This window comes from Mchenga conophoros, linkage group LG8 (assembly GCF_057382185.1).
Source record: "Mchenga conophoros isolate Kocher_MC1m ecotype Shallow Benthic linkage group LG8, M_conophoros_male_GT1.1, whole genome shotgun sequence".
NCBI lineage: Eukaryota > Metazoa > Chordata > Actinopteri > Cichliformes > Cichlidae > Mchenga > Mchenga conophoros.
The window spans coordinates 3,034,502-3,178,680 of NC_140533.1; the positions used below are offsets into that span (position 1 = coordinate 3,034,502).

Here is a 144,179-nt window from a genome sequence, read left to right on the forward strand (position 1 = left end):
ACAGAGATTAAGAGTAGAAAATGGAAGAAAGGTGGCAAAAGCAATGGGAGGAAGAGAGGAAAAGGTGATGGTTTTACACAATCCAAAAGAAAACAGGAGAAATGAGAAGCATAGGAAGGAACAGGAGAGAGGCAGATTTGGGCACACTGGTTTGAATAGCACGTTATTTTTAAAAGGAAAACACCATACAAGAAAATGTGACTGCAGTAGAGAAGATAACACCATGGAGCATGTTTTAGTGCACTGCCAGAAATGTGACGAGGAAAGAAGAAAACTGATTTAAAAGCTCGATTATATGAAAGTGAAACTGGATTTGTTAGATTTACTTTGCAAGAACTCGAAGAGTGAAAGTTATCAGGTCATATTTAGTTTTTTTTAAGACAGACTAATTTGTTTGGAAGGATTTTTTGTAGGTTTTTTTTAATATTTCAGGGCACACTCTACACCAGTTAGTGGCGGTAATTTACCATTTTGCTGTTTGACAACCGCCAATAAATGATAAAGAAGAAGAAGAAAAAGCAGAAGGACGCGTCACATGATTGCTCGAGCACTTCGCCTGTCTGTTGACACTGCCAGCTCATCATTTTTGTTGAACCCTTTAAAGAAATCTGCTACATGGCTAGTTGCTTTCCGAGTGTGTCCGAGCTTGTTTCGGAGGCCCGGCGACTGTACGGACAGATGTTCGGTGAGGAGCCTGCTCGAGTGGCGGTGTGCGCGCCTGGAAGAGTGAACCTAATAGGAGAGCACACCGACTACAACCAGGGACTCGTGCTTCCAATGGTATCAGTTCCACACTGCCACTCAATAGAAAGCTTCATCTGTTGAACTGAGTCTTGCATTATCACTTTCATGTCGAAAACAGACAAAGATGTGATTTTAACAAACGGATTTTATGCTAGTAATAGTAAGAATAGTGCAGCAGTGATTTTTCTCTTCTTTTTTAAATAACTTCTGGAAAGAAATTTCTTCTTGACACAAAGACTAAAGACAAAACTAAGCACTTCCTTGTGCATTTGCTGTCAGGCCCTTCCTTTAGTGACTGTGGTGGTGGGTAGTGAAATATCCGGCCAGGATGTTACCGTGGTAACCGCAGCCTTCGACGCTGACGAGCCTCACCGATTGGACTTCTGCCTGTCTCGTGATGGATCTGCACTGTCTCCAGGGTTACCCCGCTGGGCCAACTATGTAAAGGGTGTTATACACCATTACAGGGGTAAACAAGACTGTAAACACATTATACTGTCACAGTGAAGTAGAACAGATGTCAAGCAGAATCTCACAATCAAAATTTAAAAAACAAATCCAAAAAGTCTACTTTTTATGTGTCTTGTGTTTTAGCTTCTCCAGTCCCAGGTTTCAGGGCAGTGATAGCCACCAGTGTCCCCCTGGGTGGAGGACTGTCCAGCTCTGCCTCTCTAGAGGTGGCCTTTTACACCTTCCTGCAGCAACTCAAGCCAGGTTAGAGTCATATTAGAGGACATGGCAGTGACTGAATACTTAATTCAAGTATTTCTGCGTTATACTGCTTTCTTATTCTATTCCACTACATTTAGTCCTTGCAGTTATTATACTCTACCATTTATTTTACTTATTGTTTTGATTTCGTTCAGATTTTAGAATAATCTGCCGATATATGATGCTGTATTATTCTTGATAAAGCTACCCAGTAGTATTTAAGTCATTATGCCAAAAGAAGACTTCTCAAGTAGTAAATGCCTTCAGATTCACTTAAGGAATAAGTGATATACAGTCCTGACCTCTCATCACCTCTCTGCTACCTGCTTGTTTCAACACGTGTGTTTGTTTTCAGTCTCACGTGGCACATTTTGATGGGGCCATTGCTGTTCACTCTTTGTTAGAGTGATGGTGGCCTGGCAATAACAGCTTTCATGCTAAAACAAAATGTATTCCAAGATATGGTTAGAGTGTTTGAGCGCTCTTAACGTCTAACCATACTCGTACTGACAGCCAATGCTTATTGATTTCACTAACAGGCCGATGGTGTTGGAGCCGTTTGATCTACTCTTTACTTTTCTTTTTCTCATAGATGATGGAAACCAGGTGTCCAAAGCATTAGCCTGTCAGCAGGCTGAACACACTCATGCTGATGTACCCTGTGGCATTATGGATCAGTTTGTATCTGTTCTTGGCAAGGAGGGCCATGCATTGCTCATTGACTGCAGGTAGTACAAGCATCTAGTGAGTGATGGTCTTTGGTTACACAAGATAGACATTGTTACTATATTTTCATTAAAATTAAAAAGAAAAAAAAAATGTGTTTGACAGATCGCTGGAGGCCACCCCTGTTCCTCTGACAGATCCAGGCCTGGTCATTCTCATCACCAACTCCAATGTAAGGCACTCTCTGAGTTGCAGTGAGTATCCCATAAGACGCAGGCAATGTGAGACGGCTGCCTCCATTCTGGGGAAGGACAGTCTGAGGGATGCTACGATGAAGGACCTAGAGGGTGTGGATGTTTTTTTTCCCGTCCTGTTGTAATCCATTTTCTCTTACTGTTTTACAGTTCATTGGCAGGTCTTTGAAAGCCTTAAAAACCACAACTTACAGTCCCCACAAACAAGGTCTTAAAGTATTTATCTGAGTCCAGGTTATTTTTATTAATTATATACAGTGTGTAGGAATTCAAATTATTGCAAAAGCCAAATAAATTATTTGCCAATAATGTACTATGAGAGCCGGTAACTGAGAGTTTTAATAATATGAAGTAAAAAAAATTACATGGTTTATTCAACATGCCTAAGGTATCGCCTTCTGCCTGACTCAAATTTTTCACCACTACAGTAATTCATAAATGTTTCACTTATTTTATTACTGCTTTGAACTTTTTAAGCATTTCTATTTTGCTGACCTTTGACTTGTCTTTACTTTTTTTACACACATAACTTTAAGTTTCAACCACTTGTTTGCCATTTGAAAGCACTTATTAGCATTTCAGTACTTTTAGATGACTGTATATATTTTTTTGGTTTTTTAAACTCATCAGTTAAAGCTAACCCTCTTTATTGTTTATCGGTTCAGAGGCCAGGGGAAGGATGGATGATGTTACCTACAGAAGAGCTCGCCATGTAATTGAGGAGATCCAAAGAACTGTCCAAGCTGCTAAGTCTCTAGAAAGAGGAGAATACAAGGAGTTTGGCAAACATATGGTTGAGAGCCACAACAGTCTGAGGTACAGATAGCAAATGAGTTACTGTATAGGTCACTGTCAGGCATGTTGTAACTCGATGTCCCTGTGGCAGAGATCTGTACGAGGTGAGCTGCAGGGAGCTAGATGAGCTGGTGTCTGCAGCCATGGAAGTGGAGGGCGTCTTCGGCAGCCGGATGACAGGAGGAGGATTCGGTGGATGCACTGTGACTTTGCTACTCGCTGAGGCCATTGACAGGACCATACACCACATACAGGTTAACACACACACATGTATAAAGATGTAGCATGTAGTCGTGGTTATCAGGATGACCACGACCAGTAGAATCAAATAACTACATATTCAGTAAAGCTCGTAACCTTAAAACAAACACTTAGGAGACACTGTTATTGGTCAGTGATAAGCTTTTCAGTACAAACTTATCTAATGGCATATATAGATTTAAAAATCCAAGGCTTTTTTTATGCCCCGTGATATACTACACAATATGTGTGTATATTTGAGTTCTGTGTGGATTTAATCAGTCAGGATCAGGAGTGCTTTAATGATCACTTTGAAGAAATATTTGTTGCAAATTAAAAATAAAAACAAACTTACATGTTAGAAATTAAGATGAAATGCAATTAAATAAAATCTGTAGAAAGTACAATTCCAAATATAACAGTTCAGTAAAAGCTAACCTTGTGATGGAGCTAGGTTAGCTGTTTTAAAAGTGTGCTAAGCTAAACGTGACTTGGAGCAACCTGATGGTCATACCTGGTCTGAAGTTTTATTATAGGGGCAAAAGTTTTAAGCCATCATTAAATTTTGTTTGAAAACTTAGAATTAACTGTAGCATTTTTTTAAATATACAAATCCACAGAGAAATCTAGTTAGGGCCACATTAAGAAAAACTAAATTCATAATTTTGAGAATAAAGTTGAAATTTCAAGATTAAAGTCGAACATCTGTTTTGAGAAAAAAGTCAAAATGTGGACGTTACAGCTGTTGTTTCAAGACAAACTGCCACAGTTGCTGCACCATCTGAGTTAGTGAAATCATACTTCAGAATCTATTTTAGTAACAAGGAAAGAAATTTCTCTTTTAGCACATAAACACAGTGTGGTGATAAGTACAAGATGGTGCAGAAAGCTGCATCTGGTCAGACAGAAAAACCACACAAACTTAGAAGAGTGGATTTGTACAAAATGAAATAGCTGGTAATGGACAGATGCAAAGTTATTGATGGTTACAGCCTTGTGCAATATAGAGGATGTATGTTGTGTCACAAGACGGTTGAATTAATTGTTTCACTAAGTCATCTACACAAGACAGTTTGTAGAGGATACAGCAGTGGTAGCAATGTGTGTTGAAACAACAACTGTTATCTGAGCTGGCACTGGGGAGCTAGCCTAACTTGTGGGGACCAAAATCCTGGTCCCCACAAGTTACATTAAAATTTTTTTTACACATTCTCACTTTTTATTATGCAGGCTCTTGCATTTTGCAACATGTTTGCCTTCACAGATATATAAAGAGATAATAAATATTTAAATAGATATCTAAATTTAAACAAATGAGTGGTGGCTCAAGACTTTTGCACAACATATTAAATTATGCCATTCTATGAGGGTTTATGGCTCATCGACATATAGTGTACAGTGGTGTATGAACAGTCCATTACTGGCTACGTTAATGACCACTACAGTATAGGTGTGTGTGTGTGTGTGTGTGTGTGTAGTTGTTGGCCCCACAAACACTGCTAATGTATAGGGTGCAGGGTCTGACACAGTCAGCATTTTTGCCATCTCTTCTTCACATACGCTAAATTTTATTAATACACGTAGTAGCTGTTTTCCAGTCTTATGTGCCAGAACACATAAAGTAATCATGCATTCATGCAGTGCTTTTCCTCTCATATGCTGTCTGTAGCATCTGTATTATGTATTTAACCTCTTCATATTTCATAGTGTAGTTTTATCGTTGTAAAATTATCCGCTCTGCTGCTATTACACTTATCTATAGTTGTGACTGAGCAGATACTACCAACACCGCCTCTTTCGTGTGAAAACATCCAAGTGAAACCCTGGGTTAACAAAGTGAGAGCTATGTTTGTGTGACCACGTGTCTTCACTGCAGATATCAGGCTAAGTAAACTTAGATTACAGAAAGATGTTGCTCACAGTACAGGACCCTGTACAATTGTTATAAAGGGGGAAACTGTCCATGGAAACCAAAATAGTTTGTTTGTGCCAGGCTTTAAACATGCTAATCTTTTCTGGGCATTTTGACGTGAGAGTCTACGGAGACTGACTTGCTTTTGGGATCATCCTCAAGGGGCCATTTTTTTGTTTTGTTTGACACCTGATCGTGCGCTCCAAAGAAGGGAATAATTTATTAGCATTTCCTTTCAGCAATTGTATTTTTCATAGGAACAAAATCAGTTTTTTACTTTGTTTGTTTTTCGGTAGGTAACTCTATTTTTCTGTTTTTATTCTCTTTTCTGGTAAATCTTAGCATTCCTGACAGTGTATGAGAAGAAAAATGTGTGGGGCATTGTTCATTTGTTAACAGTGGATAAAAACACCTTTCAGTGAGCTATCACTTTAAGAGGACATTACAGACAAATCCCCAGTCCCCTGTGTCTTGCTCAGACATCTCCAGTGTGTGAGAGTCAGAGACAGTGGGTGAGAGCTGAGAATAAAAGCAAGTTTCATTGAGACGGAGCCAAGAGTCCAGTCATTGGCATGCTACTCTGGTTACCCGGTAGGCCTGCTGCTGGTTGACACAATTCAGGATCTTATAAGAGATGCATCAATAAAAGTTTTCGGCCGCAGATTATCATTGGAAATGCCGGCATCTATAAAGATGTCACTTTGACTTTGAAGCAGCAGTGAGAAGAAAAACAACAGCAGCCTTTTTCCATATTTTGAAACGGCAGTTTTATCTTCAGTTTCTGAATCAGATTTGGCAGATTTTCTTGTATCTCTCCGAACTTGGCTGTATCCAGGACACTACTGTGGCTTGCTGACTGTCAAAGGAATAAAGGCTTTGTGGGGAAACAAAAGAAATACTTGAATCTTCCACAGTCCTCGACATTCCTGAACAGGGCATAATTCTTGTCCTCACAAAAGCAACACTGACTTCACAGGTATAAAAAGCACAGCTTCACCTACAGGATGCTGGATCTCAACTCTTCAGATGACAGCATGAAGAACTCTCTTAAGGACCCTGTGTGCTTGAACGTCGGTGGAGAAGTCTATACAACAACCTTAGACACTTTAACTCGCTGCCGTGACTCGATGCTAGGCACCATGTTCACCGGACAAGTTCCTATGCTTAGGGACAGCTGCGGCAACATTTTCATAGACCGTGACGGTAAAGTGTTTCGCTACATTCTGAATTACCTGCGCTCTGGCTCTTTGGATCTGCCAGATGGCTTCACTGAACTCGCACTGCTCAGGAGAGAGGCAGATTTCTTCCAGATACCCGGTCTGCTGGAGGAGATTCGTCACTATGAGGTATCGGTGCCTCTGGGCCTTAGAGGTGGGCCGCTAGGAGCCATCATGATAGTAAAAGTCGACTCCAAGGTACGTGTGATGAGGTTAGCTAGACTGTTCATCTGCTCATAATAGGTTTGTTTTATTAGGTTAGTCGATCATGTTTACTCTTGACCACTAACTACAAGCCAAACAGTTTGTTTTTAAGTGCAGAAAAATAGAAACAGGACAAAATGGTTTGCAAATTATTTAAAGTCCATAACCTTTGTTTTTCAAAAGTAGTACAAAGATAATAAATATAAAAAATGAGACATTATATTATTTTCTCAATTTGACCTCAGCAAACATGTGTGGACAGTGTCTGCACATTTAATAATGGCTCAAACATCAGTAAAATGCCTTCTTGAAGTTTGCACACCGAAAGAAAAAGTCCTACAAGTGCATATGCAGTAAGGCTAGCCAAAAAAAACCTTGTTACTGCACCTCTTTAGTGAATCCTGACTCAGTCAGAAGTATTCCTGCTTTTTAGGAAATGGTAAAGCAGGCACTGTCCCAAATTATTTGTTAAAATGACCATTTATTTCCTATAGCCTCCAAATTTGTAATTTTTTCCATAAATGCTAAATGACACAAAAGGCAGTTTCTGGTTGATTGCACTCTATATACAGTACTGTGCAAGTCTTGGGCAACAATTTCTTTATATTTTGCTCGGAAAATATATTACAGCACCACTGGCTGAAATGCAGCCTCAAACTGTGTTAGAACCTCCTGTTTTATTCACTGTTCACTCTTGCCTTCCCTCAAACGTTGTAACAGTTTGAACCAAGAATGTCAGATTTGGCTTGACTTGTTGCCATTGATTTTTTTGAATACAGTTCTTGTGTAATCTGCGCCTTCCTCTCTTGTCCTTTAAGAACCACACCTTGCCAAGCTATGCCAAGTTTCTAGTGAAGAGCTGTGTGGAATTGCCTTATGGGTAAAAAAACAAAAACAAAAAAAACAATTTTATGCCTTTTGAACTCTGTTATTATCACCATTTATCTGATATTCAACAAAAGAAACTGGTCAGATAGTTTCATGTTGTGTGCGTTTGTTTTGTTTTGTTTTCAACAGGCTGCTCCATTTTTCTAAGTGGCTTAAACATAAAATATATTCCTATTAAAAAAAAAAAAAAACTTTGAAAGACCTTCAGAAAGATCTGTTTCTGAAGACTTCTTTAAGAAATGAGTCATTGGAAGCAAAATATAAAGAAATGAGGATTGACCGAAGACTTTTGCACAGTAAAGAAAGAAAGAAGGTGCATTTCCCAAACCCCCGAATACCCTCACATATTTACTGCATATAATGATGGACAGTCATAGTATTGGTGAAGTGCATTAAATTAGTTGCAATAACTATTGTGGTAGCAATAGTTATTGCAACTGTACATTTTTTTTTTACGCTACGACTGTACTTTTTTTTTTTTTTTACAATTTATGAGAAAATGATGTTGCCTAACATCTTAATTGCATTTTGATTGTTAATTTAGCTCATACAGATATGATGGAGGTGACCCATTTCTTGTAAAGCTCTGGTATCAAATAGTGTTTTAGTGAAGAAGTTAACCTAATAAACAAAACTAGCCAACACCGAAGTTTCAATCATCCAGTTATAGGATAGTGGGTATGATTAGTACTTTCCAAATGTTTATGCCATTAATCAGTGATGATATTGACAGAAGTTTCAATGTGACAGTTGTAGTCAAAGTGAAATCTGTAAACGTTTAAAATTAAAAACAATCTCCTCAGAACTGTGCAGCAGGTCATCACCTACATATGTATGAGCGAGAAAAAAGGAAATACCCTATAAATAATATGAATTAATAAATAGTGTAAGTATGATGACAGGTGTTATTTATGCTTTTGGACAACTGTTATGTTTTAATCGATTTCATAAGTTAGTCAAGAACAGGTGCATAATATCATACCACATTCAAATTGCATAGCAATTTGGTAAATTATGGCTTAACAAAAAATTAACTAATTATTTAATATGAATGAAATATGAGCAGAGAGTACAGTCATGTTGAGGGATAGGCTGTGTTTGGTTCTGTTCTGCTTCTAGTTAGACTCTATCTGTTCCTCATTCAGGTGTGCAAAGGTTTTTTTAATCAAATAACTTTTCCCAATAAACCATCACAGCTAGTGTTTTGTGTATATACAAGACATACACAGAGGTTGTGTTTGTGCACCTGTTTGCACGTGTAGCCATGGAACAACCAGTTCTTTGTTTGTGTATACTCTGGGGGATATGTAGTCAGTATGTTCTTCCCTCTTATTTCAGGTCCGTGTTCTCCATTTTAACTTGCGCCATGGGCCTGAAAACTATGAACTCCGCACATGCTCTGTACGAGCGTTCACAGTCGACCTCTTTTGTACCTGGAGGGCATTTCTAGGTTTGCTTTGTGAGCGCTTCTCCTACAGGACACCCCAGGGTCTCAACAGCCCTCACCTATGTCGTCCGAGGCAGAACAGACTGAAACTGGAATGGGTGCCAAAGCCTGATGAACTCCCACAGGAACAGTATGACAAGCAGCAATACAGGGGCCTAACTTTGTCTAGCCCTGAGGTCACGTGGTCGGATGACATGATGAACATGCACTACAGTCACTGTGAAATCACAGACATGCAAGGCTTTTTGGAGGAGCTGTTGAAGATATCACTTGCTGAGGGGTTCAAGGTTGATCTAGTCTCTCCTGACCCTGCAGATATTCTTAACTGCACTTCACTTCGTCTTGTGAAGTCGTGAGCACTGGATGAAAGTGACTAGGAAAACCAGAACATACCAAGATAATAAACTATAGGATAAGATGAGATAGCCTTTACTAGTCCTGGAGTTAAATTTGAAGCAATGAATTCTCTATGACATGGAGTTAGATTTACTGACACATTATGACTAGGAGGTCGTTATCTGTGGTTCTTTTGTTATCATAGAGTTTACTAAAAATAATGCAAAATGTGCTTTATTAATAAAATGGTAAATAAAATGTACTTTTTTGTGGAAATTCTGATATTGAGGATACAACTTCAAATTTTAGTTTGGGCTCTGTTTAAAAATGGCAACTGTTTTTAAAAGTAGTGCAGTGTGAGTAGTACTAGAGCACACACCAAGGAATGATAATATTCACTGTTAGTCACTCGGCTAAATGTGTGACATATATTGTGACTCACTTTACAACAGTGTTGGGAAGGTTACTTTTAAAATGTATTCCACTACAGATTACAGAATACATGCCCCCAAATCTAGTTTGTAATGTATTCCGTTAAGTTACTCAATGAGAGTAACGTATTCTGAATGCTTTTAATATATTGTCATGCTTTTTACAACTACATGAATGTACTATTGCTGTGTGATTTAATATTATTACTGAAGGCTACTCGCCACCGAGTTAACATTGTTAGCTGGCATTATCTCAGGTTAGTTCATCGACTGCTTTCAGAACTGCACGATTATTTGCAGCTAGCAGGTTGTTAATGCTATTCATCAATTGTAACAGTCACACAGCGATAGTACATCAAAGATACTGAAGTGGCACATAACCCAGATAGCTACCACAATTAACACAAGGTAGTTGCAGTAGGCTAACGTTCATTTTTTAAAAAGAACTTCCTTCCAGATGTTTTTTTAGGTTGGGGGTGGAGTCTTTTGAGTGCAACTTGGTTGCTGCCAAACAGTTTGCATTGAATTGTCAGATTTCACCCATCCGTTTCCTCTTTAAATATGAAGTGGTGTCAGAATTTCCAAGTAAGAAATGCATTCCTGTTCATGCACTGCTGGCTCTGTTGTGCTGGCTTCGGATCCATTGTGTAACTGATGCCACCAGCATTAATAGGACTCTAATTTCGTGTTTTGTTTGGGTTTCCGGCAATGTGTGGAACTACCAAAATTAGAGAGGGGACAGCATAACATATGAAACAGGAAAAGACCACCTTGTAATCCATTAATTTCAACAAAGTAATTGTATTATAATAATCACCTTGTTACGCCTCCTCGAGGGCAGGAGGGGGTAACACAACAACTCCAGAAACTCGGTACAAGTGTAATAACAAAAGCAAGTTTAATGGCAGCTTTCTCACATAAACAATAACCCAAATTCATACAACAAATGTGGGGGAGAAAGGGACAGTTAGGTTGTTCCCAAAAAGACAAAACCAAAACTTAGCTGAGCTCTTACCCTAGAAAAACAAAAAAGGTCTGTAAAGACTTTTATGGGTTCCACACTTAATCCAAGATAAACCTCAAAATGTTGCAGAGCCAACAGAACGGCAAGAGTTTCTTGTTCGATTGTAGAAGACCTTCTCTGAGGATGAGTGAACTTCTTTGAGAAGTAGCACACAGGGTGATCAAGTCCTACCTACCTACCTACCCCAACCACGCTAGCATCAACCTCCAACTTGAATGGTTGGCTAAAACCTTTTTGGTTAAAGGAATCTGCCAATAACCTTTCAACATATCCAGTTTAGTCATAAATGTGGCAGGTCCAATGTCATCAATGCAATTATCGACGAGAGACGAGGAATACATGTCAGGAACTGTCACAGCATTCACTTGGCGGAAGTCCGTACAGAACCGTGGACTCCCATCAGCTTTAATGTCCAACAAACATGGGGAACTCCAGGGGCTACAACTGGGTATTGCAAGTCCATTTCTAACAAGATACTCTACTTCACAACTTCTCTTTTGATGGGATTGACTCTGTATGCACGCTGTTTAATGGGTGCAGGACTGGTAAGAAAAATGTCATGGGATATCAAACTCGTCTGGGTAGGAACATCCCCAAACATACACCGGAAGGACACAATCAGGTTCTGAATGTCTTCAACCTGATTAAGTGACAGGTGAGACAAATAGTGGGACAAGTCAGACAGAATCTCACTATTACTTAGTCTCGTCCCCTGTGACACATCTTTGCGCAGGACCGCATCTTCCTCACTGCTTTCATTGGCTATATCTGAAGCTACGCATGCTATAGGGGAGCTAGACTTAACCTTGTGCGGAGTGAGGGGATCATCTTCATTCTCTCTATTCTCTCTAGAAAGATAATGTTTCATCATGTTAATGTGGCATACTCTAGTCTTGCGACGACGATCAGGAGTTTGAACAACATAATTGGTCTCACTGAGTTTCCTTTCCACAACGTACGATCCAGAAAACCTTGTTTTCAGAGAAGAGCCCAGAATGGGGAGCAGAACTAGAACCTGATCACCAGGTTTAAACTGACAAGCAACTGCTCTCCGATCATAGTGTTTTTTCATCCTTAGCTGCCTAGCAGTTAAGGTGTCCCTGGCAATAGCGCAAGCTGATTTAAGGCGCTTTCTAATTTTAGACACGTACTCAGGGATGCTCTTTAGTGTTTTAGTTGGAACAACTAGCTGTTCTTTAAGGATGTGCAATGGTCCTCTAACTTCATGTCCAAATTCAAGCTCTGCAGGACTAAAGCCTAGGGACTCTTGCACTGCTTCACGAGAAGCGAACAATAAGAATGGTATACCCTCATCCCAGTTCTTTCCTGTCTCCAGACAGTATTTGCAGAGCATGGACTTTAATATCTGGTGAAGTGCTCCCTGACTTTCAGGATGGTAGGAGCTTGATGTAATGTGCTCTACTCCTAATGCTTTTAATGCCTGAGCAAAGGTTCTAGACTTAAAGTTGGTTCCCTGATCAGTCTGGACTACCTTTGGAAGACCAAACACTGAGAAGAACCCTACCAGAGCTTTACTGATGACAGGAGCAGTGATCCTTCAAAAGGGGCACTGATTCGGGAAACCTAGTAGAAGCACACATCATTGATAGGATGTATTGGTTCCCTGACTTTGATTTTTGTAAAGGTCCTACAACACCTACAACACCACAACACTTGACTGACAGGATGACTCAACAGACAAAGGCAAAATACCCTCTCGAACGATAGACTGCGAACCACCCGTGTCTCTCAGTATTGTTACAGGCTGGTCGTCAACAGTATCACCTGTTAAAGAAACACAACCCTGTGTGATAAAAGGTTTGAAACAAGGATCTATTTCACGTTGAGATGTTTGGGTTCTGGGAGGCGACACATTTTGAATCAAACCCACGCCCTTGGGTTGCGGCGGTGTAGTCTTATTTTTTTTTAGTGCAAGGCAATCAGCAATGACATGACCTTTTTTATGGCAATCGAAGCATTCAGGTACCTCACGGGAAAGTAATGGTTGCTTAGCTCTGGCTTCAGGCTGACCAAGATCAGGCTTTGGTGAGCGTGTGATCAAAACCTTATCTGAACGAGGGGATGATGCAAACACATTTTTATGGGTTAAAATGAACTCATCAGCAGATTCTTAAAATCTTCCAATAGGATTAACTGACGAAGAGCTTCAAAGTCTTTCTTCACTTCACTTGCTGTGCACCACTTGTCAAAAAGAACTGCCTTCTCACGTGCAAACTCTACATATGTTTGACCATTAGACTTCTTGTGATTCCTGAACTTTTGTTGGTAGGCCTCAGGTACAAGTTCATAAGCACGAAAGATGGACTCTTCAGTACATTGTATTTCATGCTATTTTTGATAGAGAGAGATGACACAAGCTCCAGTGCTTTGCCCACTAGCTTGCATTGCAGTAGCACAGCCCACATTTCTTTTGGCCATTCCAGTGCTGTTGCAATCCTTTCAAAGCATTAAAGTTGAGCCTCATAGCTTCCACCTCTAGCTGTTTTAACTTTACCTCCTTCTCAGCTTCAATTTCAAGCTGACGTATCTGAAGTTTGAGGTCGAACTCAGCCTTACGTGCTTGCTCCCTTTATGACATACAGTGGGGCAAAAAAGTATTTAGTCAGCCACCGATTGTGCAAGTTCCCCCATCTAAAATGATGACCGAGGTCAGTAATTTGCACCAGAGGTACACTTCAACTGTGAGAGACAGAATGTCAATAACAAAAATACAACTCAATACTTTGTAACATAACCTTTGTTGGCAATAACAGAGGTCAAACGTTTACTATAGGTCTTTACCAGGTTTGCACACACAGTAGCTGGTATTTTGGCCCATTCCTCCATGCAGATCTTCTCGAGAGCAATGATGTTTTGGGGCTGTCGCCGAGCAACACGGACTTTCAACTCCCGCCACAGATTTTCTATGGGGTTGAGGTCTGGAGACTGGCTAGGCCACTCCAGGACTTTCAAATGCTTCTTACGGAGCCACTCCTTTGTTGCCCGGGCGGTGTGTTTTGGATCATTGTCATGTTGGAAGACCCAGCCTCGTTTCATCTTCAAAGTTCTCACTGATGGAAGGAGGTTTTGGCTCAAAATCTCACGATACATGGCCCCATTCATTCTGTCCTTAACACGGATCAGTCGTCCCATCCCCTTGGCAGAAAAACAGCCCCATAGCATGATGTTTCCACCCCCATGCTTCACAGTAGGTATGGTGTTCTTGGGATGCAACTCAGTATTCTTCTTCCTCCAAACACGACGAGTTGAGTTTATACCAAAAAGTTCTACTTTGGTTTCATCTGACCATATGACATTCTCCCAATCCTCTGCTGTATCATCCATGTGCTCTCTGGCAAACTTCAGACGGGCCTGGACATGCACTGGCTTCAGCAGCGGAACACGTCTGGCACTGCAGGATTTGATTCCCTGCCGTTGTAGTGTGTTACTGATGGTGACCTTTGTTACTTTGGTCCCAGCTCTCTGCAGGTCATTCACCAGGTCCCCCCGTGTGGTTCTGGGATCTTTGCTCACCGTTCTCATGATCATTTTGACCCCACGGGATGAGATCTTGCGTGGGGCCCCAGATCGAGGGAGATTATCAGTGGTCTTGTATGTCTTCCATTTTCTGATGATTGCTCCCACAGTTGATTTTTTCACACCAAGCTGCTTGCCTATTGTAGATTCACTCTTCCCAGTCTGGTGCAGGTCTACAATACTTTTCCTGGTGTCCTTTGAAAGCTCTTTGGTCTTGGCCATGGCGGAGTTTGGAGTCTGACTGTTTGAGGCTGTGGACAGGTGTCTTTTATACAGATGATGAGTTCAAACAGGTGCCATTCATACAGGTAACGAGTGGGGGACAGAAAAGCTTCTTACAGAAGACGTTACAGGTCTGTGAGAGCCAGAGATTTTCCTTGTTTGAGGTGACCAAATACTTATTTTCCACCCTAATTTACAAATAAATTCTTTACAAATCCTACCATGTGAATTCATGGATTTTTTTTTTCACATTCTGTCTCTCACAGTTGAAGTGTACCTCTGGTGCAAATTACTGACCTCTGTCATCATTTTAAGTGGGGGAACTTGCACAATCGGTGGCTGACTAAATACTTTTTTGCCCCACTGTAAGTCAAACTTCTAAGAACTCGGCGCACAAATGAAATCTTGTAAGTCAAAATCCATAATTAAATACAAGGCAGTAACATTGTACCAAACGCCAGAGTTGTCTACAGCTCCGGAAAATAGATCCCAGACGAGCCCCCACTTGTGTTATGCCTCCTCGAGGGCAGGAGGGGGTAACACAACAACTCCAGAAATAACAAAAACAAACTTTAAACAGTAACTGTAATGGAATACAGTTACTTATATTATGTATTTTAAATACGGAACGCCGGTACAGATTATCAGTTACTCCCCAACACTGCTTTACAAGTATTCATGGTTTATCTCCACAGCCTAAATGCAGCCATGGAACACATGTTTAAATAATAATTGAACATTTCATAAGAGTACTCTTTAATTTTTTGCCAAAAAAGGTTTTTGAGATTGATGTGTCTGTCCTATGGATGTTTCATTAGAAATGTTATTTCTTTGGGGATCAGGACTGTCCAGCATTCGGTTAGCCATCTCTCATCGACTAGCAGCTGGTTCATTTGTGTTGACAGACATTCATGGACTGTGCAGTGAGCTTCTTTAGCCAATAGGCGTGAACCATGTCGAGGCCTGGTGCTGTCCAGCTCTTTATACTGGAGACACTTTTTTGGGTGTCTGCCACTGTGATGGTTACTGGACCCTGTTCAGGGAGTTGCTGTGGTGTGCTCTTAGATCCACTAGCCACTGAGCATTGCTGTTATGGGTTGGGTTCTCCCATCTATTCTTCCAGTATTGCTCTGTCTCCAGCCTTTGTGGTGCTGTTCTTATATTGTTCCCCTGCCACTGAGAGTACACCTTGGACGGTTCTGTATAGTTTATTCTCCTGCCTTCGAACTCTCTGGTGTACCTCTTCAAGTGGCTGGCCAAGGCTGTGAGTCTACCTTCTATTGTACTTCTTGCACCTTTCTGCAGCTCCGATAGTTGGCTAACCTCCCTTCGTGCTACCTTGATCTTGGCCTTCTCCATGGAGGGTACTGCTCTTTGCTGTTGTTCATCTTGTAGCCAAGCATCTCACTAATCACTGCTGCTTTAGTGTAGATCAGCTGGTAATGGTCACGGTAGGTATTGTCTGTAGTGCTACATTCACATCAGCTGGTAGATCCTCTCTCGTAGTATCTTGGTAACCGGCTGTGGTCAGTACCTCTCGCAGTCAATGATCCTTCTTCCATTGGTACCCAATCTTGGGTGGGCGATATAATTTTTCCCCTTACCTGTCGTTCTGGCTCCCCCTTGCCATAACATTTGTGTTGTACCTCGTGATTGACGAGGTACAACACCGTGAGAGCAGTTCCTTTTTCCAAACAGTTGGAACACTGAGCTTCTAGTTGTTTTGCTGTCAATCTGGATGGTTTGGTTTAATATGTGGGGGTCTAGCCTAGGAACCCTTACTGGATAAAGACCCCCCAGGTGGGAATCAAACTTGCGACTCCTGTTCCAAAGGCGTGTAGGCCTACAAAGGCATGTAGTCCTACCACTATGTTATCTAGCTGCATATATTATATATGTTTTAGATTTTATCTCTTCCAAACATTTACAGGCCAATATCAAAATTAACATTTGTATCAAAGATCTTAATTCAATTCATCCATCCATCTTCATCCGCTTTATCCGGGGCCGGGTCGCGGGGGCAGCAGCCTAAGCAAAGAGGCCCAGACCTCCCTCTCCCCAGCCACCTCCTCCAGCTTATCCGGGGGAATACCAAGGCGTTCCCAGGCCAGCCGAGAGATATAATCTCTCCAGCGTGTCCTGGATCTGCCCCGGGGCCTCCTCCCGGTGGGACATGCCTGGAACACCTCACCCAGGAGGCGCCCAGGGGGCATCCTTGTCAGATGCCCGAACCACCTCAGCTGGCTCCTTTCGATGTGGAGCAGCAGCTGCTCTACTCTGAGCCCCTCCCGGATGGCCGAACTTCTCACCCTATCTCTAAGGGAGAGGCCAGCCACCCTTCGGAGGAAGCTCATTTCTGCCGCTTGCATCCGCGATCTCGTTCTTTCGGTCACTACCCACAGCTCGTGGCCATAGGTGAGGGTAGGGACGTAGATCGACCGGTAAATTGAGAGCTTCGCTTTTACACTCAGCTCCCTCTTCACCACGACGGACCGGTGCAGCGTCCGCATTACTGCAGCTGCAGCCCCAATCCGTCTGTCGATCTCCGGCTCCCTTCTCCCATCACTCGCGAACAAGACCCCGAGATACTTGAACTCCTCCACTTGGGGCAGGAACTCATCCCCGACCCGGAGTGGGCACTCCACCCTTTTCCAGCTGAGAACCATGGCCTCAGATTTGGAGGTGCTGATCCTCATTCCCGCTGCTTCACACTCGGCTGCGAACCGTTCCAGTGCGAGCTGGAGGCCCTCACCCGATGAAGCCAACAGAACCACATCATCTGCAAAAATCAGAGATGAGATTCTGAGGCCACCAAAGCGAAAGCCCTCCGCCACTTGGCTGCGCCTAGAAATTCTGTCCATAAAAATTATGAACAGAACCGGAGACAAAGGGCAGCCCTGGCGGAGCCCATCACCCACCGGGAACGAGTCCGACTTATTGCCGGCAATGCGAACCAAGCTCTTGCAATGGTTGTATTGGGATCGAATGGCCCGTAGCAATGGGCCAGACACCCCATATTCCCGCAACACCTCCCACAGGACACCCCGAGGGACACGGTCGAATGCCTTCTCCAAGTCCACAAAACACATGTAGACTGGTTGGGCAAAGTCCCATGCACCCTCAAGTATCCTGGAGAGGATAAAGAGCTGGTCCAGTGTTCCGCGACCAGGATGAAAACCGCATTGTTCCTCCTGTATCCGAGGTTCGACTAACGGACGAACTCTCCTTTCCAGCACCCTGGCATAGACTTTCCCAGGGAGGCTGAGGAGTGTGATCCCCCTGTAGTTGGAACACACCCTCCGGTCCCCCTTCTTAAAGATGGGGACCACCACCCCGGTCTGCCAGTCCACAGGTACTGCCCCTGATCTCCACGCAACATTGCAGAGGTGTGTCAACCAGGACAGCCCTACAACGTCCAGAGCCTTCAGGAACTCGGGGCGGACCTCATCAACACCAGGGGCTCTGCCACCAAGGAGTTGTTTAACTGCCTCAGTGACCTCGCCGGCGGGTCATTCCCCTCATCCCCAGACTCTGCTTCCTCCTCGGAAGACGTGTCAGTGGGATTAAGGAGGTCCTCGAAGTATTCCTTCCACCGCCTGACAATTTTCTCAGTCGACGTCAGCAGCGCTCCGCCAGCACTATACACAGTGCAGGTAGAGCACCGCTTTCCCCTCCTGAGACGTCTGACAGTTTGCCAGAATCTCTTCGAGGCAGTCCGAAAGTCTTTTTCCATGGCCTCTCCGAACTCCTCCCACATCCGAGTTTTTGCTTCAGCCACTGCCCGAGCCGCATTCCGCTTGGCCTGTCGATACCTGTCGGCTGCCTCCGGAGTCCCACAGGCTAACCAAGCCCGATAGGACTCCTTCTTCAGCCTGGTGGCTCCCTTCACCTCTGGTGTCCACCATTTGGTTCGGGGATTACCACCACGGCAGGCACCAACCACCTTGCGGGCGCAGCTCAATGCAGCAGCTTCGGCAATGGAGACGCTGAACATGGTCCATTCGGACTCAATGTCCCCAGTCTCCCTCGGAATGCTGTTGAAGCTCTGCTGGAGGTGTGCGTTGAAGATCTCGCGGACTGGGGCCTCTGCTAGACGTTCCCAGCACACCCTCACTACGCGTTTAGGTGCACCAGGTCTGTCCAGCGTCCTCCCCCGCCACCTGATCCAACTCACCACCAGGTGGTGATCAGTTGACAGCTCAGCCCCTCTCTTTACCCGAGTGTCCAGAACATATGGTCGCAGGTCTGCGGATACGATTACAAAATCGATCATCGACCTACGGCCTAGAGCGTCCTGGTGCCACGTGCACTTATGGACACTCTTATGTTCGAACAGGGTGTTCGTTATGGCCAAACTGTGATTAGCACAGAAGTCCAATAACAAAGCACCGCTCGGGTTCAGATCAGGGAGGCCGTTCCTCCCAATCACGCCCCTCCAGGTCTCGCTGTCGTTACCCACGTGACCCACGTTACCCCCCCCCCCCGGGACTCTAAGAAGGCTGGGTACTCTGAACTGCCACTCGGCGCATAAGCGCAGATGACAGTCAGGACCCGTTCCCCGACCCTAAGGCGCAGGGAACAAACCCTCTCGTCCACCGGGAAAAACCCCAACGTACCGGCAGCAAGCCGAGGGGATATTAGAATACCCACCCCAGCCCGCCGCCTCTCACCAGGGGCAACTCCAGACTGAGACAGAGTCCAGCCCCTCTCCAGGAGACTGGTTCCAGAGCCCAAGCCATGCGTAGAGGTGAGCCCGACTATATCTAGCCGGTACCTCTCAACCTCACGCACTAACTCAGGCTCCTTCCCCACCAGAGAGGTGACATTCCATGTCCCTATTGCCAGTCTTGGCAGCCGGGGGTCAGTCCGCCAGGGCCTCCACTCCTGGCCGCCACCCGGCACACAATGCACCCGACCCCTATGGCGCCTCCTGCGGGTGGTGGGCCTGCGGGAGGATGGGCCCATGTCTCCTCTTCGGGCTGTGCCCGGCCGGGCCCCATGGACTAAGGCCCGGCCACCAGACGCTCGCCCTCGGGCACCCTCCCCGGGCCTGGCTCCAGGGCGGGGCCCCGGTAACCCTATCCCGGGCAGGGTAAACTGTTCCCTCGCTGTCCTTTTCATAAGGGTCTTCAATTCAATTCAATTTTATTTATATAGCGCCAAATCACAACAAAAGTCGCCTCAAGGCGCTTCATAGATACAGAGAAAAACCCAACAATCATATGACCCCCTATGAGCAAGCACTTTGGCGACAGTGGGAAGGAAAAACTCCCTTTTAACAGGAAGAAATCTCTGGCAGAACCAGGCTCAGGGAGGGGCGGCCATCTGCTGCGACCGGTTGGGGTGAGAGAAGGAAGACAGGATAAAGACATGCTGTGGAAGAGAGACAGAGGTTAATAACAGATATGATTCAATGCAGAGAGGTCTGTTAACACATAGTGAGTGAGAAAGGTGACTGGAAAGGAAAAACTCAATGCATCATGGGAATCCCCCGGCAGCCTACATCTATTGCAGCATAACTAAGGGAGGATTCAGGGTCACCTGGTCCAGCCCTAACTATATGCTTTAGCAAAAAGGAAAGTTTGAAGCCTAATCTTGAAAGTAGAGATAGTGTCTGTCTCCTGAATCCAAACTGGAAGCTGGTTCCACAGAAGAGGGGCCTGAAAACTGAAGGCTCTGCCTCCCATTCTACTTTTAAATACTCTAGGAACAACAAGTAGGCCAGGGGTCAGCAACCTTTAAGACCCAAAGAGCCATTTGGACCCGGTTTCCACGCGAAAGAAAACACTGGGAGCCGCAAATACTTTGTGACATCTAAAATGAAGATAACACTGTATATACTGGGGTTTTTTTTTACCTTTATGCTTTACCTCTATGCCTAATATAACAAAAGGAAAGACACCCAGCTGAACTAGAATGATCCATGTAGCAAACAAAATCTGTTGTGAGCCGCTACCCTTATATCGCCTTTGGGCTTTTGGAGCCTTGACCTGACTTTTAAAAAATAATTGGGGAAATAAGCACTATGCTGCTAAAAAATGAAAAATAGATATTTGCAAAATTCTGCCTAAATATGTATTTTACCTGGTTAGTGTGTGTGGCGGGGCGTGGCCTGCAGTGCTGCTGCAGGGGAGGCGGACACACCTGAGCGGCACCCGCAATCACGCCTCGCTGCCTTAACGTCTGTGCCATCTATGCTGTTGTGTTGTTGGTGGTGTGTGTCGGGCTGCGAGCTGAAAAGCTACAGCCGGCTGTATGCGTACAGCAACCGTGTGTGAAAAGTGGTCAATAAAGAGATGCTGAAAAGCATGTTCATGGAAACATTGTCGGGTCTGCCGTGATATGTTTACAATGGGACTTCTGCTCCCGAACCTTTGTGCACAGCGTCTGCAAATCGGGGCTGTACAAAGTCACTTTCAGCTTTACGCAGGCAGCTTAACAGCTGTCATCTGTGAGGCGTGAGCGGTGTTTGTTTTCGGCGGGTATACCGGCTTCCACGAGTGTGACACTTATTTTGAGCGATGAAAAAATAATAGTAGAATTTAATTTAATTTTTATATTTCAATATCACAATCTTCCAATTTAAAACTAAAAGTTAAAAAAGAACTAACATAAATGAAATACACTTCAGCTAAATACTTCTAATTTATTTTCCCAAACCACGTGGAGCCGCAGTATGAGGACTAGAGCCGCAGGTTGCCGACCCGTCTTAGACAAAACAATAGCCGAATAACTTAACTACTTTTTGTAGAAAAATAATGTTCTGGACATTTTCCAGTCTGATTTCAACAAATCGCACTCCACTGAAACCACTTTACTTAAAGTGTATAGTGATGTTTTGATGGCAGCAGACTCTGGAGAGTACACAGTTCTGTTTATATTGGATCTCACCTCTGCTTTTGATACTGTTGATCACAGTATCATGATAAATAGGCTTAAGGACTTGGGATTACTGGTGTTGTTTTAAAATGGTTCATGTCGTATCTATCTGAGAGATCTTTTAGTGTCTGTATGAATCAAGTTTTGTCTGAAATATCAGCTCTGCCTTATGGGGACCTCAGCAATCTGTTTTGGGTCTGATTCTCTATTTGCTTAATATACTCCCTCAAGGCCAAATTGTCAAACGTTATTTCTGTTCATCTCTACGCTGGTGACATTCAGTTATACTGTTCTTTCAAAGCTTCTGAGTTTTATAAATTGTCTTGTTTAAATAATTGTCTGTCAGAAATCAAACAATGGCTAAACAACTACCTTCTGTTACAGTGGCTTGCAAAAGTATTCGGCCCCCTTGAACTTTCCCACATTTTGTCACATTACAGCCACAAACATGAATCAGTTTTATTGGAATTCCACGTGAAAGACCAACACAAACATTTTTTACAAATAAATAACTGCAAAGTGGGGTGTGTGTAATTATTCAGCCCCCTTTGGTCTGAGTGCAGTCAGTCGCCCATAGACATTGCCTGATGAGTGCTAATGACTAAATAGAGTGCACCTGTGTGTAATCTAATGTCAGTACAAATACAGCTGCTGTGTGACGACCTCAGAGGTTGTCTAAGGCTACGTCCACACGTACACGGGTATTTTTGAAAACGGAAATTTTCCGTTTTAAAAAATAATCCCGTCCACATGTAAACGCAGAAATGAAGGAAAATGCTGCTAGGAACATGCCAAAGCAACAGGTGGCGATATATTCCTTACCGTGTAGAAATGTTGGCCAATCAGAAGTCTAGAAGCCTCGGTGGGAAATAGTAAACAAGGATGGGGCATAGAAGCAGAACCGAGTCGTATGTGTGGAGGGACAGTAACTGTGTGTATGTGTAAGCATTTAAACACTGCAGAGAGAACAATTAACAGTAACAGTATTGTAGAAATTCATTTCACCGAAACAATAACGTGGCGCACAGTGTGACATCAAAAAAGGCGCACACCTTTGACGCTGCGTTTTCTGCGTTTTCTCCGTTCTTCTCGTCCACATGTAAATGCAAAAACTGAGTTTTCAAAAATATCCACCCTGGCCCGAGTTTTTAAAAATCTCCGTTTTCAGTCACCGAAAACGCCGTTTAGGTGTGGACGAAAGGTGCAAACGCATTGACAAATCTGCGTTTTCAAAAATACCCGGGTACGTACTAAGAGAATACTGGGAGCAACAACACCATGAAGTCCAAAGAACACACCAGACAGGTCAGGGATAAAGTTATTGAGAAATTTAAAGCAGGCTTAGGCTACAAAAAGGTTTCCCAAGCCTTGAACATCCACGGAGCACTGTTTAAGCCATCATTCAGAAATGGAAGGAGTATGGCACAACTGTAAACCTACCAAGACAAGGCCGTCCACCTAAACTCACAGGCCGAACAAGGAGGGCGCTGATCAGAAATGCAGCCAAGAGGCCCATGGTGACTCTGGACGAGCTGCAGAGATCTACAGCTCAGGTGGGGGAATCTGTCCACAGGACAACTATTAGTCGTGCACTGCACAAAGTTGGCCTTTATGGAAGAGTGGCAAGAAGAAAGCCATTGTTAACAGAAAACCATAAGAAGTCCCGTTTGCAGTTTGCCACAAGCCATGTGGGGGACACAGCAAACATGTGGAAGAAGCTGCTCTGGTCAGATGAGACCAAAATGCAAAACGCTATGTGTGGCGGAAAACTAACACTGCACATCACTCTGAACACACCATCCCCACTGTCAGATATGGTGGTGGCAGCATCACGCTCTGGGGGGGCTTCTCTTCAGCAGGACAGGGAAGCTGGTCAGAGTTGATGGGAAGATGGATGGAGCCGAATACAGGGCAGTCTTGGAAGAAAGATTGCAAAAGTCTGCAAAAGACTTGAGACTGGGGCGGAGGTTCACCTTCCAGCAGGACAACGACCCTGAACATAAAGCCAGGGCAACAATGGAATGGTTTAAAACAAAACATATCCATGTGTTAGAATGGCCCAGTCAAAGTCCAGATCTAAATCCAATCCAGAATCTGTGGCAAGATCTGAAAACTGCTGTTCACAAACGCTGTCCATCTAATCTGACTGAGCTGGAGCTGTTTTGCAAAGAAGAATGGGCAAAGATTTCAGTCTGTAGATGTGCAAAGCTGGTAGAGACAGACCCTAAAAGACTGGCAGCTGGAACTGCAGCAAAAGGTGGTTCTACAAAGTATTGACTCAGGGGGCTGAATAATTACCCACACCCCACTTTGCAGTTATTTATTTGTAAAAAAATGTTTGGAATCATGAATGATTTTTGTTCCACTTCTCACGTGTGCACCACTTTGTGTTGGTCTTTCACATGGAATTCCAATAAAATTGATTCATGTTTGTGGCTGTAATGTGACAAAATGTGGAAAAGTTCAAGGGGGCCGAATACTTTTGCAAGCCACTGTAAATACAGATAAAACAGGAACTTTGATTATTGCTCCTGACAATATGATTTCAGAAATTAAGCAGCATATCAGTTTTTGTTCAATCATGTCTCAGAAATTTTGGCATTATATTTGACAGTTAAATGTCACTTGAGAATCACTACAAACAACTGGTTCAGAACTGTTTTATGATCTAAGAAACATTTCCAAACTCAGACTACTGGTGTCAAAGGCGGAACTTGACATGATTATTCATGCTTTTATCTCTTCTCGTTTGGATTACTATAACGGACTTTTGACTTGTTTCAATAAATCAGTTTTGGATCGCCTTCAACTGTTCAGAATGCTCAGGCAGGACTTTTAACTGGCACTAGCAAGATATCGCACATTATTGCAGTTTTGACTTCTCTTCATTGGTTGCTGTTAAATTTTAGGTTTCATTTTAAAATTTTTGTTTTAGATTTTAGGGCTCTACATGATGAAGCCCCCCAGTATATCTCTGACCTGTTGAAACCTCATGCTTCTTCCCAAGTACGTAGGTCTTGGGGTCGGAGGTTGCTGTTGGTCCCACGTACTGGTTCAAAACACATGGGGCTTTTCGGGCAGTGGCACCGAGGCCGTGGAATTCTCTTCCACTGTCTGTACACTGTGCAGCTTCTATTGACTCTTTTAAAAAGCAGCTGAAGATATTTCTATAGAGAAGAGCTTTAAATTAATTTGTTGATTTATCTTTTTCAATTCATTGTTTTATTGGTTTTATTGTTAGCAATTTGTGATTTTTATCTATGAAAAGTGCTATATAGATACATTTTACTTACTTAAAATATTAACTAATTAAAACGTTTTATGTAAGTAGTAAAATGGTAGGAGGTACAATAGTTTAATCCAGAGTAATGATGACAGGTGTGTAGCTGAAACACAAAATCTGGCTGTTTCCACTTGACCACCCCGCGAACTTTCATGGGGTGAACTTTAGTTTTTACTTACTACTGTCAGCGAAAGTGATTTTTAAAAGTGCTTCTCACACACTTCTTATTAATGTTCTCAGATAAGGTTGCAAAAAATATGTATAATTGTTGTTTTATGTAGTTTTACCCACTGTGCATACTGTGTCTCTGTGTGTGTTTCTCCTTTTTCCTCTACAGGAGAAATACAGTGGGACTGCGACTTTCTATGTCACAACTCCTGCACAGGGCACGCAAGTTCTCACTTTGACCTGACCTTTGTCAACACCTCTGCATTCCTTTAATTTGATTTTCTTTCTTTAATTTCATTAAGTGGTGTACTGCAATACACACTAATGTTGATTGAAAAGAGTTGGGCAAGTGCCTTTATTGTTGAAACATGTTTATAAAAAAAACTTTGCTTAAGATGACTTGTAGCAACTGCTTAATATTTTTGATATGGAAATCCAGCTGGGTTTATTTACGATTTATGATTTTATATTGATCCCACATCTCTATTAATAAACCATGTTTCTAAAATGTGAATGTTTTCAGAACTTTTTTTGTTTTAACTTGTTTTTTCATTTTAATTCTATATTGAAATGTGTCAGCTAATATTAGCACACAGATAAATTTCACTTAAATGTGAAGGTCGTTTCAGTAAACTTTGATTTTATGGGGTCAATATATGACCACTGACTGCTGAAGTTAATTTAGACAAACAGGAAAATTATTGTTCAATTATTTTATTAATTACTATTTATTTTAAGAAAAAAAGCTTCATGACATCTAACCAAGTCAAGATATCATCAAATCTTACATCAAGAGATGCCTTTATGAATAGAAATTACATCAAGGTGCAAACCACTAGTTAGAACAATTAACAACAAGAAGGTGAGAGTAGTCTGCACACAAAAAGAAGAAAAGGAATTAGCCCCACTAGAAGTCATTAGTATTACTGATTAAATATTTTTATTTACTTTTTTTCTTTTTTTTTTTTACATGAAAATACATTTTTTGTCCTATACACTAACATTAAGGATTCATGAAAACAACACCTGGGGACATCAAGGAAATATCTTTTCATTGAGGATACTTTATTTAGCTTCATGTTCTGTGCCTCGATGTGTAAATAAAAAAAAAAAATGTTTTGTTATCACATTAGTTATAATAAAATCATATTTGATTCCCTGCTGAATTTTTGAGTTTAATCACTCATGGAAAAAACAAACAAACAACAATCTCTAGATTTTATGGTTTTTTTTCATTATAATGGAGAACACCAATAACCAAAACAAAAACACAAATATTGCATCAAATATCAAATGAATTGATTTGCTTGGCTTTGAGTGAAATAAGTATTTAATCGATTACAGTCAGAATTCTAGCTCCCACAGATTGGTTGTGTGCCCATGTGGCACACAGATTAATTTTAAATTCAATTTCATTCTTATTTATATAGCACCAAATCACAACAACAGTCGCCTCAAGGGACTTTATATTGTAAGGTAGACCCTATAATAATACATACAGAGACAAAACCCAACAATCATATGACCCCCTATGAGCAAGCACTTTGGCGACAGTGGGAAGGAAAAACTCCCTTTTAACAGGAAGAAACTTAAGGCTCAACCAGGCTCAGGGAGGGGCAGCCTCAACCAGTTGGGGTGAAAGAAGGAAGAAAGGACAAGGGACATGCTGTGGAAGAGAGACAGAGATTAATAACAAGTGTTATTTAATGCAGAGAGGTCTATTAACACATACTGACTGAAGAAGAAATAATCAATGCATCATCCCTCAGCAGCCTACGTCTATTGCAGCATAACTAGGGGAAGATTCAGGGTCACCTGGTCCAGCCCTAACTATATGCTTTAGCAAAAAGGAAAGTTTTAAGCCTGATCTTAAAAGTAGAGATAGTGTCTGTTTCCTGAATCCAAACTGGAAGCTGGTTCCACAGAAGATGGGCCTGAAAACTGAAGGCTCTGCCTCCCATTCTACTTTTAAATACTCTAGGAACAACAAGTAGGCCTGCAGCCCAAGAGTGAAGTGCTCTAATGGGGTGATATGGTACTACAAGGTCATTACAATAAGATTTTGAATTCAATTCTGGATTTAACAGGAAGCCAATGAAGGGAAGCCAATATAGGAGAAATCTGCTCTCTCTTTCCAGTCCCTGTCAGCACTCTTGCTGCAGCAGTTTTTCAGCGTCACTCTGAGACAGGATATTTCTAATTTTAGAGGTATTGCGCTAATGGAAGAAAGCAGTCCCACATATTTGTTTAGTATGTGCATTGAAGGACATATCCTGGTCACAAATGACTCCAAGGTTCCTCACAGTGTTACTGGAGGCCAAGGTAATGCCATCCAGAGTAAGAATCTGGTTAGATACCATATTTCTAAGCTTTTCAGGGCCGAGTACAATAACCTCAGTTTGATCTGAATTGGACTGGAATGGACCATCAGCAAGAAGTTTGGACAGAAGGTGACAACTTTCAAGGCAATTATTCAGAAATGAAAGAAATATAAAATGACCATGAATCACCCTCTGTCTAAAGCCCAAAACAATATATTGTTTCATGTGGTGCAGATGAGCATGAGAAAGGTGGTGGATCAGCCCCAAACTACACAGGAAGTGCTGAGGGCAAGTGGGATCAGTCACCCAGAACACTATTAGTAACACACTACACCATAATGAATTGAAATTTTGCAGTGTCTGCAAGGTCTCCTTGCTCAGGATAAGGGATATGTAAGGGCCCATCTAAGTTTGCCAGTGAACACTGACATAGTTCAGAGAGGGCTTGAGAGAAAGCACTCCCAAGTGGTCAGATGAAACCAAAATCAAGCTGTTTGGCCTCAACCTGACCTGCCATGTTTTTAGGACGACAAATGGCCTGTATTTGTATAGCGCTTTACTAGTCCCTAAGGACCCCAAAGCGCTTTACACATCCAGTCATCCACCCATTCACACACAGGTGATGGCAAGCTACATTGTAGCCACCCTGGGGCGCACTGACAGAGGCGAGGCTGCCACCAGGCCCTCTGACCACCACCAGTAGGCAACGGGTGAAGTGTCTTGCCCAAGGACACAATGACAGAGACTGTCCGAGCCGGGGCTCGAACTGGCAACTTTCCTATTACAAGGCGAACTCCCAACTCTTGAGCCACGATCGCCACCAAATGCTGAGTATGACCCAAAGAACACCTTCCCTAAAAACACCATCCAAATCTGACCAGTTTCCAGTGTATTAGTTACAAAGAGGTCTCTCTCCTCATTGAGAATTAAGATCTAGAACCTCTTAATTCTGTTCTGAGTCTTCTTCATTGGTATGGTAAATGCAAAAACTGACAGGCTGATATGGCTGATATATCTGAACAGTGTTTATGGTAAAACATTCAGTGCTGTGTAAAAGTCTTTGTGTAATTTTTAACAGTGGTATTTGTCTGATAGTATTGCTATCCACAGTTTGTTTCCACTCAGTGGTGTTTTCTAGTTAGGAAACAATCAGACAAACAGGAGTTTTAAAGGATTACAGTTAAATTTGTAATCCTATGCCACATGTCACTACAAGAGTGTGATTAAAGTGGCTCATTTACATTTTGAGAGAAGCCAGTTGAGTCCAATAATAGTGTTGATGATATAATTTTCACCATGTACATATGCACAGATCCGATAGAAACTCAAAGTAAAGGTCAGGTGGTAGATGGATAAAAAAAATAACAAACTCTGCTTCGTCGATAGTCACGTTTTGAAGGGTTTAGCCAGTTTCTAGAAATGAATGTTAGTCCTTCCAAAGTGGGATAGATGCTGTCTCTTCTAACATCACCAGATTTTCCCCAGGAACTTTATCAATTACCAGCCTACATGCGGCTAGATATGCCGCTCTTGGTTCGTCGTTTTCAACCAAATTTCAAAGCAAACCACTGACCGGACGTCTGCACACGTTTACGAGGTGTGCTTGAATGTGTCATGAGGGCGGAGTTAGCACAGCAGTGAGGTTTAGCCTAGCAGGAAATACTGAGGCTAACCACCGCAGCGGTGGAAAACAAAAACCAGCCAACCCAGTTTTAGTTCCTTATAGATCTTTAGATGTGATAGTTGCTCAACAAGAAGCCTGTCGCCTGGATTCCGGGAATACTTATTCACGGCGTGTCTACGTCTTCCTCGACTCTGGAAGGGGAGAGATACCTCTTTGTAACTAATACACCGGGAACTGGTCGGATTTGGAATTTCTTTCAACGGCTGTAAACGGTGCACCTCTGCTGAGCAACGGCCGTTTGGAATCAGGTGGGTTAGGAAGTCGGACCGCACGCTCTCAGACCTTGTGCCCGTAGTTGTTGTGAACCGTCCGGCTAACAGTTTATTCCATGCTGTTTACTCTTCAGTATGTACACACTTCAGCTGAAGCTAGCTCAAGTTGTGTGTAGAGCCAGAATGTCATTTGCCAGTTTTTCTATGGTTAGCTTTCTAACCATCTGAAGTAAACCAAGCAAAACAGGCATATGAGCGTTGCCTCAAAAATCAGTTTTGTGTATATTTTTCTCAAAATTTTCATACCGATTACAATCGCAAGAATGGAGTCTTGCGATGACAGACGCTTTAACTTTCGGCAAGTCGTCGAGTTTTAAAAATGTAATACAAGGTGGACTGATTGAAATGACCGTCTCACATCAGTAACTTGCCTTCTTTATTACATTTTAAAGAATGACTATAACCACACCAGTCAGCTTTTGTATGTAATTGGTAGTTTTCGCCATCGGTTAGCTTGTTTTCACTCTTAAAGCTACAGTAAACCTAATTGCAGCAGCCTGAAGCCATTCAGTTATTAAGACAAGTCCACACGGAAGAAAATTGGGTAGAAATGGATTAGCAGTTTCCCGCAAGATGTCAGCAGTATTAGAGAAACTGGGGAATTTCTTGCTAACCTGCATGTGCAGCCAGGTGAGTACTAGTTGCAGCTAATGTTGCATAATGACGGCGACATCTAACCTGACTAAGGTGTGTCTCAGCAGTCAGTATGTTAGTAAGCCCTTTGAGTCAACGGTCTGGTTTCAAGAGTGAGTAAGTACTGTGTTTGGGGAGGGGGAGTACGAGGAAGGCGGTTTCACCTGTTTGGCTGGTTTCACGATAATTCGTATTTATAAAACTGCTGACATTGTATCCACCGAGTCAGAGCTGAGCTGAAGTCCTGAACTACAATGCTTATGTACTGTGATTGCTTCGTCTAATCAGCTCAAATTCATATGAAGTATTCCTCACTATGAGGAACAAACTAGTAATGATGTGTAAGACAACATCAGACTTTGTAAAACAAAATGAATGAAGCAGGGTTTTCCCCATCAGTTTACACACTAAAGATTTATTTAAAATTTCTGACTACTTAATAAGGAACATCAGCCATATTACTATATTGCTCTGGTCTGCCTAAATGTGTGAGAGTGTGTGTGAGTGAGGTGAGGTGTTGCCAAAAGGTATTTTAGTGAAATGATAAATGCCATCTTGACCGACAGACATGAAAAATCAATTTCCATTATTTCCTTTGCTCTTGCCTCATTTCGGCTCAGTGTTTACTGCACTCTGCTGTCATATGGTCTCTTTTTGTCTTTCTCTTGTAGGTGCACTTAATCATACATATATGCATCACATGTGAAGTGTCACAATGTGAAGATATTAAAAATGGTAACGATATATTTTGTCACTTGTATTCAAAATAAAAGTGTTACAGAAACATAACAGGAAAGAAGTTCAACTCACGTGCTCACAGTTTATCATGAAGTCACAAATGTTTGCAATGAAAAGCTGTTGGCATAGATGGTGTGAAATGGGTCCAAACCGCTGGCTTTCTCTGTGCAATGTCAGCTTTCCAGTTAGCAACAGGTGCATGCTTGGGGCCTTAATCACTGAACAACATTGAATTTCATTGAGTAACTTGGCTTGTTATCACCAAAATGGAACCACCCATATGCAAAAAAGTTGTTCTATTAAATGGTGCAAAAAAAGAAAAGAAAAAAGAATCGGAATCTGTTTTATTAGAACAGCCATTGTTCAGCATTCACACTGTACAGTCTGGACAGGTTACTGCCAAATGAAGCACAGGCTGTGTACTTCCACCTGCATGAGCCCAGGACTAGTCAAACAAAAGCCTTTGTTCTCAGGCTTGGTGTTATTCCACCTGCATTGCAAAGTCCACCTGAAACTATTATAGAGGCAAAATAAATGGCCCCTCCCAAAAGTGAGGCAAGCTGGAGGGTGTTCACCTCTTCTAAAGGAACAGTCCTGAACATTACCAGGAATTTTGGTTTTAGTTGTTCACACAATGCAAATATAAGGAAACAATGGACAAAGCTTTGCCATCAAAGGCTTCGAATTTTTAAACTTTTGAATGGGGAGGTTAATTTTTACTAACCTTTTACAGGTAACCCTAACCCAAAGACGAAGACGTTGCTTGGCTCAGACAGTCAGCTTGCTAAATTGATTAGGGCAATGCACTGAACGAAGCTGTTCTTTGGTTTGCTAATGGAAAAGCATAGGATATCCAAATGTAAAACCTCATGTTTCGTGTTTGCCAGCTCGATAGACACTATTAGAACATAACTGAAAACTTGACACTGTAAACATTGTTCCAGAGGATAGCCTAACCCTGAGAATGAAAGGCTCTGCACACTTAGCCTCAAGGAAGTTTGTCAGTAGATCCTCATCACGATCATTGTTTGGGTAAACATGAAGTCAGAGCTTATGACATCACTGGTACTTCATGGAAATGATTGTTTATAGTGTTCTAGATTGAAACAAAGCAACTCTAGATGTGAAGATTTTGATATTAGTTTTCATAAAGCAGTGCGTATGTGTGCTCATCCAATACCTTTCTCTCTTGGATAAAAGAAAAGACCTACAACCAATTTAAATTCTAACAATTTACTTTTTTGAAACCACAAACAATTGTGGTAATGTAACGACACTGTTTGCGGGTCGAAGTGTGTGTTGGATGAGGTTCCCATCTGTAGTGCTTTGTTTCTTTTTCTGCCAAGAACTATTGAGCTGTCATTGTCTTCCTGTTAAAAGTGAGTTTTTCCTTCCCACTGTCGCCAAAGTGCTGCTCATAGGGGGTCATATGATTGTTGGGTTTTTCTCTGTATCTATGAAGCGCCTTGAGGCGACTTTTGTTGTGATTTGGCGCTATATAAATAAAATTGAATTGAATCATTAAATATTTGTAACACTATATGTTTTTAAAAAGTTGAGGTGTATATACTACAGCTGATGAGCTCCTGGTTTCTCAGGTACCAAATGTTTTAACACTTCAGATGGGTCTGGGCGATATGGCCTAAAATCCATATCACGGTATAATTTGAAGCACGTGCGGTAACGATATATATCTCGATATATTCTTTTCTTCTGTATAACGTATTTTACACACTATAAGGCACACTTAAAATCGTTTAATTTTCTCGAAAATCGACAGTGTGCCTTATGTATGAATTCTGGTTGTGCTTACTCACCTCGAACCGATTTTATGTGGTACACGGCACGCAGAAATCCAAAAATGTTTTAGTACGGCTTTGGTAAGCTATGAACCGCTTGATGGATTGTCGGAGCATTACGGCTGCCGTAGTCAGGAGCCTTGTGGAGTAATCTGGGTCCAAAACTCCGTCTGCTGCAGGTCCCAAAGTCAAACAAACACTGCGGCATCACTGACAGTTAAAAGCTGTCTAAATTCTTTCATTTTTAATAACATGATCAGCGTTGCTGCTTTACCAGGTGCAACAATTAAGTTTAACATCCAGGCATCCATGAAAACAGGATTCATTAAATTCAACGGAGTTAGAAGTTAGCAGGAAGTAACTCGCTAGTTTCCACCTAAACATGATATAGCATGTTCTGGCAGAGAGATATCTGAAAAAATTCAAACGTACAGCTCTGCTATCACTTCCAACATAAATGAAGAGAGAAAACTAAACAGCAGTGACGTTTGTAGGGTTACTGAAGTAGAACTAGTTGGTATATAACAGGGGTGCCCAATCCCGGTCCTCGAGAGCTACCGTCCTGCAGCTTTTCGATGCATCCTTGTTCCCACACACCCGAATCAAATGAATGGCTTGTTATCAGGCCTTTGCCAAACACGATGGCATGCTGAAGAGGTAATCTGATTCAGCTGTGTTGGAGTAGGGATGCATCTAAAAGCTGCAGGATAGTAGCTCTCGAGGACTGGGATTGGGCAGCCCTGGTATATAATGATGTGCTACGTGATTGCTAGCAAAACAGCTACGTTAGCATAACATTAGGACAGTGAAGCTGAAGGACGAACGCTAACAGTTTTCCACTCAATAAAAGTTAACGAATAGAGCAGCTGCGAGAGAATTCAGCATTAATGAATCAATGGCACGGAAGTGGAGGAAGCGCAGTTTTTGGCTTTCCCCATATTCCAAAAGTGCTTTGTGTCTTTGCTATTACTGTCGCCCGGCATAATTTGCAAATGATATTTTTTCAGCCGCTGCAATTCTTTCGACCAAAACAGCTACCGCTTGATGACACCATCAACATGCACTAGAGCGGTATAGTCAAAATCTCAACCATTGGCCCAATTTATATCGTTTATGCCGTTTATACCGCCCACCCCTAACTTCAGAACAGAATCACTGTGTTTAGATTTCAAGCTTAAGATCAGCTGATGGTGAATAATACGCACATGTACACGAGGTTGCCTGATTTGCAAGTGATGCAGCAGATTCAGGCTCTTGCAGGTAACTGTTCTTGAAGCTCAATTCTGCATGCTCAAACCAACTGAGTGTGGAGGACAAAGCTCAAAGGAACAGGAGTCCTAATGTGATTGGTCAGGTTCAAAGCAGTGACGTTGCAGCATCTACGATGGAAAGGTTCAGGTTACTGCGTTAAACAGAGTTACACTTTGGCAGAAACATAAGCGTTGTATTAAAACATTTGTTTACAATTTTGAAAATGACGTTTCCGAATTAGCTAACAACGGCTGTTTGATGTGTAGCAGTGAAAATACTGACACGTTTATTACATTATTACGAAGCTGAAGAAATCTAAAGGAAAACAGAAATGAAAATTGTACGCGTTTTATGCCGCGAATCATCATGATTGAACAGGTCACACAACTTGAGAGCTCACATGGTTCACCTGAGGTGGGTGATCACAGTCTCTGATCAAATGAAAATGATCAGTTTTTTACAGGTGAGGAACTATCCTATCCTAAATTCTACATTTAATTAAAAGTAGTTGATCAAATTAGTTTCATTTATACAGCACCAAATCAAAACAACAGTCACCTCAAGGGACTTTATAATTGTAAGGTAGACCCTACAATAATGCATACAGAGAAAAATCCAACAATCATATGACCCCCTATGAGCAAGCACTTTGGCAACAGTGGGAAGGAAAAACTCCTATTAACAGGAAGAAACCTCCAGCAGAACCGGGGTCAGGGAGGGGCGGCCATCTACGTCGACCAGTTGGGGTGAGAGAAGGAAGACAGGACAAAAGACATGCTGTGGATGAGAGCCAGAGATTAATAACAAGTATGATTCCATGCAGAGAGGTCTATTAACACACAAGCCATAAGGTAAGCACAAAAAGAGAGTTTAGTCAAAGCTGTGTCCCAGATGTCACACAGGCACTTTTATTAATATACAGCATAGATGTACATGAAGAAATTACTCAAAAATAAATTATCAGCATTTATTAAATAATAATGCTCCATAAATAAAAGAAAACAATGTTGTTTTTGTGCATAACAAAAAGCTCACAATTGAGCAGTCAAAATGTAAACTAAAAGACGATGAGCATAATAACAAAGACAGATTTCACAGCTGCTCTATTCCCAAGTTCTACTGCGTGACTGACAGCCTTGAGTTTGAAATCCTCTTTGTAACCATGTCTCTTAAGAGGTGCCATTTATGGTCCTTATACACACACAATACGGTAATATTACGTTGAAGCACAGTACATATCACTCCGCGAGGCTCCAGACTACGGTAGCCGTAATGCTCCGACATTCCATCAAGCGGTGCAGCTCCGTAGCTTACCAAAGCTTACCCAATTTCGCTGTGCAAGAAACTGCACAATGACAATAAAAAGCTCTAAGTCTCTAAGTCTAAAGTTTTACTAAAACATTTTTTGAAAGATTGCTGAGCGGCGTGTACCACATAAAATCAGTTGGCGGTCAGTAAGCACAACCAGAATTCATACATAAGGCGCGCTGTCGATTTTTGAGAAAATGAAAGGATTTTAGGCCGTGCAGCCCCTGTCGTTAGCGCGGTTAGCTCGCTAACACGTTGACGCTGTTCACCCCCACGCACGGGGTGGTCCGCAGTAACTCATTAACAGAGATTTTCCGTGTTCATCTTGTCGCTGCCTGCAGGTGAAGCTATGAGGGAGGGGGAGTTGTGTTCAGTGAAGGAGAGGCGAGGCTGAGTAACGTTGCATAGAGACAAAAGTGGACGAAAGAGAGGCAAACTTGCGGCTCCACAAGTATAATTATAACGTAACATAGACTATATCGATATAAACGATATTGTCACATCTTATATCTCGTATGAAAATATATCCATGTTTTTTAAAAAACTCGATATATCGCCCAGCCCTAACACATTCTATAAAAGTAATCTTTTACTGAAGTAAAACTGTTTTGCATTGAAATGTACTTGAAACAAAACACAATTGTTGAGTCATTAAAGCGTACACAACAGCTGGAGACAATTCACTGTAGCTAAATTGCAACATCATGTCATTTATTTTTATTTTATTTTTTTTTATATGATATCTGCCTTATTCTTCTAGATAGAAATAGAGCTTTGAACAGAGTACAGAATCAAACACTCACCTTTGTAGCATGCAGTGTTGTGTTGAATAATTATTTTCATGATAGTTTTCATCAACAACCTTTTTCTCTGATGAGATAACGAAATAAAAACTAATGCACGAGGACAAAAACTGAGGAAATGTATAGACACCTTCTTTAGCAAATACAGACGCTGAAACATTTTCTCTTCACAAGCCATCAGCATATTGAATACGTACAACATACACACAGTAATACACATGCACTCATAAACCTATACATCACTACCACATGAGACAAATGCAATTCTTGAGAGCAACCTTGCATATCTGTATAAGTTGTATCTGCCAGAATCACTTTGAGGCAGTCCAAAAGTCTTTTTCCATGGTTTCGCCGAACTCCTTGTACCTTGCACTCCCACAGCCTAACCAAGCTTGATAATAGAGCAGGGAGATATGACCAAAAATATTTATCACGATATAAATTTGAAAATTTGCGATAACGATATAACTGACGATATAATTGACAATAGACAAAACACTTTGGGCAACTCCACAACTTTATTTGTGCAAAAAAAACCAACCCATCAATGTATTTTCACTTAAACAAGCAGCTGTTTTTTATGTGCATTAGTTATATAAATACAAGTTATATAAAAATGTAACAGTGCAAATGCAAATTCCTTGCTGACAGTTTAACCAAAAGGCATTTCCAGTGGAAACTGGCCGACATATCCTCAGCATAACCATGTATAATATCCACAAAACTTAAAGAGGTTATACACACACAATACGGTAATATTATGTTGAAGCACAGTACGTATCACTCCGCGAGGCTCCTTGCTACGATAGCCGTAATGCGCCGACAATCCATCAAGCGGTGCGGGTTCGTAGCTTAGCAAAGTAAACACAACCAGAGTTCATACATAAGGCACACGGGATTATAAGGGGCACTGACGATTTTCAGAAAAATCAAAGGATTGATTTTAAGTGTGCCGTATTTTCCAAAAAAACACGGTAATAACGACAGCCCGCTAGCATGCGCTACCAAAAATTGTGCTTTGTTGTGTATCTGACGGACGAAAGCTAAACCAGTTCCACACCACTGAAGTTGCACTTTTACAAACCAGTTCTGGTTCGTTTCATTCAACGATCCGCTTTCACCCTTCTCATTCTCTGTTGCCGCCATGCTTTTGCCGCCATGTGCGTATGAAAACAAAGGCACTGTGCATGCACGTTTTACCCATGTTCTATCACGATATTTCATTTTCTTATCATTGCCCAACATTATACCAGTATTACTGTGAACGGTATGATATGGCCCAGCCCTACTTGAGAACATTCTACTTTCAGCCTGATAGGACTCCTTCAGCTTTGGTGTCCACCAGCTGGTTCCACCACAACAGGCACCAACCACCTTGCTGCAACCTCAGCAATAGAGGTGCTGAACATTGTCCCCAGTCTCCCTCGGAAGGCTGTCGAACCTCTGTCAGAGGTGAGAGTTGAAAAGCTCGTGGACCAGGGCCTCTGCTAGGCATTCCCAGCTCATCCTCGCTATATATTTGGATGTGGCATGTCTGTCCAGCTTCGTCCCTCACTACCTGACCCAACTCAGGTGATGATCAGTTGATTGCTTCTCTCCTCTCTTAATCTGAGTGTCCAGAACATATGGCTGCTTATCCAAATCAATTTATTTAAACAGCACTGCTGTGTTGGCACAAGGCATAAAAGAAGATAGCAGTGGATGAATGTTAAAGGATACACATAAACTTAGTTACAGCACTTTCAGAAAGACACCTACTGTGATGATACTATTCTCTACTGCTGTGTAATTCATTATTGTAAATTTAAGTGTCATTAGGAAATGATCAGACAGCAGGGTGCTCATGGAATACTGTTAAATGCTCCGTTTCTATGCCATATGTTAAAACAAGAACTAGAGTGTAATTAAAGTGGTTGTTTTACATTTTAAAATTTGCCAATTGAGTCTAATAACAGATTAAATGCTGTGTTGAGGATGTCATTTTTAGCTACTACATGGATGTTATAATCACCCCCAATCATTATTTTATCTGAGCTGAGCACAAAATCAGAAATAGGACTGGTTGTTAAGTTTTGCAGCTGGGGTGGACAAGGCTGAGAATCAGGCTTTCGACTGGATTAAAGCTCTGTCTGGGTCTTTGGTTGATTAATAAGCTAGCATGGAAGATTGCTGCCACCGCACCCCCTCTTCCTGTGCTTCAAGGTTTCTGATAGTTAGAGTGACTCGGGGGTGTTGACTCATTTAAGCATAATCATCCTGCTGTAACCAGGTTTCTGTAAGGCAGAGTAAATTGATTTCTTGATCAATTATTAATTCATTTACTAACAGAGACTAGGAAGAGAGAGACCTAATGTTTAATAATCCACATTTCACTGTTTTGCTCTTGGTGCAGATATGGATGCTGTATTGTTCTCTCTTTGATGTTTTTTATGTTTAAGTCATTTTTGCTGGTTTTTAGTTTGTTTTTTTTCGGGGGGGTTGTCGGTTTGGGAGCTGACACAGTCTCAACGGGGATGGGGTTTTGGTGGTATACTGGGGGCTTTTGTTTAAGACCATCACCCAGCCATCCTGTTTTCGCAGCTCCTCAGGACAATCAGCCAGGGGAGCGCTATTGGGGCCTACGCTACCTTCACCTGCTCTGGCTACAGGGCAGAGCAGTCAGTGAATTGAAGCAGAGTCTCTAATTCAGGCCTCCAGAGCTACAAATAGGCTGCAGTTATTACAAGTATCATTACTGCTAAAGGAGGCCAAAGAGTAACTAAACATCTGACACAAAGAGCAGGAAAGTGCAGGAGGGACAGGTGAAGAGGCCATGCTGCTAGCGAATCCCTTAAGACACAATAAGTGAATACTGTGAATATAATTAGTGAGTGAATACACACAGTGTGCTTCAGATGAAGCATGTGAAGATTACACTATGAAATAAGAAGTTATCTGTAAGTTTTTAATTAAATTGGCTACGCAGATAAGCTACATAAAACACCACTGTGTGTTGGAACAGGGAGAAAAAAGTAACGTAACATATAACCCACATATGTAACCCATACGATTTAAATAGATTATTTTCTTGTGACACTGCTTAGTTTAGTTCTGTACTCTCTCCTGGTCTTGTGTGTATTTATTTCAGTTGTATGTTTCATACACACTTTTGTTTTGTTGTTGCTGTTTTTTGTTTTTGCTTAATTCATTGGTTATTTTATAACCAGTTCTTCTGCTTGTAAATGGTAAATGGCCTGTATTTGTATAGCACTTTTCTAGTCCCTAAGGACCCCAGAGCGCAGTACTGTGTGTACTGTTTGTTTATATGGACTGAATTAAGACTGCGAGGAAGAGACGAGAAGAGATATGGCCACATTTCACATGTGATGTCAGGGGAAATGGGAGCCTTTGTGAACCTTATGGAGCAACTCACCAGTAAAAGCACGACAAACTTTTACACTTTATACTTTAGTCAAATGAATTAACTTAAGATGATTGTCGATTAAATCTAATCAGAGTTAAGCGATTTGAATTCAGATGTGTAAATTACTAATAAAGTCACAAATGTTTGCAATGATGTAAATGTAAATGATGACTTTTTGAAAGTGAATTTTGCTTCATTGTAGCTGTTTAACTATTTGTATTGTGCACCGGTGGATGTACTAATTTATCACTGGCATCACTTTCATACTCAAATCTTAACCGAAAAATTCCCAAGGCGTATTTTGAAGCACTCTCATCCAGTCCATCCAGCCATGGTATGTGGATTCATGTGTTTTCTGCAGACTGAACAACTTTTTGCTTATAGGTCTCTGTTTTGGCCTAAGTTAATTTCTAGATTATGAGTCTGGACTAATTGGGCAGGAGTGCAGTGGCTTCAGAACCTGCCTTAGAATCCTCCACTAGAAACACGTTTTGTTTTGTTTTTTCACTCAATCTGAGCTCACCTTGACACTGGCTCCGCCTCTTTGTTCTTTGTCAAGTGTGTGTAGGCAGACTCTAGCTCCACGTGAAACTATGATGGCATCATCTTCACTGCTGCTGTTGTGTCATCCGTGTTTTTCTTTAAAACTGGGGGCTGCTTGGGCTTAATGTTATCATACTTTTTATTCACACGCTGCTCCCAAATACACTTCTGTGGGATGATGTTTTTAGTCGCAAATGTGGGTGAAGCACTCGCATGACAATGGCATGCTACAGAGCCATGCATTAACTGAAGCATCGAAGCAAAGAATTTGTGTTAAGGATTATTTATACTCTAATTGTTCAAATTACTTAATAAATCGCAGCATCCCTAATTTCCTTACTGTAGAGGAAGAACATTATGGAAAAGTTAGAAATGAACTTTGCCCAAAGTGCTAGTTATGCTTAAAAAAAGAAAAAAAAGAAATGAGAGATCTTGCTGTGAAAGATTGAACCATTCACTGCCTGCATTTTAAAACTGACTAAAACTAAATAAGAAACACATTTTAATAAATTATTGTAAAGGTGGAATAGTTTATTTTCTTGTCCACATCTGCCTGCAGCTCTTAACATCCTCAGATCTGAGTCCTGTCTGATTCGGCTGCTCTTTGATTAATAATCCACACTTGGTAATGCAACAACTTGAGAAGGAAATCGCCTAGGATTTTGAAGTTGATACCATAGGTATAGTGGTTGTGTGGAAAATTGTTTGCCCACTTCCGGGCATTGTATTTGTCACACTTAAATGTTTCAGATCAAACAAATATCAAATAAATATTTGACAAAGATCACACAAGTAAACACAAAATACAGTTTCTAAATGAAGGTGTTTATTAAGAGGGGAAAGAGATCCAAACCTACATGGCCCTAACCCTAATAACCCTTTTTATGGCAAAGTCATGAGCACTGACCTTAATCGAGGCCTGCAGTTCTTTGGATGTTGTTCTGGGGTCTTTTGTGACCCCTTGGATGAGTTGTCTGCGTGCTCTTGGTGGCCAGCCACTTCTGGGAAGGTTTACCATTGTTCCATGTTTTTGCTATTTGTGCATAATGGCTTTCAATGTGGTTTGCTGAGTCCCACAGTTTCAAAATGGATTCATAACCTTTTCCAGACTGAAAATTACTTTGTTTCTGATTTGGTCCTGAATTTCCTGATCATGGCAGCAGAATGTCTGGCTTTTGAGTCTGTTGAAAAGCCATATCACTAGGTATATTCTTGTTTCACCGTCCACCTTTTCTGTAGCTTTCATGTTGCATTTAAATGACGTCGCAGGATGCACGGATGCATTGCTATGACGACAACCACGCATGTTAGGTAGAACCAGATTGTAGTGGAAAACCAGTCGATCTGAGTCGGATCATGGCAGTCTGTGGCAAGTTGATCCGAGTAGGTACTAATGGAAAAGGGACTTATGTGGCTATTGGGTAACTCCTAATAGTTAAAAGGCTAATGTTAATGTGAGCGCTGACCAGTTATTTAGTACTTCACCGTTGTTGAAATGGGAAATTTACTGGCCTCTGAAGCGTTAGTCAGGGGGAGGAGCTGTGTGTCTCTCCACAGTGGTACAGTGTGCAGGTGAGTATAGGCTGGAGGAGGCATAGATGGCACCGTTATTATTCACAGTTATTCAGTTACTATAGAATTTTTTATTTTAATTTTTTTTTTTTTTATTAACTCAACAGACACCTGCTTTTTCAGGTAGATGAGAGATGAGGGTCACCTAGAAGGATGTATGGGTGTTATTGACAGTAAAACAAAAGGCCTAGGTGGCAGCTAGAGACCTAAGTGGGAGCAAAATATTAACTATCTGACACCTTTGGTGTGTGCTGCCAGAAATGGGGGTAGTTACAGGTTCACCTGTTGAAGCTTTTCATAACTATGCAGATCGTGTGAACTGTAGGCTATTTTTTTTCCATCATTTTGATGCAAAATGTGTGAATGTGTGTGTGAATGGGTGGATGACTGAATGTAGTGTAAAGCGCTTTGGGGTCCTTAGGGACTAAGTAAAGCGCTATACAAATACAGGCCATTTACCATTTTACCATTCAAAATGGACTAAACTCTGAAGTAAAAATGCAACACCCAAAGGGTAAGATGTGTCCTTGATGATTTATAACAAGACAAAACATGAGCATCATGGCAACAAAAGAAAACTGTTTTATTTCAAGTTGCTCGTTTTCCTTTAATTAGGATTTTGTCTTTTTTTTTTTTTTAAAGTTAAAATCTATAAAATCTAATTATTCACCCACCTGTAGAGTTTTCTTTTTCTTTGTAAACTGAACCTTTTTTGTGATCAACTGACTATTTAAGATGTTTCTTTTTAATCATTCTTGATTGGCATGCTATATTTTTTTCACAGTAGCATGCAAGTGTATCTCTACAGGCTTTGTTTTCTGCAGACAGGAGTAAAAGTGGTGATGTATCGTACCACAATGTCCCTAAATCAAATAAAATACTAGGCAAATTATCAGATAATTCTGATCTGTAGTATCATTTGTCTTTAGCAGTTGCCCTCATTTATCTTTGAGAACTATACCACATTTTAATCCCCTTGGAATTGGTTTTATATATATAACCACTTGGACCTTAAACACCTTTGTATGAAGTCCCTGTCATTTAATGGCTCAGGTCTGAAACTACTATCACTTAGAATCAGAGTTTAGTTAATGTAAACTTTGTGCACTCGACCACCCTCCTCTTAATCTTTGGTTTTTCATTATAGGAAGGAATGAGTGAGGTGGTGGGAGACTTGATATCCTGGCAGCCAGAGCTAACAATCTGTCTGTCTAGCAATCTAATGTTTGCTAAACTAAAGAGGGTAAAGAGAGGTACCTCTGCTATGTTTGCTGTAGTGCTGTACTCCTCTTGCCTCCGTCTCTTTCTGCTGTTTAAATACAAAAAAAATTATGTTTTGCTTCATGCATATTCACCAGAAAAAGTTCTTTTTTTTCTCCAGGTTTCAGTAAAACATCTGTGGTTTCTATTTCATGCACCCTTTATACCTCCCTTTCCCCTTCAGAGCAAAGACATAACACCCCACAGCCCCCTAACTAGCAGTGGACCTTTTAGTAATCACTCATCCCGGTCATCGTAACTGAGAATAGTTCAGTGATTGCCAGCTGAAGATCACTGCGAGGTGAGGTCCTGTGTGTTCAGTTGATTTGGTGTCTTATGACGTGTTTCTTTGTGTGAGATAGGTGTGTTCACATGTGAAAGCAGTTCCTAGCAGCAGCTCTCATACAGCTCCTGCTTCCCCTGTGTTGACAGGATGAGTATTACTGTTTGTACCTGTAGTTTGTGACTTGATCAGATATCATTCAAGAAGACTTGTTCCTGTCTTGAGCGAGTGCTGGCATAGCTGCCATTGCAAAAGATCTCGAGTGGAATATTTTGGATGACATGGATTTGCAGCTACTCATCTTGAACTAAGCAGTATGTTAGCTTTGTGTTTAAGAGCCACGAGCTATGGAGCAGCTCTGCTTGGTTAAGCAGTGTGAGTTTCCTGTTGTGGGATATAGGCGTGTTTTTGCATGGCTGCACTCCCTAACTTAGATGGCTTGATGGATATACTGGGAATTTGATGATATCGCTGAGCTGTGTTATGAAAAGCAAACAGTGTCTTGCTGCTTGAGAGCAAAGGCATCCAGGATGGTATATTGAATAACATAAGAAGACAAGCCTGTTAAATTTGCAGTCAGAGGTAAATAAAGTCTAAATCATTATCTTCATGGGAGATAGGCTCATGGTGACCATAGTGATACAAGATGGAGTGTTCGCGGTCATTTGCTTCTCCAGGGGTGGCACGAACCAGCATTTGTGACATCACAATCCATTCTGCAGTCACCTGTTTCAGCCAATACACACACACACACACACACACACACACACACACACACACACACACACACACACACACACAAATCAAACATTTCTCCCATAAAAGAAATGTTTGATTCATGACCTGGACAGAGCTATGATGTTTTTAAGCAATTCTTATAGTGAATTTTGATGTTGAAATCTTGCTGTTTTTAATCAAAGTCAAAAATATGAGAAGATTGTGATCAGAGAATACAATGGTTGAAACAGAGCTGGTGCCAAGGTACACTTCAGAGTCCGGCTAATGCTTCTTTTTAGGTCAGACCTTCCCAAAGTGTGGGGCCGCAGAGCCATTGCAGGGGGGGCGGGACGCGGCGCTTGGACACTGCTAGCACAGGGCGGCCACAGAAACGCAAAGCAGGAGATGAAGCATCGCTGGCTATGTTTCCAAACCAACTTCATTCTAAGCCACTTGAAAATATGGTGAAGCATATCTGCCCTTTGGTTTCACCTGCACAAGTGCCGAGGTAGGTCTCCCTGCAGGATTGGTTTTCCCTGTGTCGGGAGCAGCGCTGGGCTGTTTAAATCACAGACAAACAGTATTCCACAGTTGTTTATGTTTTTAAACCCATTTTGCATAGAGAGGCGTTTTTTGAAAAAAGCATTGATAGCAATGTTGATTATTACACATGGAAAAAAAACAACTACAGTAAAAGAATCACACTATGACGCCTCTGTCTTTCTAAATGGAGGGACAGTAACTGTGTGTGTATGTAAGCGTGTAAAACCTGAAGATAGAGACAAAATACTGTTAATCTTACTATCTGCCATTCTGCAATTCATCTCGTGTAAACGTGGCGCACAGCGTGACGTGAAAAAAGGCACATACCTTTGACGTTGCGTGACGAACTCTGTATTCCTCGTCCACACGTAACGGGAAAAAAATGAGTTTTAGAAAATCTCAGTTTTCGATGATTCAAAACGCCGTTTACGTGTGGACGAAACAGCTGCGTTTTCAAAAATACCCGCGTAGGTGTGGACGTAGCCTAAAAAAGTTAGTAGTAGAGCAGGGCGATATGGCCAAAAATATTTATCACGATATATATTTGAAAATTTGCGATAACGATATAACTGACGATATAATTGATGCGAGACAAAATACAACTCCACAACATTACTAGCGCAAAAAGACAACCTATCATTTATTTTCACTTAAACAAGAAGCTGGTTTTTATGTACATTAAAGCTTTATAAAAATGTAACAGTGCAAATGCAAATTCCTTGCTGAAAGTTTAACCAAAAGGCATTTCCAGTAGAAATGGGCTGACATATCCTGAGCATAACCATGTATAATATCCACTGAAGTTAAAAAGAGGTGCTTTGCAACATTAAACTGCAGTGTGCAGTACGTATTTTTCGGACCATAAGGTGCACGGGATTATAAGGCACATTAAGCGAAACAAAGCAGTCAGATAAGTCAAACTTTATTAAACTCATTCTTCTTGCTTCCTCCACTTCTGTACCATTGATTCATTAATGTTGAATTCTCTGGCAGCTGCTCTATTCCCATGTTGTTGCAGTATATTACTGACTAACCTCGTATTGTGGATGGATTATCTCAGTTGTTCTCCTGACTGAAGATTGTTCCTTTTACAGCATCCTGCCATGCGATTGCATTTGTCTCTAACCATCAGGAACCTTAACGTTAACTTTTATAAGTGGAAAAGTGTTAGTGTTCGTCCTCCAGCTTCACTGTTTATGTTATGCTAACATAGCTGTGTCGCTAACGATCACGTAGCACATCATTATATACCAGCTAGCCCAACTTCAGTAACCCTACAAACGTCACTGCTGTTTAGTTTCCTGTCTTCATTTATGTTGGAAGTGATAGCAGAGCTGTACGTTTGAATTTTTTCAGAAATCTCTCAGTCAGAACATGCAATATCATGCTTAGGTAACTAGCGAAACTAGCGAGCTAACTTCCGCTAGCTTCCTGCTAGCTTCTAACTCCGTTAAATGTAATACATTTTGTTTTCATGGATGCCTGGAAGTTAAACTTCATAGTTTCACCTGGTAAAGCAGCAATGCTGATCGTTTTATTAAAGATGAATTTAGACAGTTTTTAACTCTTAGTGATGCTGCAGTGTTCGTTTGACCTGAAGATACGGAGTTTAGGACCCAGATTACTCCCAGATTTAAGGGCATCTTAGTCCGACGGCCGCTTGCATGTTCTGCAAAAAAATGTGCTTTGTCGTGTATCTGATGGACAAACACCAAACCAGTTCCACATCACTGAAGTTGCACCATTTTTACAAACCAATTCTGGTTCATCTGTTTCACTCAACAATCGGCCATGTGCGTATGAAAACAAAGGCACTGCGCATGCGCGTTTTACTCATATTCTATCGCGATATTTCATTTTCCTATCGTTGCCTAACATTATACCGGTATTACCGTGAACGGTATAATATGGCCCAGCCCTAGTTAGTAGTTTGTTTTCTTACTACCTGCAGATTACTTGTATTTGCTTAATTGTTTACTAAATGTTTGAGGTGTGAAAGAAACCGCAATGGAGCAAAATATGAGCGTGTGTGGTTGGAGGATGTGTTCGTGCATGTGCGCGAGAAGGGGGGGGGGGGCGCAAACATTTTTCTTGTAAAACAAAGGGGGGCCTAGCAAAAAAAGTTTGGGAACCACTGTTTTAGATCATGTTATAGTGCCTTAGATTTATTTATTCATTTATTTTTGACAAAAAGATGGTCAATGCGTTTGACGAGCTGGGAGATATGTTGTTGCATTGTTGCAGGATCTGGAAAGGTTTTGATGTGGTCGGTCCAGGTGGATCAGTAGGACACTATAACATTTAAGTAAACTTCACAATTACTGGCCCTGCACAAAAGGGTGTTCAGCCACTGGAGAATGGCTGGTGTGTTTCTTAATCCAGATGGCATTAAGGTTTATTGTAAAACATTGTCAGGTGTCTTACAGACAGGAGTTTGGTTCATGGGACCTACCAGTATCCTTAAAGGAGATCTGTCTTTGTTATTAACTTAAAATGATATACTCAGTAAAGTCATTCATTCATGGAAGTGGGAATGAATCTGGCTTGTAACGGCACTAACCTTGCAGAAGTGATTACAAAATCAAAATTGATCAGGTTTTAGGACAAGCAGTGATGGTGAGCTCCAAGGACTATTAGTGGGCACAGCAAAGGTCAAGGACTTACTTACTTTACATTACTTACATTTTGCATTAACACACGTAATAACAAAGTAATCAAATGTATTTTTAACATTGCTCAATAGGACCCTCAGAAATAAAATTAAATTAAAATTTTAGGTAATAGAAATTGAAGTGCTAGTGGTATTTTGAACAAAACATAATGTACAAATAGGAAACTATTTGTGTCAAAATGGATTCTGTTTAAAAGAAAAAAAAAAGTTCAAATACAGCTTCAAATTAAATCGAAAAGGTATTTACTTTCAGTCCAAAAACCCACATTTCTAAAGCTTACAGATGATTCAGTTCATGAATTCCGATTACAGTGGACATGCTCTGGAGTGAGGCTTGCTCTTATCTTTGAGATAACGTCCCCAGCTGCAGCTGATTTTCATGCTGTCATGACTTTAGTCTTTGACAGGTGCATGAGCCTCTTTTTCAGGACAAACTCATCTACACTAGTTAAACAGAACAAAACAGAAAAGACCGTTACTAATCACAATTAATTATATTAAACATAGACATTAACTACCTAACGTTAGGTTTGTTATTCAGAATAAACACTAATATTAATGTAAGAAAAAAATCAAACAAACTAGGAGACCGTGTAGCTGCTCCTACTCATTAGTTATCAAAACTGAACTGGTGTTCGCTTCATTTGAGAAGTTTTCGACAGGTAAGCTAATATCAACATTACTGTACAAACATCAATATTACTGTACAAATATTAACATAAACAGTGCGTAGTGTTTGAACGACTAACTTTACTCCCTAAAATGGACCAATTCAGAATTGAAATCGCACTCTCCAGGGTGCTGGTGTTTTAAATGCTTGTGCACTGCAATTTTACTGTGTTGGAAGGAAAACTCTGCTTTTCACAGTCTGTGTTTAACTTTGTTTTCTGTGAAATGCTTTCACTTAAAAAAAAAAAAAAAAATACAAAACTCTGTTTCCATTCTCTTCTGTGCTCCTGTTTTGCCGTTCGCGTTATGTTCTTATGCTTAGTATTGGGTGCAGTATTGGCAGATGATACAAGTGACACTACCCCCATAGCTTCCTGTAGTGTATTGCAGTTACAAAAACATATTTTGCAACATAAATTTTGCCTCAGACAGTCAGAAATATTATAATTCAGATCATGCATCAGTACATTTCCATATTTTTATATCTATAAAAAGAAAGCTGACACTTGCGAGACTTTATCAAAGGTGTGAGCATCACAGCAGAGGCCTTTGTGTCAAAGTAGCTGGGGATGAAACAGAAAAACATGAAGATGGTTTTCCTGGCCTGGGATTTTATAAAAATATTCTGCAGTAGATCAAAAATGAAAGAAAACCATTCATCAACATATGAACATGACCTGATGCTGCTGAAGTGAAGCAGAGCAAAGTTACAGCAGTTTTATTACAGACACAGCTGAGCGTTTTGCAATTTTGCATAATTTTAAAAGGTTAAAATTTGATCAGTATTGAACAGCAGAAATGAGGTTTTCTTTTCTGAAGTAAGTAAAAGGAAAAAAACAGCGGCCGACAGCCTGTAAACAATGGTAGACTTGTGCGTAACAAGCAAGTGAATAATGCAGAAAAAAGATTTTTAGACGGGAAACTGTTCTTGAAGTGCAGAGAGAGAGAGCTGTGCATGAAGTGTGATTTTTATCGTGGTGGAAGCAAAACAGCAAAAGTAAGAGGGAATTCATGACGATGTTTATCAAATGTGAAGCGTAGTTTGCTGCTTCTTTTACTGCTGGTTCAGTGAACTTTGGTTGGAGAGAGATAAAACCTGCAGCTCAGAATCTAGCGCAAAAAATACGTAAACACAAAGCTCGGACCCACCGAAACGCTTTGTGTTTACGTCTTTGTGCAGAATCCGTGTACCTGCTCTCATTTACTGTTTTAGCTGTTTGGTGGTTGTTGAAATTTTGTGAGGTTTAACCTGAGATTCTGGCTTTTCGGGCAAAATAAATTTATATTAAAAAAATTGATTCAGGATTTTAATGAATCGATATCACATTAAAATCGATTCTAGCTTGGATAATCAATAAATTGATAATCAAAACCCACCTCTAGGGATGAGACAAAAAAGCATACACCCTACATTCCGGTGGGAGGAGCTATGAACAACAGTTACATGTCAATTCAACAACTCTGCACCAGTTGAAAATACTTTTTATTTGATCTCTGGAAATATTCTAATAATTCGAGAGACTGGAATTACGATTTTTCCTGAGCTGTAAGCTATGATGATTGACATTAAATATAATAATTTATGTGTAATCATGGAATATACAAAAGTTTACTTTAACCTATTTTTGTTTTTTTCCACACAAGACTGCTGTGTTAGTGCTTGTCTTGGCATGCTTGACCTTTCTAAACATTGAATATACTGGTCTGACAGAAATCTGGTCTGGTCTGAAACACTTAAAGGGATGATGCAACATTGAGTAGGTCTATGTAGTCCTCAGAACAAGTGACTGGTGAGTCCACCCAGTCTGTTTGGGACAGTCTGAGGAAGTATGAGGAAGCTTGAGTTGGAAATGTGAGTCATGGGAACACTGAGGGCAATAACAGAACTATGTCTGGCTTTGGACTGAGGCAAATGACCTGGCTCAGACATGTGAGTCGTGGCACAGACTTTTGTTATGAAAATGGACGGTCATGGACTGCAGATCACACATTTGACCACTGGTATGAGCTTTGCTTTGCCATTGTCTGAATCTGGAACTCCAAGTAGCTTTTCTGTTCCATAGCTGCAAAACAGAGCGTGGTGCTCTGTGGTTGACATATATATCCAGGACATACTGATGAGAAGTGGGCTACTGGAACAAGAGGGCACAAGCTGGCAAGAGATGATAATAAGGCGCTGTTGGAATGCTACTACGCGAGTCAACCCCAGTGGAAGGAGAATCTTTGATACCCAGCATCCAGATCGACAGCAAAACAACTAGTAGCTCAGTGTAAATGGTAAATGGCCTGCATTTGTATAGCGCTTTTCTAGTCCCTAAGAACCCCAAAGCGCTTCACACTACATTCAGTCATTCACCCGTTCACACACACATTCACACACTGGCGATGGCAAGCTACATTGTAGCCACAGCTGCCCTGGGGCGCACTGACAGAGGCGAGGCTGCCAGACACTGGCGCCACCGGGCCCTCTGACCACCACCAGTAGGTGATTAGTGGCTGACCTTCTCTGCCACCTGAGCTACAGCCACCCCAACATTTGCAAGAAGAAACTGCTCTCACATAGAGCTGGGCGATAGAATGATAACGATATGTATTGCGAAATAACTTTTTCTCGATAGAAAAATTAAACTATTGCGATAGGCCTCACCGCTCTTGTCCTCTTAAAAAAAAAAAAAAAAAAAAATGAACAGCCAATCCAAATTAAGTAGCGCAGAGCCGAACCAATCACAGCCGCAGCGTCACGTCACGTGACTTGTTACATACAGCACAAGTGCCAAGCCGCACATGTGTATTTGTTTGGGAAGCAGCCAGCCGCCGTGCCGCCCGGATAATGAAGGAAATGAGTGTGCCGACTAGAGAAAAATCAACCGAGAGCATGACCGAAGGTTACCGAAGAGAAAACAGATGATGGTTCCAATGCCGGAGAGATTGTCGAACGGAAGAGCCATAGAAGTTCCGTAGTGTGAAGGTATTTCGGCTATTTCAAGTCTGACAAAAAACAGAGTAGCGTGCACTGTAAATTGTGCCGAAAGCAAGTCTGGAAATACAATAAACCGGTGCATGCTCAATCTCTGACTGGAAGCACTAATTCGATATTATCACCCTCACCCAATCCAGGGCATCAAACCCCAAGTGCGATGGAAGAAGGATCGTTGAGTGCGAGAGGAACTAACCTGAAAGATTGGATCATAGCTGGTTATCAAGATTATGTACCCTCTGAGGATCTACTAGATGATGGCAATGCAGTACTATGGACAATAGTACTTTGTGGCATTTAAAAAAAAAAAAAAAAAAAAAAAAAAAAGAAGCCACAGAGTCGATGTTGCGTAGAGGGTGAGGGAAGCTGTTCCACAGTACTTGTTTGGAAAGCGCAATCCCATGGAAAAGTCAGAAGACCACAATCAGTGTATCTAAGAATCCAGTTTTGAGAGCAAGGGTGAAGAAGCTTGATAATATAAGTGGGGGCCTCTCCTCGTAAAGATATAAAAGTAAGAGTGAGGATTTTAAACTGATATCTGTACCCACTGGAAACCAGTGGAAGGACTTCAACAAGGGAGTGATGTAAGTGAATTTATGAGTGTGGGTTAACAGCCTTGCTGTGGTATTTTGGATCACTTAAAGGTGATGTAAAGAAATCTTTGACAGATAGGAAAAGAGTGCATTACAGTAATCTAATCAGGAGACGATGAAGGCATGAACAAGTATTTCCTGTTCATCTTTGGAGACAATAGTCCTACGTTTGGCAATATTTCTTAAATGAACAAAGCAGGTGCAGGTCACAGACTTGATATGAGCATCAAAAGACAGAGATTGATCAAAAATTAAATGGCCTGTATTTGTATAGCGCTTTACTAGTCCCTAAGGACCCCAAAGCGCTTTACACATCCAGTCATCCACCCATTCACACACTGGTGATGGCAAGCTACATTGTAGCCACAGCCACCCTGGGGCGCACTGACAGAGGCGCCACCACCACCAGTAGGCAACGGGTGAAGTGTCTTGCCCAAGGACACAACGACCGAGACTGTCCAAGCCGGGGCTCGAACCGGCAACCTTCCGATTACAAGGCAAACTCCCAACTCTTGAGCCATTATTTCCTTAAGACAGTCCATTAGAGTAGATAATTTGTCTAGTTCACAAGGTTTAAAGGAGGTGTTTAATTGGGTATTGTCTGCTTACTGATGGTAGGAAATAATTTTGAAACTACTAATGATAAGTCCTAAAGGCAGAATATTTAATGACAACTAGAAAAAGTTGCATTTCCTGCGAAAATGCAGTGTGAATGCCGTGTAGTGGAATCTGAAAAAGCAGAAAAAGGAGAACTATCTGCTGAAAACACTGTGTAGAAGCTGAACTCTGCTGAAAAGTGCTTTATTTGAAAGATTACACTGAAGAGCGTCAAGAAAGCAGGGAGAGTGCGAGGAGGGAAGATGTGCGGCAAGAGCCACAGGTCAGATTTGAACCTGCGCCACCTGGTCTCAAGGTGGCTGCTCATCTCACTTTTGAACTTTCTGCTGAAAAGAGCTGAAGAAACAGAAAATTTTGCAGAAATGAAGTAAAGAAACTGAAAATTCTGCTGAAAACAGACCAAGAAGCAAAGAATTCTGCTGAAAAGATGTAAAGAAGCTGAAGTTTGTGCTGAAAAGAGGTGAAAATTTTGAACTGTCTGCTGAACAGAAAATTTGCCCTGAGCAGGGTACGAACCCGGGACTTCTGGTCTCAAGGCGGCTACTCGTGTCAGTGAGCTAAACTGGTTTTCTGGAAATTGAATCGAGAAGGAGAAACTGACAATTCTGCTAAAATGAGCAGAAGAGCGTGAGATTTGTGCTGATAAGAAGTGAGAAAGCTGAAAATTCTGTTGAAAAGAGGTGAACTTTTTGAACTTTCTGCTGAAAAGAGATGAGGAAACAGAAAATTGTGTTGAAAGAGGTGAAGACACTGAAAATTCCGCTGAAAACAGACCAAAAAGCGAAAATTCTGCTGAAAAGAGGTTTCTGCTCAAAACAGCTAAAAAGGTGCTGAAAAGGGGTGGAAAAAAAACTGAAAATTCTGCTGAAAAGGGGTGAAGGGGTAAAATTTATGTTGAAAAAAGTTTAACTGTGAACTTAAAGAAATGTTGCCATAAGCGGGATTTGAACCCGGGCCTCCCGGTCTGAGAACGGCTGCTCATCTTACTGAGCTAAAACACGGTTCAGCCCGGCAAGCAAAACTGGTGATCACACTGATAATGTGGTCCCATTCAGCAAAATGGGCCAAAAATAGCATAAAAAGCTTAATATCAGAGGGGCCGATGGCGCAATATGGCAGCTTCTGTCAGTCTATCCCAGGGCAGCTGTGGCTACAACCGTAGCTGCCTCCACCAGTGTGTGAATGTGAGAGTGAATGAATAGTGGAATTGTAAAGCGCTTTGAGGGCCCCGAAAAGCGCTATATAAATGCAATCCATTATTATTATTATTATTATTATTATTATTATTATTATTATTATTATTATTAATATATCTCAAAAAGTATAAAAGTTATGAGCACCAAAAGATATAGCTGGCATTAGCAGAAGGTTTTGTGCAACGTTTGTGTGAAGAACCACTTGTAACACACAGCATCTACATTAAATAGCAGTTGTATTATGATTTCACACAAAATCTCAGATGGAGAAGAATGTTTGGTCGCTGAAATGGGACAAATGATGAATACATTTACATTTGAATCCTAATTTCCCAGTGACTTCACAGACAACCAAACATGTAGCCAGGGGCCTTATGACACCCAGGTCTCATGTATTTTGATTAATAGGTTTCTATAGACATTAGTGAAGCAAAAGTTTTGGTACTCCTAGTAACCCCTTTTTCCTTGAAACTGCTGGTTGTGTATTGATGCAAGAAAAAACATGAGCCACTCTGTACTTTTTTGGAAGGCAGCTGGACTGATTAATGTGGCTGTGTATCTGATGGTGTTATTCATCTCTGAATTGTGGCTGGAGAACACGCTTATGGAAGAAGACATGTTTTGATTGTTTTAAATAAATAGAATATCAATATTTGCTTTTCACTAAGGAATAACAAAGGTGTGAACTAGAGGATTTGTCTAATAACATGCCCTTTTCTCTCCTCTCTGAAACTTTTACTTTCAAGCTGGATCATCTACCTCTATCTCCTGTGTCTCCTCCAGCCAGCAAGTGTCAGCGGGCCTTCTGGCTGCACACCGGTATTGACAGGATGAAAAGGTTCAGGCGGCACGGTCAAGAGTCCCAGAGGGATCGGCTAAAACAGGAACTCTTCGCGTTTAATAAGGCAAGTAAATTAGACCATACCACACAGTTTGCCATCTGTAGTGATGTGGTTCAATGTGAGTGATGAGAAGAAGAAGACAAAAATCATTCAGGAGACTCTGAACTATCTGCAGTCATGATATACATTCAAGTGACCAGGTTACTAAGCAGAAACAGAAAATAAAAGTAACCAGAACAAGATCAAGTAAGCTGTTCACTTTAAATTTATATATTAGTTTCTTTTTCTCGTGATTTTTGTCTGTACACCACCATGGTCCATTTAAATCAAACAACAGAGGCGTGATTGAAGTGCAAGCACTCAGCTTTAATTCAAGGGCTTTAACAAAAATATTGACTTAACTGTTATGGAATACAACCACTTTTATACATGGTTTCCATTTTTAGTACTCTGGTGTTCAGAATGTAATTCCAAAAATTATCATTTTTCAAATACTTAAGAACCTGACTTATCTCAGCTAAGAATATATACATTTCAGACAGAATGTCAAATAATTAATATAAGTGCGGTGCCTTTTAGAATCCATACAAATGTCAAACTTTGAACTCTAACCAGCGTAGGTATCCAGCTTAAGTAACCATAGCGATGTAATTAGGTTGATCCTAACATTAACAATATTATAGCCCTCTGGTTTTTCTAATCCACTAACAATAACCAAGTGACAATGAAGAAGCTTAGTGGAGAAAGCAGTGCCACCTGATTATTTCAGTGCATCTAAACCAGGGGTGTCAAACTTACTGTCTACGATACAATTACATACAACCCGCAGGATCATTTTATATGTCAGTTATTAATGTGGAAGCCAAATCTTCAGCCCTGTTGAGAATCCATGCAGGCAGTGGTGGAACTTTATTTTTGATGGGTACTCCATGTGGCCAATCACATGCAAAGACAGACTGGGATCATACCATTATGTGAAAGAAGGAAGAGGGCGGACGTTCCAAAGACGGCACGTGTAGTGGTGTAGCCAGTTACATGGAGAGACAGGAGAGTCGGATTTAAATGCTAGCAGGTCATTGTGGAGGACAAAAGGTTTCAAACTTGTCCAGGCTTTAAATCGTGTGTGTTCTCTTTAGTGGTAGTAAATGCATAAAAATAGGGCTTTTATTAAAACAGTGAAAAAAATCAAAAAACTCCTCCCTTGAAAAAGACTAAATTTACAGTTCAGTATTGAATATTACATTAAAAAACTGTATACAAAATGTCTTTGAATGGCAGAGATGCAGAAATGTCTGTAGTCATAGGTTTTACAGCTTTTACAGTTATATTTCTACTATCGAAATGTGTTTTGTTTTGGTTTTTTTATGACTACAGTTTTAAAAAATGGTCATATAAAAAAACTGTTAAATATGTAACTTCTTTACACTGTGGGAAAGGAGAGTTTCACTGGTCTGGGCCACTTAAGATCAAAGTGGGCTGTATGTGGCGCATAAACACTGCACTCATTTTACAGATAATTGTAATCATAATGATGACGCACTTTCTGCATAAAAGAAAGTGCGTCTGCAAAAAGACAATAACTATATGTAAAACCTAATGCGAAAGAAAAAATGTTTTGACAATATTATTGACAATTTTATTGACGAATAAAAACAAGATGAAGAGAGACGAGGTCCAATCAGAATGAATTGTGTTGTGTACAAAGAAGGGATGATGATCCAGTTAGAAGTTATCTTATGCAAAGTTAGACGTGCACAATTTGATCTGCCGCTGACAGACAAGGTTGGGCGAGCTCCCCGTCTCATGAAAAAACAACAAAATGTCAGAAGAGTAATCATATGGACACATTTCATGTCAAGGAAAGTCAGACACTTTGCAAACCGTGGCGCATAGAGCAACTTTCACCGGTTAAAAACACAACAAACTTTTATACTTTCTATTTTTGTCAAATGAATTGGTCTACAACAATCTTATGATATTTAATCAAATAAAACTAAATTATGACTAAAACAAAATCAAAATTTGCGTCAAAATTAACACTGGAACATTTATGTATACCTTTACATGTCCAATCTGAGATGTTGCTCTCAAACACTCATTCCTCCTGGTCCTCCTGGCGTGTTTTCAAAACTAAGAATTCTAATACGACTCGCCAGCTTGGCATAAAGACATCTAGCTGCTGTGATAGTGGCTGTTTGTTGGGTGTCATTGTGACAGATTCCCATTATAGCTTGTTCTGTGGCTAAAGATTGCTTCCAGTAAACAACGACACTTAAGGCACTTTGATTTGTGTGCTCCTTCCATTGTTGTAATCTTATTTTAACTTTATCATTTCCTTCCAACATTACTGTGCTGTGTGGATGACCCTAGTAGTTATGAGTAAATGCTTTCTTTTTTTTTTTTTCTTTTTTTTTTTTTTTAACCCCTCAGCCGTAGAAAGCTGGTTAGGGGTTGTCATTACCCTGCCCGGCAAGTTGGCAGGCGGTGTGGATTGTTGTGAATGTGATAATGCAAGCAGAATTGCAACCATAGGTGTATCTACTAAAGTTAGACCAGTTTGAATCTCAGTGACTCAATGTCATGTTTTGTAAATGTGATAACTCAAAGTACTAAATGTAGCATATGTGACTCAAGTCACGTAGGATATATTTTTACCACTCCCTGCCACCAGTATTTTTACATTTTGTTTTGAGTCAAGTTCTTATTTTTTGCTCTTGCATATACAGACTGATAGCGGCCGCAGCCTGGCAGAGTACGCCAAATGTACAAACATAGTAGTTGGTCATGTCCGTGGGTTCTAGACTTAATTTTCCAGACCAGTAAAACATCCAGTAAAAGCGTGATATATTGGACTGGGGAGCCAGTGAAATAAATATAAATATTAGACACTGCTGCTGACTGTTAAACTCTGATTAAAATCATTAGCTGTGAATTCTGACATTTATTGAGATGTATGAGGGCATTTCTTAAAGCTGGTATTGTTCTGTACACTCTTGTCTCTGTCCTTGGCTCTTTTGTCAAAGTTCTTTCTCACCCTCATCTTTTCACTCTCCTCCTCAGACAGTGGAGCATGGATTCCCCCACCAGCCCAGTGCTCTGGGCTACAGTCCCTCCTTGAAGCTGCTGGCCATTGGCACTCGCTCCGGGGCTATCAAACTGTATCCATCACTCTGTTAAATGTTCAGTTTCTATGCCATATGTTAAAACAAGATCTAGAGTGTAATTAAAGTGGTGGGTGGGTTCGTTTTGAGAGAGGTCAACTTGAGTCTAATAACAGATTAAATGTCATGTTGAGGCTGTCATTTTTAGCATCTACATGGATGTTAAAATCACCCACAATAATTATTTTATCTGAGCTGAGCACTAAATCAGATAAAAAGTCTTGAGAAATCAGACAGAAACTCAGTGTAAGGCCCAGGTGGATGATAGATGATAACTAATAATAACAATAATAATAATAATGTATACTTTATTGATCCCCGTGGGGAAAATCCTCTCTGCATCTAACCTACTCACTCAGTGAAGCAGTGGGCAGCCACTGGGTGCCCAGGGAGTAGTGTGTGGGGACGGTACCTTGCTCAGGGGTACCTCAGGGTACAGAGGATTCGAACCCCCGACCTTCTGATTATGGGGACCACCACTCTACCTAGAGTTATCCCTGCCCTAATAAGACTGTTATTTGAGTTTTTCAGCTGGGGTGGACAAGGCTGAGCATCAGGCTTTCAAATGAATTAAAACTCTGTCTTGGTCTTTGGTTGATTAATAAGCTGGTGTTGAAAATTGCTGCCACACCTCCTCCTCGGCCTGCTTCAAGGTTTCAGATAGAATGACTCATTCATTTAAGCTAACATAATCATCCTGCTGTAACCAGGTTTCTGTAAGGAAGAGTAAGTCAATTTGTTGATCAATTATTAAGTCATGTACTAACAGAGACTTGGAGGAGAGAGACCTAATGTTTAATAATCCACATTTCACTGTTTTACTCGTGGTGCAGATGTGGATGCTGTATGTGGAGTCTCTAATTCAGTGATCTTGGCCTCCAGAGCTGCAAATAGGCTACATATAGTACAAGTAGGATTACTGCTAAAGGAGGCTGAGGAGTAACTAAACATGTGACACAACAAGCAGGAAAGTGTAGGAGGGACAGGTGAAGAGGCCATGCTGCTAGCGAGTCCTTAAAGACACAGTGAGTGAATACTGTGACTATAAATTAGCAAGTGAATACACAGAGTGTGTGCTTTGGATGAAGCATGTGAAGATTACACTATGAAATAAATAAGTTATCTATTAGTTTTTAATTAAATTGCTGCACAAAAACACCACTGTGTGTTGGACCAGGAAGTGATCCTCTACTGCAGAGAGAGGGAACACCAAGTGACAGCGCCACCCAAAGGAGAGAGGAGGTCTAAGTTGTGACTTCTAAAGCAAGAAGATTTCTGGCTCTAATTCTCTGTACATAGTATCTTGGCGTCCCCTCAAACACTGAGATGCCTCCCTGAAATTAGGACTTAAAGTTTTGGATTTCTCTGTGTAAAATAGACCATCTTACTAAATGTGCATTAGCTTAGCTCTTCCCAGTGTGCTAGTATGATAAATGGAGTCTGTGCTTAACCATTGTTCAGATATGGAGCTCCAGGTGTGGAGTTCATGGGGCTACATGATGAGAATGCTGCTGTCACACAGGTGCACTTCATGCCCCACCAGGTAATGTTTGATATAAATCACACAACATAGAATGCTAGCAGAATTTTGTTTTATTGAGCTTGCTTGTACTATAGTGCTGTTCTCAATAGTGTGTATCAGGGAATACATTTTATTATATCTCTGATTATTTGTGACTCTTATTCAGGTTGAGCTGGTTACTTTGCTGGATGACAACAGTTTGCACATGTGGACTCTAAGAGGACACAATGGACTTTCGGAACTTCTTGAAATAGGACGCTTCACGCTGACTGGACCACCTGGGTAAACCACATATTTCCACCTATCATTTTCCTTTCTCCACAGTAACCTTTTTGAGAAATGGCCTATTGGCCAGAGGGGCCAATGGTGCGATATGGCAGCCTCGCTTCTGTCAGTCTGCCCCAGGGCAGCTGTGGCTACAACTGTAGCTGCCTCCACCAGTGTGTGACTGAATAGTGGAATTGTAAAGCGCTTTGGGTGCCTAGAAAAGCGCTATATAAATGCAATCCATTATTATTATTATTGTTATTATTATTATTATTTGACTTGTTAAGTTAAGTAAAGCCAGATAAAGAAGAGATATGAATATGTAGAATTTGCTTAGTTGTACAGGTCACAGGACATCTACCCATGCCTTTGATCAAAAAGTTGCCAAGTGATGCCACTTTTCTCCTTCCTCCTCCTCCTCTCAGTGCCCCTCCAAGCGTGACCAGAGTGACAGCAGTACTGGCCCACTCCTCAGGTGAGCTGCTGCTGTTGGGGACAGAAGGTGGACATGTATTTGTAGTTGAAGTTCCAGGATTCAGAGAGCTGGAAGAGAGGAACATCAGCCTTGACCAAATTGCCAGCAGGTAGGCAAATTAAAACACATGTTACAGACAGTTGCATACTATATGCTGCTAAGGACTATGACAGTTGTTAGTTTCTGCAGCATAGACATAAAAAAAAAAAAAAAAAAAAGTGAAACTGCTAAAGTTACTAGAGGGAGTTTTTTCTGTTTGAAAGCACCTATTGTTGCGTTAGTTTTGTTGTTTTAAAATTTTGTTTTCTGCTAGGAACAAGAAATATCCTTCTCGTCACATAAAATATTGTATTTAGCTGCTGTTTGCACTTGTGGCTGAATGCTGGATAGAGCAGATTGTAGCTCAACTAGGGATGGGTATTGATAAGATTTTCACGATTCCGATTCCATTTTCGATTCTGTTTAACGATTCGATTCTTTATCGATTCTCTTTAAAAAAGGAGAACACTAAGGTCGATTAGCTTAGAACTTTGTTTTATATCTTCTCTTTGAACAAGATAGAAATTTAGGAGTAACATGGCCTTACAAACCCAACAGTGAGATCTTAAGAGATCCAGCCTACGGCTCTTCAATGGAGTGTCACAGGGTCCCCGGGGGAAAAATGTAAAATAATAAAATAAATATTCTTCTGTAGCAATAACAAAGTATAACATAAATTATTCTGTAGCAATTACACAAGAATATCCAGTAATGTCCCTGCCTACAATTAAACACACTTACCGAAAATCGGGGCATCTGCTGTGGCAAACGGGTGCAAACCTTTTACCACAAACTTAGTCACTGCTCGGTGACATTCGTCTATCCTGGCCTGAAAGGAGATTTTACCGGTAGACTGCAGCGAGAACTGCCAGCATCTGAGCCAGACTCTGTCTGTCTCTCTCATCATGGTCACTAAATGCACAGTAATGGCAGGTTTTGTAATAAGGCAGATCGCGCTAACATAATATGCACTGTTAGCTGATTATTTACCTGCCGCATTAACGGGAGAGGACGTGCAAACGTTACCGCTGCTGCTGGGTTGAGATTCACGAGTCCGGAGCGGAATTAAAAACACGACATTCAGTTAAGGTCATCACGTGTTTTGTCAGCAAATGCTTTTGCATATTCGTAGTGTTTCCTCCCTTAAATGAAATATCTACTTTTCAAGTTTTGCAAGTTGCCCTGTTGTCATCCGTTCTCGTAAAGTATAACCAAACTTTTGAGCATTTGAGCCGCCATGTTTCCTGCCCGGTAAATGAGGCTCCACAACGTGGTGACGTCATTCGGGGCGACTGGAATCGATAAGGGTATCGTTTGCAAAAATGGCAAACAATTCCAAGGAATTGAAACAGTGGGAGCTGGTTCTCAACAAGAACCGGTTTTCGACACCCATCCCTAAGCTCAACACTACAGTTTGTCTGGAAATTTACATTATTCTTTAGTAGGGCTGTGCGATATGACCAAAATCTCATATCCCGATATAAAACCTCTGTCGCCCCGTTTTACCGTCGTTGTTGCTAACGACAACCCATAAAAACAGGCGCTTGTCCGTCCGTAGTGTGGTTATATTAAATATAAGAGAAAGAGAAATGAATATAGCCACTACAGTGACCATCAAAACGATGAACAAATATTGCCGTAAACTGTTTATTTTGCGACACCACGAAACAAACGATAGCGTAAAATGAAACGACAGACGTTTTTATATCGTCATCCGATATATATCGTTATATCGAACAGCCCTATTCTTTAGTCACTTTCAGAGCATGTATTACAGTGGAAATGAGTACTCTGTACATTATAAATATCAGTCTGCTCACTTCAAGTGTTTAAAAAAGTGTTCCTGCTAAACTGCTGTCACACAGTATCAGTGTTGGGGAGTAACATTTTAAAAGTAACCTTCCCAACACTGCACAGTATAATAGAATATATTGCCTGTCATCCCCTGTGCATCAATAATAAGACTGATATTCTCTTGAATTATTTCCTCTGCTTGTTGTGTACAGCGTACCTGATGACTACATCGGTCGCAGAAATCTAGAACACGTTGAGGCCTTACAAGAGAACCCGGTCGATCCAGATCAGGTCATCATTGGCTATGGACGTGGCCTCATGGTCATCTGGGATTTGGAGAAAAAACTTGCCATCCAGCACATTCCTGCCACACAGGTACCTGTCATGTAACGTACGCCTGAACAGAACACCAGCTGCCAGTATATAAACTGACTGAATACTGTGTAATCTATCCATAGCAACTGGAGAGTGTGTGTTGGACTGAGGACGGAAAGTACATTCTGAGTTCACACAGCGATGGAAGCTATTGTCGATGGATGGTGGGGGGGCAGGACACGAACGAGGAAGAGAAATCAGACATTCCTTATGGTAAAGAGGAAGCTCTCCACTGTTTTATTAATCATAAAGTAAAAAGGTTTAGGCCTCATGGTTACTTGTGTTTTATAATTGCAGGACATTTTCCCTGCAAGGCCATTTCTAAAATAGTTCAGCTCCCTACAGAAGAAGGGTAAGATGACGTCATCCACCGGTGAAATAAATCTTTTTGTCAGCTTCCTTCAGTGAAAGTGATGTCGTCACCTTTCTAATATTTAACTTCTCAGATATGTTATGTGAGCCGCTGTTACACATTAATCACTGAACAAATGGAACTGAACTTGAACCTTGTGTGTACGTATGTTTGCGTGTTTGTGTAGGCCTCCATTCCTGCTGTTCAGTGGTGGTATGCCCAGGGCCAGTTATGGGGACAGACACTGTATTACAGTGATCCATGGTAAAAAACACGTGGCCTTGGACTTTACCTCCAGGATCATCGACTTCTTCGTCATTAGAGATGGACCGGAGCACACAGGCAGGCCACACACACCAACAAACTGGCAACAAAATTACAGCACATTTAAATATGGGACTCTTAAAGTATTTGACAGCATTGAAGATCTATGTTCCCCAGTCTCTGATGTTGTTAGGTCCTATAAAGAGTGCACAAACATACTAAATACACAGGGGAACACTGCTTCAGTGTTTAACTTACTTAGACTTTGTTACTTTGTTGCTGTGTAGAAGGACGCAGTTATAATAAGTGAACAAACATTAATGAATACAGTTTAAATGCCAAAACATATTAATCATGATATTGATGTTATTTGGGGGGAATACTCATAAACCAAATGTAGAAAAGACAAATGATGTCAAATCCCCCATTAGAAAAAAAATAACACTCAATAACAGTCAAGAGTTTTTGGGCCTATCAGAAAGTGAATGACATCAGTTAATTGCTTTGAACCATGTAGTGCTATTTGTTATGTCACAATTGGCTAAAAAGTGATAACAAGTAACGGTAGGTGATGTAGTTAGTCAGGTAAAAGAATAAACGGCTTTATTTGAAATTAACTGAGCTGAACATGAGATGTGTCAGTCAGTAGGGTTGGAATTTTGCATATGAGCTAGCTTGGCGAGTTAAATATTTGGATAAAAACAACAAAACAGTTTTACAGCACATGATCCTCAGGAGCAGAGGAATCACTCTTTCTGAGGGAACAAGTAGAGCGTACTCTTATACCAACCAATACTGTACCCAGGTGTTCCCAATCTCTGATCACCTGACCACACCACACACAGACAAAGGCTACGTTCACACTGCGGGCGAAAGCGCATCAAATCTGACTTTTTTGACCCTATGCGACCCATATCCATGTCATATGAATGCTTCCTGGCCATCCAGTGTAGATGTTAGTGAAACTGTTGGGAAGACAACGTTGGAGGAACGTGAACATTTTATTTGTACTGTATAATCTGCAGATTCTGACAGAAATTTCCAACTATCTTTTGAACCACCGCTCCTCTCTAAAACAGCAATAAGGATCATTATTAGGCCATTTGTAAATAACAAAATAACTTTATAACTTAAAGCAAAATTGGGAAACGTAAAGTCCGAAACAAGTCTTTATATTAAGGCCATCGGTCAAACAATACTGTTGCTCTGGGTCTAAACAGCGCGCGTTGTGTGTGACGTCTTCTTTTGCGTATGCGGGCGCTTGAGGGTTCACACTAGAGCGCGTTTGCTGTCACATTTTATTTGTAGTGTGAACGAGCAGACAAAAACATCGGATTTGATCAAAAAATTGGAATTGAGCATCAAGACCTGCAGTGTGAACGTAGCCAAAGACAACTTGCCAGATAAGGCAAGGTTACCACAGTTTGAATTGACACGGGTTTGTGTAAATTTGAACATAACTCTCTTGTGTAATTGTAATTTATTCATCACAGCAGCCCAGAAAAATGAGAGTAGTTTTGACAAGAGACACAAGCGTATCCCAGATCTCAGTTTATTAGCTGCTGTGTATCTTCCTGCAGGAGAGCCCAGTGCCCTGGTTGTCCTGGTGGAGGAGGAGCTGGTAGTTATTGACTTGCAGACTGAGGGCTGGCCCATCATACAGACTCCTTACTTGGTCCCCCTTCATAGTTCAGCCATAACATGCTCACATCATGTCTCCACCATTCCCCTCAAACTGTGGGAGAGGATCTTCGCTGCTGGAAAGCATCAGAATGCACACTACTCAAAAAAGGTAAAAATCTTTGTAAATTGAAAATAATGTCCCGTCATATTTATATTTCTCTGACTGCATGACAGGTTTTCACTTTTTCTGTGAATCTGTAAAAACACAGGTTATACAGTCACCCCATTAAGTGCCAATATTATTACTGATGGGATATGTTACCACTGTATGAGACTCTAAAGAATCCCCTAAAAGGCTGTTCATCATAACTTGAATGGTGCATCTTGAATATAAGATGATGGTTGAGGACATCAAGTTTTCATACTGTTTTCTTACTAATTTTCTTTCTTCGTGTCAGCCGTGGCCAGTAACAGGAGGTCAGAACCTGGCCCCAGATCCTCCACAGAGAGATCTGCTCCTCACGGGGTTAGTACGGTTGCCTTCATTCACATTTATTGAAAGGTCTTTTTGAAGTTGTAAAAATTATTCTAACGCTGCTGTGTATATAGGCATGAGGATGGCACAGTTCGTTTCTGGGATGCATCAGGAGTCTGTCTCTATCCCATGTACAAGCTGAGCACAGCTGGAGTATTCCACACAGATGCTGACCCCAATGACAACATGAACCAAGGGACTGAAGGAGAATGGCCTCCATTTAGAAAGGTATGTTTTTCTAATCTATAGAAAAGAACATTTTCATTTATATTTTAAGGTGAATATAAAGAAATGTCACGACACTGGGACTTATTTTAAGTATTATTCAGGTATTCTATCACAAATTCCATCAATTAGTTGAGTAATCGAATAATGAGCAATGATAAATATTCAAATAGAAAAAACACAGGTCTTTCCAAATGAGCTGCTCGTTGGTTAACATTTTATAAATGGCAAGGTTTCCAAGTTTGACCGCATATAACATTTCTCAACAAAACTAGAACTAGAATATTAGAATTCGTGTGTGTGTGTGTGTGTGTGTGTGTGTGTGTGTGTGTGTGTGTGTGTGTGTGTAATTTTTTTTTTTTTTTTTTTTTAAAGAAAAAGTGTTCTTAAATGCAAAAAAATTATCAATGGGCAATTTTGAATCACTAAAATCAGAATACTTTAATAATTCCTGAGTAAACTATGTATACATAACCCCACTAAGTGCATGTCTTTGGGCTGTGGGAGGAGCGCACTCCACACAGTAAGCTTCTGGCCAGATGGTTATTTAGAACCCAGGACGTGCTTGCTCTGAGGCAACCATGCTAATGAATTTATAATTAATCTTAATTAGCATTAAAATTAACATAATCTTTTACAAGTACTAACCAAGCCCAGCTTGTGGGGATAGGTTAATTGGATAATCCAAATTGCCACTAGGTGTGCATGTGCGAGTGAATGTGAGTGTGAATGGTTGTCTGTCCCTATGTGTTGGCCCTGCGACAGACTGGCGACCTGTCCAGGGTGTACCCTGCCTCTCGCCCTATGACAGCTGGGATAGGCTCCAGCGCCCCCCGCGACCCTGAAAAGGATAAGCGGAAGCGAATGGATGGATGGATGAACAATCTTTTTACATTATTTTACTTTAAATTAACAGCAGTTATTTATTTTAAGATTTATGTAAAAGAGGAATGTTAATCAAGGTCTTGCATAGCAGCATATTAGGCAAAGCTGGAAGTAGAGGTGTTACTCTAAATTTCACCCTTGTCATGTTTCTGTTTAGGTTGGCTGTTTTGACCCCTACAGTGATGACCCAAGGCTCGGCATCCAGAAGATCCATCTCTGCAAATATAGTGGTTATCTGACTGTAGCTGGCACTGCGGGACAGGTGACTATTGAGAATTTTACAACAGACCTATGTCATGTTGGGCTAAGTCATATCTCTGATGTAGAGTAAGTTAAGCACTTAACTTACATCAGTAAGGTAAACTCTTACTTGTCAAGTTAGAGTTAAGTTTTAAGAATTATACTTTGCTAGTAAGTCAGTATATATGACATTATGCACTCCACACTGTATATAAATGCCACTTGTTTTGCACATATTCAACTCTGTATATTTTATATATTTTATTATTATTATTATTATTATTTTATTTTATTTTTTTACTATTTAATTTGTAAAAATGTGTATACACACACACACACACACACACGTAGGAAAATATTTAGTATACACATCCAGAAATGCATACACTATTATATATTGTACATATATTTATTAGTTTCAGGTTGGCCATTCTTGTATTTTGCTCGTTTGTGTTGTTGTGTTTGCACATCTCTGTTGCTTGTGGGGCTCGCACACAAGAATTTCACTCGCATGTGCTGTGCCAGTGTGCCTGCACATGTGATGTGACAATAAAAAGTGATTTGATTTGATTTGATGATAAAGCCTGCTCTTGACCTTTGACCTTCTGTAGAAGTTTGAGAGAAATTTAGATTTTTCTGTTGATTCTTACGCCCTCTTGCATATGTAGGCGTAGTAGAGCTTAAGAAGTCAGTTTTTTCACGCTCAGTGTTGAATTTATTTATATTCATAAACACTCTTTTCCCTCAACCAAAGCATCATGCTGCCACCACCATGCTTCAGTGCAGGGATTGTAATGGCTAGTTTCCTCCAGGCATAGTTCTTTGGCTTACAGGCTAAAAAGTTCAATCTTTCTCTTATAAGACCAGAGAATTTTGAGTCCTTTAGGTGCTTTTTGGCAAACTCCAGGTTGGCTGTCATGCTGTGTCATTTGTATCCAGTAAGACTCCCCCATGCTACACAAGCCTACCTTGGAATATATGCAAGAGAAGTGTAACTAAAGCTATACCGGCAGTGTTGAGGAACCAGAAGACAAGAAGGCATAAGTGCACAAGGTATGAGAATATGGGGTTGTTGGAATGCTACTACCAAGGAATCCCAGTGGAAGGGGTTACAGGAAGTGGATGTGGGACCTATGGAATCACACCCAACATCTAGACTAACAGCAAAACAACTAGTAGCTCAGTGTTCAAATAGCTGGAAGAAACTACTCACAACTAGAGATCAACGAGGTACAACACAAATGCTATGCCAAGGGTTGGCCAAAACGTCATTTCAAGGGGGGTGATGTCACCAGGTCCAAGTACAACTTATCATACAATTGTGTGTGTGATAGGATCATGGCTGAACTGGAAAACTGGACCCTCTTTGGCTGATTAACTAAGAGTGCATAAAGTACCTCTTGAAGTTCTACAAGAAGATGTGAATGCAATATTACAGACAATCCTTATTGTCTAAGTTTGAAGGATAAAGACTGTCCGCAGACCGAGTGGGGTGTGTGTGTGTGTGTGTGTAGGCCTACGTTGATATCACATTATTGTGATTATTCCCACTGTTATTTTGACTTTGCAGATCCTAATGTTGGAGTTGAATGACGAGGCAGCAGAGCAAACCGTGGAGGCTAAAGTTGTGGATTTGCTGCAAGGTCAAGAAGGATTTCGATGGAAGGTAAAGAACAGAACTGATTACTCGCTATGTTTGTTTATGTTTTTACAGTGACATGCAGCAGCTGTAGACATTATGAAGGACGGATCTGGCCACTGTAACGTGACCCGTATGTTTTAGGTCTCCAACAGAGTTTTCATTCTCTACAGATGCCTCCCCCAAAAAGTGTTTTTGCAGTCTGGCACAAAAATGATTGAATGAAAAATTTAATTAATGCAACTTTGCAACCAAGCTAAGTAGCATTAATAACTAAGAAATCCACCCTCTTGTCTAAATAAGGTCAGTTGTACTTCCAGAAATAAGCAGCAGCCAAAACTCAAAAGTTGAGACTTTGCAGAATCCAGAAACATATACAGCATACAAAAATAGGTGATCTAAAAAGGCTTTAAATGCTGCATTTAGAATAACTAGCTTACTATGTGTGCTCTGAAGGCTATCATAAAACCTTTCTATTGTTACACCGTCAACTACATATTCCAGCATTTGATAGTCGTCTTCCTTCACAGGGCCACACTCAGCTGGATATCCAGGAAGACCCAGTGATGTTTCCTGCAGGCTTCCAGCCCTTTGCTGTTGTCCAGTGCCAGCCCCCAGCTGTGGTCACTGCTCTCACACTGCACTCAGAGTGGAAGCTGATAGCCTTTGGCACCAGTCATGGGTTTGGGTTATATGACTACCAACAGAAGAACAGTGTCCTGATCAAGTAAGGAGAAGCATTAAGAAAGATGTGAAACATGTGTCTGTACTGTGTTTACAGCTTCCAGGAAATCTGTTTCATGTTAGTGGATGTGTTTTAGCCATCATTTTCTTTCGTAGTACAAAGAAGCAAGTTGGATGTAACCAAGCTTTCAAACTTGCAAAATTTAAAACTGATACAACCATTCGTTTACTACTGGGTAGAAAATTCAATTCAGTTCAGTTCAATTTTATTTATATAGCGTCAAATCACAACAGTCGCCTCAAGGCTGTATATTGTAAGGTAGACCCTACAATAACACATACAGAGAAAAAAAAATCATTTATTGTCTTCTGGAAACGCCACACACCCAGATGGTGGATTCAAACCTTCCTGCTGCGAGGCAACAGTGCCAACCACTACCTGACAAAACCTGATCCAAAACAAATCTAAACCATAATGGCTATCATAATAACAGTTACGCAAACAAACTCAAGACAGTCCATGACAGCGACACACACCTGCCCTCTGTGGCTCTCAGCAGGTCACTCTGACCTGCAGACTCATGCAGCTGGCCTTAGTACTATCTACCACCCACTCCTGAGACTGCATCAGCCCAGATACCACCCAGTGATCCATCAGTTATCACTCATGCATCAGGCCCAGGTCCCAGCTGTCATCCATCATGTTCAAAGGAAATCTTCAGTTTTAACACAGTACAAGTGATATAGGGATATAATATTTACCTAGGTGGATATTCCAACCTAATATATCAGTCACTCATGCTCAAGTCACCGTACATGTTATGAGAAAAACTGTAGCCTTGTTGTGTCTTTGTTTGTTACATTTTAGGAGTAAGCAAAGTATTTGTGCAGCTGTCTGCATATCATATGTGCTCATATTGTGTTTTCAAACTTTTAGGTGCACACTAAACCCCAGCGATCAGCTGGCCATGGAGGGTCCTCTGTCCAGAGTGAAGAGCATAAAGAAATCCCTGCGACAATCCTTTAGACGAATCAGACGTAGCAGAGTCTCTCTAAGAAAACAACATGTTAACACTGCTACTAAGGTAGAATCATAAAAAGGACTCTGCTATCTGTTCCGTGTTTCTCCGTTGTCGCATGTGTTATATATATTGATATCTGCCTAAGCAGCTCCAAGAGGCAAATGCTCGTCTGGAGGCTGAATTGGCAGAGATGGAGCTGGCTCCCGTCCAGAGGAAAATTGAAGCTCGCTCTTCAGACGACTCTTTCACTGGCCTAGTACGGACGCTCTACTTTGCTGACACCTTCCTCTCTGACAGTGAGTTGGCGTGTTAAACGTGTACTATAGTACGTAAACAGCACTTGCTACAGAAATGAATAGTGGGCAGAACTTTGGGTTGTTTCCATTTCCTTACGTTTCTCCTCATTTTCTTGTAGGTTCACATAACACACCCTCCCTATGGGCAGGGACCAATGGTGGCTGTGTGTTTGCCTACATGCTTCGCCTTCCTTCTGTCGAGCATAGAGCAGATGAGCCTGTCACAGCTCAACTATGTAGGTTTAACATTGTGGTGGCCTGATCTCTCAGCTCTGCCTTCCTCTTGTAAAGTTGTCTCTGATTTGCGTCCTTTATTTTCAGCCAAGGAGATTCAGCTGATGCACCGCGCTCCTGTTGTTGGTATTGTGGTGTTAGATGGACATGGGGCTCCTCTCCCTGAGCCCCTGGAGGTGGCTCACGACCTGGCTCGCGCACCTGATATGCAGGGCTCACACCACCTCCTGGTCGTGTCTGAGGAACAGTTTAAGGTTAGACTTGGAGCACTAGGGTTGCAGTGGGTCATTAAGATGTCTTAAAAAGTTAATATCAAAGAAAAGGTGGTCTTAAAATGTCTTGTTTCTTGTAAATTTTTCTAAAAGTATTATGTTTTCAGGTAGTATTTTTAAAGACCTGTAGATTACAGCCCTCAAAAATAACAATTAAATCAGTTACTATTGGTTCATGTCACTTGTTGAGCATTGTTGTGTCTTAGCTTGTTCTATGCTCTAAAGAGAATGCCATTTATGTGGTCTAGGCTCACAATTTTTAATATCGGTACAATTACTGTTATTTATTGAGGTGTAGGATAGAAATATTCAATCCTCTTAAAATTTTCTAAACTCTATTCCAATGCATTTGTTTTGTGTGTTCAGGTTTTCACGCTGCCAAAAGTTAGTGCTAAGATGAAATTAAAGCTGACTGCTGTTGATGGCTCTCGAGTGCGACGGGTAGGCATGGCCTGGTTTGGCAGCAGTCGGACAGAGGACTATGGTGAAAGCGGCTTGTTGGTCCTGACTAATCAGGGCGATGTTCACGTGGTGTCACTGCCACACGTCAAGATGCAGGTACATTACCCCTGCATCCGCCGAGAGGACGTCAGTGGAATCGCTTCTTGTGTTTTCACCAAGCACGGCCAAGGTATAGAGACACCTGCGCACACGTTTCTTCCTCTGTTTTACTGGGGCTCTAAATACATTCTCTTTAGAATACAACATCAACAATACAGATGTGTCTCTAGCTCGACCTTCTAGAAGCAGTTTTCAGAAGTCATGTATGTCTTTGTTCTAGCCTAAAGTCTTTAGCCTTAATAGCCATTTGAAGAGATGGGGATCAGTAACAAGTTGCTGACTTTCCACAAAGAGCTAAAGAAACATGTGACAGTCAGAGAATTCAGAGTTAAAATATGTTTTAGTGTTTTGCAACAGCAATTTCTAAAGCAGCTTTTAAAAAAAATTTAGACACACGCTTCAAAATAACTGCCCAAATAAGGAATGTGAGGTGTTTCAAGATGCCTGTACAACAAGACCTGATTTTAGAACGACTTTGATTTCGCTCGCAGAAAAAGTACTGGCTTCATGGTGCTAAACTGGGGTTACAATTTGTATATTTTGTGATTTGTGTTAGTACATGCCGACAGACTTGTATTGTGGGATAAATTAATCAGATTAAAAGATCCATTTACTGTCAGATTATTATGAAAACTGGATTGTTTCGTTTGTATGTTTGTTGGTTTTAAATGGAAAGAACCCTCATGCCGCTTACATCCATGCTGTTCAGTAACTGCTGCCACGAGTTTTTAGAAGTGAGATTTTCTTCCTAAAATGTGATTTTTGTCATGTTTTTTTGTTGCTGTTGTTGTTCAATGGACAGTCATTTTGCCAGTGCACTTATCTACATTCATAGGTCCCCCCACCCCCACCCCGCTTGCCACTTTCACTAAGCTCCTGTGTGCTGTTGTTCTCCCTCAGGCTTCTACCTGATCTCCCCGTCTGAGTTTGAAAGATTCTCTTTGTCGACCCGCTGTGTTGTGGAGCCTCGTTGTCTGGTGGAGGCTCCACTTCATTCTGGCTGCTCCAACCAACACCAGTCACAGCCAGATGGAGCTTCATCTACTCATAGGTACTCATAGGTTTCCTTGTTTTCATCATGTTGGTGTTTGCTGAATACAAAAGTTTGCTGTAGGGCAATTTAAGCCAGGTTGTTAGATGATGCTGGTAGTTACAACTTCCATGTTAAATGGGAGTAAAATCATTGTAACAATGCCAAATAGTATATAAAAGAGAGTGAAAGATTGTAAAGACTGACCCTGGTGAAGAAATAATAAACATTAGATAGAAATCTCACTGATGTGTGCAGAGTGTGTAGATAGAAAGAAAAGTAAAAATGAAGTTAGCTAAAAAAGGTAGAAGCAAGACTGATATTGTGTAACACAGAAGTGCAAATTGCATTTATAAAAAAGAGGAAAAGACACAGCGGTCTGGTCTGGTGGATTTGATGGCCGTCAAAGTGGCTGTCTGACGTTCTGATCCCTGGTTGGTGAAACTCACTCTTGGGACATAGAATGTCCAAAATAATGCGTGAGGCTGAGAGATGCCGACAGTCCTGACTCAGGCGTGCCTCAGCACCTGGAAAAGTAAAACCGCTCAACTAAAGCGCATAGTTGAGTGGTTGCCTCCACCAGTGTGTGAATGTGAGAGTGAATGAATAGTGGGATTGTAAAGTGCTTTGGGTGCCTTGAAAAGTGCTATATAAATCCAATCCATTATTATTATTAATATTCTAACATATTTTGCCTCCTCCTCCCAATGTATAAATCACTAGCTCCAATATAGTCAGTTATGCTGTTTTTGTCTTTTATTTTCTCTTAATGTTTATAAGTGACATCAACCTTCCAGTGACTGTAGATCGAAATCAGCCAGTATGGCTATATCAGCAAAATGTACTCATTTTGCTTCCAGTTCATTGTCCCCTTTTAACGAATATTTTAACAGGATATTAATATTACATGTTTTACATATTACAATAATTGATATGTTTTGACATCCCTAAGAATGAGCTGTCATTACTTTCTGTCTTCTCTGTCCTTTCAGAGCCAAACATGATGGTGAGGATGCAGGTAAAACAATTAAAAACAAATAATATCATTGTAAGTAAATGTGCATGTGCCACATGAGTGTGTGTTCTGTGTTCTGTGGTGTTTTATAATTCTGTGCTATGCTAAATGTGCTGTCTGTTTTTACACGTACCTTGTCTATGGCTGACTGTGTTGACATGCCATCTATTGCAGAAAATGCAGCTAAACATGTTATGGAGCATGCTTTGCTGAATGATGAGAGTGAGTACAAAGGCAGGAGAATATCCTGAAATATAGACCTGGAAGGTCAAATAGCATGTCCCTCAGACATTGTAGTTGTTCAAAGGAAATCTGGCTTCAGTTGTAATTGAATTATACACTACCTTTTTGAGCTGGTCCTGCAGCCTCTTACTCACATTGTCATTTGAAACATCCAAATTACATGTCTCAGAACCATATATAAGCACATGACTGATACAACTTCATTTTTTCCCCAGTGAGCTGGCTTGTTGTGACTGAGCTAACGCTCAAAGTCATGACAAAGTGTGGTGTTGTTAAAAGCAATAGTTGGTTACAGTTGTTTTTTTGTGTTTTGTTTTTTTCTTTTCAGAAGTACTTCAGGAGATCCAGAAGTCACTAGAAGGAGATCAAATGCAAGTATCACAAACACATTCTTTGTAGTTGTACAAAAATTACACAAGGAAAAAAAAGATGTTGTGCCATTCTCAGGCTGGAAAAATGACTGCAGTGTGCAGCTAGATCTGCTTGTAAGAAGTGTTTGCAGCGTGCACCTCCGGGGGGGGAAATGTACTGAGCAACTTCAGTCTGTGTTGTTACTGTGATGCTGGTGTTAATCCCAGAACTCTGAATCCATTAATATTTTTCCCAATTAACCTTTAAAAGTAAACTGACGTAATTCTTTGGCTTAAAAAGCTACCAACATTTTTTTCTTGCAGATTTTCACTTGATATGTTACGAGAAAATTGAACTCATTCAACCCAGAAATTCTTCTAACATTTCTCCAATATTAACGACAAACATCACACTGTGCATTTTGACCATACATCTTTACTTCAATCTCAATCATCCAAATCATTTTTGAAAGTCTTGTGGTTTATTTAAATATAACCTTGCAAATCTAAGGCACGGTTCTATGTTCCTTATAGCGAGAAGAGGCTTTTGCCTAGTAAGCCTTGCAAACAAGCTGTACTTGCTCAGTCTTTTTCTAATTGTATCATAAACTTTTAAAATGCTGAGATTATAGCTCTTGGGTTTTTAAAGGTGAACATGAAGTTGGACAATTGTAACCAATCGTGTTAATGGATTCTGTTTTCTGTTTGTCAAAGGTCATTCCTGGAGAATAATGTGAAAAGTGCTGTAGCGTGAGGAGCCTATCTCAACAGCTGAGGTGAGACTTTGTAGCACTTTCTTTCCTACAAATGCAAAACATGCAATCAATTTTTGAATCCACATCTGTTGGTTCATGGTGTTTTTGTGCTATATCTTTACAGAGAACCGACATGTTGATATGTCTAAAATGGACCGAAGCAACAGATCTTGCCTCCATTTTAGCTGACACTACTGACACCTGACCCCTCTCCTCAAAGACTTACCCATCCCGCCATTTACTGATGCTGCGCTCACACTGGCCCCTTCATAGAGACACCAATAGGCTCTTGTCAGAAGTGCTTTCTGAACATCTAGGGCTTTGGCTCAGTAATGGTGCAAAGAATGTGAAGGAAGTGACACCACATGTGCCTAAGGACCATACACTGCTGCCATAGCATGGCCACACCCATTTAAACCCAAAGCTGGATGAGGCACATTACTGGCGTGTGACCGGATCCCTTTAAATCAGCCTTCTACATCTGACATGGAAGCTACTGAGCTGTTTTGTTTGGTATAAAACTGTTTGTTTAAATTCACTTGATGTTCTAATGGCCTTTATCACTACCAGCATCACCATCTAGTCACTGTACTCTGCTGTATATCTTACTGGCCTTCATCTCCTCATAGAGACATGAAGAAGAAATTTGGGGGATGATTTTAAATAACATTGATAAATATTTTGTGTAGTTTAGATTTGTGATTTGTTGTAGGAAAGCCCATTTCTACCTGCAAAAACATGTTGTGTCCAAAATTATAAAGTGTTAAATTAACAAGTTGCTGTAACAAAAACTTGACAAATTCTTGAGACACTGAAACGCAGAGGAAACGCGCGTTTCAGTCTGAATTAGGTGACACTATTTTAATTCGTTTGGGGTTCTTTGTTGGTTTTGTTTGTTTATACAACATTGATGTAACACAAATCATGCGTTTTCACTTCATGCATAGTCTTTATATTTTTTCATGTCTTAACTTTTTAAATTTATATCGACAAAGTTGGCATGATTTTAACTTTTAGTGTTTTTTTTTTTTATGTTAATGAGCTTCCATGCTATTCAGAAAATCAGTGGAACATGTTCAGTAATGCCTGAGATGATTGATGTGTGTGCGTGTGTTATTTTGACTTATCATTTAATTAGCATTACACATTCTTTACACCACGCATAGGTACTGATGCACTACTGCAATTTTTGTGCATGTTCTGATTTTAATATTTTGCTTTTGCAGGTAATAAATACTGTAATTTAGGAATGTAATTATAAACTATTGTGCTGAAATATTTTTAATATATAAATGACTCTTTACCTGTGGATCTGTTGTAACTGGGGTTGGCTGCTATTTAGATCACACAAGGAAATATTTTGGTACTATCTCTCACAATGCTGGGTGTTTTAGCATCAGTCTAGAATCTATTTTTGTAGTGAAAGAACGCTAATTTTTTTTAAATAACTTTACACTACAGTTTTCTAGGATAAAATTGTTTTTTTCAAAGAATGACTGTCTGGCTCTTTTTTTTTCTGCACAGTATCTCCATTTTTTTATTTTTTTTAACATAGCACAAAATGACTATGCTGCAATGCAATACTTGATTGTGAGTGTCCCCAAGTCTTCAAGTCTATGTGTGCTTGGTTCAGAGACCACATGTCAACTCAGAACCCATTATTTGACCCTCATGAACTGCCAAAGCTCAGTACTCCTTTTTGGTATCGTTTCCTCTAAAAAGCCTAGCTACAGTGTTATGTACTTGCAGAGCATAACTATCTCTGGTAAAATCTATACAATAAAGGAGGAATCAGCTGTCCTGCGTGATCCAAGTGTTGATAATAATAAAAACTTTATCTATAAAGCACTTTCAAACAAAGTGCTGAACAAGTATTTGAAGATAAAAATATATATATACAAATAATAAAAACAATACAGTTTAAAAACTGATAAAGCAAAAGGGAAAAGCAATAAGAACCAGGAAAAACTTGAGGCATAGAATTAATACATGTAGGACAGGGGGAACAAGTTTAACACTTGGATTTGAAAACCACAAAGCATGCCTGCCTAATATCTTGAGCGAAGTTGTTCCACAAAAAAAAAAAAAAGCAGGCTCCCTAGTAGTTTTTCTTCTGGTTTTAGGAACCTTTAGAAGGCCAGTATCCTGAGATCGGAGAGCACAGGATGGAACATAGAGGTACAAAAGGTCAGAGAGATATGAAGGCGCCAAACCATTTAATACCTTGTAGGTGAGCAACAGGACCTTAGAATCTGCTTAAATCTGGCAAGGCAACCAGTGAAGCGATTTCAGTACTGGATAATGTGCTCAAAATTCCCAGTTTTGGTTAAAATGTGAGCATCTGCATTTTGTACCATCTGTAAACCTCTAAAACTTTTCTTCCGTAACCCAGTAGGGAGAGCATTACAGTAATCAAGCACAAAGGCACAAATTCATGGACAACAATCTCTGCACTGCCAAGTGATAAAACTTGTCTGATTTATTCCTTAGGTGATAAAAGACAGTCTTTGTTGTCTCTTTTACATGAGACTTGAAGGAGAGCTCTACCAAGCCACATGCCCAAGTTTTTTACCTTTAAATTTTAAACTGCTGGCTAAGGGTAAACATAAATTCAGTAAAATTATCATTCACATCGGCAGTAATGACACCTGGTTATGTCAATCGAAGGTCACTGAAATTATTACTGAATTGGTGCTTAACTTTGCCAAAACAATGTCGTACTCTGTAGTTTGTTTAGCCGCATGTCCTCCTTAAATTGCTGGCTGTCTAAGTGGTGTCCCCAAAACGATGTGGGCTTTATAGATACTTGAGAAACTTTCTGGAGGAAACCTGGTTTTGTTAGGAGACACGGCATGCATCCCACTTTGGATGGAGCAGCTCTCATTTCTAGAAATCTGGCCAAATTTATTAAAGCCCCCAAAACGTGACTATCCAGAGTTGGGACCAGGAAGCAGAGTTTCAGTCTTACACGCCTCTCTGCAGCTTCACACCTCCTGTTATCCCCTCAAAACCCCATCCACTTAGAAACTGTCAGCTCCCAAACAGACTTACTTAACTTAAATGTGAAACCAGCAAAATACGACTTAAACATTAAAAAAAATCACAAACCTGGTTACAGCAGGATCATTATGTTAGCTTAAATGAATCAACGTCCCCGAGTCATACTAACTATCAGAATCGTTGAAGCACAGGCTGAGGGGTGGTTTGGCAGTGGTTTGAACTCACCTCTCTGACATCGCTCACAGAGTAGTCTCTCACATTCAATTGTACATTTCTGAAGCCCCTGGAACCCCCCACTTGTTGTAGGTCAAGCAAGCTGGTTATGGGTCCACATTTACTGGACCCATAATAGCATCTTAGGTTGGAACAATTTCTGTCACCAGCACTGTTTAAAATCGTGTTTGTCTCCTTCAGCCATCTGACACCTCGAATCTGTCTTCAGGTATTGCTGTTTATAATTACTTAGTATTCAGAAAAGGCTCTCTCTCCCACCTCATTGTCCCTACGATTGTGCAGTAGATTTGCTTTCAGGTGCTTCGCTTACTCAGTGATCACTGATCAGGATTCTCCAGTGTGACAACCAAGACCAAGGTATCGGTCCACCTAACCATCTTTTTGTACCTTCCAAGTAATACACGGTGCCCAGACCACCAGGTATACCTGCCACCCTGGTAAGAACTGCACCATCTCTTTTCTCCAGTGCCTGTTCTGGTCCCATCTTTAAGGATGTCAAAGACTACCTGTCTCCATGTCCTGCCTGCATGTCCTGAACACCACTTGAAGTGTGTGTAAGACAGGTAGAGGGAGGAAGTACTGGTCAGCCCGAGTTTCCCTCTGATCCCTCCCTTTCCTCTGATATGTCGGGTTTAGAAAAGTAAGTAAGTAATCACAGCAGTTGTAGGCTTGGGTTCAGTCTCTGGCTGGGGTCTGGAGCAACCCTGGAAGAAACCCTGCTTCCTCATGGAAGTCTAAGAAGATTGGACAAGGACTGCAAGTCACCTCATCCTTAGTCTATAGCCAAGGAGGATGCTGACTGACACCACCAGGTTGCTGGTCCAGGTCCAGGGCCTGGTCCAGCAAGAAGGAGAACAACTAGTCTGAGGTGATGGAGACTCCTGGTGTTTGGCTCCTGCATATATACATTATTCATTTCTTGGGTGCTGCTACAGATTCCCAGTAGCTTGTCAGTATTGTTTGGCTGATCAACTGAAATGCAGACTGCAGCATTGCCAGCCCCCCTCTGTTTTAAGTAAGAGTCATTGTGTCCCATCAGCTTTTCAATTTAATATTAAATATAAATTGTGTGATTATATACATTACAATACAAACCTTACACTATTAATAAAAGGCCAACATTTTGCATTTAAGTAATCATTTTACCTTAAAATGACATGAAAACACAATTTCTAACTGATTATTACATATAACAAACAGGTTAATAATGTATAACAACAGTGAATAATCATGAATAATGACTTTGTAAAATCTTTGAGATAAAATATCTGTTTTCTCTATAACTTACTGGGACATGCAACAGCTGAAATTCTGTAATTTCATAATGGAATGTCGGATTAATTCCATCCTGGGTAGGTTCCTCTACACGTATAGCACGTAGAGGAACCTGTTTCTCACCGTGCTCTTTCTCATCCTGTCCATCAGCTCATATTGTTAATGTAACCCAGATGGAAAAAACACGATTAGATGACACAAAAGATAAAAGAAGAGACAGTATTTATTTTCTTTATTTTACTTGTTTACCTCAAGTGTTACAGTTCCTATCGCAATCGAATGCACTGCTCAGTTCACCCCACATGGTGTTGCCTAGCTCTCAACAGCCAATCAAAGCCTACATTCAGCCTGTCAACTGGGAGGTGAGGTGAAGGCACGTGATTCTCCTGGGTTTCTTTCTGATCTCAGCCATGGTAGTGAAGGCAACTACTGAAAAGAAGACCTAGAAACACAGAGAACAAAAAGGGGAAAACCCAGAGTTAAACTGTGGGACAAGAAAAAAACAGAAAGCCAGCCTACTTACCTACTGGAAGCCTGGAGCTGAGTGAGTGAATGAAGGAGAGAACTAATGTCAAAAAACTTGAAGATTCTTACCGTCCTTGTCCATGCTAATGCTAGCACAGGCTTACCACTTACTATCCAGCTGGAGAGCTGCTGCTGTTCTGATACTGGTGTGTTCGGCTTTGAAACACAAAGCAACTGTGAGAAACATTTTCCTGTAGCTGCTCTGAAGCTATTTTTCCTGTCGGTTCACTGTGTGCTAAAGAGAGTAGTGGTAATATTAAAGTTATGAGAGTGAACTAAAGTGGATAATTGTTACGGTCCTGGGCCGTTTGACTACTCCCAGCTGTGTTTCCCTACTGTTTCTTCCCTCGTTATCCCTCTATGTATTTAAGCCTTTTGTCCTTCTCTGTGTGTTGCTGGTTTGTCTGCTTATCATCCATGTCATTTCTCCAAGTAAAAGATGAATAAAAGGATCCGTAACTCAAAATTTCAAGTTTTTCCTAAATTTTGAAGTAATAACTCGAAATTTCAAGAAAATAACGCAAAACTTTAACTTATGGATCCAGCTTTTAGTCTGAGACCTGTTTTTTTCCCCCTGAGACCTGATGAATGTTTGCCTGACACCTGAGACCTGACATTTTTTTGTCTGAGACCTGACGACTTTCTTCCTGAGACCTGAGGGTGTTGTAAAAATGGTCGACCGTGGCTCAAGAGTTGGGAGTTCGCCTTGTAATCGGAAGGTTGCCGGTTCGAGCCCCGGCTCGGACAGTCTCGGTCGTTGTGTCCTTGGGCAAGACACTTCACCTATTGGTGTTGGCCAGAAGGGCCGATGGCGCGATCTGGCAGCCTCGCTTCTGTCAGTCTGCCCCAGGGCAGCTGTGGCTGCAACTGTAGCTGCCTCCACCAGTGTGTGAATGGGTGGATGACTGGGTGTGTAAACCGCTTTGGGGTCCCTAGGGGGGACTAGTAAAAGCGCTATACAAATATAGACCATTTATGTTCCATGTCTCCACTCAGGTTTTTGGCTCCTTTGTATTACTTTTGCATGGTGATGGTCAAACAAAGCTTTCTGAAGCATTAAAGCTTGTGTTGAAGCATTAAAGCTTGTGTTGAAGCTTCATTACTTGAAGCTTTTCAACACAGTCATCTCTGGGGACATCTGGTGGCCAAAAATATAAAGAACAGCTTGAAGCTACAAATTAAAGTGTACTGCTTCATTATGACTGCCCACTCCACAGAGTGGAGTTCACAATCCGGTCTGATGTTGGGCCATCTTTGTGTTGCTTTGAAAATGTAATTTTTGGGGGTGAAAAATTATGTTTAATTGCTTAACAAAAAAATTTGATCAATAAACATTCCTTGTTTAAACATGGGCCATGATTTGGTCTTTCTTTGCTTTGACTCCTTGATGTTGGTAAATACAATAGATGAAAAATACATATAATATACATATAATAATGTACAACACATTATGGAGTGTGCTTCTGTTGTGAGGTCCTGCCTCAAAGGTAGTTATGCAATTAACCGCTGGAAAGTGTTTTTATAAATAATATTATATTAGGCCAATTTTCTTATACACATTTTTAAACCTGGGCGTAGAACTGATTGTGAACTGGAAAGGGGAAATGCTTATGAACTTGTAAAGTAAAAACATTTACTTTACTTGCATGCATTTAAGGATATGCATGCAAGTAATTTGTTCTGCTATGCGATGGCTGAGTCTGTTTGTTTTCTTGGAGATAATTTCTCCTGCCTAAGAGAAAATCCTCTCACATGGAACAGAAGAGGCTGGAGTGCACAGAAACTGAGACGCAAGTTGGTAGAGATGCAGGTATACGGTCGTCCTGGGTCCTACATACTATCACCTAAAAAGAACAAATAAATTAAATTGCTGCACATTTTGTAGGATAACATTTTAAGATTATTTTAAAAATAAAATTATTTAATGACATGTATATTATGAAAAGCAAATGTTTTGTTAAGACATTTTAAGTTTTTTAATTTTTCAGATAAAATAAACACACGCAAAATGAAGGCAAAAGTTAAGTCTCAGTTAAGTTGGTTATCTGTGTCTGCACTTTGGTCCTATTTCTCTCCACAATAATTGTGCAGTGTTTCCGAACAGTGTCTTTTATTTTATGCTGATTTAAATATAAAAGAGTGAGTCTTTTTATTTTCCTGTTGCCAGTTTAATGATGCTAATTTAAAAAAATCAGATGAAGAGAGTAAAATAATGTTCTATTTTGTAATATGCAAATTATTGAAAGAATTTATTTCATTTCTACTGTGAGTCTAACGTAACTGGGGGTAATTTTTGGTGCAGACCTATAGTGTTAGAGAAATTAAGCTCGATACTTTGATACCTCTAAACCGAACTCAGCATGTGTACTTTGTTGTTTTATTTGCACATGGTTTTGATGTGGCTGTGATGTATGAAATTTTGAATGTTAATGGTTACTCACCATCAGTATTACTGAAAAGAGAAATATGTGAGTACTTGAATGTTTAGTTCTCATATTTGATGCATGTTGTACAGCTAAGATATCTTACATCTTGATGCAATATTTTGATATTTAATTTAAACTTTAAATAGTTCTTAATATGATAATAGACCTGGGTTATAGGTTAGGTGTTTAGAGAGAACAGGAAAGTCCGAGGACCAGGACGAGCTTCTGGTCATAACAGATGTTGAGTCAACCACTTTGAGGAAAATCACCATGAAGAAGATGCACACGTACACACTCACACATATGTTCACACTGCACTTACAAAGATCAGGAAGTGAAGTCAGGTGTTACCGAAACAATTCTTTAAAGGCCCTAACGGACACTTTTATTTCATTTAAGTGTGCACACTATTCATGTTATTTCTGATAATTAGAGTCAATTTGATTATTTTGTACTCTTTCTGTACAGATTAGACAATCTTTTTTATGCATTGTAACAATATAAGAGTTGCTACTCAACAGTTATTCTTGTGTCTGAGTCATTATTGCTGCTCAACACTTTGGCTCCTTACGAACTTATTACTAGCCCAAGTAGTTACTGTGCTGTAGTTCACTTTTATATCTCTAAAACTGCATTGAGCACTTGAAACAGCACTTCTCACCTTTCCTCCCAACCATTTAGCAGATGTCCATATGAATGGCAGCACAGTGCTCTGATCAGCCAGGTAGAACTAAATAATTCAGAAGGCCTTCTGTGTTTGTGTGGCTGCACTTTACTGCAAGCAGTTCAACTTTGTCATTGTTGTGTCACAGGCATACAATGTTGTTGGGTGTATATTACATATGTGGCTCTCTGCCCTTGGTTTAATTTTAGTGGGTGGGATATTTGTGTGTCAGCTCTCCTCCTGAGCACAGCACATATTTCGATCAGTAACACTAGTTCTTGAGGAAAAGCGAGAGGACTTTGCGGCCCCCCCAGCTATGCCTTGGTTTCATCTGAGAAGCCTGGTAAGCTATATTACACTGAAATGAGCTCTGTGCTTTTACCCCCAGGGACACTGGGTATAGAGCCACATCTAGGCTGAAGGCGCAGACAAAATCTGCTGTTTACTGTTACTGTCATCAAACTTGGAAAAGATTTATAGCCTCTTTGAATGGACTTTCCTTCCTTGTGTGTTATCCTTATCCTGAAGATTAATTCTAGCCCACAAAGTTAGCTCAGGAATGTCAAGTAAGTCGAAAGGATCAGGGACTTAAATCCTGAAATATGGTCTCAATAGTGAAAGATGAAGTCAAGGACCTGGTTTCACTCAATTTGACAGCTATGTTACTCGATAATCTAGTCATCTATATTTATTTAATTTTTTAGATTTTGATTTAATGTGTAAGGCTTTACCTCTTACCTTTCTTTTTGCAGTCTCAATTTTCCAAATGAAAACTTTAATGACAAAAAAACCATTTTTTTTAAATACTTTGTAGGTTAGTTCAACTCTGAAGAACTGATTGCATACTACAACTTGAATCCCAAGCTAGAACGGATTCCATGAAACAGAAGACAAAGACAAAAACAAACAAAATTCTATGAATAAATGTGAGACAGAATAGTTCTAAAACAAGTCAGTCTCCTCAAGAAAGAAAATGGATTTTATTAACACTAAAGGATGGAAAGTCCAATGAAACTAAAAGAAATGTAAGAATGAAAGCAGTTCAAAGCAGAAGAGGCTCCAATGAAATGGAGCATCATACAGAGGAAGAAAATAAAAAAACAGGACATGGAAAATTGCATGCACAACACAAGAACGATAATGACTTTACAGGTGGGAAAAAAAAGATGACCAAACATTCACCAAAAGTATTCCCAGCCATTCAAAATAGGATTAATAATGGGTTCCACACTAAGCCTGAGAAAGAGAGGGTATGCAGGGAGCTCAATGGAGGCATCGGTACACGAAATTAGTAATAATGAGGAGGCGGAGGAACAGAGTAGCGATGACGAGCCAGTTAAGATGCAGGCTAGTGAGGAAAGTAGTGAGCGATCTGAGGTGTTGAATACTCAAAGAGATACAGAACAGTCAGCAAAAAAACAATTAGACAAGGACGAAGGTGAATCCACCAGAAGTGAGTCTAAGGACCAAGAAGAAAAAGAGGGGAGAAAAGAAGAGGAACAAAAACAAGAAGAAGACGAGCAGGGAGGTTATCTATGTGAAACTATCAACCATGACAGATTTGCAGACAAGAAGATAACCTGGGGGGAAAGGTCTAAAAAACCAACTGCTGATAAAGTCGTCAGACAACACAGAAACACTCCCGCAAAGCCTGCTCAAGGATTGAAATACAAGATGTTTAAAAAGACAAAGGATCAGCAGGCTGCAAAGACAGAAAAACAACGGGCCAAAGCAGAGAAGCTAAGGTTGGAAAAGGAAGCCAAGGAAGAAAAGGAGAAGAAAAAGAAGCCACAAAAAGAGTACAAATCTCGTTCCACAACAGAAGGGGTTCAGCCTCCAAAGGGTATTTCTCTTATCAGGACTGACCCAGCAAAAAGTGAGACCCAGTTAACAAATAAAGTAAAAAATATCAGAGGGAGAGATTCTTCCGTAGAAGTTGATCTAATCATGCTTCCCAAAGCCAGAATTGAAGAACTCAAAACCATTCTGGATCCAGAAGAGCAGCAGGGCCAGAGTGTCATTAACAGGAAGTCACGGATGTTGCTCTTGGGGAAAGTCAAGACATTATCTCTCCAACGCAAAGCAACCACGATTTTGGCAAAGCCTGATAAAGAAGAAACAGTTACACGCACAACTGATGGGGGGTTCAATAATTTTAATGACCATTTGATCGCACGGGAAAAGGGTATGAAGAGTTTGTGCAGGCTGTCTGGCTGGAATCAAAAGAAAATGCCACAGGGGTTAAACTGGAGAAAAAATCTTTCTGCTTGGACTAAAGCAATTGGGATTTCTCGCTGGCTCTCAATTCAAGCCATAAACCAAAAACATGGCCTAAGAAAATCTAAGGGGAATATTTTCAAACAAAAGATGGCTGTAGGAGTTGCCAGTAAAGCCAACCTGGCTAACAGGAAAAGCAAGAGCTCCACTGAGAACAAAATTGTTGAAGAGAGAGCAACCTTCCAGGGTACGGACAAGGAAGGAACAGAAGAAACAGTCCTAGGTGGGGAGAAAGTTGTAGAAGCCAGATATGCTGTTGTACTCCCGACAATGAATAAACTAAGCAAGGAAAATATAACAGAAGCACCTAAGGCAGATCTTCAAACTTCTACTCCAGCAATTCTACCAGCAGAAGCCACAACCCCAGAGCTCAGACCTCCAAAGCCAGGTGTCAAGTCTGTGCTCCCTGTCAAACCAGATCTAAATGTCGTAAAGTGCATCAAGAAACCCTTGTCTGGAGGATTAACATCAGTTCAACATGAGCCTAAAAGCAGTTCTGGACTCAATGAGTCCACCGCTGAAGACAGAAACAGCAAAGGCAATCAAGATAGAGTCAATATGTTCGAAGCTGCAAGAGGGAAGGTGAACACCTCTCAAATCAACATAACCAAGATGTCCTTGTCACTGGGTGGTCCAACACAGGCCTCAGGACAAGAAGAACAAAGAGGTAGTTTAGCTTCAATGCCCACTTCTGCCACTCGACCATTTCCAAATGGAGAGTCCAGTGCAGAGAGATCAGGTGTTCGGTCTTTGTGTGAAGAAGAAGCAGACAAGGAAGTAGCTCATCTGATGGGTGAGGGGAGAATATGTTCTATCTCCAAACCAAAGGTACATTGGACTGGGAACCCACGGATGAGTGGAAAGCCTCAGGTAGGGGTTACATTTTTGTTAGTGGACTTTTAAACAAGCATTGTTTAATATGTGGCTAGAAAATGTGAAATACATTTATTTAGGTATTAAAGGCTTTTTGTAAGGCCAAGATTTACATTTGGATAAAACAAATAAGGGAAAAATTTTCATACATAAATAGATGTGTAGCTAACTGTAACTGTAGCCTGTAATCACGTTGATGCTAAGATGGTTAACATGTGTAAAATCTTGGTAAACTAACAATTAAGGGAGTGCTATCATTGCACGCAGCAACAATAGCACTCAATATGTGTACTTCTCTCAAGCTATGCTCAAGACAATACATCTTTCAAGCTTAGTTGTCAATCTTTTTCTGTGTGGGCTCAGGACTGGTTGTGTGCTGAGAACATGTTGCCCCATCAGACAGTGGAGAAGCTAACCAAATGGACAGTCTATGAGGATGAAGGCCAAGCCCGGCCCATCCCATCCCACAATGGCAGGGAATGCTGGGAATCAGAAGATCCCAACCAGGAGATGCTAGAGAGTCGACTAGTGAACATACAGGTATTGATACTCTGTTTTAGTATAAAACTATAAATCACTTCATGACAGCAATATTTAAATGCTACTATTAGTTTGAAAGGGGGAGAAGGCATTGGGATTAATAAGAATTTAGCATTTCCAATTCGATTATCGATATTCCTTAATATACTACACAGAGCAGTTTTCTTTAAAGTAATGCAGTAAGTTATGAGGTGCCTTAAGGGACATTATTACTGAAACGCTCTCACACTCACTACTGAAATTTTAGCTCTCACACACACTACTGAAACGCTCTCACACACACTACTGAAACGCTCTCACACACACTACTGAAATTTTAGCTCTCACACACACTACTGAAACGCTCTCACACACACAACTGAAACGCTCTCACACACACAACTGAAACCAGAGGCATTTCTGCTGAACAGGAAGTTGTTTCCTGACAAGGAAACTGATGGAAAAAGTGGTATATTTCAAAACACTACAAGGATTTCTACTCAGCAACCTGCTAGTACAGCAGTCCCCAACCTTTTTTGCTAAAATTTCAGTAGTGTGTGTGAGAGCGTTTCAGTAGTGTGTGTGAGAGCGTTTCAGTAGTGTGTGTGAGAGCGTTTCAGTAGTGTGTGTGAGAGCTAAAATTTCAGTAGTGTGTGTGAGAGCGTTTCAGTAGTGTGTGTGAGAGCGTTTCAGTAGTGTGTGTGAGAGCGTTTCAGTAGTGTGTGTGAGAGCTAAAATTTCAGTAGTGTCTGTGAGAGCGTTTCAGTAGTGTGTGTGAGAGCGTTTCAGTAGTGTGTGTGAGAGCTAAAATTTCAGTAGTGTCTGTGAGAGCGTTTCAGTAGTGTGTGTGAGAGCGTTTCAGTAGTGTGTGTGAGAGCGTTTCAGTTGTGTGTGTGAGAGCTAAAATTTCAGTAGTGTGTGTGAGAGCGTTTCAGTAGTGTGTGTGAGAGCTAAAATTTCAGTAGTGTGTGTGAGAGCGTTTCAGTAGTGTGTGTGAGAGCGTTTCAGTAGTGTGTGTGAGAGCGTTTCAGTAATAATGTCCCTTACGGCACCTCATAGTAAGTTACTCAATTTCTTGCTGGAGAAATTCATTTGTTATACTACTCATTAAATAACTTTCATGTTACTGTGTAAAATGACCTGAAATGCATGCATGTCTTATAATTACCATTTAACAATATAAACCTAAGGCTACAGTCCCACGCATCACCACAAATCTCTATGCTAAACTTTCTCTTAGTATTTATATATGAACAAAAAAACCAGACAACACAAAGCAAAAATGAAAACCAGAGCAAATAGACTTTAAAATGATCAGTGATTCTACTTTAGAAACATGATCAGGTATAAACAGAGGCTGCATCTTGACTGGTCATCTGTTTAAGTTCAGGGTCTGGCTGCAGAGCTGAGGTCAGCATTCACTCAACTTTAACTGAACTCTGGGTTCTTGGCTAGCTTAGCATTAACATGCTCTCTGTGCTGATGCTTGCAAGGAAGTGAAGTTGTGTTAGCAACATAATGCAGTTGTTTCTGTCCTGAATATGGTTTTTACTTTACCATTGAACCCTTGTCTTTAGGGCAATAAAAATAAAAGTCATTTCCACATCCACACTGCAGACTGCACCACTGTTTTCCTCCTCCAACCCAACTAAAATCATCTGTTTGTAATGCGAGTGCAAGTAGAACTGATAAGCAGGATCGATAGGCATGCTAACTAACAATTCCAAGGAACTGGACTGCTGGGAATCAGTTCTCTACGAGAACCGAAACATCAGTTTCATGATCATTGATATACAAATTGACAGGACAATTAAACAATGATCAAGAATATCCTTCACAGAGAACTAGAGAATGGATGTAGTTAGGGCACTAGCTCTAATCATTAGGCAGCTATGCTATTTATAAGCCTGGGGAAATCTGCAGTAAGCTGAGACTGAAGAAATCACTTGTATGAGTGATGAAATACTTCTACCACTAAAACCGCTGTCCAAATGAACAGTCTTTCCGTCCACACCGACACAGCATTTTTACTCAAGGAAAATTGAGCTTATCAAAACGCTCTCCAATGGGAATAAATTTGAAAACGCCGTTTTCATGTCGCAGTGTGGACTGTGAAAACTGAGGTTTTCGAAAATGATGATGCATTTTAGTCGTATGATGCAGTCATATGACCAATTCAACTAAGATGGCGGACGGCATTGTTTAGCAGTTGTTTTGTTTGCCATCAGTTTGTATCAATTTATGCTCCAGATAGCTTTTCTTCAAAGAAGATGGAGTGTTTACTCAGAGCTGTTGTTCAGTGGTGGAACGAGACGACAATTGTGTTTCATTTTGTTGCGACGTTTCAAAGAGCCGGAAAGTAAATAAACGACCGACGGTCGAATCGTCTTATGTTTCACGCATAGGAATGTAAGCGTTTTCAGTGTGAATGAACAACTCTTTGGAAACAACTGAAAATGATGGAGCCACTTTTCATATCCTCCCTGGTGAATTTGATGTGTTGGTCCACCGAGTTAATGTGATGTGGTGAATTGATTTTCACCCAGGTGCCATCCACACACCTGAACTAATGACTTTGGTAGGATAGCAAAGCCCTCTTTTCATCTTCTTCCATGTATAAATTGGCCACAATGGGTGAAACTAGGGAACCCATGGCACACCCAAGTTTCTGCCTGTAGTATGATTGTAGTAAGATTAGGGGAAACCTGCAGTCAGCTGAGACTGAAGAAGTCACTTGGATGAGTGATGAAACATTTCTCCCACTGAAAACGCTACGGCCAGATGGACAGAATCAACTTTTGGGGATTTACTTACCTGGGTGATTGAGCATGCATCAAGATGCATAGAAACCTATTATACAAATGCATATCCTAACATTTGAATGAGTACTGATCATTTAGGCACAATTTATATTGGGCAATTTTCTCATTTAAAAAGCTTCCTGTGAATACAAATAATTTATTTTTTAATAAAGTGGGAGTTTTCGTCTTCTAAATAAACAGAATAACTCATCACCCCTCTACTAGAAAACATAGATTTACCCATTACAGACAAGACACAATAGCACCACCATGATGGTTTAAATAAGCTGAGAAATAAAAGACTTGCTGCTGGTGGATTTATTGCCTGCTCTTTGTATATACAATAGACCTTATAACACACAGCATCACACTGTCATGAGGTTGCAGCCTCATAACACTCTTCCATTCGAGCAAACTGAATTTTTTGCCTGCTGTGGAAAGCTTTTGAAAATACTTGACCAAAACAAATCACACTTTAAACCAGACCTTCCCAAAGTGTGGGGCCCGCCCCCTAGGGGGGGCGCAGAGCCATTGCAGGGGGGGCGTGGGATGAAAAGGGGGGAAAACAAAAAAACAACGCTTGGACACTGCTAGCACGGGGCGCCCACACAAATGCAAAGCAGGAGATGAAGCATCGCTGAATATGTTTCCAAACCAACTTCATTTTAAGCCAAAGACTAGAAAATATGGTGAAGCATATCTGCCCTTTGGCTTCACCTGCACAAATGCCAAGGTAGGTCTCCCCTGCAGAATTGGTTTTCCCTGCATAGGGAGCAGCGCTGGGCTGTTCAAATCACAGACAAACAGTATCCTATATTCTTGATTTTTAGTTCACAAACACTTGTTGTAATGACTAACTACTCCTGACATTTTGGAGATGTTAGCTCTGTATACAGCGGGATATAAATAATATCAGGTTGATCTTGCCACGATTTTTCCCCAGTTCAAATCACGGACAAACAGTCTCCCACAGTTGTTTATGTTTTTAAACCTATTTTGCACAGAGAGGCATTTTTTGAAAAATGTATTGATAGCAATGTTGAATATTACACAGGAAAAAAACAACTACACGTAAAATAATCACACCGTGACACCTCTGCCTTTGTAAATGGAGGGACAGTAACTGCGTGTGAAAATGTAAGCGTGTAAAACCTGCACACAGTCAGATTAACAGTATTTGGTCTCTATCTGCTATTCTGCAATTAATCTCATGTAAACAATAACGTGGCGCACAGCGTGACGTGAAAAAAGGCACATACCTTTGACGTTGCATGATGAACTCTGTATTCCTCGTCCACACGTAAACGCAAAAAAGGAGTTTTAAAAAAATCTCAGTTTTCGGTGATTCAAAACGCTGTTTACGTGTAGACGAAACAACTGCGTTTTCAAAAATACCCGTGTAGGTGTGGACGTAGCGTAAAAGAGTAAGTAGTTTATTTTATTACTACCTGTAATTTATTGCAGTTTACTATTTGCTTAATTGTTTACTACATGTTTGAGGTGTGAAATAAACCGCAATGGAGCAAAATATGGGTGTGTGGTTGGAGGATGTGTTTGTGCACGCGCAGGGGTGGGGGTTTGTAAAACAAAGGGGGGCCCAGCAAAAAAAGTTTGGGAACTACTGCTTTAAACCATCAAGGCCTCTAGAGCAGATCCTTGCCCTTTCTGACAAGCTTCATTCAATGTTAGCCAGACTGCAAGATGCCTGTGGAGATGAGGTGGGGGGTTGAGCTGTCTGCTTTTACAGGTGATGATCCCCGGCAGCCAGAGTGCTATAGAGGTGGATGAGGTGGACGATCTGTCCCAACTGGAGTGAGTACAGACACAGACACACACACTCACGCACGCACTCTTTATATTTTAAATTGTGCATAGTTTCAACCTTTCTGTCTAACGGTTATAGAGAGGTGTGTGAGAGTTCTGTGCTTCTGAATTTGAAGAAGAGGTTTCATCGTGACTGGATTTATGTAAGTTTAAACGATTTTGAGTCTTTCTTACTCAGTTCATATGAAAAAAGGTCGTAATTTATTATATATAATCAGCATTTTAAACTGCACATCAGAACAAGCTTTCAATAAAAAAATTATGTCATTACTTTGTGGAATAAAAATATATATCATCTATTTTGTATTATGTATTATAGTTTTAAATATGATAACGATAACAACAAATTGTAAATTGTGTTTTTCCTAATGATTACCAAATGTTGGTGTGGTTATGGTTAAAACCCTTCATTCCAAAACAACAATTACTGTAAATATTAGTTTCTGTTTCACAATAGCGATCAAAAGTAATGTTCATAAATTTAATAGTAATTTTTTACCATTTACAATTTCTAATGTACATCACTAACAACTTTACAAATACCATCCACATTATGACTTTTAGTTTTGAGTTCTCAGGGGTGACTTCTCACGAGTGAGTAATTTATCTACATTATATAGGCCTGGTCCGTAAACCACCTGCGGCAGTGAAGCATCCAGCTGCCCTATGAGCAGGAGATTTGGGGTAATGGGGTCAGGATTAGTACTATCCGAAGATGCTTAACCAAGAGGTTTCACATTAAGGATCCCTTATACTTCAATGAGAGCCGTGCGGAGGACTTCTTCTGTCACACTCTGATCCTTCAGGATGACCTGGAATGCAGCCTTAACTGACCTTATCTCCCTTTCCCAGGCTCTTCCAAAATGGGGTGCATGCGGTGGATTATAATGAAAGGTTATCCTCTGCTTTGCCAGCTGTCCCTGAAGAATGGGCGTCATTATAGAGAAAACTTCCTCTAACTCTCGAGCCCCACCTCGGAAATTAGTGTCATGATCCGACCATATCTCGAATGGTGTACCCCGATGGGAGACAAATCTTCGCACGGCCATGTGGAAAGCGTCTGAGTCCAGACTTGGCAGCAAAACCAGGTGTACACATTGGGTGGTTAGGCACTTGAAGATGATGCCCCAGTGCTTCTCCTGCCTCCGGATATCTTGATGGTGTAGGTACCAAAGCAATCGACTCCAGTTGACCAAAAAGCAGGTTTGTGGATCCGGAGTCTCACTGTGGGCAAATCAGCCATTTTGGTGGGAACAGGCCTCCCCCGCCATTTCTGGCACTCTACACATTGTCTTTGATGTCTCCGGATTACTTGTCAACCTCTGATGATCCAATAAGTGCGCTGTATCTCTGCAAAGACATGCTCTGGACCGGGGTGAAACAGAATTGTGTCGAAGTATTGGACAAGGAGCTTAGTTACCGGGTGTTCTGGAGGTAGCCCAATAGGGTGTATGGTGTCCAGACCTTCAGCACATCTCAGGTGCCCTCCAACCCTTATCAGGCCAGTAACCAGATGTTACGTTCCCCTGAGGGGTCTAGGCGGTGAGGGGGAAGTAACAAAAGGTGTCCAGGTCAGAAAAAGGAGTCAAGGAGGCAAAAGGGTTAAATTAAAGAGTTTTATTAAAGTAGCTCAACTAAGAGAGACGGACAAGCCGCTATCACCATTTAAGAAAAACAAACAAAACTCAGGCGTTGGTCAATAAAGCAAAGTCAAAAGGAAAGCGCAGCTCACTAGCTGGAAACCACAAACACAGCTCACTAGCTGCAAACACCACAAAACACACACAGCTCACTAGCTGCAAACACCACACAAAATGGCACTCTGGCCCAGAGCTCACCTTTCCCTGGGCTTAAATACTTTTAATTACTGATGTGAGTCAGCTGTGTTACAGGGAAAGGTGGCACCTCAGGCAGAAGAGGTGGTGGGACACGCCCACACAGGCACCTTCAGGAGGAGGCCCTGCTAGGGCCGTAACACCAGATCATACTCAGGGCAGAGTGCACAAAGTTGACTATTTGGGGCCAGAGTTCTTCCCTTCATCAGGGCCATCACATCCTCAGGAAAACTGTCATATTGAGCTGACTTTAAGATGGCTTTCTCTGCTTCCACATGATCAGTGGCGGTCATTGGAGGAGAAGCCGCCCCGTGACGACCATGGTAAGTGGCTTTCACAAGCTCCTCCCAAGATGTGAAGTTGCCAGGGTCTGGAGTAGTAGACTTTGCCACTGTGACAAGCCCACATAGCATCCCCTTGTGTAGCTCATCTGTAGTCTCAGCCCTACCAGTAGGTTGGGAGGGCCAGTGCGCCGAACTTTGTTGCAAGAACTGGGGGCCCTGAGCTTAACGACTGCCTGATGAAAGACTACAGAGTTTCTTCCCCCTTGTGATGTCATCAGCCGGGTGAAGTGACATACCTCCACTGGTGAGAACTGGTGAGCTCCTGGATTTCAGCAATTTGAGTCCCAACAAAGACCTTGTACCAGCAGGAATCAGACTGCAACCAACTCAGCACAGTAGTAGAGTCAGTCCACAAGATGGTATTTTGCAGTGGTAGGGTAAGTTCGGTTTGAAGCTGCACTCCAGTGAGAGCAGCACTGAGTTTGAGACGAGGCATGGACAATCTCTTCCGAGGAGCGACTCAGGATCTGGCCATCAGGAATGAAGTGCTGACATGTCTGTGGCAATCTGTGGTCCTTAGATAAGCTACAGATCCATACACTTTCTCTGAGGTATCACAGAACACGTGCAGCTCAAAGGTGCAACTTGGAGACACTGTAGCAAGTGGCACATAATACCTTGGTAAGGTAATGCGGCACGAAGGACACCGGTGACAGGTTCATCCCAGCCCATCTCCTTTTGCCACATAGACTGTTCAAGAATCTTCCCTCTAGTGCAGGGGTGCTCACACTTTTTCCGCATGTGAGCTACTTATAAAGTGACCAAGTCAAAATGATCTACCCACTACAAAAATCCAAAACATATACTTATTTATAAATATATTGAGGATTCTTTATATCTACAATGTATATACATGCATAACCGCAATATCCAATATTTCACAACACAATTAACTATGTAAATTTTTTGTCATTACCTGAGTTTACTCTGATGACTTGCACTGAATTGAATCAGCCAGGGATGCATAGTCCGGACAGTAGCTGCTGACGGCCAGGTTTAAGAGAAAAAACCGAGAGCTAAAAATTGGAGTTAACTCGCTGACTAGCTTGTCAGTTTTACTACACTTCGCGCCGCTGTTTGCGCATGCGCAGCGACCTAAGCGTCAGAAAAAATCTGCTGTCATCTGACTGGCTTCCCTGTATCAATCAAGTGACGGGATGGATGATAGGCTGGCATCTATTTTTTTAATGCCATGCGATCTACCAATACTACCTTTGCGATCGACTGGTCGATCGCGATCGACGTATTGAGCACCCCTGCTCTAGTGGTATACGGAATGATAAACCCTAGAGGGTCATATTGGCTGACAAGCACCTTGTACACATTGCAAAGAAAGCGAAGCAGAGGCTGATCTTCAGGAAGCAGGCATACCTGATGAAACATGACCTTTATATCACAGCTTATGCATCAGGATGCTGGCGAAATCAGATTAACACGACAAGGAGTGAAGGGCTACGCGTGGGCCCTGGCAGAAAGAGGTCATTAAGGGCAGTTTGCTGGTACAGGAAGAAGCAGTTGAAGCCTAGGCGGGCTTTGTTGTTGTGATGCACAAGATGGTGTGGAATGTACCAGAATTCAGTGGAACCATTTACCTCCTCCGGAGTCAACTTTACCTCATAACCAGCCTTCTCCAGTTTCTTGATCTCCTGGTTGTATGTCTGCACTCTGCTGTGATCCTTGCGTAGTCGACGCTCACTGGCTCTCAGAAGAGCCATGACAGCCTCTAGAGGTGCCTTCACCTGAGGAAACTCTTTGCGGCGAAGCAAGGGAGTAGCATATCGTTCGACCCCCTCTACCTGTACCCGGACTGTCCTTGATTCAAGGATATCTATTGCCTGCTGGTCCTCCATTGACCTGATGACTTCCTTTTCATTTCTAAACGGCAGGATGTCAGTCTGCCACAGCCTCTCAACATCTTTGTAGAGCTCTGGTGTCTGTGGGATGAACAACGATTGCAAGCATGCCTGTCCAGCCGCTGGATGTGGAAGACTTTTGGCAGGTCCCTGCAGTGCCCATCCCAGCTCAGTACAGACAGGTACTGGCCCTCCAGAAGGGCCACGGATCACCGCGCATACAGGAGTGATAAGATGCAGGTGATCTGATCCAATCAGGATCATAGCTTTCACCCGACTGAAACCTTTGAGGGGAAGTCTTTGTAGTTGACTCTACTTCTTTTTGAGTGTTTCCACTGGGCAGGATTGCTCCAGAGCCAGTTATTCTGCTGTGAATGCATTCGGTATTTGATGCCTCACCTTTGGCTTAGTTTTAGTGGATACCTCCAATGATATGCTTCACCCATGCAGCTGCAGGACATCCTGTCTGATGGTTCGCAGGGCCAGAGCTTCGTCTGTCTGGGCAAGGCCGTGGAACTTCACAGCAGCAGGCAATATTATGGTTCTCTCTGAACCGTCATCCAGCACAGCAAAGGTGTCCATGATGGAGTTGGACTCTTACCACCTTCAACATCACTCTACCAGAGTGACTGGGATGGTCAAGATAGATGACACTGGATGCAGTGCACATGGTAAATGGACTGATTCTTACATAGCGCTTTTCTACTCTCCCAAAGCACAGGGAGAGTCCCAACATGCCTCATTCACCCATTCACACCCACTCATACAAGCACTTCTAAACTCAAGTGCAAACTAACCAACATTCACACACATTCACACTCCGATGAACGCATCGGAGGGCAACGTGGGGTTAGTTTCTTGCCCAAGGATATTTGGCATGCAGACTGGGGAAGCCAAGGATCGAACCACCAACCTTCCAGTCAGTAGCTGATCTACTGTACCACCTGAGCCACAGCCACCATACACATGGTCAGGATACTGGGATTCTGTTCTTTAGCCTTGGCGAGGCCATTTAATAGAAGGAGGTGTTGCTCACCACAAGTGCTACAGGGTTTCTTGAGTGTGCAGTTGTCAGCAGAATGGTTCTGGCCACACCTCCAACATTTATTCTTATCTTTGATCCAGTCCACAACAACAGCCACATCTAGCCTGGAGAGTTCATTACATCCCCTCAAGTAGTGCTCTGTCCTTTCACAGAAAGGGCAGTAAGGCTTGAAATGTTCTCTTTTCTTCTGCATTGCAACAGCCTTTGAACCTGGATGGGCCACAGCAGGTGGTTTTGTGGCTGTGGGTTGAGGTCCATAATAAACAGAGGCAAACTTGGGTTTCTGTTTGGTTTCCAAGTGCCTACTGACTTTCCCCTCCAACCATGGCTTCTCTGAGGCATACAGCTCCATGGCCCGTCGGGAGACCTGCATGGCTTGGGTCTTGGGCGCTCCAACCACTCTGCTAGGTGGAAGAGGGTATAAGTGCGATTTGATCTAGACCGTAGGGTCCCTCGGCTAAGGCAGTAGTCTGCAAAGTTATCCCGATAACTCAGAGGAAGTTTGGTAAGTAATTGTTCTACGTGGGATCCACAGTGGAGTTCACTCTCTGCCACCCCGTCCATCGTGGTAAGCATCCTCACTGGACTGGCAACTAACAGGGAAAAAGCTTTAAAGGCTTGCGAATCACCTGGTTTTATGGGTGATGTACACAGGATGGTGCTAACTAGCACATATGCTAAAGGTAACTAATGCCAGTACACACAAGTAACATGGTAAAACATCTTAAACCTGGAAGATTAACTCACGTTTATGTGACGCACACCATCCACAACAAATACAGGATGGGCTATTTGATTTCCTTCCCAGCAGCTCTCTCCTATATTGTTAGCCCAGGAACAAAGTCAGACTGCCCAGAGGCTCCTGGGTAATGTAGTTCCAACTACCACTTTTCTACACCAAATATCCTTGTTACATACTAACCCCAAGTTGCTCTCTGATGCATCCATTGGAGTATTAATGTGTGTGAATGTTAGCTAGAAAGCAGTTAAAGCTTGTGTGAATGTAGAAAATAAGTAGTTTATTTTTGCTAGAATCATCATTTTACTGGTGGCAACTCTTCGCATGAGTTCTCCAATGTATGAGCTCATCCTCTACGGTTTTTAATAAGGGAATCTGATTCAACCATACCAGGTCTGAGTGCTTGGTGGAAAAAATTATACCTAGATATCTAATGTTACCTGACTGAAGTGGAGTGGTGGTGGTGTTTTGAAAATTCCAATTCAGATGCAGGACTGTTTATTTGAGAGCTTATCTATAAGTGTGATTGTCTTTATAAGCGAGGTTTGTGAGTTCCTGAGTAAAAGTAACATATCGTCATCATTTTGTGGTCTGTATCTTTGATACCCAAAGACTTATATATACTTATATATACTTAACTCCTCCACTTGGGTCAGGAACTTATCACGGACCCAAAGTGGGTACTCCATTATTTTCCAGTTGAGGACTATGGCCTGAGATTTGGAGATGCTGATTTTCATTCCTGCTACTTCACATTCGGTTGCAAACTGCTCCAGTATGACCTGGAGGCCATCACCGGATGAAGCCAACAGAACTACATCATCTGCAAAAAGTAGAGATGAAATTCTGACACCACCCAAGTGGAAGCCTTCCTCCACTTGGCTGAGTCTAGAAATTCTGTCCATTGAAATCATGAACAGAATAGTGAACAGAACAGTGGTCATACAAGAGGTGGACATTAGCTTTCTCCGAAGGGTGGATGGCCGAACTCCTCAGCCTATCTCTAAGCGAAAGGCTAATTTCTGCTGCTTGTATGTGTAAGCTTGTTCTTTTGGTCAATGGAGTGGCTTCTGGCTACACCCAAGCTCACACAGTTTGCATTTGCAATTAATTAACTATACTGTCCTGATGCATACTGAATCATCCAGGTAAGGAAATCCCCAAAAGTTGATTGTATTCATCTGGACTTAGCGTTTTCAGTGGGAGAAATGTTTCGTTGGTCATTGATTAGTGGTCATGACAGTTTGCATATTAATGATCAAGGAACTAACCTCACAGCCCATTGTTCAACAGCGGTGCTAGTTTCAGTCATCTTGCAAATGTACTGTTTATAAGGGTGGGGAAACCTGAGACTGAAGAAGTCACTTGGATGAGTGATGCAACGTTTCTCCCACTGAAAATGCTACATCCAGATGAACAGATCCAACTTTTTAGTGGTCATAGTGGTCAGGAGATTTGGAGTCAACAGTATCCATGACACACAGCGTAACGTTCGATAATGTGTCATGTGCAAAAGCATCAGCTCTACCCATATGGAAAAGATATATATAAAACTTATAAGGTTTGTATCTGTCTTGTGTGAAACTTGTATGAAAAGCATACAAGAGTAAAAACAGATATAAGATCCCTTGAAGAATTATATAATGAAACTTGTATGTTTTGGATACTTACTAAAACAATATATGAAAGTAATGTGAAAGTGGCCACTTTCATGAGTAAATCATGTAAGCCTTATATGATTTACTCATGAAAGTGGCCACTTTCATGAGTTAAGTCATATAAGTTTTTACTATTTCTTTTCCATATGGGTAAGAGCCGTGCTTAGAGAGTGCTTTGTAGTGAATCAGAAGAGTCGACTCCCATTGAGCGAGAGCCGTCTCCTCACTTAATTTCCTTTCGCTGCTCAGCTCTCACACAGTGGCTCAGCTATGCTCCAATCCCTCCATATTGTGGCCAATCACATGCGAGGATATAGGATAATATCATTAGGGACGTGACAGTCAAGTGGAGCGTGCGTCTGTCCTCTCAGTAAGTGAGTGAGACAGCGGTGAGGAGGGCTGTGCGAGTGCATCGCAAAAACACATAAATATGCCTGACACTCGTAAACGAAGCAGCATCTGGCTGCAGTTTAAAGACTTTTTTGCCTCGGTCTCGGTCTTGGTCTCATCTTGACTTTGTCTTGGTCTTGACTCGGTCTGTCTGTCTTGGTCTTGGTATTGTCTTGGTCTTGGTTTGGGCGGTCTTGACTACAAGTCTAATAGTCGATTAAAGAGCAGACCACAGCAACCTCCCTGAACAGGCTCCAGTAAACACAGTGGTGGACAACCAAGAAAGGGTCTCCACTATGAAGAGTTGTCAGGTTTTGACATGAGTCACTGCTGACCACTTTCCATGAGCATCTGGCAGCACAAATGAACCAGCTGCTAGTAGATGAGACACACCTGAGCTTCATTAGAAGCTTGAAAATTACCAAGGGCTGTCAGAAAAGCTCGAGAAGATGTGGAGGGTGACAGTAACAGTGGTCCCAGTGGTAATTGGATCACATAGTGCATAGATACAGACGGACAAAATGGTGGTGGCTAACCAACCGGACATAGTGGTGGTAGACAAATAGAAGAAGACGGCCATAGTGATCGATGTAGCGGTTCCGAATGACAGCAACATCAAGAAGAAGGAACACGAGAAGCTGGAGAAATACCAAGGGCTCAGAGAAGAGCTTGAAAAGATGTGGAGGGTGAAGGTGATGGTGGTCCCAGTGGTAATTGGAGCACTAGGTGCAGTGACTCCCAAGCTAAGCGAGTGGCTCCAGCAGATCCCGGGAACAACATCAGAGATCTCTGTCCAGAAGAGCGCAGTCCTAGGAACAGCTAAGATACTGCGCAGGACCCTCAAGCTCCCAGGCCTCTGGTAGAGGACCCGAGCTTGAAGGATTGACCGCCCACAGAGGAGAGCGGGGAATTATTATATATAAGTAGGGATGGGTATCGTTTAGGTTTTATCCGATATCGGTGCCAAACCGGTACTTTTGAAATGGTGCTGGTGCTTAAACGATGCTCAAACAGGTGCTTAAAGAATGGAGAACACAAAATTGGTCCAAAAACCTCTCATGTTCAGCTGTTTTTTTGTAAAAAGATAACAATGTTAGCCTTTTTTACGGCATCACTCTTGGCTGGAAGCAGTGCTTAATCAATGGAAAAAACACAAACTTTGTCCAAAAACCTCTCATGTTTAACTGTTTTCCACTTTTTCTTTGGTCATTTTAGCCTTTTTGGCCAGGGTGAAGGGAGTATCTGCCATCAAACAAGAAGACAGCCGCATGTAGCTATGATGATGTTTGCTAGTTCACCTTACGTGCATTAATGTAATAACGTGGTTAGCCGTAAATTACACTGGAACAACATTAAGCTACTCACGCAGAGAAGAACGGCTGCTGCTGCATCATCATCCGTCATCATTTCTGCTACACTGGCAGGGCTAGGGGCCAGGACTCTCCTCTTCGGGTTTTTGGGGGATGTTGCTAACTCCGGGTCTGATAACAGGCACCACACCCGCAGTAGATGTGCACGGTGTGAGGTCTCGCAGCAAGCTATCAAATATGGCGCATTTCTCAGCTTTAAAAAAAAACGCTATGCGTCGCCAGGTGTTTCATGGGATTTGAGGTGTTACCTCCTTTGACAGTATCACAGTATCAGCTTAAAGCACTTGTTGCAGGCTGCTGAGTTTGCATATTTTGCTGTGAAGTACAGCCAGACTTTTGACTGCTTCGCCTTGGGCATTTTTAATCTGTAGCTCTGCTCTAAAAGAACGTACGTACCTGGACCCGCCTACTATCCTCAGAAACGTAAAATGATTGGCTAGAATGTAAAGTGCATGACATCTCAGGAAAAAAAAGCACCGAAATAAAGCACCGAAATGTGCGCTGCTTTTCGGTCTGGTTACTACCGTTTATGTCAGAACCGGTGCCATAATGGCACTGGATACCGGTACCCATCCCTATATATAAGTATTCAAAATGAGGAACTCAAAATTGAGCTCAGGGGCTTCCTGTTTCTGCTGATAATCTGACAGATGTTTCTATAACTTGATTGGAGTCCATCTGTTGCAACTTCAGTTGACTGGACGTGATCTGGAAAGGCAAACACCTATCTTTATAAGGTCCCATAGGTGACAGCGTATGTCACAAACCGAGCCATCAACTCCAAGTACATTCTGAGCTTTCCAAGACAGCATTGTATCGAGGCATAGATTTGGGGAACGGTCAGGAGGAATTTCTTGAAGCATTGAAGGTCCCAGGGAGCACATTCATGATCTATCATCCATGCATAGAAGAAGAGCCTTAGTCAGGAAGGTGAACAAGAACCCAATCGTCACTCTGACAGAGCTCCAGCTTTGCTTCCAGAAACTTCCAGAAAGACAAACATTTCTTTAGGACTCCACCAATCAGGCCTGTATGGTAGAGTGGCCAGATGGAAGCTTCTCCTTATTAAAAGGCACATGACAGCCCACCTGGAGTTTGTTAGTAAGCAGCCATTAGCTTATCTTGGAATCTTTCAGTGCTTTAATTCTTAATTTTTCTAAACATTTAGTAATACCTGCAAGCCTAATTATATGAAATTGTTTTTTCTCTTAAAAATAATTGTAAATGTCTGTAATTTAGTTTTTGTCCTTCTTTTTTTTTTGCAGACTTACATTGGAAACATGTTATTGTCCGTGAACCCCTTCAAGCCGCTTAACATTTACACAGAGGAGCTGAGACAGAAATACCAGGGGAAAGAGCAGCAGAGAAATCCACCGTAAGCAATATATTTCTGTAGGTTTTCAGTCATCCAGGGCATCTAAGGAGCTTGGAAAAAAGCAACATTGAAAAAACCAAATAGCCATTCAGTAAATGGATTGCATAACATGGAAGAGACACCTCTACCGTACAAGACTCAGCTGTACATCTTTACCTAAAGGATAAAGGTTACTCTTTTGAAGATGCCAGTGTTCACATTTGGACTGAGAATACAAATAGTTTGAGATGTCCACTGTGAACAACCATCACTAAATAGACAGGGTAGCTTGCAGCACCAACTGTTAGCCACCTACAATGCAGTGTTGAGTTCCCTTCCCAGGAACTTGAAACCCCACTCAGATCTTGCATCAAACCACTCACAGTGGTTTCTAACAAAAGCTTTGGTAGTAATGACCAATGGCTCTTTTCACACCTTGGCTCTCGTGATGAGTAATTATGATGGGTCAACAACCTTTTTAAGTGACAACCCCCACTAGGGTTAAATATCTGGAACTCTCTACTATTTGAGTTTAGAATGGAAGAAGCCTCTTGGAGAGAGAGACGAGAAATGTTTTTGCAAAACTTAAAGAATTCTAGTTGCTTTCTTTCCAAGCTCCATAGCCCACACCAAGCAAATACTCCTCATACTGCAGTAAACTTCTGTCCTCCTAAAAAATGTTTTGGATGTTTTATTTTTCTCTGCTTCAGGCATGTTTATGCCATAGCTGACGCAGCCTTCAGCTTTTCTCAGACCTCCACACAGGAACAGTGCATCATGATAAGGTATTGACAAAAATACCAGTTTCACTTGGGTCATTCACACACATAACACACTGTGTGTATATGTATGTATGTATATGTATATATAGCAAAGATACTGTGCAGGGACCTCAAGCTCCCAGTCCTCTGGTGGAGGACCCAAGCTTGAAGGATAAAGACCGCCTGCAGGGGAGAGAGGGGAATTTTCAAAAAATATATATACTATAATATATAATATATCTGTATAAGTAATCCCAGGGGTTACATGAAGAAGATGTGGGACCTATGGGCTGCTTGATATTCAACATCTACACCAACGGTGAAACAACTAGTAGCACTGAAGGTCTGACAGGCTTCATCCCCAAGGATCGCCAGAAGGGACCAACATCGTAAATAAGACTGGCTACAGATAGCAACTATGGAATGGAGCAATCGTTAGCCACCTCCTTGACATGGATAACATAAACCTGTATGCCAGGAGTGAACTAGACATAAACTCACTGAACCACACCACTATGGTCTACAGAAATGATTTTGGAAAGTCATTCTGACTTCAGAAGTGTAGTCAGATGGTAACAAAGAGAGGGGAGGTAGTAAGAATGGAGCGGATTCCACTACCAGAGGGTAACATTGCAGACATTGAGGACAGCTACACATACTTGGGAATCCCAGGTACTGGGAGCTGGAACCCCACGGGCAAATGGGAACCATGAAGAATCCGCTATCAGATACCACGCTGGGATAATAAGCTGACCAAAGGAGGAAAATGTATGCTATGTGTTCTAACCCTCTGGAACTCCATAATTAACCTTAATGTGTGAAGAGGACTCTCCATTTACATGAACAAATTAGAGTATATTTGATAGATATGACTCAAACCACTGCAGGGCAGTACCTTTAACCCTTTAAAGCCGATCGGAGCGGGCACGCTCTGTTTTGCGTAACTATTTTTAAATCCCGGTAGCTCTGCAACCACGTAAGCTAGCGCAATAATTTTTTTTTGCATATGAAACCGGAGGAGTTGTACCTTATGCCATCAGCTTGTCCTAGGTCACGGTTTACTTCCACATATAGCTTTGCAAAAACTGCATAAAAAGCACTTTCAGCAACAAAAACATAATATTCCAGAAACATGCTTTGCATATCTGATCAGCTGTTCATAACACTTCCTACGTTGGAATAGACCTCAGCGCGAACTTTTGCATGTCCGCCATGACCTGCCCGAAACCGGAAGTGACATCATTTTTGCGGAAATGTAGTTTTTTTTTTTTACCATCAGGGCCTCAGGGCCTATACTGGTGTTTTTAAAAGTTAGGTTTGACTTTATGACTTTCTGTGTTGTTTCTGGGATGCTTAGGACTCATATTGCACTGCTGGAAATAGTTTCTTTTGATGCATATGCTGCTTTTTTGCAAATTTGCAGTATAATATTTATTTTCGTTTTTCCTGCAGCATATAAAAATTGGTGTATTTCAAAAATAAAACTATGAAGATACTCAAAATAAATTTCCTGTGGTAGGAAACTATATTGTGCAACTTTTTTGTATTTACAGTTTTGAGGGATAAGCCTCTTAAATTTCTCTAACTAGAAACATATGCTAAAAAAGCAAAAACGATTTTCAATTTTTTTGTAGTTTATTGCACGTTTTTGCAATTTATGTAATTACTATGCACTTAATGAATACATATTATTAGAATCTGGGCTATAATTGTTGTATTGATGTATAGCAACTTGAAATGCTCCCAAAAATGGCATCACACCATGTAAAAATATAATATAAGCTCTGGCGGACTTGGTTCTATGGTCGGTCTTAAAGGGTTAATATCTACAGCATGTTCTAATCGCTGTAATAAAATATTATGATCAACAGTACTGAACACTGGACTGAGGTCTAGCAAAACAAGCAACAACCAAAGAGATGAGTCTGCTGTTATAGAGCATAAGAAGATCATTTGTAAATTTCACTAAAGCTGTTTCAATGTGATGCAGGACTGTTGTGCAAAATTTGGTACAAATCATATCATTACTTAATAATATGATTTGTAACATACTTAATGATATGCATACGACATATCATTAAGTATGCATACGACACAACAGTGGTGGGTCTCATCAAGGACGACAATGAGACCTACTATAAGGAAGCAGTGGAGCTTTTCATGGAGTGGTGTACCAACAACTTGCTCCTGAATGTGGATAACGCCAAGGTGATCAACTTAAGGAAGAAGTGACCCACGTTCACAGCACTCTACATCAACAGCACTGCAGTAGAGAGCCTGCAGCACTGGAAATTCCTGGGAATCCCAGCACACTTCCTCCCTGGTCAAGAAAGCCAACCAACAGCTTTTTGAGGAGGCTGAAGAGGCCGCATCTGAGTCTAGACGTTTTCACCAGCTTCAACAGAGGCTGTCAAGCAGTCTCTCTCTGGCACAAGAACAGCAGTGCTTCAGACAAAAAGGGGCTGAGAAGAGTGGTGAGGTTCGCTGAGCGGACTATTAGGGTCATGCTGCCATATATTGAGGGACTGGCCAAACAACTCTCCTCATCAAGGGAAAAAAACCATTATCAGGCACACCTCACACTCCATCCACGGCCTGTTCTGACTCGTGCCCTCAGGTAGACAGTCTTGAAGGAGTTCCCAGAGATGCTGAGCACTTGTTGGCTCTTTTGTCTTCACTCTGCGGTCCATCTCAGGTTACTGTGGAGGCCAGGCCACCTGGCACAGTACTCCATCATTCTCCTTCTTAGTCAGACCACCCTTACACAGCCTGGTGGTGTGTTTGGGGTCATTAAAACTACTACTAGACGTTCCCAGCACACCCTCACTACCCGTTTAGGTGCACCAGGTCTGTCCAGCGTCCTCTCCCGCCACCTGATCCAACTCACCACCAGGTGGTGATCAGTTGACAGCTCAGCCCCTCTCTTTACCCGAGTGTCCAGAACATATGGTCGCAGGTCTGGTGATACGATTACAAAATCGATCATCGACCTACGGCCTAGAGCATCCTGGTGCCACGTGCACTTATGGACACGCTTATGTTCGAACAGGGTGTTCGTTATGGCCAAACTGTGATTAGCACAGAAGTCCATCTTGGATACAACTTTTGTTTTTTCAATAGGTAGAGGGTCATGTAACACATCAAACTTATTGGTAATGTCACAAGAAAAACAACGGTGTGCTTGGTTTCAGTGTAACTTTATTCTTTCATGAGTTATTTACAAGTTTCTGACCACTTAGAAAATGTGTTCAATGTGCTGCCCATTGTGTTGGATTGTCAATGCAACCCTCTTCTCCAACTCTTCACACACTGATAGCAACACCGCAGGAGAAATGCCAGCACAGGCATCCAGTATCCGTAGTTTCAGGTGCTGCACATCTCGTACCTTCACACCATAGACAATTGCCTTCAGATGACCCCAAAGATAAAAGTCTAAGGGGGTCAGATCGGGAGACCTTGTGGGCCATTCAACTGGCCCACGACGACCAATCCACTTTCCAGGAAACTGTTCATCTAGGAATGCTCGGACCTGGCACCCATAATGTGGTGGTGCACCATCTTGCTGGAAAAACTCAGGGAACGTGCCAGCTTCAGTGCATAAAGAGGGAAACACATCATCATGTAGCAATTTCAAATATCCAGTGGCCTTGAGGTTCCCATTGATGAAGAATTGACCCACTGTTGTTGTACCCCATATACCACACCAAACCATCACTTTTGTTGTTCCAACAGTCTTGGAGGGATCCATCCAATGTGGGTTAGTGTCAGACCAATAGCGGTGGTTTTGTTTGTTAACTTCACCATTCACATAAAAGTTTGCCTTATCACTGAACAAAATCTTCTGCGTGAACTGAGGGTCAATTCAATTCAATTCAATTCAATTTTATTTATATAGCACCAAATCACAACAAAAGTCGCCTCAAGGCGCTTCATAGATACAGAGAAAAACCCAACAATCATATGACCCCCTATGAGCAGCACTTTGGCGACAGTGGGAAGGAAAAGCTCCCTTTTAACAGGAAGAAACCTCCGGCAGAACCAGGCTCAGGGAGGGGCGGCCATCTGCTGCGACCGGTTGGGGTGAGAGAAGGAAGACAGGATAAAAGACATGCTGTGGAAGAGAGACAGAGATTAATAACAGATATGATTCAATGCAGAGAGGTTTGTTAACACATAGTCCTGTTCCAATTTTTGTTTTGCCATTCTGCAAATTCTGTGCACCGATCTGGGTCATCCTCGTTGAGATGCTGCAGTAGCTGGAGTTTGTAAGGTTGCCATTTGTGAGTAGCTAATATCTGCCGAAGGGATGTTCGACTAATGCCACTCTCCAGTCACATGCGGCGAGTGCTACTCTGTGGGCTCTTGCTGAATGAAGCTAGGACAGCTACTGATGTTTCTTCATTAGTGACAGTTTTCTTGCGTCCACATTTTGGCAAATCCAACACTGAACCAGTTTCACGAAACTTAGCAAGCAGTTTGCTAACTGTAGCATGGGAGATGGGTGGTCTCGTAGGGTTACTGCGTTCACCAGATATCAACACAATTTCTATCCGCTCCTCACGTGTTAACCTCTTCGACATGTCAATGGCTGTGAACAAAGAGAAACTTGTAAATAACTCATGAAAGAATAAAGTTACGTTGAAACCAAGCACACCATTGTTTTTCTTGTGACATTACCAATAAGTCTGATGTGTCACATGACCCTCTTCCTATTGAAAAAACAAAAGTTGTATCCAAGATGGCCGACTTCTAAATGGCCACCATGGTCACCACCCATCTTGAGGAGTTTGCCCCCTCACATATACTAATGTGCCACAAACAGGACTTTAATATCACCAACCATTCCCATGTTATTACGGTGTATCCATATAAATGGCCCACCCTGTAGGACCTTTATTTTAAGATTTTTTTGGATGTACTGGATAGCAACTTGGGATTAGTCTCTTGCCCAAGGATATTTGGCATGCAGACTAGAATCCAGGAATCAAACCACCGATTAGTAGGTGACCTGCTCTGCCACCTGAGCTACACCTGCCTCTGTAGTGGTGTGAGTCATGGTTAGTAGGTCATCCACTTCCATTCCAGCTACAATTCTGCATCTCGACTGATATTGAATGTTTTCAGGTTTTATACTGACATTTATAGTTCCAACAGCTGATAGTCTACAGATTTTCCTTCAGCATCAAAAGTAGGATTTTGTCATATTATGTAATTGTCTGTAAATTTGTCCTAACCTTTCTGTGTAGTGGCCAAAGTGGTTCAGGGAAGACTGAAGCTACCAAACTTATAGTCCACTACCTCAGCTCGATGTATAAGGGCAGAAATTACAACCTCCGACAGGTAGGTCAAAGTATGTTCATCTTTCAGCTATTTTTGTCTGTTTCTTACCATTTTCTTTCTCTTCCCTAAATAGCCCATGGAGGTCTTTCCAATCCTAGAGAGTTTTGGGAATGCCAAAACAATCCTCAACAGCAACTCCAGCCGCTTTGGCAAGTACCTCCACATCCACATTCTTCAGTGAGTTTGCCCAACTTAACTCTTTGTGTATTTGCATTTTTCTGGTGTTACTAGCCCTGGGGATGACTGGTTGTAGCTGTTTTATTTGTCTCTCCTCTTGGTTGGCAGAGGAATTGTTGTAGGGACCTCACTCTCCAAATATCTCCTTGAGAAGTCCAGGGTTGTTTTTCAGGTGAGAGTATTAATTAAGGTATGTTGTTACTTTTCAAAGAGATACAATTTTGATCAGATTGAAACTGTCACAGTAGCCATGGGTCAGTGTGTCAACCACTCTGATCCCGACTTAAATATCTGAATAATTGTTATGACTGCCCAGAGAAAGAATTCTAATGACACAAGGAATACATTTTCTCCAGTGCCAGAAGTAAATTTCCCAAGATTCCCAGAGAAGGAATCCTAAAGATGTATGTCCCCCTCTCTTTCTGGCCAAATTGAATCTGAGCACTATATTTGCAGATATTTTGAAGCATTATATAAATTAACTTTCATGTTAAAGGGTAATGGGACAAAAACAAATTATCTCCTTAAAGAATCCTTAATCAAACCACTTGTTCAACATGCTTAAATGTGAATTAAAGCAACCTTTGTTCTCACCCACTGCTGTTTATTCTACACTATAAAAATCTAGAGTAAAGCTACAGAAGTTTAAAAGAAATGGGTCTATTTAGGCACAGATACCTGAGTCTATATCGGGACATGAGATGTACTAGACAGTATTTATTTTGAGTCTTTAGAAACTTTACATTACCACAGGGATCACCCTTCATATCTTTTCTTTTCTTGGTATTTCTCCAGCTGTGTTCCTTTTTCCTGATTTTCCTGTCACTTGGTACAGCTACATCTATTACTATGGCTGTCTTCCTCTGCTTGTCTATTACTGTCTAGTTGGTTGGCCATCACTGGTTTATCTGTCTGTGTCTTGAAGTCCCGCAGGAACTTACTTGGTCAGTCCCCACCCTAGGAGGCGTGTTCCTTTTTTTCTGTTTTTTCTTTCTTTCTTTCTTTTGCCTGTCCTATCCGGCAGTGTAGAAATCAGAATTACTGTCTGAAGGCCAAGAAAAATGCCCAACAGACTTACTTTCCCAAGTGACCGTTACCACTTTTGCTATACTGGTCCACATAGTTTTCATAGTTTACTAGACTTTTGTTAGGATTATTTTAAGTTATTACTATCAGAACAGAGAGGACTGGGGATGGGAAAGAGAAAGAAAAGTGAAAGAGAAACTGGGAAGAAAGTTAACAGAAGGAGAGGGAGAGAAAAATAGAGGAGAAGACGGTTTGAGAGAGTGAGAAAACGGACTAAAAATCTGCTGCACCATGTGCTGAAAAAGATAAGCAACAAACAACACAGTAACAACCACCATATGCAAAACAGTAAATAATAAATATTAAATGTATATATATGTATATATATGTTTAGAGCCAGTACCTGACCAAGATACAGTGACGTCTGTGTGTATCTGCTTGTATACCTGTGTGCACACTCGTGTGTGTGAGTGCGCTTGTGTTCATAAGGTTTCTCCATGTAAATGTCTAATAGTGGGTGTGGGAAGATATAGCCCTGACCCACAGGACATGCCTCCCCAGAGCCCAAGGAGGATGACAGCAGGGCAATCGCGCCACCCACCTGTTTGTCTGTCATCCTTTGATCTTGCCTTGGCTCTCAGTATTTAACTAACTCAGTATTTAAAATTATAATTTATCTTTCATCAGTGTTTCCTGTTTACATGAAGTGAACATGTGAAAATGCGTTTTACTCTGGGTTTTTTTTTGTTGTTGTTGTTGTTGGGGTTTTTTTGTAAGCACATAGAAGTCATGACTTTAATTCTTAGTTGTTTTCTCATTTTCCATGTAGGCAAATGAGGAGAGGAATTACCATGTGTTCTATGAACTGCTGGCAGGTATGAATGGCTGGGACAAACAAGAGCTCTACCTGCAGGAAGCTGAGACGTATTACTACCTAAACCAAGTATTTCACACAGAATACTTTGTTTTTCATGAGTTTTCCATATCTTTTCAATCATTATGTGCTAGCCTTTTTTCCTCTGTCCTCCTAAAGGGTGGTACCTGTGAGCTGAAGGAGAAGCAGGACAAACAGGACTTTCAGCTTTTGATTCAATGCTTTGACATCATAGGACTCCATGCTGAGCAGGTCTCCACTGTCTGGGCCATCCTCTCCTCTATCCTACAGCTTGGCAACATTTGCTTCAGCTCATATGAGGTATGCATTCATGGAGGAGAGAGAATGAGAGACAGATTAGAGATTAATGTCATACATCCAATCCTGTCATTTCAGAGTGATTCATTTGAGGTGGCTCAACTCTTCAGTGAGGCCGAGGCCAGGAGGGTGGGCTCACTGTTGCAGATTTCCTCTGAGGCTCTTCAGACTGTGATCACTCACAGAGTTACCGTTAGTAGCCAAACACCAACATAAGATTTATTCTGTCTCCCATCTTCTGAATTTAACTTGTAACATCATCATTGGTTCTTATTGGTGTTTATTGGTTCTTTCTGACACTTAATATATAGGGACAGTAGAACAAGAAAGTATTATTTTTGGAAAGATGAAGCACAATCTATTGTCAGTACCTTTGCTAGTACTAGATACCAATAGGGTATCTTTAAAGGAAGCAAGATCAAATTATTTAGCACTTGACTGGCTATTAGAAAACTGAAGAAAGGTAATGACTCACTTAAGATAAAGTGGACAACCTTATTGCAGCCAGCCACATTGCAATAATGTCAAGATACTGGCATACCCAAGTGCAACTGCCTGTGTGCATGTGCGTTACTTAACCTTGGAGCACCTGCTACCAGGATCTACTATGGGAAGAAGGTAAGCAGCCGGAAGCAGTGTAATGCTTTGGGCAATGACAAACCTTAGGTCCTGTCATCCAAGTGGATGTTACTTTAACGTATACCACCTACCCAAACAGGCCATCTAATGCTCATGGAAAGAGCATTCCACAGCACACCTTCAGAAGTTTCAGGGTTGCAACTTCTGAAGGTGTCCTATCCTGAAGGTTTCATGATAGCCTCTCTACTTTAGATTAAGCTTAAAGCTTTCCTTTTAGACAAAGCTTATAGTAAGGGCTGGATCAAGTGAACCTGAACCCTTCCTTAGTTATGCTGCAAGTGGCCTAGGATTCTGCAAGCTTCCCATGATGCATTGAGCATTTCTTCATTAACATCTTTTCACTCTGTGATCATATAGCACCTTGTATTCAATCATTAATTATTAGTAATATCTAGCTCTCTTACACAGTGTGACTTTTGTTCTCTCCTGATGGGTCAGGACTGGACAGGACTGGTCAGCCAGTGTCTCAGGAAACATGACATCAGTAGATGGAACACAAGCAGCATCAAAATTCCTGGACTGACTAGCATTGTCCATGTCCACCTGGCTGGAAGGCAAGATGGGCCCACATATGCCAGTCCTGTACTTCAGAGCTATAGCTACATTAAGGACTTTTTCGTCAAGTCCCATTGGGCTGGACAACAAAGATGCACTGATCTCCCACTGGGAGGCAGTTTTAAGCAAGGGAAGAAGAATCCCTAGCATGAACCGGTTCTGATGCACCACTTTCTTCTGGCCAGTACTTTCTTTTCTCCCAACCCTCGAAGAGGTTTACCTGTTTCATTTACACAGTCAGAATATAATAACTAAATATAATAACATTATAACATTTAAATATTAGTACAACAGAACCACGGTGGATCCGTCCACATTTGCATGCTTTTCAGTATCTTTATTCACAGCTGTTGCAATTTAGACATCAAAGCTTACAGGCAGCTTAGGATCCTCGCACACCTCACACACCTCGTCCCCAACCTCCGGCGCCGGCTGAGCAGCTCCCTCGCATGCCCCGACCTCCAGCTCGGCTGCCTTCCTCCAGGTAGTGGGAGTGGGTGCATCCACCTGCCAGGCACCAGCCGGTCTCACCCATTGAGTGGGTACAGGTGCGGAGGTAGGCTGTGCCCTAGCTGGGCTCACCCTGCAGACCGGCACTGGCACCAGAGCAGTCCGGGCCTCAGCCACTCCCCCACAGTCGAGTGACACCAGTTGCCGTGGCAGTGGTGTCGGCGAGGACCAGATCCGAGTTGCCAGACTCTCGATCACCTGCATCCAGTGCTCAATCCGGTGCTGGAGTTCTTCCCGCTGCCTGCTCCCTCTGCATAGCCGCTAGCTCACCACCCTCAGTGGGGTGGCTAAAGCTCAGGTGGTAGACCTACTAACCGGAAGGTTGGTGGTTGGATCCTAGTCTGCTCCAGTCGGCATGCCAAATATCCTTGGGCAAGATACTAACCCCAGGTTGCTCTCCAATGCATCCATTGGAGTGTGAATGTGTGTATGAATGTTAGTTAGACAGCGCTAAAAACATAGAAAAGTGCTTGTGTGAATGGGTGTGATTGGGTGAATGAATGAGTTGTGTAAAGCGCTTTGAGTGAGTAGATAGAGTGAGTGAGTGAGTAGATAGAGTAGAAAAGTGCTATATAAGAACCAGTCCATTTAGGCCAGCTCCTTCCCTAGCTGGCCCAATCCTGGGTCTGCCGTGCCCCAATAATGGGTTTCAGCACCACTGAAAAGAACACACGGCAGACCCATCCATACATTCATTTTATTCACGACTGCTTACACACCAGCTGAAGCTTTTCAGCTCGCAGTTCACCCTTTTGACAAAAACAACCACAACAGTTAGAGTTCATAGACTTTAAGACGGTGAGGTGTGATTGTGGATGCCATGTAGGTGCATCTGCCTCCCCTGCAGTGTCACTGCAGACCATGCCCCGAATGAGGCCGGTGAGCCATCCGGTCAAGCTGAATCAGCAATCACGGCCATGAGTCGGAGCTTACAGGCAGCTCGACGGGGGTCTGGCACAGCAGCTGAGGCTCACTCTGAGCTCCAGCGGATTGAGGTAGGTCCAGATGAAGCAGAAATGGATATGATGCCTAATTATTCCAATATACATACAAAAGTCCTTTACAACATGAAATGACAGCTCCCCCACAAAGAGTTTCCAGGAAAAAAGGGAATCAAGTGACTCAGTTTATTGTCTGCTGTCTGTTGCCAGGGATAATAATATCCAGGTTTTACAGAAGCAATAGCATCTCAATTAATGAAGGCCATATTCAAAATGTGGTAGCTAGGCAGTGACACAATTAATAGCAGAAATACCGCTACCTGGGTAACCTCTGTTCTTGGAAAACACCCTGAGAAATTAAACCACAAATCACTAGCTTGTTTTTATTGATTAATTTTTTGTCCACAGGAGACCACATATGACAGGATCTACTGCCCCCTGTCTGTGGAAAGTGCCATAGAATCAAGGTACGAAAACTAAGCTATTTCTTCATGATTGATCACATTCTTCAGTAATAAAGAATAAAATCATCCATCCATTTTCTTCCTCCAAGACTTCCCTTTCTCCTCCAGCCCACCTGGGGAACATCAAAGCGTTTTCAGGCCATCTGATAGATATAATCTCTCCAGCATCTACTGTGTCTAACTAGTGTTCTCCCAGAAGGGCATGCCTGGTTGGAACACCTTACCCAGGAGACAACTGTCTCCTTTAGATATAGAGGAGCAGCATAATTTATTAATTTAGTAATCCAAAAATAAAAGATAAAACAGTCCAGTGTCCCATTTGAGTACAAAGTACAAAAAAACCACACACAGTCCAGACGTCGATCACTTTAGCAGGGGTAGCAGTTGTCCTCTAAGACCCACCAACCTGTAAGAGGACAGCCAGTAATCACTCCAGCCTCCATAACTTAACTACCTTTAGGCTGCAGCATATAATAGGCCCCTGGCCTGCACAGAGAGACAAAGTAACACCAGTTTCACTATATGTCTGTGAAGGTTCTCAGTCATCCAGGTCATCGTAGTCAAAGGAGCTTGGAAAGAAAAGCGTCTGGACTTCTTTAAGTTGCTTGAAGACGTTTCACCTCTCATCCGAGAAGCTTCTTCAGTTCTAAGGTCAAATGGTGGAGAGTCCCAGATATAAACCTAGTGGGAGTATCCCCCCACAGAGGGACAAAAGGACCCCCTGATGATCCACCATTTGACCTTAGAACTGAAGAAGCTTCTCGGATGAGAGGTGAAACGTCTTCAAGCAACTTAAAGAAGTCCAGACGCTTTTCTTTCCAAGCTCCTTTGACCAGTTTCACTATACAATTCTCAGTGCAACAAACCATCCATCCCAAACATATCAGGTCATCCTAGATTTCATCACATCACATACCTGCACAGAGAGACAAAGTAACACGACAGTGTTTTGTCGTGTGGGCCATAAGTGGGCCAAGCTTCCAGTTTGGATTCGGGAGACAGACACTATCTCTACTTTCAAGATTAGGCTTCAAACTTTCCTTTTTGCTAAAGCATATAGTTAGGGCTGGACCAGGTGACCCTGAATCCACCCTTAGTTATGCTGCAATAGATGTAGGCTGCCGGGGATTCCCATGATGCATTGAGTTTTTCCTTTCTCACTCACTATGTATTAACAGACCTCTCTGCATTGAATCATATCTGTTATTAACCTCTGTCTCTCTTCCACAGCATGTCTTTATCCTGTCTTCCTTCTCTCACCCCAACCGGTCGCAGCAGATGGCCGCCCCTCCCTGAGCCTGGTTCTGCTGGAGGTTTCTTCCTGTTAAAAGGGAGTTTTTCCTTCCCACTGTCGCCAAAGTGCTGCTCATAGGGGGTCATATGATTGTTGGGTTTTTCTCTGTATCTATGAAGCGCCTTGAGGCGACTTTTGTTGTGATTTGGCGCTATATAAATAAAATTGAATTGAATTGAATTGAAGTAGACTAGCATATCAGTGCAATCAGTTACACCTGCCTATTAGTCCAACTCCATTACAGCCATTGGCTCACCGCAATTGTGACACACACAACCACTCCCAAACCAGTGCAACGTCACACAATAACATGGAGATGAATTAATACAGGGAACACTAGTCCACCATGTTACACCTTTCTGTCACTTGTATCAGCAATCTGATTTTTTTCTTCTTTAACTAGCAATAATACTTAGAGAACTAAGAATATTAGTGTTAACAAAAAGATCAAGCTGAGATCACCAAATTAATGCATTTCTCAACAACGATGCTGCATCTGATGGCCGATGACTGCATAACATTAGGACATGAAAATTTACTAGCATTGGGTATCAATTAAAATGTAAAACAATTGGATTAAATGACTAGTACGTCTGGTAACGACTAGGGACAATGGTCATGATAGGTGAACATCCCATGACCTACATGGTAAAAAAGTGATTGCTTCCTAAACATAATAACTGGTTGGGCATCCTTTAGCAGCAACAACTGCAATCAAGTTTTTATGATAACTAATGAGTCTTGAACAGCACTGTGGAGGAATTTTGGCAGACTCGTCATTGCAGAATTGTTGTAATTCAGCAACATTGGAGGGTTTTCAAACATTACCACCTATTTAAGGTCATGCCACAGAATCTTAATTGGATTCAGGTCAGGACTTTGACTAGTCTTCTTTTTTTTTTCAAAAGCCATTCAAAGGTGGACTTGCTGATGTGTTTTAGATTCTTGTCCAGCTGCAGAACCCAAGTACACTTCAACTTGAGGTCATGAACAGATGTCCGGACATGCTCCTTCGGAATGCTTTGGTAGACAGCAGAACTCATCGTTCCATTTACCACAGCAAGTCTTCCAGTTTCTGAGCAGCAGAACAGCCCCAGACCATCACACTACCACCACCATATTTTACTGTTGGTCCCTGCCAATGTAATGGCACAAAAATTAAACTTTTGTCTCATCAGTCCACAGAGTATTTTCCCAAATGTCTTAGGCCATTTTTTTACCCAGTCTCTTTCTTATGGTGGAGTCATGAACACTGACTTTAAGTGAGGCAACTGAGGCCTGCAGCTCTTTGGAGTTTGTTCTGGGGTCTTTTGTGACCTCTTGGATGAGTGGTCACTGCGGTTTTGGGATAATTTTGGTTGGCCAGCCACTCCTGGGAAGACTCACCCACTGTTCAATGTTTTTGCCATTTATGGATAGTGTCTCTCACTGATTCACTGGAGTCCCACAGCTTTAGAAATGGCTTTATAACGTTTTCTAAATGGAGAGATCTCAATTACTTTGTTTCTCGTTTGTTCCTGAATTTCCTTGGATCGTGGCATGATGTCTAGGCTTTTAAGGATCTTTTGGACTACTCCAGGAGTCTGGCCTGGGTGTAGCTGGAGAAATTGAACTCAGCTTTCCAAAGAGTTAATTGATGTTATAACAGGGGGGGAAATCACTTTTTATATTTTTTAATTTTATTTATTTATTTTCGTAAGCATTCCATCTTAGTTTCAATCACCAAGGTAAAGCAAAGTGACGCATTGAGTCTATTTAGTATTTATGCAAGGGTGTTTATACATCACTAATTTAAGTTTCTGTTTATAGGATAATTTGGTCTTTCAATGTGGGCACAGATCTGGACAAAATGTTTGCAACTGAGAACAGAGATATATTTAAACTCTATCAAGATGTGGGTCTAGCTTCAAAAATTACAATATCTTTCCTATAATTTCACTCAAAAGTAGTTTTTCTTTTAATATACCATCCATGGTTGAAACCCACTTCTTTCAATTCTATAGCCTTGAATTTTTTTGTCAGTCTATCTGAGAGCAGTAAAGTGACTTTTATCTCTGTTTTCCTTTCTTTTCTCCTCTCTAGAGATGCCATTGCTAAAGCCTTGTATTCTGTTCTTTTTGACTGGTTGGTGGAGCAGATTAATGAATGGCTGAGTCCCACAGAAATGGACAGCACCGTGGGCATAGTTGACATTTATGGATTTGAGGTAAGTGTCCAGTTTGGACTTTGGTCTGGAAACGTGCAAGTAATTAAGCATATTCTTGTGCAGATAAATTCACAATGGTCCTGTGATCTTATGCAGAACCTGGGAGTGAACAGCTTTGAGCAGCTGTGTATCAACTTTGCCAATGAGCATCTGCAGCATTTTGTCAACAAGGCAGTAATCACTCAGGAACAGGTGAGTGTATTGTATACTGCCCATGAATTATCAACCATCAGAGTCACCCATTACAAGCGGGTTCTACGTATTCTGAATAAATTATTTAGAAATATCATAATAATATGCTATAACTTGATTAAATTATTGAATTACTACAAAAGAAAAAAGGAAAAAGAAAATCCCCAATCCCTGGTAGATATTTCACAAGACTTGCTGAATGCTTCAACTTAATGTAACATTTAAATTCAGTTGACCTTTTGGGAGAAAAAAAAGATTTGCCTTTAAAATTTAAGAGCTTTACCTACAACATCATAGATGGGTTGTACGATTTGCTCTTTGTCTAGCCTCTCACCTGGGACCAATTTGCCGGGGTGAGGAGTGTCCAATAGGGTTTGCTGGAAGAGTATGGGATGTCTGGCCCATTATTACAGGCTATTTGGACCCTGTACATCTGCAGAAAGAGAATAGTCTGTAATGCTGGCATTAAATAGGATTTTTTTTGGTGAGTGTTGGGCTCTGCCAGGACTGCCCTTTGTCACTGATTACATTCATAATTTTTATTGACAAAATATTTAGGCATAGCCAAGTGGTGGAGGCTCTTCATGTTGTTGGCCCAAAGAATTTCAGAAGATAATGTGGTACTGTTGGCTTCTTCAGGTGGTGACCCCCAGCTTTCTCTGACAAGGTTTGCAGCCAAAGTGTAGAGGAGGGGGAATGAGCACCTTCAAGTTCAAGAACATGGTTCTTAGCTAGAAAAGGGTTGAATGCGAACTTCAACTCTTGGAAGAGGTTGTTGCCTCAAGTGCATGGGTTTATCTCGGGGTCTTATTCACCAGTGAGAGTGGAGCAAGGGATTGGCAGCCATCCATGTAGCAGAAATTAGTTCCTGATGTTTTTTAAAAATAAAATCAGGATTTGTAACTTTTTATGTGTGAGCATGGTGAGCATCTTTTATAAATGTTTTCATGCCATTTAATTGACGTCAGTTTGTATCACTGTGTCTGTGTCCTGCAGGAGGAGTACAGTGCAGAACACATCCATTGGCATCATGTACCACTTAAGCACTTCCACTCCTGTCTGGAGCTAATCTCCTCCAAGCCACATGGCATCCTCCGGATACTGGATGACCAGACCTGCCTCCCGCAGGTACGTACACACACACACACACACACACACACACACACACACAGATATAGACAAGTTGTATACAAGTTATATAAGCTGTAAGGTGTAATATAAAGAATCAGGTCCAAGGAGCAAGTGATCAGTTTAATATAAGGTGCAATGTAATCAGTGGTAGTGCACACTGAGTAAGAGGTAAAGACTAGAGGTTGCATTATACTATAATAAGTACGGTTTATAAATAGGTGGGAATGTTATTTATAAATACAGTGAAAATATCCAAAAAGGTTAACAGCTCAGTTAACCTTCAATCAGGGTGGAGGTTAGGCATGTTTGACAGCCTGTGGGTAAAAACGTTTATTGCGTCTGTTTGTTGACCTGATCGACCTGTAGCAATTTACCAGAGGGAAGGAGGGAAAAAAGTGAGTGTCCAGGGTGTAAGGGGTCCTTGATGATGATACCGGCTTTCCGCTGAAGTCTGCCAGTATAAAAGTCTCTGAGGAAGGTTAGTGCAGTGCCTATTGCCCACTCTGCCGCCCTCAGCTACCGCTGCAGTTTTTTCTTGTCCTCCATGGTAGAGCAGTTAAACCAGAGTGTACAGCAGTAGGTCAGAAGGCTATTGATGGTGGAGTGGTGGAAGTTAATTAGCTGTTTTTGAGGTGGACCAGGTAAGGTTGGCCGAGACCACGAGGAACTTGAAGCTTTCTACCCTTTCTACCTCTTCCTCATCGATGTAGAGGGTAGAGTGCTCCAATCGCTTGGTTCTCCTCAAGTCAATTATCATCTCCTTGGTCTTGGCTGTGTTCAGATACAGGTTATTGTTGTTGCCCAGGTGCTGAACCGCCTCTCTGCAGACTGAATCACTGTTGTTCTCGACTATCCTATGATAGTAGTGTCATCAGCAAATGTTATAATGGTGCTACTGGTGTGAATTGGAGAACAGTCATGGGTAAAAAATGAGTATAAGAGGGGACTGAAGACACACCCCTGTGGGATGCCTACGTTCAGATTGAGGGTGGAGGAGGTGTGCTCTCCCATCCTGACGTCCCGGGGTCTGTCACTCAGGAAGTCCAGTGTCCAGTTTGCAGGGTTGAACTGTGTTGAAGGAGGATCTGAAGTCCACAAACAGCATCCTCATATAACTGTTACTACTGTCCAGATGTGTGAGGGTTGTGTGAAGAACTGTTATGTCAACCTCTGTTGACCTGTTTGCCCTGTATGCAAACTGGTATGAATTGAGGTCTGCAGGAATGACAGCCTTAATGTGTGACATGATAAGTTTCTCAAAAAATTTTGGCGATTATTGGTGTTAAAGCAATTGGATGATAGTCATTCAAGCAGCTCACCGTGTTCTTCTTGGGCACTGGAACGATGGTGGCTGACTTAAAGCAGGATGGTACTACAGACTGTAGCAGTGAGAGGTTGAAGATGGTGGTGAAAACCTCTGCTAGTTGGTCTGCACATGCTTTAAGCACTCTTCCTGCTACACTGTCTGGACAAGCTGCTTTCCTCGCATTGACTCTGCACAGTGTGGTTCTGACCTGATGCTGCTCCAGCTGGATGGGGATATTGTCCCTCCTGCTACTGGTATCACTGTTTAGTTTGCTCAAAGCGAGCAAAGAACTGGTTTAGGGTGTCGGGTAAGGTGATATCCGGAGAGTTTGTTTGTGTGCGATTATCTGTGTAGCCAGTAAGTGTCTTGATCCCCTGCCACTAGTTTCTGGAGTTGTTTTCTTGAAATTATGCTGTCCTCACTAAATTTTGTTGCAGGCAAAGTAATTTCAGCTATACAGCTAGCTTAACATTCTTTATTCCCAGCACTTCATCCTCCAAGAAACAGGCCGCTTGTTGTGTTTGGCAGGATTTAATAATGAAAATAAACTCTCTCTCTCTCTCTCTTTTTTATAAAACTGTACAAAAAAAAGGAATACAAAATACACAATGAAGACATGTTCCATTACACTGGAGAATAACATTGCTCTAGTGAAAGATACATGACCACAAATGAAGCATCTGCTGAAAAAATACCTGCCTCCATATGATTTAACCCAAAATAGTTACTAATACACATTATATGTATAGGAACTTACGGATGAAGCCGATATTGTGGACTTTAACACCAGGATTGCAGAGATTGCCATCAGATTACAATTTTTTTCACTGCAGCAGCAGAAGAGCACACTACTTCCTGTAGTCCACTTCCTCTACAAAAAAAGACATCCTGCTTAGTTACCACTAGGTGGTAGTAACACTTCTAAACAACTATAATATGTCCGTTCCATGACAGAAATGTTCCTCGATATGCTGTTTGCATTTGTGCTTGGCTTTTTTCAGCCCTTTAGCAGAGATTGGCGTGCCTCTTTGTAGGCTTGTTGATCTCCTGATTTGAAGGCATTGTCACATGCTCTTAATAGAGATCACACCTCGCTGTTGAGACATGGCTTCTGTTTTGGGAACACTTTAACAGTCTTTGTTGTTGTTACACTCTCAGTACAAAAGTTGTATGAGAGTATGGCAGATGTGTGGCCCTCCAAGTCTGATCCTTCTGCACATATACCCAAAACCGTGTGGTCAAAACAGTCCTGTAGGGCTGTGGTGGCTTCCACGGTCCACACTTGTACTGTTTTTACAAATGGTCTGTGTCTGAATTAGAGGTTTACAGTGAGGAACATAAGTATTTGAACACCCTGCGATTTTGCAATTTCTCCCACTTAGAAATCATGGAGGGGTGTGAAATTCACATTGTAGGTGCATTCCCATTGTGAGAGACAGCATTTAAAAAAAATTCAAGAATTATTTGTTTGATTTTTAAAGAATTTATTTATATTGCACTGCTGCACATAAGTACTTTACAACCTGGCAATCAGCAAGAATTCTGGCTCTCAAAGACCTGTTAATATGTCTTTCAAAAGTCCACTCCTACTCCACTTATTAATCTAAATTAGTAGCCACTGTCTGAGCTCTTTTTTTTTTTTTCTTTTTTTTTTTTATCTCACAAATCCATATTTTATTTACAACAGAACATAGACAACACATTAACTATTTAAACTGAGAAAATGCACTATTTTCATTTTATGATTGCAGGCAAGTAATTTTAGCAGCCAGACTCTTCTACTGTTCTTATATGCAAAGCCTTCCCTGAAAAAGACATCGTCTGGACCTGCATATACTTTGCAGCTTTCATAGCGCCCTTTCAGATGTGCAAGTTGCCAATTCCATAGGCACTGATGCACTTCCATGGGGAATAAGGACTTTAACATTAATAACAGGAAGTAACCAAAAAAAACCCTGAAAACTGAGACAGGGCAATACAGTTGGCATGAGGAAATGAAGAACTTAGTGTCAGAGTCCAGCCTGAGGGTCATGACAAATAATTAAAAAGACACCACTTGGACCAAAACGTACAAAATTATTAACCAAATAAAGTAGAAAACTGTAGTACTCCATGAGGTTTGCTAATCAGTGTTCTTGGTGTATCAGTATCTGGATGGGTTATTGAATGCTAAGAATGCCTGATGTTGTATAGAATAAAATCTAAAACAATCAGGCCAAAGCTAACCGAACAAATAACACAATGAATTGTCTCCCTGAATGGAGAAGAGCTGAAACAGTCAGCTCTTAAATGCTTCAAGGAGACTGGTCAGGTGCTTTCAGTTGCACTGATTAACCCCGCCTACCAGGAACTTGCAAGACAACTCACAGGGACACATGGGGAAAAACACAGCGGGAACTGGCCAAGGGAGAGGGCTGTTACACTCAAAACACAAACGGGATCAACAAAGCCAACCGATATTAGGACCACGACATGCATACAGGTTTTGCATCTTTTTTTTTTTTTTTCTTTTTTTTTATGTATTTATTTATGCAAGTTTCAAAAATTTTTTACACATTCACAAACAGCGGGACAGAAGAACACAGACAATAAAGACAATAACAACGAAAAAACAAACAAACAAAAAAACAAAACAGAGCAACAAACCACACAACAGGGTACATGGCCAGCACTTATTAAAAACAGCAGAGAAGCAAACAAAGCAACTGGTATACATGTCAAACAACTCACAATCTAGTGAGTCCAATCCACAAGATCAAATCCAAAGATCGCTAGGAGGAGCTGATAACAATCATGCAAAAACAGTTATGGGCAACAGCTCAGAATGCAAGCAGTTAAAACAACGTGGTCAGGACCCAGGGCGTGGACTGTCCTTCTTAATGTGGTCTATAAAGGGCCCCCATATCTTCCTGAACTTCTCCATGGAATCAGACGTAGAGAACCGAATTTCTTCCAGGTATAGACAGGAGACCATCTCCTCGAGCCACCTCTTGAAGCAGGGAGGGGAGGCAGATTTCCACTCCCCCAGAATCAGACGTTTGGCAATCACCATACCAAACATGAGGGCCTGTTGAACAGCAAAGGGAAGTGCCAAGGAGTCGTCGGAGCAGCCCAGGATCACCATAAGACAGTCAGGATACAGTTGCCTATCATAAACAGTGCTAAAGAAACTAAAAATACTAGTCCAAAAGGCTGTAAGCGTAGAACAGGACCAAAAAAGATGGCCAAGAGTACCGTCCACAAGTTTACATTTATCACATTTGGGGGAAACGTTAGGAAAAATCTTGTTCAATTTGGTTTTGGAATAGTGCAGTCTATGGACAACCTTAAATTGAATTAACTGAAGCCGGGCGTTAACAGAGCATAGTTTTATCCGACTTAACACTTCAGCCCATAGATCGTCAGAGATAACCAAACCAGTGTCCCTTGTCCAAGCCTCTTTAATATGGCAAGAGGGGGCTGCCAAAGAAAAAAGGTTGACAAGCCGAGAAATTAAGTGTTTTGAGGTGGGAGGTTCGTTCATCATATTGTAAAAGACATGCTGTATGGGGATGGTATCTAAATTTGAGAATGCTTGCTTGACATAATTCCTAATTTGTAAGTACCGAAAAAAATGACTTGTAGGGAGATTGTACTTTGTCTGAAGCTGAGCAAAAGAGGCAAAATGATTGTCAATATAAAGATCCTTTATAGCAATTAACCCTTTGACAGGCCATTGTTTGAAAGCAGCATCCATTGTACTAGGCGTAAAGCTAGGATTGTGGCAGATCGGGGCAAAAGTTGACACTACCGGGAGGTTCAAGATTCTCTTAATTTGATTCAATATTTTTATGGAGTTGCAAAGAATAAAGTCATCACATGCACTTTTAATAACCGATTTTGAAAATAAGATAGCTGGCAAGGATGCTCCAGTGTGGTCGATAGCAGTGCTAAGCTCCAATTCGAGCCATTTAGGGCTGGACCTGCATCCCACAGTATCACCAACTATAGACAGATTCCAGAAGACCCAGGCTCTGGCATTACAGACCCAGTAATAATGTCTGAAAACTGGAAGGCCCAGACCACCCTCGTCCGAGGGCTTTTACAAGTGAGACTTCGAGATGCGGGGGGGCTTGTAGGCCCAAACAAAAGGCATGATAATGGCATCCAACACTTTGAAAAAGGAAGACCTGAGAAAAATAGGAACGTTCTGGAATAGGTACATGAATTTAGGGAGCACAACCATTTTGATTATATTGATACGGCCAATCATTGAAAGTGGGAGAAGTTTCCACCTATCTATCATACACTTGAGCTCATCAGTTAGAACCGAATAATTAAGCCTGAAGAGGAGTTTTAAGTTCCTAGGGATGTTAATACCCAGGTATGAAAAATAATCCTGGGAGACCTTAAAGGGCAAACTAGACAGGAAATCAGGGCCCAGACCAGACGACAGCGGCATAAGAACAGACTTCTTCCAATTTATGGTGAACCCTGATAGGTGGCCAAAGCTGTCAATCAGCTTAAGAAGTGGAGGAAGGGAGATCTTTAAATCTGAAAGAACCAATACGATATCATCTGCATACAGACCGATGGTGTACTCTGACGTGCCACAATTTATACCAGAGATATGGGAATTGGCTCTGATGGCAATGGCCAACGGCTCAAGAGCTAAAGCAAAAAGCATTGGAGAGAGGCAACAACCCTGCCTTGTCCCACGGTGTAAGAGGAACGGGAGCGACCTCTCATGGTTGGTAAGGACCGAGGAACGAGGGCAAGCGTAAAGCAACTTAATCATATTCAAAAAATTCGACCCAAAACCAAATTTTTCAAGAGTAGCAAACAAATAAATCCATTCCACCTGGTCAAAAGCCTGCTGGGCATCGAATGAAATCACCGCAGAATTGGGCAGTGTCGTTGAGTACATCGCATTTAAGAGACATCTAGTATTAGAAAAAGAGAATCTATTGGGGATAAAACCCGATTGGTCCGGATGAATTATAGAGCCTATATGCTTATTTAACCGGTTGGTTAGGACTTTAGCAATTATCTTTTGGTCCGAGTTGAGAAGACTTAGGGGACGATAGGAAGAAACATTAGTTTCGTCTCTGTCTTTTTTCAGGAGGAGACATATATGGGCATCGTAGAAAGAATGAGGGAATGAGCCGTTTAACACTGCGCAATTTACCATCCGAAGTAGCAGGGGAGCGATAACGTCAATATGTGTCTTATAAAGCTCTATCCCGAAACCGTCCGGACCACAAGCTTTTCCATTAGGAAAGGAGCAGATTGCATTTCTAATTTCCTCCAGCGTAAAGTCTGCATCGAGTAAGCCCCGTGCAGCCTCAGGAAGAGTCGGGATGTCTAAAGCATTAAGAAAATTGGTGATTTCAGCAACTGTGGCCATGGTACTAGATGTGTATAACTGACAATAAAAACTGCGAAATCTGTCATTTATCTGCTTGTGATCAGACAGCAACTGGCCAGTTGCAGAGAGAATTCTGTGTATTGCCCTTTCAGCTTGAATGCCCTTCAGCTGTCTGGAAAGCACCTTGTCAGCCTTTTCACCAAGCTCAAAATGCTTCTGTTTTAATCGACGAATACAATTCATGACCTGCTCCCCCAACATGTGGTTGTAGTCATATTTCAATTTGAGAATGGTATTAAGTGTGTCAGCAGCCCCGGTATCGCGATACTTCTCCTCCAACACAGCCAGCTCTGCCTCAATATTAGTACGCAGCCTGAGTTTGTCCCTCTTCTGAGAAGCTTGATAAGCAATAATATGACCTCTAATAACGACTTTAAAGGACTCCCACAAAACCGAGTCTGAAACTGCACCATTATCATTAAATTGTAAAAATTCTGCGATTTTAGTAGATAGGTAAACCGTAAAAGAGTTATTTAGATATAAAGAGGGGTTAAATTTCCAATTGTATTGGGGGGTATATAGGTTGAAGTCAATTACCGTTGAGAGAGGTGCGTGGTCCGAAACTAAAATACTGTGATAAGTGGAACTAACCACTTTCGAAATAAGCCTGGAATCAATAAGAAAATAGTTCATTCTACTGAAACTGCCATGGACAGGGGAGAAGAAAGAGTATTGCTTTTCTAACGGATGCTGGTGCCTCCAAATGTCAACCAAGTCCAAAGATTTAGTAAGAGTATTGAGTACAGAAACAGCTCTCAAGGTTGGGGCCAGGGACGCAGAGGACCTATCCAACAATGGATCGAAATAACAATTAAAATCACCACCGATAATGATATTATGGTCATTGTATTGTGAGACAAGATTGAATATTTTACTAAAGAAGTCAGGGTTGTCAAAATTAGGGGCATAGATGTTCAAGAGGACTACAGGGGTGGAGTTGACTGTACCTGTAACAAGTATGAACCTCCCACCTGGATCACATATCTGAGTTTTGAATATAAAAGGAATAGTTCTGCGAACAAGAATGGCAACCCCTCTCGCCCTGGAAGAAAAGGCGGACTGGTACACCTGTGACACCCATACTGATCTTAATCGCCTCTGCTCTGAAGGTTGGATATGGGTCTCCTGTAAAAAAATTATATCAGAAGACAGAGATTTTAAATGCGAAAATACTTTACCACGTTTAAGAGCTTTGCCCATACCCCGACAATTCCAGGTCGTAAAAGTGATGTGGCTCATCCCCAGCTTAAGTGAGTGGATGGTGTACGACGATGTGGAAGGACAAAATGAAGGCTTTGAGGTTTGACAAATAAAGAGCTGGCACTTACATCAAAAAACAAAAACGACACATATTTAGAAACATGTAGACCCCCCCCCTCCCACCCCCACCCACCCCACAAACTGCAGAAAAAAAGATAGCGGAACACCCCCAATATCCAACAGGGAGGCAGCCGGGAACCAGGGCCAGCCTGACTGAACACTAATACTCAAAGAAAAATACCGTGGAGCCCCGTGCGCCCCACATATAATCTATTTAACAAACCTGAAAAACAAAATTGTGCACCAAGTACGAAAGATCCAACTCAAATATCTAGATGGACATAAAACTTTAACCGTTGAAACAAAACTGCAAATATGCAGAAATGAGACAGAGCATACAGAAACATGTGCATATTCCCAATATCACAACGTAACACAAATACTGTAGAAGCAAAACCCAATAGGCAAAATAGGCACTGTACACCGTTTCAGTGCGGGAAAGACATGTACTCTACAGTATGTAAATCACAGTATGCAAACCAAAAAAACCTTGATATTGCGCATTGATCAGCTGAGGACAAAGATGTTGGATCAAAACATTCAACATAGCTGGGTAGAGAACATTACTGCAGAAAATGCGCAAATATGTAAACATGTCGTGAAATTAGTAAGTCACTTGTGAATTATTATTCATTTGCAGAGCCAATGGAGTCAGCAAACCGTGCAGCTTCCTCCAGCGACATAAAAGTCTTCGATGTGTTGTTATATTCGACATGGAGCTTTGCGGGAAAGCGAAGAGAGCACTTAGCACCGGCGTCAATCAGCCGCTTCCTCACACCACCAAAGGCCTGCCGCTGCGCCGAGACCTCCGCAGTGTAATCAGGAAAAATGGAAACTCTGTCTCCGCGGTACGGCAAAGGAGACCTTTGCCTGCTGAGTCGTAGTATGTCAAACACATCACGGTTGTTGTGGACTTTAGCGATGATGACACGTGGCCGTTCATTGGGCTGTGGCTTCGGTCTCAGGCTACGGTGGGCTCGGTCTATTTTTATCGGCCTGCTGAAGTTCTCACGACCCAAAAGCTCTGGAAGTAGGTTAGCAACGAAGTCGGTAGGGCTGCCTTTCTCATCCCCTTCCTTAACTCCAGCAATCCTCACGTTGAGTCGGCGAGAGCGCCCCTCCAGATCGTTGATCTTAGCTTTGAGGAGAGTGTTAACCACCTGTAGCTCTTTGCACGATGCTTCCAGCGCTGCTAATCGGCTATCGTTAGCGGACATAGCTTCATCAAGGTCTTCAAACCGGCGCTCAGACTCATGATATTTCTTCTGGAGAGAAGTTAGCGTTGCATCAATTGCATCGAGACGGCCCTCAACAGACTTCTTCAACCCGTCCACGAGCGAGGTTATTTTGGAAAGCTCAGCTCCATGGTTAGCGATAGCCGCTAATATGGCATCATTACCTGCCGCCGACTGGCTCGCCTTGGACGTATCCCTCTGGCTCTCATCTTTCTTCGGCATGATGACAAAAGATCGGCTCCGACAGTCCGCGAAACAGATTTTAAAACTACCCAGCTAGAAATAAACTTAAAGTGCAACTTTATGAGTGAGAAGGCACGGAGAGCACAGAAAACACGTCTACTCCATAGCTGCACACGAGCGCCCCCCACTGTCTGAGCTCTTTAAAGACACCTGTCCACCCAACAGTCAGTCAGACTCCAACTACTACGATGGGCAAGACCAAAGAGCTGTCAAAAGACATCAGAGACAAAATTGTGGACCTCCACAAGGCTGCAAAGGGCTACGTGGCAATTGCCAAGCAGCTTGGTGAAAATATATCAACTGTTGGTGCAATTGTTAGAAAATGGAAGAGGCTAAAGACGACTGTCAGTCTCCCTCGGACTGGGGCTCCATGGAAGATCTCACCTTTTGGGGTATCACTGATGATTAGAAAGGTGAGGAATCTGCCCAGAACTGCACTGGAGGAGCTGGTCAATGACATGAAGAGAACTGGGACCACGGTGTCAAAGGTCAGTGTCGGTAGAACACTACGCTGTCATGGGAGTGTCCAAATTCATGGGCTGCATCGTCCTGAGGCCGCATTTGTAGGCCGATTACGTCACAGCAACGTGACGAAGGCTGTCCAAATTCGTAGGCTCCTCCGAATGCAGCCGACAAATGTCTCCTCCTTTTCCCCGAATTTGAAGGATGGGTTGGGTGTGTCCTTCGTGGTCCACCATATCCCAGAATTCATAGCGCGGCCCAGCCAATTCCAGTCTTCAACAATGGCGGCTGCTACTAAGTTTTTAATATTACTCTTATTACTCTTTCTGGGTCACAAAATAAAGTTTTAACATATTTTCAGGTGAGAATGTAGCTACGTAAACTTCAAATATCTGCTCGGTTCACCAAGATATCACACATTTGCAAAAGTGTTCCGACATTTTCGGAGACGTCTGCTACCCACCAGCTCGATAGCTAGCCAGGAGCTTGAGGGTCACTGGAGCCGCCGAGAATGGCTCGACGAAACTCCCGGCACATCATTTTCAGCTCTTTGCAGTCTTTCGCTACTCAAGTTAAACATAATATATAAGTCACGTAGATAACCTAAAAATGTTATTGTTGGGCTTTTTTCAGTATTTTATTTGTTTGTGAGTAAATCGGTTTGGCTGACATTAAAGTTATTAGATTAGATTAGATGAAATAAAACTTTATTAATCCCCCGGGTGGTTTTGACACAGCTGAAGTCATGCTTTGCATGGAAGGTTCCCCTCTCAAGTCATCACATGTCCAGGGCCCTTCTGGGAGAAAGTCATGTGGTCAGATGAGACCAAAATAGAACTTTTTGGTCTCAACTTCACTCGCTGTGTTTGGAGGAAAAAGAAGGATGACATCATCCTTTGGGGGTGCTTTTCAGTGAAGGGGACAGGGTGACTGCACTGTATTAAGGAGAGGATGAATGGGGCCATGTATTGTGAGATTTTGAGCCACAACCTCCTTCTGTCGGTCAGAGCATTGAAGATGGGTCGTGCTGGGTCTTCCAACTGACAATGACCCAAAGCACACAGCCAGGATAACCAAGGAGTGGTTATCCTGTAAGAAGGATATCAAGGTTCTGCAGTGGCCTAGCCACTAGTCTCCAGGCCTAAATCCAATCCAGAACTGATCCGGTATTAAACAGGACTACAACAGTTCAAAATCACGACTACTTAGGACTTAACCAAAACAGAACCAGTCACATCCCACTCACATCTAGTGAGGTATGTAAGTCTGGTGGACACATTGCAATTCATGGTGAAAGAGGAAGAAGGAGCTTGTTACTCTTAAAAACATCCCACTGTAAATAAAGCCAGGTATGAAATAAAATTACTTCTCACAGCGTGGCATAGTAAGCAACTTAAATATAACACATAAAATTCTGAGAAAAATAATAATGAAGCATTTAATTATATAATAAACTCAATTATGCAAAAATTATATAATAATATTGCAAACTGTAATATGGAACATAAATTAATATTCTAATCCATTCAAATTAAATGTGACAACAACAACAAGTTACAAGTGCAACAGGCTACAAGGCTACAAGATACATGACATATAGCACATACAGTGCAATCTTCATAACTGTTTTGTCCGGTGCTAGCTTGCACAGTGTGTGCAAGCAAGAGGTGCACGCTAATACAATCAACACTGCTGTAAAGGGGCCTCTGCAGAGATTCCACAGAATTGCCTGGAATAACCAGTGAATTGTGCGATAGTTTTTTGCAACCAGAGCAGTTGCCCTGGTGACTGTTAAAAAGAATCCAGGTAAAAAGGCATTCACATTAGCTTCATGTTTCAAGGTGCTCCTATCTTTTGTACACAATCTCTAGTGCTTTTTCCTTTTTCTCTACATCTCTGTGTTGTTGTTGTTTTAACTTTAAAGTAAAGCATAATTGTTCTTCTGGGATGGTTGTGGGGGTATGTCCCTGACAGGCCACTGACCACACATTCCTCCAGAAGTGCCACTACCATCATGGAAACAGCCCCTACTATGCCAAGCCCAGGAACCCTTTGCCAGTCTTCACTATTTACCACTATGCTGGACCTGTCACTTATCAGGTATTGACCACCCTGTTATATACAGTGTGCGTATTAATGTTTAATTTAAAAAAATAATGTAACCATCTTTTTCCAGGTTCATCATTTCCTGAATAAGAACCACGACCAGTTTAGGACAGAAGTGGTGGAGCTATTTGCCAGGAGTCGCAGTAAGGTAAACCACGTGACATTGGAGTCAAACAGGGTGTATATACTACCCAAGTATGGCTACTCTCTACTTGTAGAGAAATCACACAGCAGCTAAGAGTAAGTTGAATATAAATGAAAAAAAAGTTTTAACAAAAAGAAGAAAATTCTGGCTCATAGTTAATTTTTGCATAATGATCGACATAGGCTGCTTATAGTCATGCTCATTCCTTTTTAAGGTACCCTGGAGACACTGTCGTTTGTGTACTGTTCCATGTTTCCTGATTTTTCCATTGTGTGTGTGTCTGTCTGCCTTCACACGCATGTGAACTTTAGTAAAATGCCATTATTCTGAATTATAGTTATTATACTGTTTTTTGGGAAATTACGTATTTCTCACAAATAACTCTAATCTGCTACAACACTTATACTGACTTATTGGAGTTGTTGTGTTACCCCCTCCTGTCAATGAGGAGGCGTAACACAAGTGGGGGCTCATCCAGGATCTCTTTTCCAGAGCTGTGGACAACTCGTTTGTTTGATACAATGTTGTATAGTGCCTTGTATTTAAGTATTGGTTTTGATTTACAAGATTTCATTCATGCTCCAAGTTATGAGAAAGTGGAGTTGTGTCGTAAGGATGACTTGTTGAGCATTGAAGCCCACTTTCATATTCCGGTGAAGAAAAAAATTATGAGTACTATCTTAGAAAAATTAGTTGAGTTAAATATCCTGACTGATCCTGATGTTTGTGATGATGATGCTCCTTCTGTTGAGCTAGGTGTCTCACATTTAAAGGAGGAAGCGAATTCTTCAATTCAATTCAATTCAATTTTATTTATATAGCGCCAAATCACAACAACAGTCGCCTCAAGGCGCTTTACAGGGAGTGCAGAATTATTAGGCAAATGAGTATTTTGTCCACATCATCCTCTTCATGCATGTTGTCTTACTCCAAGCTGTATAGGCTCGAAAGCCTACTACCAATTAAGCATATTAGGTGATGTGCATCTCTGTAATGAGAAGGGGTGTGGTCTAATGACATCAACACCCTATATCAGGTGTGCATAATTATTAGGCAACGTCCTTTCCTTTGGCAAAATGGGTCAAAAGAAGGACTTGACAGGCTCAGAAAAGTCAAAAATAGTGAGATATCTTGCAGAGGGATGCAGCAGTCTCAAAATTGCAAAGCTTCTGAAGCGTGATTGTGGTGTTTCGACAGAAGAACGGAGACGGCTTGGTTTGTAATGGAACGTATATATTCAGCAGTAGTTCGCCATTTTACATCTCACCATACACTTCACTTCTTCTCTCCTTCCATCATCCTTAGTCACAGAGCGCCCTACTGGTAACTGAGTATATGTTCATATTCAGTCCCCCTTGTAAGCAACCCTTCACCATCTTAGCAGTGTATGTAAACACAACATCTCTCCTCATTCTCACAGAATTCTACTACCTCAGTATTACTTACTTAGCATGGCAACATTACTATTTGCACAGAACATTATCAGTAGTAAACTTTGCAACCAGACAGCATTTTCAATACCTATTTCACTTATAACATTACTGGGTGCTTGAACTATACCCGTGATCTTAACATACAATCTTGTTATGGTGCCTAAATAGTCCTTTATAATGAATACTTGTACCGTTAAGGTTACTGTAGTAACTTAACAACCTTAAGTCACAAAACTCACAAATAAATCACAGTAAATCAATCCTCTATTATACTTGGACCTCAGAACTAGCAGTATGGAACTTAACATTAGCACCCAACAGCTCAAGCGTGTTTTTTTCCCTTTTTTTTCTTTTCATTTTTTTTTTTTTTAAACTCATTTCATAACATAATCCTTGGTCCAAGCTGGTAACTGTCTCGGTCTGTTAGGAACAGAAGGTCTTTTAGGAGTTTCTCTTGTGTTATTTTCAACCTCGTCACCAGCCTGCAACGGCTCAGCATTCTCTGCGCGGCAGAGTGAGAGACGGGCTGCATTCCATCTCTTTCCATCACTCAAGATGAAGGTGCTCAGTCCAGTCTGTTGCTGCACTGACAGTGGATCAGTGAACTGTCTCTCTCCCTTCCCCACTCGGAAAGGTTTACGTATCCGCACCCTGTCACCGACCACAAGCTGGGGAGGTTTTGCCCCCCTCTTTGCATCAGTGTAGCGTTTACTCTTACGTTGCTGGTGAGAGACTCTGGCCCTGCATTGGTCATACTGTCCTGTGTCTTTGGGAAACGGCAGGACATTTAGCTTTGTTCTCATGGGTCTCCCTCTGAGAAGCTGGAACGGAGCTGCTCCAGTCGTTGCATGAGCTGTAGCACGGTAATTCTGTAGCATCTCTGTCACGGCGGGCTTCCACAGCTTCTGGGACACCTGTGCAGCCTGAACACAGTCCTTCAGCACTCTGTTGAATCTTTCAACACACCCGTTCGCTTGAGGGTGATACACACTTGTTCTGATGTGCTTGATGCCCCTTTCCTTCAGGAAATCAGCAAAGGCAGATGAAGTGAATTGTGGTCCATTATCTGTGGTAAGCTCACAAGGGTTTCCCTCCCGTGCAAAAACTGAAGACAAGAACCTAATCACAGTGTCTGTAGTAGCTGATGAAATAAAGGCTACTTCTGGCCATTTGCTGAAGTAATCGACCAGTGTGATGGCAAACCTGCAGTCCTGCGACCCGCGGTCAAAAGGTCCAACAATGTCAACGGCCACATGCTGAAAGGGACCATCTGGAAACTGAACCGGCTGTAAGGGAGTAGGAGCAGTTTTGGCCGTTTTGTCACACAATTGACAGACTGAGCACGATGACAGAATCGCATGGACTTGAGTATCCATGCATGGCCACCAGTAAAGCTCTCTGAGCTGCTGCTTTGTGCGAACTATGCCCTGGTGACCTTCGTGTGCGAGGCATATCACCTTTTCCCGCAGGGACCTTGGGACCACCAGACGTGTCCCCCGGAAAACCAACGGTGATTCCACAGCAAGTTCATGTCGCACCAGGAAATACGGCTGTATCTCAGGTGGGAGAGACCTTTTCACCTTAGGCCAACCTGAGCGGATAACCTGTTGCAGCAGAGAAAGGTCAGGGCAGTCCTCACATTCAGCTTTAAAATCCGTCAACGGTGTCGCTGTCAAGAGAGGAGAAACTTCAGCTATCTCCAAGAGAAGGTCTTTTTCAGCATCAATGTCAGTGCTGGAGTACATCAGGGGAACCCGTGAGAGGCAGTCTGCGATGACATTCTGAACACCAGGACGGTACTGCACATCATACTGAAAACACATCAGCCTTGCAGACCATCGTGCGATTCTCATGCCCGCTCTGTTCATACCTTTGGTGCTGAGAAGGGTAGTAAGAGCTTGGTGGTCAGTACGAAGTGTGAATCTGCGGCCCCATACATATGTACGCCATCTTTCCACCGCCCAGACACAGGCTAACGCCTCCTTTTCTGTGGTGGAGTACTTTCTTTCAGCAGGAGACAGTGTTCGGGAGGCGAACGCCACAACCCGCTCCACTTGATCTGGATGTAACTGTGTCAACACAGCGCCTAGCCCATAGTCTGATGCGTCTGTGGTGATAAAAGCAGGTAAGTCAGGGTCATAGACGGCAAGTGCGGGACTTTCCAGAAGGAGTTTTTTCAGGTCACTGAAGCTCTCACGCGCTGCCTCGTTCCACTGGAGTTCAACTTTGATGTCTGTTTTCAGCAACTGTCGCAGTGGTTCCACCAGTGTAGCATAATCTGGAATAAATTTACTGAACCAGGATGACAAACCCAGGAACGAGCGCAATGCAGCCATATCCTTTGGAGCAGGAGCCTCGGCAATAGCAGTAAGGTGATGTTGGCTTGGACGTAGGCCTTCCTTTGAGATTACATGGCCCAGGAATGTGATGTGTGACTGGCAGAAGGAACTTTTCCCAGCATTAATCTGCAGGCCGACATCTCTGAGACGTTGGAGAACAGCTTGCAGGCATGTATCATGCACCTCCTTTGATGTTCCGTAGACGATGATGTCATCCAAGTAGTTGCGAACACCAGGCAGATCTTTCAGGACCGTTTGCATCATTTTCTGGAACGCCGAAGGTGCTGATGCTAGGCCAAATGGGACACGTGTGAACTGGAACAGTCCCTCATGAGTGATGAAAGCAGTCAGCTTGCGGCTCTCCGGATGCAAAGGTAATTGGTGGTATGCTGAGCTGAGGTCAATCTGGCTGTAGTGAGTGGCACCTGCCAAGTCAGAAAACAGATCCTCCATATGAGGAAGAGGATGGCAGTCAGCAATAATGCTCTTATTGGGTTCACGAAGGTCAACACACAGTCTCAACTCCTTTTTTCGCTTTCTGGCCACGACCAAAGGACTCGCCCACTCAGCTGCATCGATCCTTTCAATTATGCCAGCTTTGAGTAAGCGAGAGAGTTCTGCTGACACCTCTGTACGTACACTTAATGGCAGGCGTCTCAGCTTTTGGCGTACAGGCCGCACATTGTTGTTTACCTGTACTTTATGGATGAACCCTTTAACACATCCAAGTTGAGCTGGTGGAATAGGATCAACATTGTACACAGCAGACTTCTGGTTAGACGAATCCGGCTCATCTGCAGTTTCATCCTGAATACGGTCCACTTTGCCTCCGACGATGCAGACGTTCAGTGCTCTAATGAGGTCGAGGCCTAATAGCGGGGAACCAGCTTTGACAATGTAGAAGGAAGCAGGAACTTTTTCATTCTGTGCATGCAGTGCAACTGATGCAGGCAGACAACCCATCACAGCCAACTCATCTTTAGCATAAGTAACTAGTTTGACTTTAGGTCGCACCAGTGAACAGTCTGCAAAATACTGTCTGTAGATAGTTTCTGGCAGAATAGACACAGAAGCTCCAGTGTCTACTATCAGCTCTACTGTCTTAGAGCCACCTTGTACAGTTTCAATGTCGACAGTGCAGGTAAGCTTATCTTGAATAGCTGCCATCATTTTAGCATCTTGCACGCACAGTACTGCCAATTCTGGAACCACTACTTCTCTCACTTCACTGACTGACGACTTACATACCTTGGCAAAATGTCCCTTTTTCCCGCAGTTATTGCATTTTGAAGAAGCAGCCGGGCAGTTTTTATCATTAGCTAAGTGCTTGTGAGAACCACACCTGAAGCACTTCCGCTGCTGCTGCTTTGAACCTCCCCGTTTGCGTTGGTCTGGAGTGCAGCCTTTAGCGGGGCGAGGTCCTCTCCTCTGGTGAGAGTGGGAATTTGCCGCGTCGACTGTCTGAACAGGCGCGGTCGGACACAAGCCGGGTGTGGAGAGTAGAGTAGCGTTTTTGACTGCTGCTTCTACCTGGCTCGCAATAGTTAGAGCCTTATCCAGTGTGAGTTCATCCTCCAGTAACAGTTTGTCTTTCACAGCGCTGAGATGAGCATTGGAGATCAACTGATCTCTTATCATTTCACTTTCCATTTGTCCAAAGTTACAAGATGAAGCTAATGCTCTCAGAGCCACCACATACTGAGAAACAGTCTCATCCGCTCGTTGAATACGCTGTCTGAATGTATGACGGCACGCCACGACATTCACTTTCGGCACAAAGTGCTTCTCCAGTGCGCTCATGGCGTCAGCATATGTATCACCTTGCTCCGGTAACGTGTAGAATAACCGCTGTCCCTCCGGGCCCAAGCAGTGTAGCAAAACAGCGCGTTTCCTAGCATCCGGCCATGCGTCTCCCGTGGCATTGATTACTAGCATGTAATTGTCGAATATTTTCCGCCATGTAGTAAATGGAATCGGCGGCTCACCCACATGTGGAAGAAAAGATGGTGGACTCGGAACTGATGCACTCATCCTCGTCGCCAATTTGTGGTGTTTTGACAGAAGAACGGAGGCGCAAAATAACTGCCCATGAACTGAGAAAAGTCAAGCGTGCAGCTGCCAAGATGCCGCTTGCCACCAGTTTGGCCATATTTCAGAGCTGCAACATCACTGGAGTGCCCAAAAGCACAAGGTGTGCAATACTCAGAGACATGGCCAAGGTAAGAAAGGCTGAAAGACGACCACCACTGAACAAGATACACAAGCTGAAACGTCAAGACTGGGCCAAGAAATATCTCAAGACTGGTTTTTCTAAGGTTTTATGGACTGATGAAATGAGAGGGAGTCTTGATGGGCCAGATGGATGGGCCCGTGGCTGGATTGGTAAAGGGCAGAGAGCTCCAGTCCGACTCAGACGCCAGCAAGGTGGAGGTGGAGTACTGGTTTGGGCTGGTATCATCAAAGATGAGCTTGTGGGGCCTTTTCGGGTTGAGGATGGAGTCAAGCTCAACTCCCAGTCCTACTGCCAGTTTCTGGAAGACACCTTCTTCAAGCAGTGGTACAGGAAGAAGTCTGCATCCTTCAAGAAAAACATGATTTTCATGCAGGACAATGCTCCATCACACGTGTCCAAGTACTCCACAGCGTGACTGGCAAGAAAGGGTATCAAAGAAGAAAAACTAATGACATGGCCTCCTTGTTCACCTGATCTGAACCCCATTGAGAACCTGTGGTCCATCATCAAATGTGAGATTTACAAGGAGGGAAAACAGTACACCTCTCTGAACAGTGTCTGGGAGGCTGTGGTTGCTGCTGCACGCAATGTTGATGGTGAACAGATCAAAACACTGACAGAATCCATGGATGGCAGGCTTTTGAGTGTCCTTGCAAAGAAAGGTGGCTATATTGGTCGCTTATTTGTTTTTGTTTTGTTTTTGAATGTCAGAAATGTATATTTGTGAATGTGGAGATGTTATATTGGTGTTACCAATAAAAATAAATAATTGAAATGGGTATATATTTGTTTTTTGTTAAGTTGCCTAATAATTATGCACAGTAATAGTCACCTGCACACACAGATATCCCCCTAAAATAGCTAAAACTAAAAACAAACTAAAAACTACTTCCAAAAACATTCAGCTTTGATATTAATGAGTTTTTTGGGTTCATTGAGAACATTGTTGTTGTTCAATAATAAAATTATTCCTCAAAAATACAACTTGCCTAATAATTCTGCACTCCCTGTATATTGTAAGGTAGACCCTACATCAGGGGTGGGCAACTCCAGGCCTCGAGGGCCGGTGTCCTGCCGGTTTTAGATGCATCCTTGATCCAACACAGCTGATTCAAATGGCTAAATTACCTCCTCAACATGCTTTGTAGTTCTGCAGAAGGCTGGTAATGAACTAATCATTTGATTCAGGTGTGTTGACCCAGGGAAAGCAGCCCTCTTTCCCCAGCTGCTTGGGGTCTGCCGGGGAACAGCTAGCGGGGCCTACGCTATCTTCGGCTGCACCAGCTACAGGGGCCTGGCTAGCTATGGGTGAATGAAGGGTGCGAAGCTGAGTCTCCAATTCAGTAATCCTGGCCTCCAGAGCTGCAAATATGCTACATTTGTTACAAGTATCATTACTGCTAAAGGAGGGCGGGGAGTAACTAAACATCTGACACAATGAGCAGGAAAGTGCAGGAGGGACAGGTGAAGAGGCCATGCTGCTAGCGAGTCGGCTACGAGCTAAGCTAAGCTAGCGAAACAGCAAAGACACAGTGAGTGAATGCTTTGGCTATAAATTAGGGAGTGAGTACACAGAGAGTGTGCTTCGGATAAAGCACATGAAGATTATACTATGAAAAAAGAAGTTATCTAAAAGATTTTAATTAAATTGCAATGCAGATAAGCTACTCAAAAACACCACTGTGTGTTGGAACAGGAACCGGAAGTGATACTCTACCGCAGAGAGAGCGAACACCAAGTGACACGGGCGCCACCCGAAAACAACACAAGACATTTCTCAGCATTTGCCTAAAATTATCTTGATAATCACCAAGAGCTCTGCTGACTCACTGCACTAAACTGAATCTTCTATAGTGAGAGAAACATTTCAGAAACACACCAGCATTAAAGTCAAACATGATGCTGTTACTGTGATGGTCCAGAGTTCCTTGACTACTTCAGAACCTCCATCTAGCCATCAGGTCCTGAGCTTAATTTTAATCGCACTTGGGATTCACAGCAGGAAACTGATCAGACTGAGATGATCAGACCAGAAGTCAGAAAAGGCAAAACCAGGGTTCTATTTCACTCGGTCAGCAGCAATCTGGAGAAAGTGGACCATGGCAACTCCCCCAAATGTCTTGGTGGAACCTCTAGAGCCTCCTACTTTACCTAATTTTGATCCTGTGTAACCAGATTTCAGTTGATCTACTGGTGATGCTGTAAGGTTTATATTGTGGATTTTCATTTATGCTTAGAAATATATAATCATATATTCTTAGAGGTATATAATCAATTGCATGTTCATAGAAGGACTGATCCTTAGTAGTCTGCAAAGACTCTGTGTGCATTCCTGAGTGTTCTGGCATATGCACACACATCCTAAGGTCATGAGAGAGGTCGTACCTTCTCATACTGTTTAATGGTATGGTAAACACATCTATGTCTTTTTAAGTATAAGTGCCTTTTGTTTAGCTGAACTGCTGGACTATCAGGCCAGCAGATTTAGGGGAGTCGTTCACAGGGTCACATCTTGACCCACACATACCTACACCTACACACAGAAGGTCCGTCTTTGTTCACATGTATGCCTCTGTAAGACGTCATATGTTAATGAACCTATGCATTAGGCACTGTTCTTTGTTGTAACCACCATAAAGAAGGGGGGAGCTGACTGAGAGTGACTGGGGTTCAAGCGGCAGGAACAGCGCTCGATCTTGTCTTCTCTCTCTATCTAATAAACTGGAGTCTATTAGATAGATATGATACAAACCACTGCAGCACAGTACCTGTAATACCTACAGCATGTTCTAATCGCTCTAATAGGATATTATGGTCGACAGTATCGAACGCTGCACTGAGGTCTAGCAGGACAAGCACAGAGATGAGTCCACTGTCAGAGGCCATAAGAAGATCATTTGTAACCTTCACTAAAGCTGTTTCTGTGCTGTTCTTATAAAGCAGCAAACTATTTCTCCAGGCTAAATGATGATCCTCTAAATTTGTGACACGCCATTTCCTCTCCAGATTACGAGTCATCTGCTTTAGGGTACGTGTTTGAGAATTATACCACGGAGTCAGGTACTTCTGATTAGAGACCTTAGTTTTCACAGGAGCTACAGTATCCAGAGTCGTACGTAGTGAGGAGGTGAAATTATTAACAAGATAATCGACCTCTTTTGGGGTAGCGTTCAGATAGCTGCTCTGCTCTGTGTTGGTACAGGGCATTGAAGATGATAACAGTGGGTGGATTATATTCTTAAACTTAGTTACAGCGCTTTCAGAAAGACATCTACTTTGATAAAGTCTACTCTCCACCGCTGTGTAATCAATTATTGTAAATGTAAATGTTATCAGGAAATGATCAGACAGGAGAGGGTTTTCAGGAAACACTGTTAAATGTTCAGTTTCTATGCCATATGTTAAAACAAGATCTAGAGTGTGATTAAAGTGGTGGGTGGGTTCTTTTACATTTTGAGAGAAACCAATTGAGTCTAATAACAGATTAAATGCCATGTTGAGGCTGTCATTTTTAGCGTCTACATGGATGTTAAAATCAGCCACAATAATTATTTTATCTGAGCTCAGAACCCGTGTTGGTCAAGTTACTTGAAAAAAGTAATCAGTAACTAATTACTGATTACTTCCCCCAAAAAGTAATCCCGTTACTTTATGATTACTTATTTTCAAAAGTAATTAATTACTTAGTTACTTAATTACTTAGTTACTTTTTAAAAACACGATTTACAACCTGAAGAGGTGATAAAGCGATAGATCTTTCAGCCCAATTCTACTTGCAGGCCAGGGGCCTGGCTAGCTATGGGTGAATGAAGGGTGCGAAGCCGAGTCTCCAATTCAGTAATCCTGGCCTCCAGAGCTGCAAATATGCTACATTTGTTACAGATATCATTACTGCTAAAGGAGGGCGAGGAGTAACTAAACATCTGACACAATGAGCAAGAAAGTGCAGGAGGGACAGGTGAAGTAGCCATGGTGCTAACGAGTCGGCTACGAGCTAAGCTAAGCTAGCGAAACAGTACAGAGACAGTGAGTGAATGCTTTGGCTATAAATTAGGTAGTGAGTACACAGAAAGTGTGCTTCGGATGAAGCACGTGAAGATTATACTATGAAAGAAGAATGTATTTGAAAGTTGTTAATTAAATTGCTAAGCAAATAAGTTACTCAGAAACACCACTGTGTTTGAGCAGGAACAGGAAGTGATACTCTACCGCAGAGTGAGTGAACACCAAATGGTCAAACATATGTTAAGTTTACATCTGAGAAGGGAGATCTTATAGACAAGTGGGCTACTTCAAGAGAAGTGAAGAGAGACTCTCTTCACTTCAAGAATCTCTTCGCCAGTTAATCTTGTTGGAAGATTTTAAGAATCTATCACCAGAGAAACTTGTAGTTTTTTTTTTAAAAAAAGAAAGAAAATTAACCAAAAAAAGAAAAGAGACCACCGAGTCCACAGATTTCAGGCTCAAAGGGAGAGAGTTCCAGAGTCTGTTACAAAAGCTCTGTCAACTTTCGTTTTCAGCCTTGTATGTTTGAAAACCAGCAAGCCCTGATCACATGATCTCAGTGACCTGCTGGGGATGTATGGCTGTAAAAGATCTCTGATGTATGTTAGTGCTTGTCCATGCAGAGCTCTAAATTTCAAAGTCATTAATTAACGTGGACTCTGAATTTAATGGGGAGCCAGTGCAGCTGGATCAGCAGGGGTGGGACATGAGAGTACTAGGAAGACTTGGCCAGAAGGTTTGCAGCAGCATTCTGAACAACCTGCAGACGTTCCAAGGAGGTTACATAAACAAGTGAACAAAGAATTACAATACTCCAAACAAGATGAAACAAATGCATGTATGACAATTTCCAGTTCTGAGCGTGACACAATGGGAGTCAGCAGTATTTCTCAAGTGATAAAAACAGGAGCAAACCAGAGATTTAGCACGCACGTCCAAAATCAGAGCTGAGTCAAAAGTCACAACGAGGTTCCTCCGAGGTTCACACAAATAAGATGCAAACCAGTCCAAAGCAGACCCTGATAATACCACCCAGTGTCTCAGCCCATCTAGCAGAATGTGATGGTCAACAGTATCAAAGGCAGAGGTCAGGTCCAACATCAGCAAAACAGAGCATTCTCCTGCAACACGTCTAATCAAGATGTCGCTTGAGACTCTAAGAAGTGCAGTTTCAGTAGAATAAGCTCTACGAAAGCCAGATGGGAATTTATCCAGAATGCTTCATCCAGAACAGCTATAAGCTGCTTAGCCACAACCTTTTCTAACATCTTAGCAATGAATGGTAGTTCTGAAATTGGTCCAAAACTGCTAAGCAGAGAAGCGTCAACCTTGGGGGTTTTTTAACAGTGGGTGAATGAGAGCAGGGACCTGACCAGAAACCAATGAGGTAACAACTGTAAGCACACAGGGACGGATAGACTGAAAGACATTTTTAAACAAAGATCCAGGTAAAATATCAAGAGAGCAGGAGGATGCTTTCATCAAATCAACTAATTTGACTAACTCAGTCTAACTAAGGACACAGGTAAAAGTCTTTCTAAAATAACAGGTCTAGCTTGAGTTGGAGCAGAGAACAGAGACACAGAAGGAGAACTATTGCTCCTCACATTACTGATTTTTTTCAACAAAGAAAGAAAATTTCACAATCTTCATTTGAAGGAAATTGGGACAGCAGGTGGAGCATTAGCAACAATATCACTAATGGTGTCAAATAACACCTTGGGGTTACCTCTGCTCTTTCAAACTAGGTCTGAGAAATAGGCAGGCCTCGCATCTCGAACTGAAGTGTAAAAGTGTAAAAAGAAACTAAAAGGTCCTTTAAATGATCGCTCAACTTTATGACAACAACGCTTTAGACAGAGAATGCTGTCATTTATCCAGGGGGACGACTTTGAAACAGGAGCTAGTCTGGTTTTGACAGGACATGTGGAAATGTAAAGACAAGAATTATTTAAAAAAATAAGACTTTAAAGTGTATGACTCTTAAGTTCCCCTCCGCGAATCGCTACCTTATCGTGCTGGATGGGTTTGTGTGTCCCAGGGATCCCAGGGACACACAAGGGCTGAGGGCTTTTGGTAGGATCTCCCATGCCAAATTGGTCCTGGGTGAGGGACCAGACAAAGAGTGATTCAGAAGACCCCTCTGAGAAGAACATCGGGTTACCGGGGCCCTGCCCTGGAGCCAAGCCCGGGGAGGGTGCTCAAGGGCGAGCATCTGGTTTGTCCAGGAGGCACTGTAGGGGTCGGGTGCATTGTGAGCCAGGAAGGGGTGGAGCCGAACCCGAATACGGTATTTGGAAAAGCACAAATAACGTGTTTTTTACAAATAGTTCTTTCGAACAAATACTTTAAAAAATATTTCTATTCGGGAACAAGAAAAACTTTATATCAAAAAGCTGAGTTTCCTTATGAGACCGCAGTGCATGCCCAGATGAGTGAGTGACGTGTGAAAGAGGTGACTGACACGGGCTGTTCCACACAGCAACAGAGAGGCTCGGCTGAGCGAATAAAGGCTGAACTGCATCACTATTTTTGTTGAATAGATTTTTTTGTACCTTAACTGGGTTCCGGAGGCAGTTTATAACTTTCGCAAAGATCGGGAGATTTTTCCATTGCCCTGCATCACTGACGACTGCAGTCGGGTGCTCGCATGTTCGTTCTGTTACGTAGCTCTGTTGCTCAGTAATTTACAAATAGGCTGTTGACAGAGTAACGTTTACATTCGGTTTAAAAACCTAAAAGGATGTTTGTGTAGTTGTGTCGAATTTTATGCACTTGTGGGAGTTATATGGTACGTTTAACTTAGTTTAAGTTCGTTTTGCAGACAGCAAGATGTAGGCTATAGACTAATTAGCATAGCTTCCCGTCACTCATTAACTTAGCTGAAACTCCCCACATGGATTTGGGCAATCAAATAGAAAAGAGTGTTGCTATGTGGAAGCATTTTACAGTCAGTACTGCAGATGAAACCAAGGTGAATATATATATATATCAAACATATATATATCAAACATATATATATCAAACATCTGTCAACATCTGCTATGCATAACCATATGCACTTAAAGCATCCTCTCCTGGTACTGGCCTCACCTCAACGCATGGCTTGGGCTCTGGGGCCAGTCTCCAGAAGAGGGGCTGGACTCTGTCTCAGAACTTTAAAAAAAAGTTATAAAACAGGATATAAAATAGATTTAAACAGTTTTACATCCATTATACATTCAGACTATTCTCCAGCCTGGTGACATGAAGAGTTCGATTTATAAATGATAGAAGTGTAATTTGTCTTTTTCATTTAACAACAGGATGCAGATATTATTATATCACATTACAGCAACATCCATCCTGAGGAAAGACAAGTAAGGGAGAAGCAAGATGTTTGCAGAAACCTCCTCCTTTCATCACATTTGTCCTGTGCCAGATGTTCTGTTGACCAAATGAGACAGACATCATGTCAGAAAAATTTGGAGGACTGAAGTTCAATCTTCTTCAGACCTCCAACATAGACCCGCTCCAGAAAAGCCCACAACTTTATAAAGATAATAAACCTCGTTTTGTGTAATATTAGAAGTACTTCAGATTATCCCTGGACAGGCACGGACGCTCTTGACTTTTACATAATGATGCTATTTCAGTCCTTTAGAAAATTAGACTTAGACTTAGACTTAGTTCCTCCTACGCCGGGCGGTGCATCGGGCAGCTAGTGTTCTCCATCGATGTCGGTCAGCAGCAACTGCTTCAGCTTCGTCCCAGGCAATGTCGACAGTTCTCAGATCGTCCATGAATGTTCGACGCCATGTGGTCTTTGGTCGGCCTTGCTTTCGCTTGCCAGTGCGTGGACGCCATGTCATGGCAATCTTAGCTGGGCGATGAGGGGGTAGGCGTAAAATATGGCCCGCAAAGCGGAAGCGCCTTTCTGCAACAACATCGGCTAATGGGCGGGTGCCTGCTCTTCGTAGGACCTCCTCATTTGTTATTCAGTCCCGGTAGGAAATTCTCAGGATTCGCCGCAGGCCACGTTGTTGAAGCACGTTCAGGTGTTGAATAATTGCACTTGTTGAGCGGCAGGTTTCACTAGCGTAAAGTGCAGTAGGGAAGACGATAGAGTTCAGTAGTCCAAATAGGTTGGAGACGTTGCAGGACACCAACTGCCTTCCCTACTCTGGCGTCGACATCCCGATCAGAGACCCCGTTATTCGAGATGATGCTGCCAAGATATGTAAAATTCTCTACCTCTACAGCACGTTGTTGGTTGATCATGACAGGAATGCGGGCACATGCATAGCCAACTCGGAGTACCTTGGTTTTTTTGGCGCTGATTCTTAATCCAACTTTCGTCGCCTCCCTCTGCAGGGCCGCGGTCAACTTTTGGAGGTCTTCCTGAGTCGAGCCCAGCAGGCCGATGTCATCTGCGAAGTCCAAGTCAGTGAGATTACGCGCTTCGTGCCAGGGCACACCGATGCCAGCTTGGTCAACTGATCGTCGCATGATGAAGATAAGATAAGATGGCGCCGAGTATGGCAGCCTCGTCGCGAGCTCCCCCAAGCAACGGCTTTCTTCTGTGTTTAATTTTCCTTTTCCTTTATTTTTTCACGAGCAGCACTTGTCTCCTTGTGTACGACCGACAAACCTTACTGGACATAAAAGACGGTCTTTCTTATAACTTTCCGGAGTTCAAGTTTTGCAACACGGACGCTCCGTTTGCAACACGGACGCTCCGTTTGCAGACCCCCCATTCATCTCACCTGAGACGCCTTTGTTCTCTGGCCCTGGAGGCCGCAAACGCCGACGCAGAGGGAGAAGATCTGGCGTTCTGGTTCGACTGAGACGGCGCACTTACAGACCACCGTTACCCAGTTTATTACTGGCTAATGTGCAGTCTCTGGAGAACAAGCTGTGCGAGCTTCGGGCACGGATCTCATTCCAGCGAGAGATGCGGGACTGCTGCGTGATCTGCCTCACAGAAACCTGGCTATCGGACAAAGTACCGGACTCCGCA

The 144,179-nt window shown here is 41.8% G+C and overlaps 5 protein-coding genes across 7 annotated transcripts; all 5 read left to right on the forward strand.

The window, feature by feature from the left end:
- Positions 1-257: 257 nt before the first annotated feature.
- Positions 258-25,472, forward strand: galk1 (galactokinase 1). Its single transcript, XM_085283616.1, has 8 exons — positions 258-780; positions 1,024-1,213; positions 1,339-1,458; positions 2,048-2,183; positions 2,287-2,468; positions 3,041-3,191; positions 3,262-3,424; positions 25,128-25,472. Exons 1-8 carry the CDS (start codon positions 616-618, stop codon positions 25,200-25,202), a joined length of 1,182 nt encoding a protein of 393 aa, XP_085139742.1. The 5' UTR covers positions 258-615; the 3' UTR covers positions 25,203-25,472.
- Positions 3,436-14,607, forward strand: LOC146567916 (BTB/POZ domain-containing protein KCTD21-like). Its single transcript, XM_085283617.1, has 2 exons — positions 3,436-6,737; positions 8,970-14,607. Exons 1-2 carry the CDS (start codon positions 6,327-6,329, stop codon positions 9,432-9,434), a joined length of 876 nt encoding a protein of 291 aa, XP_085139743.1. The 5' UTR covers positions 3,436-6,326; the 3' UTR covers positions 9,435-14,607.
- Positions 25,473-28,908: 3,436 nt separating the features above from the next.
- llgl2 (LLGL scribble cell polarity complex component 2) lies at positions 28,909-75,005 on the forward strand. Of its 3 annotated transcripts, none has more exons than XM_085283620.1 (27): positions 28,909-29,211; positions 53,559-53,721; positions 56,719-56,812; positions 58,277-58,358; positions 58,504-58,619; positions 59,030-59,188; positions 61,125-61,287; positions 61,371-61,500; positions 61,585-61,639; positions 61,827-61,981; positions 63,484-63,695; positions 63,985-64,052; positions 64,136-64,289; positions 65,329-65,433; positions 66,982-67,077; positions 67,581-67,777; positions 68,672-68,819; positions 68,905-69,052; positions 69,172-69,288; positions 69,374-69,540; positions 69,925-70,189; positions 71,020-71,170; positions 72,142-72,167; positions 72,339-72,386; positions 72,736-72,778; positions 73,472-73,533; positions 73,637-75,005. In XM_085283620.1, exons 2-26 carry the CDS (start codon positions 53,643-53,645, stop codon positions 73,509-73,511), a joined length of 3,018 nt encoding a protein of 1,005 aa, XP_085139746.1. In that variant the 5' UTR covers positions 28,909-29,211; positions 53,559-53,642; the 3' UTR covers positions 73,512-73,533; positions 73,637-75,005. The 3 variants fall into 3 exon arrangements, with proteins under 3 accessions (XP_085139746.1, XP_085139745.1, XP_085139747.1); XM_085283619.1 differs by having other exon boundaries at positions 53,596-53,721; XM_085283621.1 differs by lacking the exon at positions 72,339-72,386 and having other exon boundaries at positions 53,596-53,721.
- A 7,776-nt stretch (positions 75,006-82,781) lies between these two features.
- On the forward strand, positions 82,782-89,922 carry LOC146567918 (uncharacterized). The gene is made up of 3 exons (XM_085283483.1): positions 82,782-84,783; positions 85,150-85,326; positions 89,854-89,922. The coding sequence occupies exons 1-3, from the start codon at positions 82,855-82,857 to the stop codon at positions 89,920-89,922; spliced, it is 2,175 nt and encodes a 724-aa protein (XP_085139609.1). The 5' UTR covers positions 82,782-82,854.
- A 4,147-nt stretch (positions 89,923-94,069) lies between these two features.
- On the forward strand, positions 94,070-117,345 carry LOC146567919 (unconventional myosin-XV-like). Its single transcript, XM_085283484.1, has 13 exons — positions 94,070-94,144; positions 100,430-100,539; positions 106,526-106,619; positions 106,693-106,796; positions 106,905-106,968; positions 108,652-108,765; positions 108,856-109,017; positions 109,093-109,206; positions 112,068-112,126; positions 115,500-115,623; positions 115,720-115,815; positions 116,812-116,943; positions 117,313-117,345. Exons 1-13 carry the CDS (start codon positions 94,070-94,072, stop codon positions 117,343-117,345), a joined length of 1,281 nt encoding a protein of 426 aa, XP_085139610.1.
- The last annotated feature ends 26,834 nt before the right edge of the window (positions 117,346-144,179 follow it).

Coding starts and splice junctions, on each gene's coding strand:
- galk1 (XM_085283616.1), top strand. CDS start 616: ATGGCTAGTTGCTTTCCGAGTGTGTCCGAGCTTGTTTCGGAGGCCCGG. Junction 1,214..1,338: donor TGTTATACACCATTACAGGG/GTAAACAAGACT, acceptor CTTGTGTTTTAG/CTTCTCCAGTCCCAGGTTTC. Junction 1,459..2,047: donor CCTGCAGCAACTCAAGCCAG/GTTAGAGTCATA, acceptor TTTTTCTCATAG/ATGATGGAAACCAGGTGTCC.
- LOC146567916 (XM_085283617.1), top strand. CDS start 6,327: ATGCTGGATCTCAACTCTTCAGATGACAGCATGAAGAACTCTCTTAAG. Junction 6,738..8,969: donor TAGTAAAAGTCGACTCCAAG/GTACGTGTGATG, acceptor CTCTTATTTCAG/GTCCGTGTTCTCCATTTTAA.
- llgl2 (XM_085283620.1), top strand. CDS start 53,643: ATGAAAAGGTTCAGGCGGCACGGTCAAGAGTCCCAGAGGGATCGGCTA. Junction 65,434..66,981: donor TAGCTGGCACTGCGGGACAG/GTGACTATTGAG, acceptor TTGACTTTGCAG/ATCCTAATGTTGGAGTTGAA. Junction 67,778..68,671: donor AAGAACAGTGTCCTGATCAA/GTAAGGAGAAGC, acceptor TCAAACTTTTAG/GTGCACACTAAACCCCAGCG.
- LOC146567918 (XM_085283483.1), top strand. CDS start 82,855: ATGGGTTCCACACTAAGCCTGAGAAAGAGAGGGTATGCAGGGAGCTCA. Junction 84,784..85,149: donor GGATGAGTGGAAAGCCTCAG/GTAGGGGTTACA, acceptor GTGTGGGCTCAG/GACTGGTTGTGTGCTGAGAA. Junction 85,327..89,853: donor GTCGACTAGTGAACATACAG/GTATTGATACTC, acceptor CTGCTTTTACAG/GTGATGATCCCCGGCAGCCA.
- LOC146567919 (XM_085283484.1), top strand. CDS start 94,070: ATGCCTGTCCAGCCGCTGGATGTGGAAGACTTTTGGCAGGTCCCTGCA. Junction 100,540..106,525: donor GAGCAGCAGAGAAATCCACC/GTAAGCAATATA, acceptor CTTTCTGTGTAG/TGGCCAAAGTGGTTCAGGGA. Junction 112,127..115,499: donor GAAAGTGCCATAGAATCAAG/GTACGAAAACTA, acceptor TCTCCTCTCTAG/AGATGCCATTGCTAAAGCCT.